This window comes from Delphinus delphis, chromosome 13 (assembly GCF_949987515.2).
Source record: "Delphinus delphis chromosome 13, mDelDel1.2, whole genome shotgun sequence".
In the NCBI taxonomy this organism is placed as follows: domain Eukaryota; kingdom Metazoa; phylum Chordata; class Mammalia; order Artiodactyla; family Delphinidae; genus Delphinus; species Delphinus delphis.
This window is the reverse complement of record NC_082695.1, coordinates 6,451,218-6,593,054: the sequence shown is the minus strand read 5'-3', so window position 1 is coordinate 6,593,054 and position 141,837 is coordinate 6,451,218. Positions and strand designations below refer to the sequence as shown.

General features: G+C 47.4%; 5 protein-coding genes, 1 long non-coding RNA gene and 1 pseudogene across 13 annotated transcripts in view; 3 read left to right on the top strand and 4 right to left on the bottom strand.

Moving 5' to 3' along the window:
- The window catches only part of SBNO1 (strawberry notch homolog 1), a 56,041-nt gene extending 30,638 nt beyond the window's left edge, over positions 1-25,403 (bottom strand). Inside the window, exons 1-9 of the mRNA XM_060029295.1 lie at positions 25,269-25,403; positions 17,011-17,142; positions 16,383-16,487; positions 14,419-14,731; positions 9,858-9,958; positions 5,958-6,054; positions 4,555-4,715; positions 1,437-1,570; positions 1,158-1,248 (exon numbers count right to left, since the gene is read on the bottom strand). Coding sequence (XP_059885278.1) covers positions 1,158-1,248; positions 1,437-1,570; positions 4,555-4,715; positions 5,958-6,054; positions 9,858-9,958; positions 14,419-14,731; positions 16,383-16,487; positions 17,011-17,142 — 1,134 coding nt within the window. The 5' untranslated portion in view covers positions 25,269-25,403. The remainder of the gene's footprint in view (positions 1-1,157; positions 1,249-1,436; positions 1,571-4,554; positions 4,716-5,957; positions 6,055-9,857; positions 9,959-14,418; positions 14,732-16,382; positions 16,488-17,010; positions 17,143-25,268) is intronic.
- Positions 25,404-40,698: 15,295 nt separating this feature from the next.
- Positions 40,699-54,542, top strand: KMT5A (lysine methyltransferase 5A). 3 transcript variants are annotated; one of them, XM_060027926.2, is made up of 8 exons: positions 40,699-40,990; positions 41,259-41,380; positions 42,481-42,637; positions 45,901-46,120; positions 46,508-46,595; positions 49,099-49,158; positions 50,779-50,969; positions 51,695-53,927. In XM_060027926.2, the coding sequence occupies exons 2-8, from the start codon at positions 41,267-41,269 to the stop codon at positions 51,903-51,905; spliced, it is 1,041 nt and encodes a 346-aa protein (XP_059883909.1). In that variant the 5' UTR covers positions 40,699-40,990; positions 41,259-41,266; the 3' UTR covers positions 51,906-53,927. The 3 variants fall into 3 exon arrangements, with proteins under 3 accessions (XP_059883909.1, XP_059883908.1, XP_059883907.1); XM_060027925.2 differs by lacking the exons at positions 41,259-41,380; positions 51,695-53,927 and adding an exon at positions 54,261-54,542 and having other exon boundaries at positions 40,701-40,990; XM_060027924.2 differs by lacking the exon at positions 41,259-41,380 and having other exon boundaries at positions 40,701-40,990.
- Positions 54,543-56,126: 1,584 nt separating this feature from the next.
- RILPL2 (Rab interacting lysosomal protein like 2) lies at positions 56,127-77,652 on the bottom strand. Its single transcript, XM_060027931.1, has 4 exons — positions 77,167-77,652; positions 69,636-69,787; positions 64,021-64,131; positions 56,127-56,642 (listed from the first exon to the last, which is right to left on the bottom strand). The coding sequence occupies exons 1-4, from the start codon at positions 77,485-77,487 to the stop codon at positions 56,612-56,614; spliced, it is 615 nt and encodes a 204-aa protein (XP_059883914.1). The 5' UTR covers positions 77,488-77,652; the 3' UTR covers positions 56,127-56,611.
- Positions 72,468-72,838, top strand: LOC132436447 (large ribosomal subunit protein eL37 pseudogene; annotated as a pseudogene).
- Positions 77,653-78,601: 949 nt separating the features above from the next.
- LOC132435833 (uncharacterized) lies at positions 78,602-87,384 on the bottom strand. Its single transcript, XR_009521662.1, has 3 exons — positions 87,297-87,384; positions 86,783-86,960; positions 78,602-78,699 (listed from the first exon to the last, which is right to left on the bottom strand). It is a non-coding gene; the product is annotated as an uncharacterized lncRNA (long non-coding RNA).
- Positions 87,385-87,623: 239 nt separating this feature from the next.
- On the top strand, positions 87,624-94,981 carry SNRNP35 (small nuclear ribonucleoprotein U11/U12 subunit 35). Of its 3 annotated transcripts, none has more exons than XM_060027927.1 (2): positions 87,624-87,736; positions 92,544-94,981. In XM_060027927.1, exon 2 carries the CDS (start codon positions 92,547-92,549, stop codon positions 93,285-93,287), a length of 741 nt encoding a protein of 246 aa, XP_059883910.1. In that variant the 5' UTR covers positions 87,624-87,736; positions 92,544-92,546; the 3' UTR covers positions 93,288-94,981. The 3 variants fall into 3 exon arrangements, with proteins under 3 accessions (XP_059883910.1, XP_059883911.1, XP_059883912.1); XM_060027928.1 differs by having other exon boundaries at positions 87,659-87,736; positions 92,396-94,981; XM_060027929.1 differs by having other exon boundaries at positions 87,716-87,806.
- A 532-nt stretch (positions 94,982-95,513) lies between these two features.
- Positions 95,514-140,298, bottom strand: RILPL1 (Rab interacting lysosomal protein like 1). Of its 4 annotated transcripts, none has more exons than XM_060027922.1 (8): positions 139,342-140,298; positions 132,219-132,369; positions 118,007-118,125; positions 117,120-117,341; positions 107,326-107,408; positions 105,323-105,415; positions 98,799-98,822; positions 95,514-97,073 (listed from the first exon to the last, which is right to left on the bottom strand). In XM_060027922.1, exons 1-8 carry the CDS (start codon positions 139,648-139,650, stop codon positions 96,929-96,931), a joined length of 1,146 nt encoding a protein of 381 aa, XP_059883905.1. In that variant the 5' UTR covers positions 139,651-140,298; the 3' UTR covers positions 95,514-96,928. The 4 variants fall into 4 exon arrangements, with proteins under 4 accessions (XP_059883905.1, XP_059883902.1, XP_059883906.1 ...); XM_060027919.1 differs by having other exon boundaries at positions 95,516-97,073; positions 107,326-107,498; XM_060027921.1 differs by lacking the exon at positions 98,799-98,822 and having other exon boundaries at positions 95,517-97,073; positions 107,326-107,498.
- Between the last annotated feature and the right edge of the window lie 1,539 nt (positions 140,299-141,837).

Sequence of the window (141,837 nt, the reverse complement as noted above, 5' to 3'; positions counted from 1 at the left end):
CCCCAGTCCAGGAAGATCCCACATGCCGCGGAGCGGCTGGGCCCATGAGCCATGGCCGCTGAGCCTGCGCGTCCGGAGCCTGCGCTCCGCAACGGGAGAGGCCACAACAGTGAGAGGCCCGTGTACCGCAAAAAAAAAAAAAAAAAAAAAAAAAAGATTACAAATCAAACTCCCCAAGAAAAGGTCACAATATTCATTCTACAAATATTTATTGTGCATTTACTACATGCAAAGCACTGTAATTAAGATCTGAGGGCTATATAAGAATTATGATTAATAGTTACTGTGGTCTTCCTCAATTATGCTGATTTAGAAATCAAAAATATTTCTAGATGCCCCTTACATGTTTTAGTTTTGAACTGCTAGTAGTCATTCAAGACACAGTACTTAAGCCAACAAACCACTCAGTAACCCTCATCCAAAAAAAGCCACTGATGGGCAGGGCAACAACACCGAAGCAACTTAGGACTCAACACTGAAGCAACTTAGGACTCGCATGGAAAGTAGATTTACATTTACTTATTTTCAAAGGGCTAGCAAGGAAGCACCTGCAGGAACTAGGTCTGTCTATTCTACCCATGTGACTCCAGGAATTGCTGCATAGTAGGAGGTCAATAAAGATTTGCTAAATGAACATTGGACTGTGCTTTCTAGATAATGAAACACATTTTCTTCCATTTGACAGAACTGTTTTAACATGAACACAGGTACGGGTATACAAGTCCACTGAATGTACAAATATCTAAAACAGTGTCCAAATCACAATTCTCTCTATATGATGCGATGGGCACACTACCTGTCCATATAGCTTTATCACACTGCACCCTTATACTCATAAGTATATGAGTTTCACTCATATACAGTAACTTCAGAAACAGACAAAAACAAACAAATGAAAAACCCTGAAGAGTACGAGAATAAACTCCATAAAAACAGACAATGCTTATTTTGTTTGCCGCTACATAACCCTACCTAGCATATTATTTAACACTTAGTAATCCGAAAACCAACAATAGTGGCTAGCACTCACTATGCTTTCTGTGAAATAACTCATTTAATCCTCTTAACAACCCTACGAAGTAGAAACTATTATTATTCCCATCTCACAGATAAGTCAATATTTATTGAATGACCAACTGAATAGAAAAGTTTCATACCTTATTTAATGAATGGACCAAAATGTTTTTTGCTCCAATATCCCTCAGATCTCTTTCGGCATCATACTTTAAATCATTTGAAACACTGAACCTGCCACAAAAAAAAGGGAAAAGAAAAACACACAAATTCAATACAAATCCCATCATTCTAGCAATATTCAGGAATAAACAAACCCAGGCCTTGACACTTCAAAAAAATATACCTACTCACGAAGACCCATCCCCATATGCTGGATTATTCACAAACAAAAGCTTCCACAGCCAGTCTTTAGCACTTACCACAAAGCCCTTTTTCTACTCAACAAATAATTTTCATAGATGATTCCTGCTATTGTCCTTCCTTTTCCTACACCAGCACCATCACCTATTAAGAATCCAGCACGATCTCCATTTGGTAGGAATGTTTCATGTTGCTGAAAAAGAAAACGCTGGTAATTATCTATTCCTTTAGATATTTTGGCAATCAGTCTTTCATACCTTGTTTTAGTCATATATTAACATTCTCTGTTTTTATAGAAATGGCATGTAGTTGGCTTAGTGTGCATACTTTTACGTAACTATACAGGCATACCTCATTTTATTGTGCTTCACTGTTACTGCACTTCAGGGGCTACTGCATTTTTTACATATTGAAGGTTTGTGGCAACCCTGCATCAAGCAATTTTATTGGTGCCATTTTTCCAACAGCAGTTGCTCTTCCGTGTCTCTGAGTCACTTTTTGGTAATTCTCATACTATTTCAAACTTTTTCTTTATTATTATATTTGTTATTGTGATCAGTGATCTTCGATGTTACTATTTTAATTGTTTTGGGCTGCCATGAACCCCGCCCATATAAGATGGTGAACTTAATTAATAAATGTTGTGTGTATTGTGACTGCTCCACTGACTGGCCATTTCCCCCATCTCTCTCTCTCCTTCAGCCTCCCCAGTCCCTGAGACACAACAGTATTGAAATTAGACCAATTAATAACTCTACAATGGCTTCTTTAAGCATTCAAGTGAAAGGAAGAGCTGCATGTCTCTCACTTTAAATCAACAGCTAGAAATGATTACAACATAAGGAAGACATGTTGAAAGTCTAGACAGGCTGAATACCAGGCCTCGTGCTCCAGATAGCCAAATTGTGAATGAAAAAAAAAGTTCTTAAAGGAAATTGAAAGTGCTACTTCAGTGAACAAACAATAAGAAAGCGAAACAGCCTTATTGCTGACATGAAGAAACTTTTAGTGGTCTCGAAAGAAGATCAAACAAGCCATAATATTCCCTTAAGCCAAAGCCTAATCCAGAGCAAGGCCCTAACTCTTTAATTCTACGAAGGCTGAGAGAGGTGAGGAAGCTGCAGAATTCTGAAGCTCACAGAGGTTGGTTCATGAGGTTTAAGGAGTCATCTCCGTAACATAATTGCAAGGTGAAACAGCAAGTGCTGATGAAGAAGCTTCACCAAGTTATCCAGGAGATCTAGCTAAGATAATCGATAAATGTGGCTACATTAAACAACAGATTTTCAATGTAGATGAAACAGCCTTCTTTTGGAAGAAGATGCTATCTAGGACTTTCATAACTAGAGAAGAAGTCAATGTCTGGCTTCAAAGCTTCAGAGGACAGGCTGACTTATGAGGGGCTAATGCAGCTGGTGGCCTGAAGTTGAAGCCAATGCTCATTTCCCATTCCAAAAATCCTAGGGCCTTTAAGAATTATGCTCAGTCTACACTGCCTGTGCTCTACAAATGGAACAAGGCAGCACATCTGTTTACAACATGATTTACTGAATATTTGAAACCCACTGTTGACACCTACTGCTCAGAATGAAAGATTCCTTTCAAAGTAATACTGCTCATTGACAATGCACCCAAGAGCTCTAATGGACATGTACAATGAGATCAATGTCACTTTCATGCCTGCTTTGTAAAGCAGCCTTTCTGCAGCCCATGGAGCTAAGAGTAATTTCGGCTTTCAAATCTTACTCTTTAAGAAACACATTTTGTCAGGCTGTAACTGCCATAGATAGTTGATTTCTCTGATGCATCTGGACAAAATCAACTGAAAACCTTCCAGAAGAGGAATCACCCTTCTAGATGCCACTAAGAACATTCATGATTCATGCGAAGAGGTCAAAATATCAACATTAACAGGAGTTAACCCTCATGGATGACTTGGAGCGGTTCAAGACTTCAGTGGAGGAAGCAGATTCTTGAGATGGAATCTCCTCCTAATGAAGATGCTGTGAAGATGGTTGAAATGACAACAAAGGATTTAGATTACATAAACTTAGTTGATAAAGCAGTGGCAGAGTTTGAGAGGACTGACTCCAATTCTGAAAGAAGTTCTGTGGGTGAAATGCCATCAAACAGCACTGCATGCTACAGTGAAATCATTAGTGCAAGGAAGAATGAATCAATGCAGCAAACTTCACTGTTGTCTTATTTTAAGAAACTGCCACAGCCCCTCCAGCCTTCAGTAACCACCACTCTGATCATTTAGCAGCCATCAACACCAAGGCGAGACCTCCCCCCATCTTGCTGAAGCCTCAGATGATGGTTAGCATTTTTTAGCATTAAAGTATTTTTAAATTAAGGTATGTACATTGTTTTTCTGGACATAATGCTATTGCACACTTAACAGACTACATAATAGTGTAAACACTAAGTTTTGCATGCACTGGGAAACCAAAAACTTCATGCAACTCATTTTATTGTGACATTTGCTTTACTGTGGTAGTCTGGAACCAAACCTGCCCTATCTCCGAGGTCTGTGTATTTTTTTCTTGCTACCCTCGTATGTAGCAGGTAATTAAAGTTAAAAAATTGGTGAGTATTCTTCCATAATTTTTCAAGGACTGTACAACCAAATACAAACTTTTTTATAAAACATAAATATGGGGGATGGTTGCCTATTTATTTTACAAAAATGGAGTATTTCAGAAATCCTTTCAAGACAATTGACATAATATAAAAGCTGGTAAAACACCCATATGGTAATACCAAAGGTTATTCAATCACTCCCCAAGGGTGTGAGCTTTCAAATCTTTTCTAGCTTTCAGCCACTGGGGGGAAAAAAAACTGCAACAAATAGCCTTATATATATATGTTCTTATCTAATAGTTCTATGAAACAGACTCGCATGGAATTGTTAGGTAAAAGGATATAGGTATTTTTAATTTTAATACATGTTCCCAGTGAATTCCAAAACGGTTATGACAATTTATCATTTGCACTAGAAACACATTCCCCATATCCACACTACCCCTTTAATTTTCTAACACATAAAACTTCTATAAAAATCACATTCACAAGATTTTCATGCAAGGGAAACTTAACTTTGAATTAAAACAACTATACATTGTGAACTAAAATTAAAGATAAAAACTGTATGTAGCTATAAATTACACAGCTTACCTGGGCTGCATATGTAATTGCCTCAAGCTGTAATGCTGATAACCAGCCATTATCAATGGTTTCTTCAGAAATAGACGTTTTGTACCAAACATCAGGAGGAGTAACACTGGATAAAGAACTAGTTTCAACTACAGCATCTGGGTGACGCAGGCCAATTTTTACTAAATAAAAATTTAAAAATATTTCATTTTAATTATTCTAAGTAATAACACTTCCCAGTCTTATCATAAGATATTGCAATATTTCTCCTGACAGAGAAAATATAAGAAGTAACTATACACCCTGGGATCCTATATAAAGTCACTGATTGATGGTAAAGTACTGTTTAAATTTGACTAAAATTACCTATTTATCAACTACCTATGGTTTAAATAGAGACTTGCTGATTAAAAAGATCTAGAAAAATACCACCACAGTTCATACCAACAGGTTCTCCAGTAGTAACAGAACATAATCCTAGATTAACGACATCATTTTAAATAACCAGGAAAGTATGGGACCTTGGAATCCATACACAGTTGGTAAACAGAGATTTTTAGTTTAAGTGGTCTTATTGGTGACTTTTTATAGAAAGCCAGAGTATAGGAGAGAAAAATTCTAGCCATAGATTTTTTTCCATCTTATTACCCCCATAAAATGAAAAAGTGAAAAATTTTACACAAAAACTAAAAATTATTCATTTTCAACTTAATACAGTGGCCACTAAAAAAATGAATCATGGTCATTACGGGAAAAAAGGAAGCAATGGTGTTAATTTAAACCACTGAATTCGAATAGCAGATTTTATTTTTAAGATTCCCATGTTTTTATAATTTGCTTTAGATAAGCTGTATAAAGCTAAGATACGTGTTTACATTTCTGTAATTTACTATGATTTTATAATCACTGCTGATATGAGCAGAATTAACTTGAAAGGAAAAAGCCTTTTCACTCCTGGTTTTAAAAGACTTCATTCCAAAGCAAAGCTCTAAATTTCTGTAGGAAAATTTAAAAACTCACAGAATTTTCATGTAGCTATTTTAAAACATATTCTAGTTTAAAACATACTACAGGGTTTCCCTGGTGGCGCAGTGGTTGAGAGTCCGCCTGCCAATGCAGGGGACACGGGTTCGTGCCCCGGTCTGGGAAGATCCCACATGCCGCGGAGCGGCTGGGCCCGTGAGCCATGGCCCCTGAGCCTGCGCGTCCGGAGCCTGTGCTCCGCAACGGGAGAGGTCACAACAGTGAGAGGCCTGCGTACCGCAAAAAAAAAAAAAAAAAACACACTACAAAGCTCACACTTATCAAATTCTGAGGTACCCAACATGGATAGATCTTAATACATAATAATGTGTGTGGCAGTTTTTTAAGTTCAAAAGGAACCCAGAAGTCTTTCATTATTTTGACAAATCCCAAAGACATACGTTTTATTGGCATATACTCTGCATAGGTTTCCGCATGACCCATTTCTTCTTCATCTTCTTCCTCTGGTTCATCTTCCTCTTTCACAACAGGGACCTTCTGTAACAGAGAGAGCAAAATCAACTAAGTCCAGAAACTGGAGGCCCAGCCAACACACAGAAAAACTCTTCTGTAGGAATACCCACTATCTTCAATCTTGGAAACAGGACATACCACTTCTATATTCCCTAATATCTGGGTCAGAGTCTATGGTTTCCCTGCTCCTCCAAAGATAAGCACAGATAATCCATGACCTGCTCTCATCGCAAACACACAAATGGGTCACCACAGGGCTCCACCACCTTCTCAAACTACCTTCCCCTTCAGTATTACCTGCCAGCCTCCCTGATGCCCAGAAGTCTAACCTCCAGTCCTCAATCTTCATTGCAGTTCCAGGAATAGAAAGAACAAGGGGTCTGGAGAGAAAAGGTGGATGAGCCCCAGCAGCACATCCTACAATCTCATGGGCAGGAACTCTCTTTAAGTCTCACATCCCACCCTCTTCTCAGTTACCTTCATCTGTTTCTTTCCCTTAGATCCTAAAACCAAAACCGTAGAAAACTCTGGAGTTTAAAGGTTCTTCTAAAAGACAGCGAATTTACTTCAGACATCTGTGTCTCCACAGACACAACAACAATCATACAGAATCCTATATCACCTACTCTCCAAACGTCAGCACATCTGAGAATAAAATGAGGAGTTATTAGTAACTTACACCAGGAAAACAGCAGTAAACCCAGACTGCCCCAGGCAAAGTGAGTGAATGGTCAATATAGTCATGTTACCTTGTGTTTCTCTACAGAATCTTAAAGAGGTAGAGGCAGGGAGGAATAGGGGACTAAGAAGCGCCTGAAAAAGCTGCTTTTCACTATCAGTAAACCATAATGGGAAGCTCTTTATTAATGTGGGCTTGATCAAGGAAGAATGTAGGGAAGAAGCTGTGGGACCCAGTATACCAAGGAAGGGAGGAGAAGGACAAAGAGAAAACCTAGTCAGGACCTACAGGTAATGCCAAGGACACATGGCATTAAAATGTAACATCAGGGCTTCCCTAGTGACGCAGTCGTTAAGAATCCGCCAGCCAATGCAGGGGGCACGGGTTCGGGCCCTGGTCCGAGAAGATCCCACATGCCGCGGAGCAACTAAGCCCGTGCGCCACAACTACTGAGCCTGCGCTCTAGAGTCCGCGAGCCACAACTACTGAGCCCACGTGCCACAACTACTGAAGCCTGTGCGCCTAGAGCCCGTGCTCTGCAACAGGAGAAGCCACCGCAGTGAGAAGCCTGCGCACCGCAACAAAGAGTAGCCCCCACTCGCTGCAACTAGAGAAAGCCCGCGCACAGCAACGAAGACCCAACGCAGCCAAAAATAAAATAAATAAAACAAGTTTATCTTAAAAACAAATAAATAAATAAAATGTAAGGTCAGGCTCCTCTTTTATTTTATTTTTATTTTACTTATTTATTTTTATTTAGTCTAGAGCAGCATATGATGGCACATAGATGCTCAATAAATGTGGGAAAGAAAAGGGAGATGTGAGATAAACATGCAGCCATCAACCCATGGAGTCCTTAGAAAAAAAATCCAAAGAAACCCTGAATGTTCTCAGAAAGTATGCCAAAATAAAACCCAGTTTCAGAAATAAGAGATGAAATGGGGCTGGCCAAAGAAACAGACCCAGACCCCACTTCTGCTGTTATCTGTGTAGCCTTGGGCAAATTACTTACATTCTGAGTCCTGCCCATCCCCCTTTGCACCTTTTCCTCATCTGTAAAATAGGAATGCGCACTGTGCTAAATGACCAGCCGCCTTTCTCCCTCTACCTTGTCTTTCCCTACCTTTAAAAAATATATACCGCAGGTATATAATTGGAGGATTAGGTGGTAACACAATACGGTCACAAAATCCAAGGACCAGACAAGTAATATGTCTAAGCCAGCTGGATGTAAAATGGCAACTGACACCAAGCTTAGGGTCAAGGAGATAAATGAAGGGGAGGGAGACTGTGGTACACGGGGAATGTGTGACCAACACACAAAGTAGATGTTCACTACTCAACTCTAAGCATGTTAACACGAGGTGAGGAATGTGGGCCCAGGATTATCAGGTACTCCTATTTTTCAAGAGAACCTGGAAATCAGCATTTTATGTGTTTGCAACACATTCAAAATTTTCAAAATAATGTGGATGCCAAACAAAACACCTGTCAATTGGTTTTTATCCACAGGCTACCAGTTTGCAATCTGTTAGATGTCTCTTAACTGCTAGGACAATATAGAACTTTTGGCATGTTATGGGCAACATGGGCTGGACTGGGAACTTGAGCACTAAATAATCTTAAAGAAAAAATGCATTCTTATTTTCCAAAAATCAACTTCCAAGTAAGCTGCTGGCACTCAACTGTTAAGTAAACTGATACTGCCAACACTTGTTCTCCTGGTCCCCATTCAAAACCTCAGGCACAGGTTGCTTTGCTGTCTCTCCAATTCTGTATTTCATTCCCAGTCTTACCAATCCTCTGGTATCATTATGTGCAGTCCCCTCTTACTTTCTTTTTACCTTTCCCCTCATCCTTTCCAATCACCTTTGCAATCTCTGACGTTTAGTTCCTTATCACTTCCCTTCTGGACTACTTAACCAACCTCCTAACCTGTCTCTTCTTCCCAACACACCCTGAGTCACTAACAGGTCCCTCTACTTCCAGGGGCCTCACTGGTGCTGCTCCAAGTCCCAAGTCCATCAAATTCAATTCAGGACCCTCCAGAGAGCCCCCAATCAACCGTTCCAATTTCTTCCTGCAAGCCAAGTATCCTAAGCATATAGCTACCACCTCCTCTGTGCCTATTAATGCTGTAGCTCCCTTCCTAAAAGGCCCTCTCAAAGTCTCTCCAGACTCGACACCCAAACTCCATGACATTGCCTCCATAGAATGAAGTCCTGGGTTTCCCTGGTGGCGCAGTGGTTAAGAATCCGCCTGCCAATGCAGGGGACACGGGTTCGATCCCTAGCCTGGGAAGATCCCACATGCCGCGGAGCAACTGAGCCCGTGTGCCACAACAACTGAGCGCTCTAGAGACTGTGCTCTGCAACAAGAGAAGCCACGACAATGAGAAGCTTGCTCACCACAATGAAGAGTAACCCCCGCTCGCTGCGCTAGAGAAAACCCATGCGCAGCAACAAAAACCCAACACAGCCAAAAATAAAAACAAATAAATAAATTTATTAAAAAAAAAAAAAGTGAAGTCCTCCTAGGCCATCTGAGTCTCATCTTCCTACAAACTCATAAGCCCTATTGCGAGCATCACTATTTACCTCTTGCTGTACCTTATATTACTACTTAAACCATGTGGCATTAATTATATGTTTATTAAAATGGGGAGCCAGAAACCCACCACACAGAGGCAGGGTTATACACTGCGTAATTATTAAATACACGCACAGAATCAATTTACCTGAAGCATATAGCATTTCCAAAATGTAAAAATAATGTTAACATATAATTACTCACAACTAAACCATTATATGATCTGACATCCCATAACCAGCTATATAATAAGGCTCAATCCTAAAATGAACATAATTATCAAATACTTTTGGTTAACTCCACATTGTCCTTTTTACTTATCAGATGAAATTCACAATAGAAAAGCGTCAGCATTTTGTATAATACTCTATCAAATATGTATCTTATAATCCCCTTGTTTAGCATATATTAATTTATTCCAGTGAGGTTTAATGCTTGTTCATTAGTTTATGTAGCTGAGAAGCTCCCCTTCACCCCAAAAAAAGTTTTCTGAGGGCTACACTTAGCCAAGTGTACTTTCATACCACACAAAAATACAGATATAGCTTTTGAAACTCACCATGGTCGGGGAAAAACTCCTCATTTTCATGTCATTTATCCATATTCTTGCTACTTCTTTATTAGAAGACTCTTTCTTTACTGTGCCATTGCTTACATCAGCTGAGGGGGAGAAATAATGTACATTTTATAACAAAATATCTATTTTCCTACAGTTTTTAAAAAATTCAGTAAAGTTTACCCACTTCACAAACCAAAGAATACCAATCTGCTTATCTCTAACTTAAATTAAGCATAAGGATAAAAATACTCATGCTATATGTCATTACGGAGGTAAGAATTAACATTAGAAAACAACTTAAAAGGAAACATGTGCACAGGAAATTTGAAAACTATTTATCAAAAAGACACCTTAACCAGAATGCTATTTGGCAGTTTATTTCAAAACAATTACCCACAGCCAGCATTACTCTGAGACACTTCACTTGGTGCAAAACCTGGTATTAGCACCAAGACAGAATCAATCGCACCTGATCTGGAAGTACTTACTAACCTTCAAGGCAAAATAATTATTTCTGGAAGGGAAAAAAAAAAGTTTGGGAACTCTACTGTCTTCCCTCAGAATGAAGATCCAAAGAATGAACCTGTTCTTCTATACCAGTGGTTTGCAAACTCTTTTAAGATATAGCACAAGAACCTCTCCATCAAAGTATCAATCAAAGTAGAACTACGGGGCTTCCCTGGTGGCTCAGTGGTTAAGAATCCGCCTGCCAATGCAGGGGACACGGGTTCGAGCCCTGGTCCGGGAAGATCCCACATGCCGCGGAGCAACTAAGCCCGTGCGCCACAACTACTGAGCCTGCGCTCTAGAGCCCGCGAGCCACAACTACTGAAGCCCACGCACCTAGAACCCATGCTCTGCAGTAAGAGAAGCCACAGCAGTGAGAAGGCCGCGCACTGCAACGAAGAGCAGCCCCCACTCGCTGCAACTAGAGAAAGCCTGCGCGCAGCAATGAAGACCCAACAGAACCAAAAATTAATTAATTAATTTTTTTTTTTTAAAAGAACTACTTGGTTGAGAAGTTCTGAGCCCCTGTTACTAGCCTCCATCCTCCAAGTATACCTGAAGCACTCCCAGTACCTGGTATTCTTGCAATTACAGTGTGAAAATTACACCAGGAGAACAGATTATGACCTTATGTATTCTACCAAAAGATAGGGAGTATTTGGGTGGCCTGTCACTTGGGACTACAAAATGGCTGGGATTAAAGTGTTAGCAAAATAAGGAAGCTGGTACAGAGATAATAAATTTACTTAGGAGCACAGATCTGTTTAATATAACTGTGGGAGAGCCACTGAACAGTTCATAGAAAGAGTTACAGGACTGGAGCTCAACTGAGAGATCAGAATCCAAAGAGACACCTAAAGGGCTAAGGGCTCCAAAAGGGGCAGAGAACATGCAGGGAATTCCCTGGCGGTCCAGTGGTTAGGACTCCATGCTTTCACCGCCGCTGAGGGCCTGGGTTCAATCTCTGGTTGGGGAACTAAGATCCCACAAGCCATGCGGGGCGGCCAAAAAAAGAGAGAGAGAGAGAGAACATGCAAAACCTCGCTCTTTGCAGTTTGACACTTTTAACATTCTTCCCTTTCAGTAAAAAGATGACCCTCTCCTACAACACAAAAGTTGGTTTATCTTCAGCATTCACTTACTATGTTTCTTTTTCAGCCCTGGTCTAGTCTGACAATTTCTCAGCCTTCCACACAAGGATGGCCTTGACTTGTCTTTTAAGAAGTATTATACTGGATGTGGGAGATGTTACTGTACTAGATACTACTCGGTCAGCTCCAAAGCTCTTTTGTTTTGCTCTCTAAACTTTCCTCAGGATGGCACAGCAGCAGTCTTTCTCCTCATTAAATCCAAAGACTTTAATGAAAAGCAGCTTCTACTAACTGCTGATCACCCCTAAGTCTCCCAGAAGCCATTCCAGATGCTGCCCTGCACCTCAGCTAGGTCAGGGCCGTGGTCCTGCTCTCCATGGCACAGAATGGAAATCAATCCTGAGACAGTTAAAATAATTTCTCAATGGGCATCTAGCTGCCAGGCTCCAGTCAGTTCAGGACAATAACCTTAAGAGTAAAACTACAGCCAAAAGGCACAAAGGTGTGGACTCAAAGATTAGATTATCTGATATTTTTAATTGCATTTGTCACTGAAGACAAAGTTAGTTCTGTATCACCTACAAACACTCCTTGCTCATTCCTTTAGAATGCCCCAGCCCTCTACTTTGTTATTATTTTTTTAATATTTATTTATTTATTTGGCTGAGCCAGGTCTTAGTTGCGGCATGCGGGATCTTCATTGCCGGGTGCGGGATCTTTAGTTGTGGCACGCGGGATCTAGTTCCCTGACAAGGGATTGAACCCAGGCCCCCTGCATTGGGAGTGCAGACTCTTAACCACTGGACCACCAGGGAAGTCCCTGGCCCTCTACTCTATAAACACAAGCACATTAGAACTTCCCAGCAATCAATTCTGCTACAAAATTATATATCGGGTATTAAAACTTATCTCTCTCAATTGGAAAAATAAAGCAGCTGTTTGGAAGGAGGAACTCTCTATTCAATATCCAGCACCCCATTCCAAGAGCCCAGTGGGATGCTATGTATTAGGTATTAGTATAAATCACCAGGCAGGGAGTCAAATACTATTTAGCTCAATGGAAAAAGGAAGGAAAGAATATCCCTCTTAAGAGTTCACATTTTGGGAATTCCATGGCAGTCCAGTGATTAGGACTCCACGCTTTCACTGAGGCCCAGGTTCAACCCCTGGTTGGGAAACTAAGATCCTGTAGGCCGAGTGGCACAGCCAAAAAAAGAAAAAAAAGAGTTCACATTTTTCAGTTTCTAAAACTATACTACTAAAATTTGATATAGCCGAAGTTAAAAAAAAACTCTATTTTACCCTTAAAATTACCTTACTACAATAAACACAAAGCTTCCTCTAAGCATTCCACTTAAATACAACCTCTTCCTGCCCCATATTCCATTTTCTATTTTTCTCCACGTGCCTACCCCTATCTAACATACTATATACTTCATTTATTTTGTTTATTGTCTGTTTTTCTCCACTCAAATGCAAGCTCTATGAGGGCAGAAATTTCAATAGTTTTCTTCCCAGCCATAGTCTCAGAATCCTAGAACAGGGACTTCCCTAGCGGTCCAGCGGTTAAGATTCAGTGCTCCCACTGCATGGGGCATGGGTTCGATCCCTGGTCAAGGCACTAAGATCCCACATGCCTCGTAGTGTGGCAATTAATAAATAAATAAATATCTTTTGAATAAGTGAGCAATAAAAAAGCCACTCCAGAGAAGAAAAATTAACTGTAAAATTTATAGTGTTTATGCATAAATGAATTCCTAAAAAAGAGTGATCAAATCACTGTTGAGCTTTTTCTCTTTAGATCTAAACCTACACTTAAAGCATTATGGATTAGCTAGTGTAATGGTTACACAACTCTGTGAATATACCAAAATCCACTGAATTGTACCCCTTTAAAAGGTACAATGGTATGTAAATTATCTCAGTAAAGCTATTATTAAAAAAGTATTTTGAGTGCTCACTCTTCGAAGAAAATATAGTGAATTACTATTCATTTTCATTACAATGAAAGTTTATATATTTTAAAAGAAAACTGACTAAAAAACACGACTACCGACATACAATGAAGCTAATGACAAGCAAAATCATAAAACTGTAAGAGTTAAAGTAGCGAAGTATCAGTTTAAAGCCCATTACACCTCAAGCATGGTCCAAGGACCACCAGCAACAGCACCTCTAAAAGCTTATGAGAAATGCAGAATCTTGGTCCCCATCCCAGACCTACTGAATCTGACTCTGTTTTTGTACAAAGATCCCCAAGTGGGACTTCCTTGGTGGCACAGTGGTTAAGAATCCGCCTGCCAATGCAGGGGACATGGGTTCAAGCCCTGGTCTGGGAAGATCCCACATGCCGCAGAGCAAAGAAGCCCGTGCGCCACAACTACTGAGCCTGCACTCTAGAGCCCGCGAGCCACAACTACTGAGCCCACGTGCCACAACTACTGAAGCCCGTGCGCCTAGAGCCCGTGCTCCGCAACAAGAGAAGCCACCGCAATGGGAAGCCCGCACACTGCAACAAAGAGTAGCCCATGCTCGCCACAACTAGAGAAAGCCCACACACAGCAATGAAGACCCAAAGCAGCCAAAAAATAAATAAATAAATAAATAAAACTCATTTAAAAAAAAAAAAGATCCCCAAGTGACTCAGAGTTATAAAGTTTGAAAAGCACTGATTTAAATGACTGAGAAAAATGTTAACCAGTTATTCACAATTTATAAAACTGAAATCTCATGGTGTTCATGTAGCCACTTGATAATTCCACACTTCATTTTAAAGCTTAAGGCTAAGGCTTCTAAATTTTTGCTTCCCTTGAATTGCATAAATACTATAAGTCCACAGAGTCATGCAGATATCATCTCCTGTCATGACTACTTCTTTTAAAACCTAAGCAAAACCTTAAAAACACACTGCCATATCTTAATGAAGGCAAGCAGTTGACACTGTTGAAAACAAAAAGACTTACTAGCTGCTGTTGCAACTGGCTGAGCAATATTAGCCGGTGGCTTCAGTTTCATGAGTTCGTTCAGACTATTATTTTTTAGTAGGTCCTTCAGTTGAACCTGGTCTTTTGAAGGTGCAGAGGTCATGGCATTTCGTGCTGCTGGTGCTGAGACTGAAGGACGTGTGTTTGCAGTAGTCTGAATGAACTTTGTTAAAGTGATGGTTTGCCTATTCGTGGTTACAGGTGGTGTTTTAGTCATTACAATTGTAGATCCCAAAGTCGGAAGCTGATTTATTTGATTCAGCACAAATGTTGTAGTAGATGGAGGCTGCTGCTAGAAAAGAAAACCATATAACCTGTGAAAAATTCTTTATTCTCTAATGCAACCCATATCCACAAGTACAACAGGCCATTTAAAACTCTAAAACTGACTTATTAAGAATCTTACGCAACCATTGGCACTTCGGTTCTAATAAATATCATTAGATATAAACTACCTAGTTAAAATACACCATTTGAGAAAAGAAGGTATAATAGTAGTGTTGGGGGCAGCAAGCATAAAATGAGAGTATCCTAAGCAAGCTGTGTTGTATAGTCACCCTACATAACACAAGGACTAGGAACATAATTTCTAATCCCAGCACTGCCCCCAACTAATCAGATAACCTTAGGCAAATCACTTTACCTCTGGAGGCCCGGGGTCTCTGAGGACCATTTTCCATTTCTAACATTCTATGATTCCTGTCCAATGCTTTGTCTGCTATCATACAGACTATACTAACGTTTAACTTAATAAGATAAGACCACCAAGCAGAGTTTTAAATTCCTATGCCCCCATGAATGATCCACCCAGGTAAATTACAAATATCAGTGATAATGCGGATGCTTCCTTTGAGCCTAAGGCAAAGCTACATAGCATTTTATTTTTATAGTTGGAGGGTGGGAGTTAGGAGTTGGACAAAAATGAACAAAAAAAGTCAAGATTTGAGGATAACAAATGTCTGTGACTTCAACCAACTAAAGTAAAACAGATTTTTTTTTTTTTTTTTTTTTTTTGCAGTACGCGGCCCTCTCACTGTTGTGGCCTCTCCCGTTGCGGAGCACAGGCTCCGGACGCGCAGGCTCAGCGGCCATGGCTCACGGGCCCAGCCGCTCCGCGGCACGTGGGATCTTCCCAGACCGGGGCACGAACCCGCGTCCCCTGCATCAGCAGGTGGACTCCCAACCACCGTGCCACCAGGGAAGCCCCAACAGATATTTTTATAAATTTAAGTCTATTTCTACTTCTTTCCCCCTTCAAGTTATTTGTTAATGACTTCTCTAACAAGAATCTTCTACATTACTATTAATTTTAAATGTAACTCTCAACAATAATTTATCAAAAGTTATCAAATTTTAACCAGTCCAATACTTTTATACCACTAGAGCTTAAATTAATAATTGCTATGCGTAGGGAGTTTCCTGTGGCCTACTGGTTAGGATTCAGGGCTTTCACTGCCATAGCCCAGGTTCAATCCCCGGTTGGGGAACTGAGATCCCACAAGCCGTGCAGCCCAGCCTACAGTAACAACAACAACGAAAACTGCTATGTTTAAAACAAGGTCAGTGGAACTCTACATTTAAAGCACAATAACAATCACATAAAAATTATATATACCAATGGACAAAAGCTGAAATAAACAAGTAAAAATGAAAAGTGTAGTGGGTTAACGTGTAGTTCACCTTTACTTCATGAATTTTCTATCACTTGCAATAAATAACCTAAAAAAATGGGGGTTTCTTTCCCCTTAATCTTTTGATCAACATAACTACCAGAAGAGTGAAAGAAACATTTTATAAAGTAGGAGGTGAGAGTAGATAGAATACTGGGAAAGAAGCAGCAAAAAGCAGAACTAGTGAAATAAAACTATTTCATATTAAAGGTTACTTTCTTACTACAACCCTAAACTATTTTCATAGTAATGCCAAATCTAAATAATTCTTACCCTAACATTTAATAGTGCTGGAGTAGGTAGCGTCTCTGGTTCTTGTTTAACAGGAACTGCTGCTTCAGTCTCCAAACCTAGTTCTAATGCACTAAGTGGCACTGACTGGAGAGAAAACAACATCAGAGAAAGAAATAAAGAATGACGGCAGTGAATTCTGTTTCAAGAACAAGAGATGTATTTATTTTATTAAAATAAAAAAATTTTTCAAGCTTTGCATTCAAATGGAATGTAAAATCACTGATACCAGGTATAAAGTAACAATCTTTGCAAGCATAACATCTTCACTAAACTACGCTAACACCAGAATCTTATTTTTGCTTTCAGAGAATGTGTATAGTGAAACCTCAGAAAAATATTCCTATAAAGTACAAAGACAAATATTGAGATTAGTGATCCTCCCACAGTAACTCTAAGCAATTCATCTCTTACGTTATATATCAAAGCAGAAAATGTCTTGATTTTCACTGCCAAGTATTTTCCACTTTGTGAATAAAGACTAATAATCAACATAAAAGTAATATTCACATGCATATTTAAAATTAACGCTTAACAATACCTATTTCTATAATAGAAAGTAAAATTAAGAAAAAACTCACTTCTTACAGAGGCTTTGGAAAACACTTACCTGTTGTACGGGAGGGGTAGGTGTTGGAGTTGCAAGCCCCGCATCTCCACCATCAATATCAAAGAGGTCATTCGGACTAATTCCACTCTCGCTCAAAGCAGCAAGCAGTAAATCTTGCCCTGGCTCCACCATCTTTAGAACAAAATATTAAATATTAACATTAAAAACTTAAAATGACAATTAACTCTCTTCTAAACATAAACCAACATTTTCTACCGGATCCGTTCATTCAATATTTATGAAGAACCTGCTACACAGCAGGCAAAAAAAGGATGAAAGAGCAATAGTCTCTGATCCCAAGAAATTCACATTAAGATGGAAAGGACAGAAAAGTATGCAAATCACAGAAAGAGTATACGTTACAAAATGCTGTGGGAACAGAGAAGGAAATGCTGAATTCACCTGGGGAGAGAGATTACAAAGATGACAATGGAGCCAAGTCTCAGGTAAGAAATTGCCAGGTAGACAAGGATCTTCTGGATAGTGCATTCAAACTTATGGGGGCACGAATGATGCTGGCACTCTAAGAAAGATGGCTAGAGTAGTTCAACATGGGTACGGAAGCTCAGAACAGAAATACGAGGTTCACAAAGGTGATGGCAAGAGACGAAGAAGTTTTCGCCCACAGCTCTGAACACCATGCTAAAGAGCTCATTTAATCCTGTGAGAATCAGGGGTCACCAAAGGGTTTTCAGATAGAGGACTGCAAGACATAGTCAGATTTGTGACTTAGAAAAATTACTCCACAGCAGTATGGAAGCAAACTGAGAATGGGTAGAGTAAGACCAAGGCAGGGAGACATCTTAGGAAAATGCTACAGCAGATCAGGAAAAAGATGATGTGCTATAACAGTGAGATGTAAAGAGAAAGAAGGGGGAATGGATTCTAAGATATTTAAGGAGAATCCATAAGACTAAGTTTAAATAAAAGCTCAAAATGGAAGGGAGAACATGAAACACACACAAAAAAGCATGAGTTGATGGATAATTAGAGTTAAGCCAAGAGAAAATGAAAAAGGTTGAGCCCAAGAGACCTAAAGGTGAGATATATGGAGTTTAGGGGGAAAATGCCTAATTCGAGCAGGCAAATACACTTTCAGCTGGGGTTTTCCAACTGTACTCATAGGAGCCAAATCAAAGTATTCTACCACTAAGATGGATTTTTATCCATTTTGTAGGGAAAAAAAAGTTTAACAGAGCTTTCTTAATTTTAACTTTTCTCATTAATTTATCTGAAATAACCAATTTATATACACAAACATAATTATGAGAAATGTGAGTACTTGTTTTTATCAAAGAACTAACTTCACATTACATAAATAAACTAATTTTCAGCTAGTCCATTTATTCTCAGACTGTGCAATGAAATTAAATGTTTCGTTATGTCCTACAAAAAAAAAGTTGTTAGCCAAGAATACCATGACCACGACTTCCCAACATACAAGAACCACTGTTTTAGATCAAAGCAGGACATTTCATAGAGAAATTCTCTACTAGGTAGGTCTACGTCGCTTGTACATCATTTACAAAGATGTGATTTACAAAGATAGTGCTGGAGTAGGTAGCGTCTCTGGTTCTTGTTTAACAGGAACTGCTGCTTCAGTCATCCAGACATCCAGATATCCAGAAATGAAACGAAGGGCAGACCTACTGTTTAAAGGATGAGAGGAAGGATAGCCCAAAGGAGATTTCCCCAAAATTTTTAGAGAAAAGAAAAGAAGTCTAAGGAAGAAAGCATTTTGAGCAGATAGGAGGAAGGGAAGGGAACTGACAGTGACTAAGTATCTTTTACAAGCCTGGCACAGTGTCAGGCTCTTCATGTCCATCACTAGTCCATGACAACCCTGAGCAAGATAAGTATTATAATTCTAGAAATGAAACTGAGGCTCAAAAAGCTTAAATTACCTGCCCAAGGTCACACCCAGATCTAGACTGTTCAAATTCCCAAAGCCCATGCATTCTCTTTCCAATGAGTAGATCAAGAAGTCAATATTGGTAACCTGTGAAGTTTCAATACTTAACTTCGGAATAAAAGCCTGTCTGAGATTAAAACTGGAAAGGGGAGAATTAGTATTAAACAACAAGATGGAAATATGAAAGAACCGGATGACAGAGGAGACAAGGAGAAATGTCAAAATATGGATTTAATATAAAATTGATCCATTTGGGGGCTTCCCTGGTGGCACAGTGGTTAAGAATCCACCTGCCAATGCAGGGGACACGGGTTCGAGCCCTGGTCCAGGAATATCCCACATGCCGCAGAGCAGCTAAGCCCGTGCGCTACAACTACTGAGTCTGTACTCTAGAGTCTGCGAGCCAAAACTACTGAGCCCACGTTCCACAACTACTGAAGCCCGCGTGCCTAAAGCCCATGCTCCGCAACAAGAGAAGCCACTGCAATGAGAAGCCCGCGCACCACAACGAAAAGTAGCCCCCGCTCGCCACAACTAGAGAAAAGCCTGCACACAGCAACGAAGACCCAACACGGCCAAAAAGAAATAAATAAAATAAATAAATTTATTTTAAAAAAAAGTTGATCCATTTTTCTAATACATAGTTGACCACACTTTACAAACTACTATCCTAGTACATAGTACAAATATGTACCAAAAGAGCAAACCAATGCTTTAGAATATTTTCAGGGCTTCCCTGGTGGTGCAGTGGTTGAGAGTCCGCCTGCCGATGCAGGGGACAGGGGTTCCTGCCCCAGTCCAGGAAGATCCCACATGCCGCGGAGCAGCTGGGCCCGTGAGCCACAGCCGCTGAGCCTGTGCGTCCGGAACCTGTGCTCCGCAACGGGAGAGGCCACAACAGTGAGAGGCCCGCGTACCGCAAAAAAAAAAAAAAAAAAAAAAAAAAAAAAAAATTCAATCTATAAAATACTTCATTAGGGCCAATGACCTATGGGAATACAGGGTCTTAGCCCACTTGCTATGGCTTATTTTGACCTAGATTAATAATTCCTGAGACTATCAAAATGTCATCTTTTTTAAAGTAAATATTGGAAATAATTATTTACATTTGAAACAAAAGCACATTCTTTTAAACCAATGATTCCTAAACTACAGACCACAGAAAGCTTGGAGGCCGAGGGATCCATTAATCCATGTGTTACTGAATTCACGAGAGCTTTCTGAAATATATTTTCTGAACAATTAGCATTATAAGTACAAAAATATCATGGAAGAGAGTTATTTGGGGAGTAAACCTGTTGGAGTCCATAAGAAATGATGGCAACAGTTATAAGTAACATTATCAGTGACCTACTCAAAATGCACAGGAATCACAATTTGAGACCCTCTGATCTGAGCAGTGACCTAGTACTGACAATGCCTGTAAGAGACATTGTCTTTTACGAGCTATTAATGAAAGAGATTTTAATTTTATATACATCTTATACACAAACAAAATCAAGGGATCCTTTCTCTCAAGCCAATTGGGCACAAATTCCCTATTTGCACTTTTTTTGCATGAGAAGTGGAGAGGGGATAAAGAGGACACATCTATGCCATTCTCTAACTCCATTAAGGAAAATCCTTAATATTTAATCATATTCCTATTCTGAAACTATCAATATTACAGACTCACAGAATTTCAGTGCTCAAGCTGACAGAGCCCCTAAAAGGTTATATTATGCAACCTTCCCCACATTTTACAAACAAGTAAGATTTACTCCTGAGAGGGAAAAAAACATTTTCACTTTGAACCCACTAAGTATAATGTAAACACAAACACTGTTAGGTGAAAAAGAACTGCTAACTACTAAACACAGAGTGATTCTACCTCAAACAACGGACAAGAAAAAGGTTCCATTTTTATCATAAATACATTTGAAAATATCACGTATTCAAAAATAGGACTCCTATGAAAGCGTCTATGATAAATAAGGACTAATGACACAGTAGTAGACAGAAACTAAGAGACATCCTTGGCAGGAAGAGAATCCTGAGAAACAACAGCCAATCAGAAGAATGAAAGGATACAGTTCCCACTGAGAACACCAACACTGAAACCTATCAACAAGGACAAGGTTCCTCTTGTTGAGACCGAAGCAGATCTTTATAGCTCTGGGCAGATACAAGAGATGTACCTGCAGCAGCAACAGCAGTACACTACAGAGGCTGAGGAGACTATGAAGTCAAGGGGAAAACCTGGTTTCAAATACTGACTACACCATCTGCTAAGTAGTGTAACACAGTTAAGTAATAACTTGTGACTCAGTTTCCTCATCTTCAAATGGGAATAAAAATAGAACCTACTTTACAGGATTGCTGTGTTGAGTAAATATTACACTACCTGGAATAAATATTAGCTACTATTAACCATTATATTGATAAACATTACTATAATGTTCAAAAAATGTTTTCCTTCAAATTGTTGATATAACACTTTATATCTAGAATACAAACTACCTGTTGGCAATTTATTCACTAATTAACTTCCACATTAGTTCTATAAAATACTAGCACCCTTTTTACTCAAGTGTCATACATCCAATATATCTAATCAATTAGCATACCTAGAGGAAACTGGTAGACATATTTAAATGTGCACATATAATATCATTTTAGAAATATCTTTGCCGGACATCCCTGGTGGTGCAGTGGTTAAGAATCCCCCTGCCAATGCAGGGGACACAGGTTAGAGCCCTGGTCCGGGAAGACCCCACATGCTGTGGAGCAACTAAGCCTGTGCACCACAACTACTGAGCCGGCGCACCACAACTACTCAGCCTGCGTGCCACAACTACTGAAGCCCACGCACCCCAGAGCTCCGAAACAAGAGAAGCTACCGCAATGAGAACCCCGTGCACCGAAACCAAGAGTAACCTCCACCAGCCACAACTAGAGAAAGCCCTCACGCAGCAACAAAGACCCAACGCAGCCAAAAATAAAATAAATTTAAATTTATTAAAAAAAGAAAGAAAGAAATATCTTTGCCTGAAAAGGATTTTTCTCTTTACTTAATAGTGCTAAACATGTCTAATTTTTGACCCAACTCTGTTTTTATGTAGCCTGGATGTCGATGACTGGCACTCAGCTTAAGAATTTGAAGGATAATGATCCACTTAGAATTTAGCTGGTTAAGTCCATCAACAAGTATTCATTAAGTGTCTACTGAGTGCTGGTTCCTTAAGAGTATCAGGAGGAAGGGAAGGTAGGTATGAAGAAGTTTGCTAAAAAGGATTTTCTTTACCTAAAAGGATATAATCTGTATTTTTTAACACCTACTTCCCCAAGCAGCGATTGCTCAGTAAAGGGCCCCTCCCCTCACTCTCATTGCAAAACCTATAGGAAGAATGGAATCACAAAGGAATGTGCAGATTATATACAAGTTTCAAAAATGCTTTGAAAAAGAAACCCAAGAAAGATTTGGGTGGGGGGCACTACTTTCTCCATCACACCATCAAAAGCAGATGGCTAGTCTTCTCGACATTCACTATATGGTTGGAATTCTTTAACTCTCAAAATAATCCATGAGTAAAAACTATCCCTTATTCCCTTGTCAGAGATGAGAAACAGGCTTAGAGAGATGAACTGTAACAAGGTAACAACAAAGCAAGCTTGTAGCAGAATTACAAACCTAGGAGGGCTGATACCTGCGCCCTGCACCCTGCCCGCCCATCCCAAGATTCTGTGCTACTAACGCCATACCAGTATTTTTCAAACTGCTGGTCACAACAATGCTGTCAAATGATTTAAGTATGTCATGACCAGTATTTTTAAGTATTTCAAATATAGAATATTCAAATATTTTAAATACAGACAGAATTAATGCAGCACACGCAGAGAGTGTAAACATTTCACAAAACTGAGTTCTATGCGTGCATTATGTACTAGGTCACAATGTAAAACACATTTCTTACTGCGGAATGCAGTAAAAAAGGTTTGAAAATCACTGCTCTGTGCTATATACTGTCTCCCAAGAGGTAAATAAGCAAGTTAATTTGACGGGTTTTATACCATATTTTTTTTCATAAAAGAGAGTTCCTGCTCTTCAAGAGCCTATCCTTTCCATCTACAGAAAATTTCAGTGGTATCACAAGGTTGTCCTTACTTAGTAAAGCTCAACCACATCAAAGTGGATCTGTCAATTAGCATTAAAAAAGACAACTGCAAAAACTTAAGGATTACATCATCTTGGTTATTAATTGTCTATTTAATGGAAAACAATTCCTCTCGGAAAGTATCTTTACACCAATTTTTGGCAGGCAAAGCACAAACCCACAGAGCCTCACGAAAAGTCAGGTATCTTGCTAAGAGCAGACCTCAGACCTGTGTGCTGTCTTCCTTCACAGGCAAGGCGGCAAGTCTCAAATCAAAGCTCAATTCAGAGACTAAGAAATGCCAATATGTTATCTGTACCTAAAGTCTTTGAGGCGAAAAAAGACTTTAAAAAAACATGAAAAGAATCTCCATACTGCACGTTTTTAAATAGTAATCTCAGCAAAACCCTTAAAACATGTAAAACTGACACATAAGAGCATTCAATGGATGGATGAATGAATGGATGGATGAATGGATGATGAATTTACGATCTGTAAGCCACTCACTAAGCCTCCCTTTTTAACATTTACCCAGCAACTAAAATAAAATTTATTTAAAATTCTGGAGGATTGTATGGAACCAAATTAGATCTGGGAATAAAGTTATATTGGGAGATAAAAAGCAGAATCCAGAGGAAAAGAGTAAAGATGTCTTCTCTGGTAAGGTAAACTTTGGAAACAACTTCTTTAAACATGAAAATAAAATGTTCCCTTGCTTGCAAAACTAATGTCCCACTCAAGGCAGCAGCAGCAAATTCTACATTTTATCCTAGAAATTCTGTACAAACTATCTTTTGTGCAGTGATGAAGGCTTTCCCCACTGCTTATGAAAAGCAGTTCTGATTGCGGTAAATAACTGGGAAAAAATGGAATCCCTCCGCACTGTTATCTGGTTTAACTGTTTCCAACTGTTCTGAGGAACCGCGCTAGAGCAACTAGGGGTTTGACAGCTTTCTGGACCCTCCTGCCGACACTTTAGAAACCCTATTCCGTCTCTAATTCTGGCTGCCTAGAGAATATGACACATTTAACTCAACATAAACTGCTAATAATCAACTTTTAAAGGTCAAAGGAGACCCAGTTTTTAACCTTCTTCTCATCAACACGTGTTTAGTACAAACTTCCGGGTGCGGTTACAACTGGCTGGGCAATTCAATGGCTAAAAACGTTGCTTTATTTGACTCTCATTTTCTCGCCCGTTCTTTTCCCACGTTTCTCAACCAGCGACTCCCCAAAACAAAAGCCTCCCACAGTAAACGGAGCACGCACATAAAAAGAGCTTCTCTGTGCGAGGATCAAGTTAGTGGTCCGCAAACATTAACCAAACAGAAACACAAAGCCGGGGTGGAAAGGGGAGGAGCTGGATGCCAGGGTCAGGAAAGAAACAATCACAAGGGTTCAGGCACATCCAAACCTCCTCAGCGGTTAAACCGACCCCAAACCACTTCTGGGAAACCACCAGCATACACTGGTTTGGGGAACTTTAGATGCTCGTTACGCCAAACACTCTCAAAGTAAGCCAATTCCCAACCGCCTTTCCCCTCCACACAGATGCTCACTTAGGGTCCAGGAGGCGAGCGAGCGAGCTCGAGGCAAAATTAACCTAATCACCGGGTGAGGCGTGAAGGTGGCCCCACGTGCCCCACGTACCGTCCCCATCGCCCCGACAGCGAGGTAATCCGCAAACTGCAGGTGCGGGGGTTCAGATCTTGGGCGACCCTGTCGCCTCCCGCACTCGCCCTGAACCGGAACAATCGTCCGGCAGGAGGACTTCTGAAGGATTACGGAGCTCACTTTCCTGAGAGGCCAGGACCTCGCAGCCCCCGGGTCGAGCCGCGGAAGCAAGGGGGGGTACGGCCCAGTCGGAGCCGGAACCGGCGTCCGCAGACGCTGCCTCCTCGCCCAAACGGGGTGCCTCCGGCCCGGGACAGCGGGGCCCCCGGGGCCCGAGAGCCCCACGCGCGGCGACCGCAGGGCCCGGCGCTGACGGGCAGAGGAAGCGAGCGCGGCGGGGCCACCGCCGGGACCGTGCCCCCGAGGGCCCCCAGGGCGTGCAGCTGAGGGGGCTGCGAGGGGCGAGGGAGGCCCCAAGCCGGGGTGAGGTGGCGGCCCCCCCCAGCCCGGCCCCGCACGGCCCCCTGAGGAGGGTGGGAGTGGGAGGCTGTCCGGGAGGGGGAGTGTAGAGATAGAAAAGGGCTAAGGAGAGGACTTACTTTCCCCGCGGGATCCGACGCCGGAACAGCTTCTCCGGGTAGCGAGAGCTTGAAGAACCAGAGGCGACTGGAGCGGAGGCGGCGGCGGTGGCGGCGGCAGCAGCGGCGTCCGGCTCTGCCTACCTCCCCGCCGCCATCTTGACGCCCCTCCCCCTCAGCCCCCCCGCCCCGCCCCGCCGGGAGGGGGTGGGGCAACGGATGAGGCGCCGCGCGCACGCCCCACGTGACTTCCTCCCTCCCCCACCCCACTCCCCAGCGCCCCTCTCCGCCCCGCCTCCCTCCTAGGTGAAGGAGGATGATTTCCCCCCCCCATCTTGACCGCCCCTGCCTTCGCCGCTAAGCACGGACTCCGTCGCTCCTGCCGACCCGGTATCAGTGGTTGGATCCAAGGGAATTCCGGAACCCAAACCGTCCATTACCGCGGCTCCGGGGTGGGCGAGGGGTGAGGGGGCCGGGTTTCCGAGGAAGGGGGAGGGGGGAAGACGAAGGCCGCCTAGGAGAGTCACGTGTCTACTGCTTCCGCCGGCGCTCAAAAGATCTCGCGAGAGTTCCGTTCCCCCTCCCTTTCTCCCTCGCGGGCTGTCGGGAAGAAGGTCCGTGATCTGGGTTGCCACCAGGAGGTCAACCGGTGGGCCGGGCGCATGCGTCCCACACCTGCTTTCAAAGTCAGGCTAGGAGGGGCCCGAAGCTGTTTTCAAAACCTTTTCGATGTGTGGCTCTGGGCCGGGAAGTTACCTAGTGGCGTCTCTGTCACTTTGAAAAGCTCGTTACCTTAGTTAATTCTAGAAAAAAATATTCGCCTACTCATTGCTTGTTAGGCTTGCTCAAAGCACTTTATTCAATGTGAAACCGCAAGTAACTCGGAGCCCCTCGGCTGGTCCACTGCCATGTACAGATCCTAAGGAGTGAGAGCGTAATCAGCCCCACTTCTTTTTTATTCACACACACCCGGTAACCTGAACAAACTATTGCTCTCAATTAATGATTGCTGCAGATCTGTCGCTACTACCTCTCACTTCCTTATTTTCATATTCTCCATTATGATCATTATTATTGCTACTACTACTAAGTGACCTGACACAGAATAAACAAATTAACTTCTTGGTAACCCTTTTGTAAAGTCATTCTGAGAATGCTCTTTGAATCCCTTGCTTAGGTAATGGGCACGCCTGGGTGATTCTTGCCCCCTACCGGCCGCGCTTCGCACTCGCCTTGAGCTCAAAGCAAACCTACTGGTTTGGTTAACTTGGAGGTTAAGGTGTGAGCTCTTCAAGAGACAGTGTGGGGCTGGGGGAGAGGAAAAAAAATGTAGTCACGGCAAGAATAATTATGACTCTTCCAATATTCTGTTTATATACATGAATATGTATTATATATGTATACATGTAAACAAACATTTTAAATTGCAAATTTGCTAATCACTGTACCTCCATTTCGTTTAATCCATACACACACAAACCTACAAAGGTAAAAAAAATAAAAATAGTTCCATAAGAACAAGGCCTTGGGGACTTCCCTGGAGATCCAGTGGTTAAGACTCTGTGCTTCCACTGCAGGGGCACAGGTTCAATTCCTGGTTGGGGAACTAAGACCCCGCATGCTGCTTGGCGTGGCCAAAAAAAAGAACCATGGGAGACCAAGGCCTTCATCTGTCTTGTTCACTACTTTCCCCTAGCCTAGTTTATGGTCTAGTGTAGATGACAGCAAACAAGCAATTGTCACATTATAAAAAGAGAAAGAATACAGCAAAAAAACTAAGACATTGTATTGATAGTTAATGCATCAGTGTCTTTGGAGCTTGGTTGGAGCAATTCAGTTTCCAAGTGGCCCCCAAACTCTAGTTGTACACCGGGACTAGATGAGTCCTAGATTCTGAAGACAGAGGTCTAACCTAGGAACTCCCACCTTTTGAGGTACTTTCTGAGCATCTAAGCCAGATCCTTGCTGCCATCTCTGCATAATCTCTTTACCTTGAACCAAAGTAAAAGGGGTTTCAGGGGATATTTATAATATAACTGCACATATGCACATGAATGTTATGCACAAGGTCATTCACTGCAGCAGCATTTGTAGAAGGAAAAGATGGGAAACAACTTTAATGTCTTTGAAGAAAAGACTAATTAACTAAACTATGGTACTTTCCTACAGTGAAACAGTTGTTCAAAAGGATGAAGCACTTCTGGGACTTCCCCAGTGGCGCAGTGGGTAAGAATCCTGCCAATTCAGGGGACATGGGTTTGATCCCTGGTCCAGGAAGATCCCACATGCCGTGGAGCAACTAAGCCCGTGTGCCACAACTACTGAGCTTGCGCTCTAGAGCCCGCATGACACAACTACTGAAGCCCGCGTGCCACAACTACTGAAGCCCACATGCCTATAGCCTGTGCTCCACAACAAGAGAAGCCACCACAAGGAGAAGCCCGCACACCGCAACAAAGAATAGCCCCCGGTCGCCACAACTAGAGAAAGGGTGCGCACAGCAACGAAGACCCAACCCAGCCAAAATAAGTAAATAAAATTAAAAAAAAATAGAATGAAGCACTTCTGTCTACGAGAATATATATTTTGCTTGCACGTTCGCGTGGAGCATCTCAGAATGACAACCCAAGTAGCAGTTGTTATCAGGGGATGGGAACTGAGAGACTGAGGGTCAGAGGCAGGAGGAAGACTTACGAGCTGCGTCCAGAACAGAGATACTACTGGAAGCAGATAATTCAGAAAAATCCCTATTCAAGCATGGTATGGACTCCCCCCAAGTCAGGGGGGGCTATTTATATTTACACTACACTTCTCATTTCATTCAACAAATATTTGAGCCAGATACCATGTTAGAGGTATAGTGTTAGGGACACAAGTTTAAGAAAAACAAATCAGGTGGGATGTGAGGGATGGTGCCTGCCCTTGAGATAAATGCCCTTACAATCTAGTGGGCATTAATCCCAAAATTACACAAAATGTAAACTTGTAGCTGTGACAAGGCTACATAAAAGCTAACAGAGCCTATTATAGAGTAATTTGACCTCATCAGGGAAGTCAAAGAAGGCTTCTTTGAGGGAGCGATAACCCAGATAAGATTGGAAAAGTAGGTGTTAACTAGGCAAAGTGAAGAGAGAACTGCACTTGAGAAAGAGGAAACAGCACATGCAAATGTCCTGAAACAGGAACAAAGCAAAGAGAAGGGACAGTAACGAAGCAAGTGCACCAGGGACTTCCCTGGTGGCCCAGTGGTTAAGACTCCGCAGTTCCACTGCAGGGGGCATGGGTTGGATCCCTGGTCAGGGAACTGAGGTCCTGCACGATGGAGCCAGAAAACAAAACAAAACAAAACAAAACACAAAGCAAGTGGACCAGTTGTTAACAGAATGTTTCTCAGCTCCAAACCCAAGCGTCTATGCTCTGCTTTGTGATGCACTGCAGAACTACATTTCTGCTTTGCCAGCTGTTTCAGTGCCGCTAGGCTGGAGCAGGAAAAAGTTTCCTGTGAATGTCATCCCAGCAACACCTCTTCACCCTGGCACGTGCATTTCCCTCCAAAGTGATACCGCAGCAGCTATATCCAGTTTGCAGTTTTTCCCACACTTACAAAGCTGGCCTCATCACACCAAACTCTCCTCTCAGACACGAGGACCAGTGAGAGCAACCACAGGGTCACCCTCCAAGCTCAGAGACACTAACACCAGTTGAGCAGAACCCCCTCCTTGGAGTTTTGGTTTCAGCAACACGGGGCCCCTCTTCTACATTTCTAAGTTTATTTTTTTTCGAAATATTTACTTAGCTGTCTCGGGTCTTAGTTGCAGCATGCGGGATCTAGTTCCCTGACCAGGGATCAAACCCTGCCACCTGCACTGGGAGCATGGAGTCTTAACCACTGGACCACCAGGGAAGTCCCATTTATAAGTTTAAATTACACCAACCCCTTCCCTTTTTCCCCTTAGCCTGAGTGGTGAGAATTGCTTTCCACAGTTGCAACGCCTGTGATGCCTTCAAGTTCTCTCTTTACCCTTTCAGTTACCTAGTTCACCAGTTTATACCTAGTTAACAATTTTTTTTTTTTTTTTTTTGCCACACTGCGCGGCTTGTGGGATCCTAGTTCCCCGACCAGGATTGAAACCGGGCCCTCGGCAGTGAAAGCACGGAGTACTTACCACTGGACGGCCAGGGAATGCCCAACAATTTCTTATCTTAAATTTTCTTCATTAAATAACTGGTGTAGTGTCTGCCTTCTGTACCTTGATATAGCAAGTAAAAAGGAGTTACTAGTAGGATTGCAAAAAGTAGATAAAGATCATTCTGAAAGAGCCTTTTATAACTGAGTTTGGACTTTATTCTGTAAGCTACAAAGAACTCAGAAGCCTGTTATGCAGAGAACTGCCATGGTTAGGTATGCATTCTAGAAGAATCACTCTGGAAGCAGTGCAGCAGTTGGATCTAAAAACTGGGCTGCAGGTACAAAGACCAGACAGGTTGAGAGGAGAGAAGAACAGAACCTGAACTGGAGCAAAATTGTTGAGCAATAGAAGAAGGCCAAGTGCCATTTGCTGAAACGCTGACCTCAGGAAGACAAACAGGTCTAAAGAGGAAGACAATGAGTTTGGCTTTAGGTATGAGGAATGCTTTGCTTACCTATTGTTAGGGAAAAAATGACCCCCAAAGGTAATGACTTAACTACTGCAATGTTATTCTTATGATTCTGCAAGTTGGGCTGGGCTCAGCTGGACAGTTCTTCTGGTTTTGCTAACAGTCACTTGTGTGGTTGTAATCAGCTGGTGGATCAGCTGTGGGCTGGGCTCAGCTGGGATGCTGGGACAGCTGTATCTCTCTCTCTCTCAAAGTGGTCTCTCCAGCAGCCTCTCTATGGTTCTTGTACTGTGGCTCAGGACTCCCAAGAACACGAAAGCAGAAGCTTCTAGCCTTTCTTAAATTTTAGGCTTTCAAGTGACACAGTGATGTTTCCACCATATTCTGTTGGTTAACAAGGTAAAATAGGACTCAAGGAAAGTCACACAAGCGTATGAATAGCGGGAGATGCTGTTCACTGGAGGCTATCAAAGTAAGTCTATCATAAGGAATTTTGAGAGGCCTGTGGGAATCCAAGTGGAGATGTCTAGCAAGCAGTTGAGTCTACAGCTTGAGGATCCAGATGGGGATTAAAACATGAGAGAGGATAAAACTGTACTCAGAGAGAAGAGCAGGGGGCCAAGGGCAGAAACCTGAGGTCCTGTATCTAAAAAGTGAATATGCAATGAGACTTAGAAAGATCAATCAGAGAGGTCAAAGCAGAACCAAGGCAGTAGAGTTTTAAGGAATGAGTGATCAAGCAATATCTAATGCAGCAGAGAGCACCAGAATGTGGGCTGAAGCGTGTACTGGATTTTAGAAGGTGGTAGACATAATCGCAGGTAGCAGTATCGTTATTGTTGAAGACTTTATTTTTTAGAGAAGTTTTAGATTCCCAGCCAAACTGAGGAGAAGGAACAGAGATTTCCCATCTACCCCCTGACCCCACATTTGCATAGCCTCCCCCACTATACACAGCCCCCGCCAGATGATACATTTGTTACAATTGATGAACCTACATGGACACATCATTATCACCCAGAGTCCATGGTTTACTTCTTCTTGGTGGTGTACATTGTATGAGTTTGGACACATGTATAATTACATGTTCTGTCATTACAGTATCATTCAGAGTATTTTCACTGCCCTAAAAATCCTCTGTGCTCTGTAACAGCAGTTGTTTTGACTGCCCAGAATCCATCTCTCTCTCTCTTTTTTTTTTTTGGCTGCACCACACAAGTGGGATCCCCAACCAGGGATCGAACCCCCACCCCCTGCATTGGAAGGCAGATTCTTAACCACTGGACCACCAGGGAAGTCCCATCTTGTGTATTTCTTGCCCCAGGTTTAACCACTGGACTGCCAGGGAAGTCCCTAGAATCCACCTCTCTTTTTTCAGATAACCGCACCTTAAATTTATCATGCCCTCTCAAAGTCCATGTGGTATGGAAAGGGCTAACATTCTCCCACATACATCACTCCAGGGTAGAGCATGTAATCTAGGTCTGGCCAATTGGAATACTGGATCCACTGTCAAGGCCGCTTTGATTGGTTTAGTGCCAGCCAGTGAGTTTCAATTCTAGAACTTTGTACTGAAAATAATAGGAAAAAGACACTCCCTTGCCAAAATAACATTGAGAAGTAGGGGCAAAGGCCATGATGTGGAGCTGGAGACCAGTCTGTGAAGCCAACCTAGAAATCAGTGGTGCAAAGGGCAGGATGGGGAGAAAGAGGGAGAGACTAAACCCTGTTGACCTTCTGATGACATCCTTTGAGTCCCTGGATCATCCTTTGATGCCTGAAGCTACTCATACCCTGAACTTTTCTGTTATGAGAGACAATAAACTCACTTTTTTTTTTTTTGGCTGCACTGGGATCTCAGTTCCCCGACCAGGGATCGAACCCGTGTCCCCTACAGTGGAAGTGTGGAGTCTTAACAACTGGACTGCCAGGGAACTCCTCCCTTATTTTCTTAAACTAGGCTGAGCTTTGTTTCTCTCATTTGCAATCCAAAACAATCTTGACCGGGCGTCCCTGGTGGCGCAGTGGTTAAGAATCTACCTGTCATTGCGGGGGACACGGGTTAGAGCCCTGGTCTGGGAAGATCCCACATGCCGCGGAGCAACTAAGCCCGTGCGCCACAACTACTGAGCCTGCGTGCCTGGAGTCCGTGCTCTGCAACAAGAGAAGCCACCACAAGGAGAAGCCCGCGCACCGCAACGAAGAGTAGCCCTCGCTCGCCGCAACTAGAGAAAGCCCGCGCACAGCAACAAAGACCCAACAAAGCCAAATAAATAAAGAAATGTATTTATTTAAAAAATAAATAAATGAAATAAATAATTTTTTAAAAATTAAAAGGAAAAAATCTTGACCAATACAATAATTAAAATGCAATTTTGAAAGGTTCATGTATATATTTAAACTAATTTTTAAAGTGTTTTTTTAACTTCTCTATTTTATCTTATTTATATATTCTTGGCCACGCAATGTGGCAAGCAGGATCTTTAGTTCCCTGGCCAGGGATTGAACCCATGTTCCCCTGCAGTGGAAGCGCAGACTTAACCACTTGGTGGCCAGGGAAGTCCCTAAATTTGTTTTGTTTTGTTTTGTTTTTAAGATTTTTTTTAAATGTAAACCATTTTTAAAGTCTTTATTGAATTTGTTACAATATTGCTTCTGTTTTATGTTTTGTTTTTTTGGCTCCGAGGCATGTGGGATCCTAGCTCCCCAACCAGGAATCAAACCCGCATCCCCACACACACTGGAAGGCGAAGTCCTGAACTGCCACTGAACTGCCAGGGAATTCCCCTCTCTCATTTAATTCTAACAATAAACCTATGAGGTAGAACGAGTATTGTTTTACTCTCACTTGCTTGCATTCCAAGTATATTACATATATTGTATATATGCATGTTGCACATATTAACATACGTGTATATATACATATGGGGGAAGTTTATATATTTATGTACCTGTGTATAGCTATCTATCCATCCATACATACATATTTATATATATACACACACATACATATAATAGGAAAAGGTATGTATATTATTTATACTCACAGATGAATGGAAGGAATTAGTAGATCACAGTGGTCACCAGCTGTGGAATACATGTCCCATTCGGTAGAACCTTTTAAGAACTGATGCTGGGACTTCCCTGGTGGTCCAGTGGTAAAGAATCCGCCTTACAATGCAGGGGGCACAGGTTCGATCCCTGGTCAGGGAACTAAGATCCCCCATGCCGTGGGGCCACTAAGCCCGCGCTCCACAACTTCTGAGCTTGCGCGCCTCAGTGAGAGAGCCCGTGTGCCGCAAACTACAGAGCCCAAGCGCCACAACTAGAGAAAAGCCTGCGTGCCGCAACGAAGATCCGGAGTGCCGCAACTAAGACCAGACGCAGCCAAAATTAAAATAAAATAAATAAGTAAATAATAAATTTTAAAAACCCCTTCCATTAAAAAAAAAGAACTGATTTTGGGCTTCCCTGGTGGCGCAGTGGTTGAGAGTCCGCCTGCCGATGCAGGAGACGCGGGTTCGTGCCCCGGTCCGGGAGGATCCCGCGTGCCGCGGAGCGGCTGGGCCCGTGAGCCGTGGCCGCTGAGCCTGCGCGTCCGGAGTCTCTGCTCCGCAATAGGAGAGGCCACAGCAGCGAGAGGCCCGCGTACCGCAAAAAAAAAAACAAGAACTGATGCTAATAAAAAAGTATTAAACAATAGCAAAAGTCTGGAGCAAATATTGATTCAAAGATAACCCTAGAGTAAGGAAAGTCATCTCAGCACTGGTGTGATTTCACCCACGGCATCTTAGGAAAATGGAGATCGGTAAGCAGGCAGGCAGTCCTGAAGCATGTCACATTTTTCCAGTATCCCGAGTCTCAATGCAGATTACTGTAACTGTAGCTATTTGCAATCCTTCTGTTTGCATAACTGTTTGCAAAATTGCTGTTCAGATTGACCAATCTATCCATCTACCCTTGGCTTAAAACCATGTAGTGGCTTCTTATCAGATTTGGGATAAAAGTCTCAGTCCTTACTAATGGCTTTTGTGTCCATCAGGGTCCGGTCAGGAAAACAGAATTTAAAATAGGAAATTCATTAAACAGGTGGTGGAGGGCTGAACAAGCAGAAAGGGAACACTGAAGTCATTTAATAATAACTGCAGGAAGCAGCTCCCACTTCTAGGGCTGGAGAACAAAGAGATCCATTGGGGTTAACAGAGAATAAGAATCAGAAGAGGATTCCTGGAGGGCTGGTTCTTATGCCGCTGAGAAAGAGGCACCATGACGTTGGCACTGGCCCTTCAAGAGCTTACGGGAGGGGCCCTGCAAAGCTGGGGCTCAGAACTCTGAAGAGGGGCTGCTGCTGGTACTTCTGAGGTAGCACGCTGAGGCTATTTCTGGAAAGAGCCTGGAGAATGAACCAAATGGCCTGTCAGAAGCAAAATGTCATTACTTACTCTGACAGGAATAGCAAGCAAACGGGCAGGAGTGAGTCCCTCCCCCTGCCTTCCAGTCTCCCTGTATCCTCGCCTATTGACAGAACCTAACACTAGCTGACAAAGGTGCACTACAGTTTGCAGCCCAAATATTGCAGGGCAGGGTGGAGAAGAGTGAATTTGGAGCTAAGAGACCAGCACAGCCTTCAAGGGCCTACGTGATCTAGCCCCTGCCTACCTTCCCAGCCTGATGCCCTCCATTCTCATCATACACTCAGTTCCGATCACATTGGGTTTCTTTTTCTTTCCCCAGACAACCAAGCTTATTCCCACTTCTGGGGCATTTGCGCTCACTATTCCCTCTACCTACAAGTACCTTCTCCCTTGGGACTCACTTATTTAGGGTATAACCTAAAGCCACCAACTCAAAGAGGATTTCTCTGACTTCACCAATCCATAGAAGCAATGATCTCCGCACTCACACTCTGTAAAATTCCCTGTTTTCATTTCACCCATAACATTAATCACTATTTAATATTTAAAAAGTGATTTCTTGTTTGTTTCTGTCCTAAAAAATGTAGGGATCTGTCTTATTTGCCACTGTATCCTTGGGGGACCAGACAGTGTCAGGTATACAGCTCAATAAATGTTGAATTAATGCATTTTAGAGAAAGTAAAAACCTCTGTGTATTTATGGAAGCTGGAAGGAAACTTGGAGATCACAGCTGACTCCATCATTTGACAGCTGGGTAAACCGAGGGACAGAGAGCTGAAATAATATACCAAAGGGCACACAGTGAGTGAGAAAATTGTTGCTTCCTACTTTTCCCAGTGTTTTCACATATATCACCTTATTTTGCTCTCCTACTTTCCTGGTGCAATGGTAGGGTACTTGGGCAATGGTGGGGATTCCAAAATCTTCTTGGGGACCGAAGAGAGAGAATGGATGAGTGACCTCTCCTCCTATGTCCAGGAGGGATCCCCAGGGAAGAGCTGTAACTGGACACCTTACCTGTGTTCAAAGCAAAGAATACCCAGGACACCTATGTTTCTCTGGGACCTTACGACCCAGCTACCCTGGGTAGAGAAAGGTGCCCGGTTGTTTCCGTGGGGTTAAGGTAGCCCTCTAGTGGACTAACAGTCAAAAGACTTATCCAGGACCTGCAATTAAATTGCTGGGTGACACTGGGCAGCAAGTTAGTTACATGTTCCTGCTGGTCCTCTCTTTCCCCATCTGTAAAACGGTTGGGGTATGTTGGGCTAGGATCGCTGTGGCTCAGCGAGGCTGACTCAGTTGGTTAAGAACTGTGCCCGCGGGTTTTGAATACTGTAAGAGCGGACTCGATAAACCTTTCAATTTAGGAATGAATGGATTAAACTGCTGAAAAGGTCAAGGTGGTGCAGATGTTAAACTGCTGGGACCTAGGCTTCCCAGGTCAAAAGGGGAGGTCGAGGGGTCAAAGGTCGGGTTCCGGTCAAACGCCCGAAAAACCGGAAGTCCCGAGTGGGTCTAATCCTAGTCCGGGCCTCCAGCCGCGTGACTAAATCTCCCCGGGGCGGAGCTGCAGCACCCGGAGAGGGCGGAGTTTGGGGCCTCCCAATGGCAGCGCGGATGTCCTTCCAGCGCAGCCAATCAACGTGGGAAGACGGTAAAATTTAAACCCCCTCCCACGTCCTCCGCTGGGACCTGTCCTGAAAGCGTTTGTATGAAGTGCGGCCGCTCGCCCCGCCCCCTCCGGGGAGGAGGGGAGAAGGGCGGGCTTTCCCTCTCGAGTTCGCCTATCACGGCGGGCAGCCTGGGGAAAGGCGGGCGGCGGCGCCAATCAGGGCAGCAGCCGGGGTCCGGCGGAGCAGTTGGCTACACTTGTAACTTTTTTCGAAAGCTGCGTTTCCCGGGAGATCCTAGGCGGTGACAGAGCGCGGCCATGGCTAGAGGTATTGGCCCGGGTGGCCAGCGCCGGGGCAGCTGGGATAGGGGGTCGCGCTGGAGGCGGGACCGAGGTGGCGGGAGCTGCGGCAGGGAAGCGCTCTCCCGCCGGCTGCTCGCACGGAACGCGGGGACGAGCTGGGGTGCGGGGGGGAGGGGCTGCGGAACCTTCCCCACCTCGTCCCCACCCTCGCTTCCGAAGCCCCCAGAAACCCCTCCCACTCCCGTGCTTCGGTTTCCCCTCTTTAAAGTGTGGGCACCCGGTGGCCTGCCTCTCCCGACGCAATGGGGCCATATGTCAAAGCTGTTTGGAAACGAAAGCGCAGGGCACCTCCAGGGAATGGTTGTCATTGATACAAATGGGGGGAGGGCGAGGCTTCGCCTGCTTAAGGGCTCTCTCTTGTTAGGAAAGGAGGTGACCCCGAGGCGAGGGCGCAGATCGGTAACCTACATGGTGGGGAGCGCGTCGGAGTGGACCCCGCGGCAGGCGCCTTCCTTTCCCTCCCTACTCCCTGAGTCAGCTCTGCGCCGCCGGGGCGGGGACGGGCCCTGCTGGCCCACTTTGGGGTGAAACAGGTCCCCTGGCACCTCCCGGGGCGGCCCTTCGCGCCGCAGCTGATCAGTACTCCTGCCCACGGGAGATGGCTTGGGTGGGTTTGTGCAGCCGCGAGGGAGGCGATGTCCCTGCCTGAAGTTCTTCGCAGTTAGTTGGCTGTCAGGACAGTAAGACCCACGTTATGCGGCAAAGTGATCTCCAACCGCTGGTCATTTCCAGCCGCTGTGTCTCCTTCATGCAAAAACTTTAGCGTGATGGTTCACTTGAATTATTATTTAAAAGAAATAAGTTGAGGTTTTACATTTTTCTCAAAATTCTCAGGGTATTACATATTAGTAGGAATTTGCGTTAATGCAGTATGCTCCCTGTGGCGATCATAATGAATAAAATAAGGATTCATTCAGCAAATATTTATTGGTCTTCTTTGTTGTCAGCTCCTGCACCCAGGTGCATCATTTATTTTCCCAGCATCCCTTTACGGTCTTTTGGGACAAAATTTACCTAGATTATGATTAAGAAATGAGGCATAGTGAACTTCATGTTAAAGAGCTTCGTAACCCAGTCCACACAGAAAAGTAAGATGCCTTAAATATTTTTCTTCAGAAAAGGGTTAAGCATCTAAAAGTATATTTAATAATATCTGACTATTTTATCTGACATATCTTAATAAAGCTGTGCTTCCCTGATTCATTTTTCCCATCACAGCAGCAAAATCATTTAAACTACCTGTTTTTTTTTTGTGTTTTTTTTTTTTCAGTACGCGGGTCTCTCACTGTTGTGGCCTCTCCCGTTGCGGAGCACAGGCTCCGGACGCGCAGGCTCAGCGGCCATGGCTCACGGGCCTAGCCGCTCCACGGCATGTGGGATCTTCCCGGACCGGGGCACGAACCCGTGTCCCCTGCATCGGCAGGTGGACCCTCAACCACTGCGCCACCAGGGAAGCCCTAAACTACCTGTTTTAACAGTAGTGCATTAAAAAAAAAATAGCTTGCTTTAATTAATCTGTTGGGGGGAAACAAAGTGAACCACTTTGCCATTGAAATACTTGAATACTCAATATGGGCAAGTAATAATTACCATTGAGGGCCAGGTGCTTTATTATGTCAGTTAATCTTTACAAACTGTTACTTCCATTTTTCAGAGGTGGAAGCTGAAGTCCAAAGTCACTGTCCAGACTCTGGCCATTCTGTGTCTTTGTTTGTTCCGCTCTACCTCCCTTATTTAGCCAAAGTGAAGATGAGTGTACCCAGCTTCTACCATAACAGGTTACAAATCACCTTTGTAATGTACTGGTTAGTGATTCTCAGTGACTCACATGACCCCCCCCCCCCAATGAAGGGTCAGTCTTTTTCTTCTAGAAAAGAGGTCTTTGTTCCTAAGTTGTAGTTCACTTTGAGAGCCCTGCGGAGTCACATGAACAAAATGTTCAGATACTGGGTAACTCCTCTCTGGTTTTGAAGTTTTACAATCATGTAAATATTTACAGCCTCAAGGATATTACTTTGGGCAGGATCCGTACATCTACTTTTCCCCATTTCTACTGCCACTGTCAGGTGGCCTCATACTTGGTCTCCCTCTTCCCACTGTGACCATCTCCAATTTATCGTGCCTCAGCAGCTAGAGTGGTCCCCAAGAACACAGATATTTATCATGTGACTCTCACCACTCCTTCTGCCCCTAACCTCCCCTTTTGTTCTTAGGATCAAATCCACAGTCCTCACCCTGGCCTGTAAGGGGCCTACCCACCCCTCTGGCCTCAATGTGCTCCATCTCTGTCTGTGTTCATTGTTGCGTCTTTAGCACAGGGCCTGGAACACAGTAGGTAGTCAATAAATGCTTGTTGAATGGATGAATTGGTATTTTAGTGTCTGAGTTTGAGGAAAGCAGTATACATTTTTTTATGCTGAAGTATCCTCATATCCATCAGTATCTCAGTCATGTGACCCTTAGGCAAGTGATTTATTTTCCCCAAGCCTCGATTTCTACATCTGTGAAATAGAATAGTACCTTCTCATAAATGGTTGGGAAGGTTAAATTAAATAATGCATTATTGTACGGCCTGACACAGTAAACATTCAGTAAGTGCAAGCTATTAGTATCATTGCTGTTGGATTCTATTTCTATGAGACCCTGGGCAACATTAAGAGTTTTTATTTCTGTGACTGGGTATATGTATTTGTTATGCACATATGAACACCTCATGTACAGACAAAACAAAGTGTTTTGAAACTTTACTGAAGGATTTGAACTAAATTTTCTAGCTACTAGAGCTGCAGAGTTGAGAGAAATGGGTGCTAGACTTGTATTTTAATGTATCCCCTGCATTTTGTGGGCTATGATGGAGAAAGCTATAGCCCTGAGTAGGTGTGTGTAGTGGGGGCGAGGGAGTTAAAATAGTATGAGAAATGGACAAGCTGATCTGAGCATCTGCTTCCTGCCTCCAGACCATGATTCCCATGATAGTTTGGCAACAAACTACAAACCTTCTCTGCCCTGCAGAGGTAACAGACACTGTTTCAGATGGCTCAACCTGGGTGTCAGAGTGTCACTTTAGAATCCTAACTCTGCATAGTCTCTTGGGTATTCAAGTGGGCAGACTAGCCTACTCCACTGGAGTCAGTGGTTGGATGGGTATGGCAGGGGTTCCCCAGCCCTGCTCTGAAGGATTCTAAAGCACGAGCTGATTTGGGAGGTGTTGTCCTGAGCAGTGTCTTGCCATTTAATCCACTGTCTTATCCCTTCTAACGGGAGGCAGCTACTTAAAGTGACAGCCATTTGTTTATCTGTGGATGTCAAAGGTGCCCTGGGTACGTTATGGAATTCATAGTTCTTAGTTTTTATCCACGAGGATGCTGAGGCCTAGTCTGGGTAAGGGAGTTGGCTATGGTCACAAAGCACCTCTGGGGCAGATGCAGGGAGAGATACCCAATCTTTGCCTCTCAGGCCATAACCCAAGGCTAGATGCCCCGAGGTCTCTTGTTTGCATTATGACTTTGAACAAATACAGGGACTCTTTTGGCCATGGGCCCTCAAACCCTAATGGCTACAGCACAGTGGTTCAGGGCAGTAAGGTATACTGGAACCCCTGCCTCCCAGGACATCTCCTCGGGGACAGGAGACTTGGGTGACTTGCTAAACCCTCTGCAACACCATTTGCTCCTGTATGTTTATTTCCTCACCTGTAACCTGGAAGTTAGTGGCCAGGAGTGTAGGCTCTGGTCTGTTGGCCTGGTAATCTATTTCTAGTTCTGAGAACTTGGCCAAGCTCCTCACTTCTCCGAGGTTGTTTTCCCTGTCTGTGGAAGAGAAAACAATGGTGTCTACCTTCAAAGGGCTGTTGTGAGGTCTGAATGGCATAAGGTATGCAAGAGAAGCACCCAGCAAACATACCGTTATAATTCCTGGCTCTATTTCCCCAGGGTCCGGACCGGTCAGGTGCAGACCGCCTGGGTTTGACACCTAACCTGATCGCTTTCTAGTTCTGTGGCTTTGGACAAGCCTCGGCACCTCCTTGGAAGCTCAGTATCCTCATCATAAACGGTTAGCCACAGGACCTGGCCCCCAGGGGCTTGCCGGGAAGGTTAAATGCCCAGGAAAACACTCCGTGAGCACAGGCTCGGGCACACAAGAGGGCTCTCGCCTGTCGCGTTCACCGCTGCCGACTGCGCCTGGCACGGACGGGTCTCCCGAAATAGCCGTTGAGCCAGCGAGAGTAGGAGCCTGGCCGGCCGAGAGCCCGGGCTGTCATTATCATGTTTCACACCCCTTCCTCCCCGAGTGGCTGAGGACGCGCGAGAGGGGGCGCGCCCGAGTCGGGATTCCTCGCGGCCGCGGGGCCCGCCCTCCTTCGTTCCCTCCCCTTCTCCCTCCCTCGCTCCGGAGGAGCCTCGCAGCGCCGCCCCTGCCAGCCCCCTCCCCGGCCGGGAGCGGACGGTGGGTGGCGGCAGCGGCGAGCGGGCGGGCCGCGGAGGACGCGCCGCCAGCGCCTCCCTCCTTGCGTCCTCGGTCCCGGGCCGGCCGGGGCTGCCGCGGCGCGCGGGTGCCGGGCTCTGCCTCGCAGGCCATGGGGGAAGGGGGCGCCGTGGGGCGCCGCCGGCCCTTCCCCGGGGCGCCGCGGCGGCGCTGGTGGCGGCGGCAGCAGCAGCAGCAGCGGCAGCGGCAGCGCTGGTGGCCGGGCCGCGGCGGCGGCGGCGAGGGCGAGGGCGCGGGGCGCGCCGCCATGGGCCTGGCCGGGCTGCAGGTGGGTGTGTCGGGCCCGGCCGCGCGGGGGGCGGGCGGCGCGCGGGGCCCGGCCGGGCCGGGCGGCGGGAGGGCGACTCGGGCCCCGGCCTGGCCCCGCCGGCCGGCCCCGGCCTCCCGGCGGCGCGGGCGGCCCACCGCCGCCGGGCCCTCGGAACATGGCTGCGGCGGGAGGCGCCGCCGCGGCGCCCGGCCCGGGCGGCCCCGCTCCCCGCCCCGCCGCGCCCTGAGCGCCCCCTCCCCCGCTTCCCCCGGGTCCCCCTCTCCAGGCAGGAAGATGTCCAAGCCCCGCGCGGTGGAGGCGGCGGCGGCGGCGGCGGCGGTGGCAGCGACGGCCCCGGGCCCGGAGATGGTGGAGCGGAGGGGCCCGGGGAGGCCCCGCACCAACGGGGTAAGCAGGCACCCTCCCCGCACTCGCTCGGCGCGCCCCGAAGGGCCGTGCGGCCGGGCGCCCCTGCCGACCCCGCTCCGAGAGCACGTGGGCGCCCCCGCGGCCCTGGGGCGGGGGTGCGGGCGGGGCGCCCGGCCGGGCAGCTTCCTTTTCTGCTGCCTGCCTGGGAGTGGCGTCCACACCCGCTCCGCCATGACCCTAGCAGTGTTTGACCTCGTAAAAGTTTGTGTCTTTATGGCATTTCCAGGCCCCGAGACCCAGCCACCCCTGTGGTGGCCGCCTTCCCAGAGTGTGCGGGGCCTGCCCGGGGCCCTCGGGGAGGTCACAGGGTCTCGCTGACTTGGTGTTGAATGGCTCACCAGGCAGAAAGGCTCAGTAGGGTTTCTGGGAAGGCCCTCCTCCTGTCTGTGCTTACTCAGAGGAGAGGCCGCACACCCAGAGACACCAGCAGTGACCTGTCCGCCCCACCGGTCTGCCCACCGCAGTCGAGTAACCGCCCTAAATGCGACGTCTCTAGGCGTTTCTTCCTTTAGCTCTGCACCCCCCCAGTTAGCCCGAGAGAACTACCCCAACCGCAGCCCAGTCCCGCAGTCCGTGGAGGCTGCTGGGCTGCATGATTTGAGAGGGGCCAGGCTTGGGCACACAGAAGGCTCAGGCAGTAATGGCAGGTCCTGCCAGCTGACCTCAGGACTGAGAAGTGGTTGATCAGGTTCCCTGAGGCCCGCTTCTGTGCCAGAGTCCCTGCAGCTCCTGCCAGGGCAGTCGGCTCCTGCACTAGGCCAGCCCTTCCCATCCCGGCCTTGTTTACCCTGGTCCTTCTGACCTCCTTGCTACGGGTAGGTTGTTTCCTTCTTATATAGACCTTTGTGGACGGCTGGTTCTGCTGGCCAGATGTCCCCCCTTAGCGAATGGAATTAGAGACGGACTTGGACCTGGGGGATTCTGAACCTTCCACTGCTCTGCTGGGGCTGGAGTAGCCCAGTTTTTGAGAGATGTTGTCTATTTTTTGTCTTTTGTATTCTGATTGCCCCCTTGGCTGCCTAAATCTTGTGGGATCTTCTTCTTCAAGCCTCTTTCAGAATATGCATTTGTCGTTTTAGGAGAATGTATTTACCGGGCAATCAAAGATCTATACCTACATGAGCCCGAACAAATGCTCTGGAATGCGTTCCCCCCTTCAGGAAGAGAACTCAGTTGCACATCACGAAGTCAAATGCCAGGGGAAGCCGTTAGCCGGAATCTACAGGAAACGCGACGGTAAGCCTCTGAAATGGCCCTGTTCTGACCATAGCTGGCCGGCTCGCATCCTGCAGAATAATGTAAATGTGCTAAATTTTTATCCAGCCTTTTCAAGCCAAAGTTCAAGAGGGTTGAACCATGTTTGGTCTTGCTGCTGGGAAACACAGACAAGGGGGAAAGAGCTGCCTGTTCCAGGGCGTGTGCCCTGTTGGTCTGACAGGTTCTCCCTGCTTTCACAAGAGTTAGCGTGTCCTTCAGGCTTGATTATCTTGCCAAGTTGCAACAATATGGCACCTGGCCTGTTGTTAGAGAGGCTCACAGGTGCTAAAAGTACAGAAATTATGAGTCTAGGTTGTCCAGACCAGGCTCTTGCACTCCCGCTGAGTCGTGTGAACCTAAGGAACTGATTTCCTTCCCTTTCATGAGGTGGCCTTGACCTCAGTTCTAAAGTTTCTTTCTACTCAAGTGTTCAGTGCTAGTCTCTGGAGCATCATACTCTGGAATGAGATTTGGGGTTAAAATATTGAGCAAGAAAATTAATGGTTATTGAAAATTCTGTCTGGCCCTGCAAAACACGCTGAGACCTCTTACACATCTTGTTCTAACCCAAATATTCCCTTTTAAAGCTGAGGGCGGGGCGGGGGCGCCGGTGCACGTGAGCTTTCCCCAATTCACCGTGCTCCTTTCTGATTAAACCTTGCCTTAGAGAAGCAAAACTCTGGCTATCAGCAGCTCCATACCAGGAAGCTTTGTATTCGTTAACAGAAAGTGCCGTAAGAGATGGGGTGGCCCAACCTCTGGGCCAGATTTGAGGCCCCGTAAAGGGATGGGGTGGCCCAACCTCTGGGCCAGATCTGAGACCCCGTAAGGGATGGGGTAGCCCAACCTCTGGGCCAGATTTGAGGCCCCGTAAGGGATGGGGAAGCCCAACCTCTGGGCCAGATCTGAGGCCCCGTAAGGGATGGGGTAGCCCAACCTCTGGGCCAGATCTGAGACCCAGGGGCAGGAGCCGGCCCTCTGCCTGATTCCCCCTGGGACATAGGGTGATGTTACTTCATATGACTTAAAGGTTCCAATCCTAGCTCTGCCATTGATCAAAGGAAGGGACGTGGGCAATTTGCTACTCTTTTCTGAGCCTCCGTTCTCTCTGTACAGTGGGAGAGAGAGGAGTCCTACAGGACCATTCTGAAGGTCAGTTAAAGAGCAGGTGCAGATGGGCTTTGTGAGGGAATTCCCTGGTGGCCCAGTAGTTAGGACTCGGCTCTTTCACTGCCCTGGACCCCAGGTTCAGTCCCCGTTCGGGGGAATTAAGATCTCAAAAGCCGTGCAGTGCGGCCAGAAAAAAGGAGTGGGGGGCGGCTTTGTGAGCACTCCATACGTCAGCCTGTTCTCCACTGGGCTGTGAGCATCACGGCCTGCCCCTCCCCGCAGTTCAGCGTAGGCAGCACTCAGAACAGCACTCACCACACTGGGTTGGGGAAGGGGCTCTTTTGAGATGGCACTCAGCCAGTCTCACGTCCCCTCTGGAACGGGGCAGGATGTAGATTGTCCTAAATGGGGACACGGGGCACAAGCTAGCTGATTTGACTCGTAGTGTTATTACGTGGCGACAGTCAGAATTGGGGGCTGGAGGAACATTGGAGGAGACCCCAAGGTCCAGGTTCTTGTCCATGATTCTAGACCCTTTTCCTGCCTTGATGCAGACTCAACATGACTGCTGATGTTCACAAGCACCACCCACTTGTAGGGTTATGCCTGACGCCTTACCTCCACCCAGGAGGGCGTACAAGGAGCCAGAATGGTCTGGATGGGTGCTGATGTATTTATTTTTCTCTTTTGTTTATTGAGATATAATTCTGATATCCTGAAGTTCACCATTTTAAAGGGTACGATTCAGTGGTTTTTAGCATATTCACAGATATGTGCGACTATCACCTCTGTTAAACTCCAGTACATTTTCATCATCCCAAAAAGAAAACCTGTACCTATTCACAGTCGCTCCCCATTCCTCCCTTCCCCCAGCCCCAGGCAGCCCCTAATTTATATCCTGTCTCTATGGATTTGCCTATTCCGGACATTTCATATAAATGGAATCATCTAATACGTGGCCTTTTGTGTCTGGCCTCTTTGACTCATTATAATGTTTTCAGGGTTCATCCATGTTGTAGCCTGTGTCAGTACTTCGTTCCTTTCTGTGGCTGAATAATATTCCATCCTGCAGATGTACCACATTTTCTTGACCCATTCATCATTTGATGGACGTTCAGGTTGTTTCCATTTTTTGACTATTAATAAGCTGCTGCAGACGTTCATATACAGGTTTTTGTGTAGACATCTGCTTTTAATTCTCTTGATAGATTCCTAGAACTAGAATTGCTGGGTCATATGGTAACTCTATGTTTAACATTTTGGAGAACTGCCAAATTCTTTTCCAAAGTGACTGCACCATCTTACATTCCCACCAGCAATGCATTATTTAATTATCTGTTAAAAGTAAAATCTCTTTTGAAAAAAAATAGTCCAACACTGGTGCTCCACAACTATTTTTAGTAACAAGTCATTGGCGATGTCCCTCAACAACACACTGACTGGTGTCGGGGCACCGTGCTGGGAACCACTGTGAACACTGGGCTTCGACCCTGTTAGAACAGGGAATTTAAAAAAAAAAAAAAAAGAAAACGAGTCTGAAATGAATCACTCCAGGCAGCTAGCTCTTGGGGAAGAGGTCTTTGCTGGGGAGAGGTTCTGCTTTATTGCCTTACTCCTGTCCACCAACACTGGCCCACCCTTTAGGAATTTAGCTTTTTTCCCTGGGGTCTGCAGCCCATTTCCTGAAAAGCCATTGGTCGAGCCCTCACGCCAGTGTTGCTGGCCGTGGTGCTTCTGCTTCAAGGGCTCTTTCAAGATGCAGAAGGCCCGATGTGTTGATTAATTAGATGAGAGGGATCCACTCACAATGTATATGTTGACTCATCATGGTGTAACATTTCAAATATCTTATAATTGTATTTCTCAATTATACCTCAACAAAGCTAGAAAAAGAAAAAAAAGATGCAGAAGACCAAAAGCTGCACCCAGTGTCTGGGTCAAAAAGTAAAGCCAGACGCTTTGCCCAAGATACTGGTTAGTGGACACCAGGCTTAACAGCCCAAGGGCACGGCTGCCCAACACGCCCCATCCCTCTCTTCTCTCCAAGCCTGTCTTAGCATGCGGCTGAGGGCTGGAAAGTGGGAGCCGGTGGGTCCAGAGTCAGCCTGTCTCCCCCCACCCTCTGCCCACAGAGAAAAGAAACTCTGGGAATGCAATACGAAGCTCCATGAAGGCCGAGGAACAGAAGATCAAAGACGCCAGGAGAGGTCCCCTGGCCCCTTTTCCAAACCAAAAATCTGAAGCAACAGAACCTCCCAAAACCCCGACCTCGTCTTGTGATTCTCCCAATGCAGCTGCCGCCAAGCAAGCCCTGAAAAAGCCCGTCAGGGCCAAACAGGCTCCCAGGAAAAAGTAAGCGCCCCCTGGAGGCCACCCCTAACACAGGGCAGCCTGCCCAGTGCTGGCAGGGGTGAGGCCACCCACCCTCTCAGCCCCTTGAGCCGTCAAGGCTCAGATTCCTGAGTCGCCACCGGGGACACCACTGTTTGTCAGCATCTTGGTCTGTCACGGGTCCAGAGCTCAGGAGCCCGCTCCCCGCCGAGAGTAGGCAGCCTGTCTTTGACACTCTCTGAGGCCCCCGTGAGCAGGTGAGCCTGAGTGACCCTGGGCCACGGTGGACAGAGGTGTTGAAGTGACATGGCTTCCAAGGAGCCTGCTGCTCGGGGGTTGTGTGCCTCCTGGACGTGAATGCGGTCTCGGTGCTAATACTTGTTTTCTCCTCTTCCTTTCTCACCCCAGAGCTCAAGGAAAAACGCAGCAGAATCGTAAGCTCACAGATTTCTACCCTGTTCGAAGGAGCTCCAGGAAGAGCAAAGCTGAGCTGCAGGTAGAGTCCCGTGGTTTTGATTCCGGCTCTCGGAAGGGGCAGGGCATACCAGTGGGCGGTGCTTGCCGTGCACAGCCTGAGCTCGCTTTGTATCATCTTGGGACAAGTCTCTTGGCCTCCATGGCCTCGATATTCTCCTTGGTCTAGTGGGGGCCGTCATAACTCTCTGGGTCACCATGAAGCTTAGTTACGATGCCTCTGTGAAGGAGCCTTGTCGCCTGTAGCACGTGGCCTGGAAAGTCAGGACTTACCATGAAAGTGGCTTTGGCAGGGCCGTTGGAGCCTAGGAACATGAAGGCTGCATGCTCTTGGGAGGCTTGTTTTTCTGCTGTCCAGAAGTTTCATGTCTCGAGGTGGTAAAGAGCAGTGGCTTGGGAACCACTTCCTGGTCGTATGACGTCGGGCCGGTTACTTAACCGCTCTGTGCCTCTCTGTCCTGTCTGTAAAATGGGATAATAAAGTAGTACCGTGTGCGTTGTTGGGAGGGCTGCATTCTTAAGTTAATGCACGTAGAACACTTAGAACCATGCCTGGTATGCACTGAGCACCTGTTAACTATCGTCACTTGCTTCCCCCGTGTTGTCCCTTCCCGGGGCCCCTCTCTGCTCTTTCCCACCCAGCCACTGTCCCTCAGAACGTGCGAAAACCAGGCAGGAAGGCTGACTGGGCTGTGAGGCCCCTGCCTGCCGTGTTTGCAGAGTGCTGAGCTGTGCACAGGCGATCAATATTTGATGCAGTGAGGTGTGGTTATTGCCTTTCTGTTAGGGAAACCCAGGGTGTGGCCGGGCCGTGCAGCCCCCGGCTGCTTCTGTCCACCCTCCCACCCCGGGAGCGGCAGAATAACCCGCAGGCTTGGGAGTAGCGCTCAGGATTGCCCCCCACGAGGGAGGTGGGGGCCTGGCCTTTCAACCGGAACAGACCCCTTCAGCCTTTTGATGTGAGAGCTGTGGCTGTACAGATGGTGATCTAGCCTCTCTCCACCCCCCCACCTCTGAACTGGCAGGACTTCCTTTAAAAAGGTGGGGAGGTCCATCTTTCCCCCTAGAGAGAAGCTTTGGCTTTATTTCCTTAGAAAGGCAGCGTCTTTCAGCCAAGAACAAGCTGTTGCAAGCTGTTTGCCTGCAGCGGGAGGCAGTGTGAGGTCATCGTAGAGACGGCACTGCAGAGGGCGAGGCGGTGCCCAGCCCCGCTCAGAGCCGCCGCGCCCGCACGGGGAGGCTGGAGCTCCACCAGGCGCCGCTCTGGGCTGTGGGGCGGGGCGGGCAGCTGAGTTGGCCTTTTTAATTAAAAACAACAACAACGGGGCTCTCTGTCGGGGCAGTGGAGGCTGCAGTAGGGTGCGCCGCAGGTCTGCCGGACCCTGCAGCAGGCGGGCGGCAAGCAGCAGGCGGCACAGTAAAGCTCACGCTGTCCCTGGACGCAGAGCCAGTGGCGAGGGAGAGACACGCTGTGCCCGCCGCCGTTTGTGTTGGCTCTGCCGCGCGCGCACCGCAGCCAGGTGGTCGCCGGCCAGGACGGCGAGGCAGCTGTCAGCCGGGCTGCTGGGCTGCGGCTGCCAGGGCGGCGGCAGCTCTTGACCGCAAAGTGAAGCCCGAGGGCGGGGCAGCTGGGCCTCGTCTCAGGGGTGAGGTCAGGCCTGACCTGCCTGCCCTCCGGGGCTGGCCGAAACCGAGGCCCGGGGCTGGGTGTGGGCAGCGGGGGTGAGATGGACAAAGAGCTCCGCAGACAACACCTTGCTCCCTTCCCGCCCACTCAGGCCCTGGGTCCCCCGTGGGCTGCTGCCGGAATCCTCTTTAGGACGCTCAGAGCTGGCTGATCACATGCCCCAAACCCCGAGCCTCCAGAGTGAAACTCAGGGCCGTGCATTCAGGGCCTCCACGGCCCCGGCTCTCCTCAGCTTGTCTCCTCTGCCTTGTTCTGTCACGGCAGGAAAGTCCCCTGTCGCCTATCTCAGTTCTCCCACGATTACTCCCATTTATCTCTGCACACTTGTAACTGATTCATCATTTAACAAGGTAGCTGTGTGTGTGCACGTGGGGTGGCGGGGGGCCGTTGTTGCTTTGAGGGCTTACTGTGTGCCAGGCACTGTTCTAGGCCAGAAGATTCCGCAGTGAGCAGGCGGTGGGCACACGCACCCCGTCTAAAGGGCGCAGCCTCTGAACAGCCCTGGCTGCTGTCGTATGAAGTCAGAGTCCTGATTTTTAAATGTCAGCAATTTCGCTATTTTCTAGAAGTCTGCATGGGCCAAACAGAACATAGCCACAAGCCCGATTCTGCCCTTGGGGCCACCACTGTCTTCCTCTTGGCCTCTTTAAACCCCGGGTGGCGACGGTCCGCCTCAGACGGGCATTGAGGAAAGGATGGGGGCTTGGGGGCTTGGGCATCCTTTGGGACCAGTGCCCTGGAGGCCAACTGCAAGTGACCTGCGGGCGGCCGGGGCTCCTGGAATGGCCTCGGAGAGAATGCTGACGCACGTCTCATTTTTTCTTTCCTCCCCACCCAGTCTGAAGAAAGGAAAAGAATAGACGAATTGATTGAAAGTGGGAAAGAAGAAGGAATGAAGGTAAGGGGCCGCAGGGCCCACTCGTGGGAGTTAAGGCTGTGAAGTCGCACCTTCCCTGGTGCAGAGGCTCACATAGGAGCTGCGCTGCTTCAACCCTCTGATGGTCACTGTGACCAGGCGGGCTGTTACAGGTTGTCCAGGGACCAAATGCTAAAAGTGTCGTTAAAGGGAAGGCCTCACGAAGGAAACATGAGATGTCACCCTGAGGAAACTTTTTAAAAATTATGATGAAATACATGCAACATAAAATTTACCATTGTAACCATTTTTAAGTGTACAGTTAAGTACATCCTACAGTCACAGTTGTGCGATCATCATCTCTGTCGAGTTCCAGAACTTTTTCATCCTCCCAAACGGAAACCCCGAACCCATCTGCACTCACTCGCGTTTCCTGCCCTCAGCCCCTGACAGCTACCAGTCTGCTTGCTGTCTCTGTGGGTTTGCCTGTTCTGCACACTTCATGCAAATGGAATCATAGAATCTGTAGCCTGTTTTATCTGGCTTCTTTCATTTAGCATGACGCATAGGGAAACTTTTAAAAAGACAAACTGATCAGATTTTTCTAGACTGTTTTCCTGGGAAATGGCAATGCCCAGGAGATTTGCTTTTCTCTTCGTATATTTCAGACACACTGGGTGGATGAGAGGGGAGCAAGTCTCCATAGTGGTGGCCAGATGGCCCTGGACTAGGACCCAGGGGTTGGAAAGCTTCAGTTTCCACCCACCATTGAGGGGGATCTGAAATTTTTTTTTTTTTTTTTTTGCCCACACTGCACGGCTTGCAGGATCTTAGTTCCCTGACCAGGGATCGAACCTGTGCCCCGTGCATTGGAAGCTCAGAGTCCTAATCACTGGACCGCCAGGGAATCCCCTGGGGCAGGGGCCCCCAACCCCTGGGCTGCATGACCAATACCGGTCCCCGGCCTGTTAGGAGCCGGGCCGCACAGCAGGAGGTGAGCAGCGGGCGGGCGGGCGAAGCCGCATCCCCGCTACCCATCGCTCGCATCACCTCCTGAACGTCCCCACCCCCGTCCATGGAAAAATTCTCTTTCACGAAACCGGTCCCCAGTGCCAAAAAGGATGGGGACCGCTGCCCTAGGGGGGATCTGAATTTAAGTCTGGACCCCTCAAGCAATCACCCACCATCTCCAGAAAATGGAGTGAGGAGAAACCCAGGAGGGTTAATTATGGGATAAAGGAGAGACTCAGAACACTGGGTCCTACTACTCCCCCGAAGAGGCCAGGACGTGGATTTGAGTCTGTGCTACACGGCTTCCTAGCTTTGTGGCCGTGGACACAACTCTGCCTCTCTAATCCCGTTTTCTCACCTGCAAAATGGGGCAGCACCCACCTAGCAGATCTCTCAGGCTCTGGCGTAACAAGGCTCTGCAGATGGGCACGAGGGAGCTCTGGGGCGATGGATTGTGACAATAGTTGCACAACTGTATATGTTGACTAATACCCATCAGACTGTACATGTGAAATGAGTGAATTTTATGGCCTGCCGCAGTAAAGCTGTTCCAAGAACGCGGTGCAAGCCTCCCGCCCCCGGAAGCCGGCGCTGCACTGTGGCGTTTGTTGCTGTTATGAACCAACCCTCCCTCTTGGCACCACCCAACAGATTGACCTCATTGACGGCAAAGGCAGGGGCGTGATTGCCACCAAGCAGTTCTCCCGGGGCGAGTTTGTGGTGGAATACCACGGGGACCTCATCGAGATCACCGACGCCAAGAAGCGGGAGGCTCTGTACGCGCAAGACCCCTCCACGGGCTGCTACATGTACTATTTTCAGTATCTGAGCAAAACCTACTGGTAAGTCCCCTAGTGCTTCGAGTGGCTCTTCCCCGCCCCGGCAGAGGTCCAGCCAGAGGGCCACCGAGGGCATCCTGACTCTCCTGTAACAGCTTCTTGTTTAGTTCTTGCTACCTTTTTTCAAAGCTGTGATGCAGCTCCCCCACTCCCCCACTTCCCATGTTTAATTTTGGGGATCGGAGCGGTTCTGGATGCCATCTCGTGGGACAAGACGTAGACCAGTCTCATGAAAGCCTGCGTAGGGGCTCACCTGGCCTCTCCTCTGGGACCCGTGGCCAGAACAGCTCTGGGAATTGCTGACTTCTCTGTCCCCAGTGTGGCAGTGTCATTGATTGCTTTTTCTTTAATAGACTGTACTTTTTAGAGCAGTTTTAGGTTCCCGGCAAAACTGAGTGGAAAGTACAGAGCGTTCCCATGTACTGCCTGCCTCCACACCCGCACGGCCTCCCCCCACTGTCAACATAGTTGATTTTTATTCACTTATTTATTATGCAGAACTTCCACAAAGAGCCTTTTGCATTCCCGTCTAGGCCTGCCCCCTGCCTCGGATCCCCCACACCGAGCGCCTCTCTGGGCTCTTAAAGATATTTTTTTTGAGTTACTTCGCTTTCCCAAAAACGTGGCCCTAAATAACCGTCCCACCAGAGCTGAGAGCAAGCATGACTCTGACTGGGTTCAGAACCCTCTTTATCAATTTAATCCTCTGCCGCCTCCCTCCCCACCAGCGTGGATGCAACCAGAGAGACAAATCGCCTGGGAAGACTGATCAACCACAGTAAATGTGGGAACTGCCAAACCAAACTGCACGACATCGACGGCGTGCCTCACCTCATCCTCATTGCCTCTCGTGACATCGAGGCTGGGGAGGAGCTCCTGTATGACTATGGGGACCGCAGCCGGGCTTCCATCGAAGCCCACCCCTGGCTGAAGCATTAACCCCACGGCCCCGCCCCTCCCCCCTCCCTTCTTCAATGGACAAAGTGCCCTCAAAGGGAATTGACTTTTTTTTTTTTTTTACACATTTAATCTTAGCAGATTCCTTCAGATGTTTTTAAAAAAGTATATTAAGATGCCTTTTCACTGTAGTATTTAAATATCTGTTACAGGTTTCCAAGGTGGACTTGAACAGATGGCCTTATATTACCAAAACTTTTATATTCTGGTTGTTTTTGTACCTTTTTTGCATACAAGTCAAACGTTTGTGCTTCCCGTGCATGCAGTCAAAGACTCAGCACAGGTTTTAGAGGAAAGAGTCGAACACGAACTAGGAAGCTGGGCGATGCGCCTTCGTCCACCTGAGGAGCCGGGACTCTCTCCCCTCCTCAGCCCTAACGTCCCAGTGCCAGGCGGGCGCGAGGAAGAGCTGCCTCCCCACGGCCTGGACGGGATGTTCCCAAGCTCTTGTTTTCCTGACATCTCGACAGGCGCACATGGAAGTGTATGAATATTTTTTAAAAAGGTTTCACAGTAAGATAGTCTTCCCCTCTGCTTTCTCGAAAGCTTACTGACCCGGTGGCTCACGGGCCGGGCCTAGATTTACTCTTCCACGGGCTGCCGCTTTTCTGGGCACCTCGAAGCATCAGGGCGGGGAATCAAAGCAGATGTGGGCAGGAACAAGCACTGCTTACCTAGCCCTGCCGGGCAGGGGTTCCCGAAACTGGGTTAATTTCTTTATAGAAATGTGAACACTGAGCTTATTTTAAAAATATAATAAAAATCAAAAAACAAAAAAGAAAAAAAAGAAACCACAGAAGACAACTTACATGTATATAGGTCTTGAAGTGAGTGACGTGGCTGCGTTTTTGTTTGGGTTTTTTTTTTTTAGTTTGGCTTTTTTTCTCCCCCTTGGTTTTGTTTCTGTAGAAGAGATTTGAGATGGTACACTATTCTAATCAAAAATAAAGTTTTGTAGTGCGACCAGAAATTACTTACCCAATTCCCCACCTCCCCATCCCTGCCCCAACCTGATTCTGCTGGGTTGAAAGTTCCAGACCTGCTGTCAAGGCTTTTGTTTGTCAGACCCCTTGGTGTCCTTCCTGTGAAGATGCAGCCGTGAACCAAAGGGTGAGCCTACAAGCCCCGAAATACAGGGTCCCCAGCCCAGCTGCTGGAGTGCAGGGGAGCGGGCGGGCCCAGCGGCCCAGGGATCACGGCTAAGGGTAAAGTTTTCACCTCGACTGTGACAGCAGGAAGAGCAGCAGGTAGCTTCCTCCCAAAGGGAAACCGATTCCCACTTTCTGTTAACCTGTAGTTCAGGGGCCTGGGGCTCTGGAGCCGTGACGTGGGGTCTCCTGGCCCCCTGCTCCCAGGTAAATGTGAATGGAGACAGGCATGAGAGCCTGTCCTCAGCTTCAGTGCCCCTGTCCCGGTCTCACGACGGTGCTACCTAAGAAAGTCTTCCCCCCACCCCACACTTGCCTGGTCAGTGGTCAGTGAATTGGAGGAGGATCTGATGGGAGTGTGTAAATGTGAGATAAAATGTCTTGGTTGTACCTGTTTGTGGTTTAGCTTTGTATTTAAAAAAAAAAAAGGAAATAAACTTGAAAATTATTTGTCATCATAAAAATGAAATGAAAATTAAAATATTTATTGCCAGGCGAGGCTACGTGTGTCATTCTGGTTTTTTGTGTTTTTTGTTTGTTTGTTTTTTACAAGGCAGAGGCAGAAGAAAGGTTGCATTTTTTTGGTTTTGTTTTGTTTTTTGTTTCGGCCACACTGCACGGCTTGTGGGATCTTAGTTCCCCAACCAGGGATTGAACCCTGGCCCTCGGCAGTAAGAGCACGGAGTCCTAACCGCTGGACTGCCAGGGAATTCCCGTTTTATTTTACAAAGGGCCACACACCAGTGTGAATCAGTTTTGGTGACTGTCCTCCTAGGGGACAGTCTCTTCATTTTTATCATGAGGGGGGGTCAGAGGTTGCTTGTGGAGATTAAAAGTTAAACTGTTGCCCCCTTAGAACAATGCCTGGCAAGTAGCATACATTTTAGCTGTTGTAACTGTCATTGTTGTTTCTAACGTGCTAGAGCTGATTCTCAGGCGTCTCAATGGTGCTGGAAGTCGTCGTGTCCCCCGCCCCGCCGCCAGCCCAGGTCGCCATCCCCACCGCACACGCCACCACCCGCCCCGAGAGGCTTAGTTCCCTCAGCCCCAGGCACTAGAGGCAGGTTGGGACGGTGGGTAGAGTCCTTGGTTTACAGGTGGAAGAGCCATTCCCGGCATCGATCGGCTCTAAGCATTTGTCAGCTGTCACCCTGAACAAATCACTTACCCTCTGAAATTTGTCCATCAGGTTCGGAACAGCCTCTGCCCACCTGCCTTGCTGGGGTTTCCGCAGGATTCAGTCGTCACGTATTACTACCTCCTCACGTTGGAGGGGAAGTGTGGCCTGGTGGCCAAGTGCTCGGCCCTGGAACAGAACCTCAGGTTCCAGCCACTTAGCAGCTGTGTAACCTTGGGCGGGTTACCTAACCGCCCTGCGTGCCACTTTCCTCCCCGGTGACACGAAGATGACACTGGTGCTTGTGTCGGGGTGATGGTGAGGATTGGATGAGTTTGAGACATAAAAAATACTTGCACATAGATGATCCTCAGTAATCAATGTTAGCTGTTATTAGGATGAAAATTTTGGGTGGTTTTCTATCATTCCCTGTTTACAAGTGCCCAGGACTGATAGATGCTGCCTGCAAGCCTGCTCCTCCCGGGGCTGGGCTTGGAGTTGGAAGCCTGCAGTGTGGGAGCAGCCGCGTCTCTGCTGTCTGTGGTCACACTGGGCCCGGCTCCAAGAACTTAGCTTCTGGCGCTCCAACGGCCACACCCCAGCGTCTGCGGTTCTGAAGTCAGGATGCTCGGGTTCGTTTCCCAAGTCAGCTCCCACCTCCGAGGTGCAGAAATCCTCCTCCCTCCCTGCTGTTAAGAGGGCAGCAACCAGTCAGGGTTGCAGCGTTACAGGAATCAGGAACCCCCCCCCCTCCGATCTAAGATGCTGAGATGGCATTCTGGATCAGACATTTGAACACTGCCGACTCTTGGGAGGCAGAGTGGTCTTGGCCTTGGCACCTGGGTTCAAGTCCCACTTTTATCACTTTCCAGCTGGGGCCTTAGACAAGCCCCTTAGCCCCACTGTGCTGGCACGTGCTTGGGTGAACCACGGGAATAATAATAACGCCCATCCCATAGGGATAAGGTGAGGCAACATATATAGGTGTGGGCAAGGCATATAGTAAATTGCACTCATTATTAATATTTGCACTTTTTGGAGAATCAGGGTACATAGAGCGTCACAGATAAGAACCGAGGCCTTAGAATCAGGCCTCCGTGTGCATTCTGGGCAGTAACTTCCCAGCTACGTGACCTCGTGTGAAGTACTCTCACCTCTTGGGGTCTTGGTTTCCAAATCTGTAAACGGGACGATTAGTATTAGTCCCCATCTCCTCAGATGTTATAGGAATAAATGAGATAATCCAGGCAGCCGGGAAACACGTTCAGTAAGCCAGTGTTATTCACTAAGAAGACAGGCTCATAGGGTGAGTTCAGCAGGCTCATTAGTTTCTTTGCAAAGTATAGTCTCCCGCTATCTACAGACTGTATTTCATTGATTCCTAAATGCACTTATTTTTTTCCACATTTTAACATTGCTGAAATCAGGATGAGCCTTAAAATCAATAGCATCTTAATGTTATAATTTGTAGCATTTTTCCTGTCATAGCAACACACAAAATAATGGTGCCTCACTTAGATTCAATGAGATGTATGTGCACCATATATATATATGTATGTAGGTATACATACGTTATATATGTATATATACGTGTGTGTGTGTGTGTGTGTGTGTGTGTGTATTTGACTCTTGAACAATGCAGGGAATTATGGACACCCACCCTCTCCACAGTCGAAAAATCCGCATACAGCTTATAGTCAGCCCTCCATATTCGAGTTTCCTCCGTATACGCAGATTCAACCAAGTGCAGGTCGTGCAGTACTACAGTGCTTACTATTGAAAAAGGATCTGTGTGTGAGTGGACCTTCGCAGTTCAATCTGTGTTATTCAAGGGTCAACTGTATACAGTTCACAGATTTGGAAACCAAGACTCCAAAAAGCTGAAGTAACTTACACAAGGTCACGTAACTCTAAGAGGCCACTCTAAAACACAGAAAGTGTAAAAGTCATTTTACTTTAATTAAAAAATCATGTAAAGAAAGTCACGTTAGCAAAATCAGATAGTCACCAAATATCAGTGAAGTCGTCACTGCAAAGTCCATACCAGATGGTCCTGCGTCCTCTTCTCCCCACCCCGGTTTGGGCTGGTGTATTTTGCAGCTATGCAGTAAAGACCTGGGTCGTTTGTGAGCCCTGAGAAGCAGAAAGCACATCCGCACGCTGGGGGCCTCTTGGGGGGTTGAAGTGGGGCTGCAGGTGGCCCCATTTCGCTTTCCTTCTGCTTTCTCGGTTTCTCTGTGCCGCTTCACTCGCCCTGGCCCAGCCTTCGGGGGTGTTCAATTCAGCAGCCGGGGAGAAAACCTCATCCGTTCCTCCTCAGACGGCTTTGAGGGGAAACAAAGGAGCAAGTGCAGTGGGTACGCACTGGCACTGAGAGATGATTTTTGAAGTCGTCTTCTGAGAACTGAGCCATGGTCCCAGATCTATGTCTGCTTCCCTGACCGGAAAGAGAACCTGGGTGGAGAGAGAGAGGGGTCAGAGGAAACAGAGCGAGTTCTGAAGTGGGAGGTGCAGAACCTCCTGCAAAATCTGCAAGCAGCTCCTGCAGGCCATTTCCTCGGGGCTCATTATGGGACAGGCACTGTTCCAGGGCTTTCCATCTACTAGCTCATTTCAAACTCATAACAACATGAGGAGGTGAGTACAATCAATACCCCCATTTTATAGATGAGCAAACTGAGGTTATGGGAGGTTAAGTAACAGGCCCAAGGTCACACAGCATACCTTGGAACCACTGGGACTTGGGCCCAGAGCCCACATAACTACTGTGCTAGACTGACAGATGGAGTCTGGAACCTTTTTTTTTTTTTAAATTTCTGATTTTAAGTGGTTTTTATTGTAGAGGAAGTGATAACTTCTCAATGGTACCTACAATTATAAAATAGATATTTGCAATGAATAAAGAGTAACATGTAAGTTCTTGGATATAACAGATAAAACATATAAAGATATCCCCTGAGGCATGAGTAACAAACTTTCAGTCCCCCTCATGCAAAGTTTTGAAAAGGAAGAATGACATCTGGGGGCTTCCCTGGTGGCGCAGTGGATAAGAATCTGCCCGCCAACGCAGGGGACACAGGTTCTATCCCTGGTCGGGGAAGATTCCACATGCCTCGGAGCAACTAAGCCTGTGCGCCACAACTACTGAGCCCGCGTGCCACAGCTACTGAAGCCCGCGCGCCTAGAGCCCGTGCTCCGCAACAAGAGCAGCCACCGCAATGAGAAGCCTGCACACCGCAATGAAGAGTAGCCCCCGCTCACCGCAACTAGAGAAAAGCCCGCGCTGCAACGAAGAGCCAGTGCAGCCAAAAATAAATAAATAAATAAAATTTTAAAAACAGAATGACATCTGGGGTTGATCAAAGTACAGTGACACAAAGTACAGTGTCAATGCTATTTCCAGTTGTAGGAAAGATGGCTGGTGGGCTGAAAAGTCAGTGATGGGGATACGGGCTCTTGCTTCCAGTCAAAGACAAACCTCTTGAGCACCGCTAGCAGCTCTGCCAGCAACAGCAGGACGAGCCCTTGACTCACATGCGGATACAGGCGTTAGGGCTCAGCCGCACGCCCCCTGAGCCTGCGCATACCCCGCCAACCCCACTTCCCTGTCTCAGGAAACGTCATTCAAGCCAGCAACCGGGAGTTGTTCTCAACTCGTCTCCCCTCAGCCCACCTGCTGTATTTTAGTCACCACGCCCCAGCTATGTTCTGATCCCCCCACTTCTCATCTCCTCCACTGCCACCCGCAGGCCAAGCCACCAGGAGGAGCATAACAGCCTCCCCTCCCCCCACAATCCACTCATGGGGTGGCCAGAATGACCGCGTCACTGTGCAGAGCTCAGTCACTCCTCAGCTTAAACCCTTGCATGGCTCCCCACTGTCCTCAGGACAAAGACAAAAATCCTTCTCAGCATGACCTACTTCTTCGGAGAGTCGTTCATTCATTCATTCACTCATTCATTCCATTAGCTCAGTAATCTTGTCTGACGTGAATTTGTGGTCTCACGCTCTTTAAACCTGTGTCCTCAGGCTGGCTTACAAACATTGTATTTTTGCCGTATCAGGCTCAAACTCCAATTAAGTAACCCAAAGAACTCCCCTAGAAGAGGGAGAAAGAAACCAGTAGCTTATGGGGACTTCCCTGGTGGTCTGGTGGTTAAGAATCCGCCTTCTGATGCAGGGGACACGGGTTCGATCCCTGGTCAGGGAACTAAGATCCCACATGCCGTGGGGCAACTAAGCCCGCGTGTGTCGCAACCACTGAGCATGCGGGCCACGGCCGGAGAGAAGCCCATGCACCTCAGCAGAGGATCTCGCGTGCTGCAAAAAGATCCCGAACACCGCAACTAAGACCGACACAGCCAAAAATAAAATAAATAAATAAATATTAAAAGAAAGAAACCAGTAGCTTATGGGTCTAGAAGCCTTGTTTACAGTGAGATCCTCAGCCAGTGAATGTCCCAAATAAACACCTTCAGATCTGACACCTGCTGTAGGGTGGAGATGCTCTTTCATTCATTATCTTACCTCGGGAGACCCTTTCTTGGGGAAGAGACACTCCCACTGGCCCTACTTGTCCCCTCAACCCTTCTTCACAAAGCAGCCAGAGTGACCTTTTTATAGGTGACTATGGACATGTCACTCCCCAGCTTCAAACCTTCCAAGGTCTTTCCGAAGCACTTAGAATGAAACCCAAAGTCGTCACCGGGATCCACTCGGCCCCGAATGACCCGCTCCCTCCCCTTCTCCAACCTTGCCTCCCTTCTCTTTGCCGCTCCAGCCACCATGATCTCTGTTGCACAAGCTCTCTCCAGCCTCTGGCCTTTACACCTGCTGTTCCCTCTGCCAGGAAGGCAGGGAAAACTCAGGTCGCTATGGCCTTCCAGGGCTCAGCTTGAATGTTGCCTTTCCATAGACGTCTTCTGGGACTCCCCAAATCTAAAGTAGCTCCCTATCGGGAACTTCCTGGCGGTCCAGTGGTTAGGACTCCGCGCTTTCACCGCCCAGGGCCCGGATTCGATCCCTGTTTGGGGAACTAAGATCCCATAAGTCGCGTGGCATGGCCAAAAATAACTTTAAAAAAAAAAAAAAACAGCTCCTGATCAACCTCTTTCTCAGCACCCTATTTAATGGTCTTCAGCACAGGTAGGGCCATCTGAAGCTGTCCCGTTAGTACATTTCCTGACCGGTTCACCCTCTGCCTCCCCTGCTGGAATGTAAGCGCCATGAGGGCAGGGAATCCGTCTTGCTCACTGTATCCCCAGCACCTAGACCAGTGCCTAGCACATGGTAGGCTCTCAATAAGTATTTGTTGGAAGAGTAAGTAAATGTGGTTTCAGGTGGTCTCGTCTGATAAAGCTGTTTCATGCAGCCATTCAAGAAAGCCTGGTAGGGCTTCCCTGGTGCCGCAGTGGTTGAGAGTCCGCCTGCCGATGCAGGGGACACGGGTTCGTGCCCCGGTCTGGGAAGATCCCACATGCTGCGGAGCGGCTGGGCCCGTGAACCATGGCCGCTGAGCCTGCGCGTAATACTTAACTGAACTAAGACACGCACTCGGGGGGCTGTTTGCCCCTGCAGAAGCATCCCCTCTCTTCACTAGCCTGCGGCTCCAGGCGGCTGAGCTCTGTGGGGGATCTCAACAAGCTCCCTTGTCCTCTAGCTTCCGGCTGGGCTCAGCCAATGGGAAGCGCCTGCACGCGTGGGGAGGGTGGGAAGAGAGAGAGGTGAGGGCATTCACTCCCTGCTCTGTCCGTGCCAGGCTTTGTTTCACTAGTTACTGTGTGCTCCTCTTCTAAAGGCCACATGCCTGTATGACTCTCCCCCTTCCCCTCACAGCTCCCTCCCCCCGCCCCTCTGCTGCCCACCCCAGGATGCTTCTCCATGCTTCTCCATCCCGCATCTCTGTTCCCACGTCTGTAAAATGTCCCTTCTTTAAATCTTTTCAGTCACTCCTTTGGCGTGAGCCTTTGTTGATAAGCAAGAACCCTGGATGATGGGCCCCACGGCCCTGCAATATCACTCCTGGGTATATATCCCTGGGAAATTCACACCCAGGTCCAGGAGAGGACATGAAGAAGCATGGAGATATTCACTGCAGCACTGTCCACAGTGGGGGAGGCAACCTGCGATCCCATCGCTGGGGTCAGAAACAAGTTGGATGTCTATGCTGCTATATGGACAGCTCTTAAAAACTGCTTAATGTCCATCCACAGATGAACGGATAAATCGAATGTGGTCTATACATACCATGGAATATCACTGGGCCTTAAAGAGGAAAGAAATTCTGACACGTGGTACAACATGGATGAACCTGAAGACATTATGCTAATCACATGAGCCAGTCATGAAAGGACAAATACTGCATGTCTCCACTTATATGAGGTCCCAAGGGTAGTCAGATTCATAGAGACCGAAAGTAGAGTGGTGGGTGCCAGGGGCTGGAGGAGGGGAACAGAAGAGTTAATGGTTAATGGGGACAGAGCTTCGGGACAGGATGACGAAACAGTTCCGGAAATGGATAGTGGTGGTGGACGCACAGGATCTTAATGCATTTAATGTGACTGAATTGTACACTTAAAAGTGATTAAAATGGTCTCACAGACAGAGAAAACAATCTTATGGTGAGCAAAGGGGAAGTGGCGGGGATGGATAAATTAGGAGTTTGGGATTAATAGATACAAACTACTGTATATAAAATAGATGAACAACAAGGACCTACTGTACAGCACAGGGAACTATATTCAATATCTTGTAATAACCTATAATGGAAAATAATCTGAAAAAGAATATATATATTTGTATAACTGAATCGTTTTGCTGTATACCTGAAACTAATACAACATTATAAATCAACTGTACTACAATTTCTTTATTATTATTATTTTTTTTTGGCTGCGCCACACGGCATACAGGATCTTAGTTCCCCGACCAGGGATCAAACCCGCAGCCCCTGCATTGGAAGTGTGGAGTCTTAACCACTGGACCACCGGGGAAGTCCAACTATACTTCAATTTTTAAAAAAATAATTAAGGGCTTCCCTGGTGGCACAGTGGTTGTGAGTCCGCCTGCCGATGCAGGGGACACGGGTTCGTGCCCCGGTCCGGGAGGATCCCACATGCTGCGGAGCAGCTGGGCCTGTGAGCCATGGCCGCTGGGCCTGCGCGTCCGGAGCCTGTGCTCCGCAACGGGAGAGGCCACAACGGTGAGGGGCCCGCGTACCGCAAAAAAAAAAAAATTAAAATGGTAAATTTTATGTTAGGTATGATTAAAATAAAAAATATGAGAAAAAAAAAAAAAGATCATTCAAACTCAGTTCTCAAAGCCCAAAGCATCTGACCATATATCGGCTAAAGCTATGCTGTCCAATACAGTGGCCACATGCCTTTTGAGCCCTTGAAACAAAACGAGTCTTTTTTTTTCTAAATTAATTAATTAATTTTATTTATTTTTGGCTGCGTTGGGTCTTCATTGCTGTGCACGGGCTTTCTCTAGTTGCGGTGAGCGGGGGTTACTCTCTGTTGCGGTGCACAGGCTTCTTATTGTGGTGGCTTCTCTTGTTGTGGAGCACGGGCTCTAGGGCGCGCGGGCTTCAGTAGTTGTGGCACACGGGCTTAGCTGCTCCGCGGCGTATGGGATCTTCCCAGACCAGGGCTCGAACCCGTGCCCCCTGCATTGGCAGGCGGATTCTTAACCACTGTGCCACCAGAGAAGCCCCATAACGAGTCTTTAACTGAAATGTGCTGTCAGTGTAAAATACACATCAGATTTCAAGGGCTTACTATTTAAAAAAAAGAATGTAAAATATCTCATTAATAATGTTTTATAGTGATCACACGTTGAAATGATAATATTTTGGATGTGTTGGGTTAGTAAAATATATTATTAAAATTTAAAAAAGAGTTCCTGAGGGAATTCCCTGGCAGTCCAGTGGTTAGGACTCTGCGCTTCCACTGCAAGGGTCACGGGTTCCATCCCTGGTCGGGGTACTAAGATCCCGCATGCCAAGGTACAGCCAAAAATTTTTTTAAATATGTATTTCTTTTTCTAAAAAAAAAGGGTGCCTGATAAAAAAGAAAACAACAACAGTGCTTAGTGAAGAAAAAAAAAAACAATACGAGGAAACAGAATGAAGTGTTAAACAAAATATCAGTTACTATTGAAAATACATCCACAAAAGACAATATACAATTTTTAGAACATGGTAAATAAATACCCATAGGAGACTGGCTGAGGGGGAGGGGAGCTGGGAAGCAGAATGGGAATGGGGGATGGGGATAAAGAGGGAACAAATAAAACCAAGAAGAAAGGGGTCTTACGCTCACAGCGAGGTGCATTGTGCCATGAGCTGAGACTCACTAATGCAACCCTATGTTCCTGAGATCCAAAAAGAGAAAAATAAAAATAAAATTTTCTCCTCTCTCTTGAAACAAAGGCATCTTAATTAAACCTGCCCTGGAAGGTAACTCAGAATCTCTGATCCCTCAAAATTATTTCCCTGTGAAGTTGGAGTCCACGAAGTCCTTGCAGAATAGGTCACTGCAGCACCCCCAGCTTAAGCACCACACCTGGTGCACAATATAGACTCAGTGAGGGTTTGTTGACTGACTAATGACCGAATGAATGGAAGAAAACAAGGTCCCCTCAGCCCTCCCTGAGAGGCAGGAATAATGGAGCAAGAGCCAGATGGCGGCCTAGGACCTGATACAGCCTGCGATGGTGGGTCGTTTGGATCGTACAGTCTTTATTTTTAATCTTAAATTATTTGCCAGCATTTGGAAATCAGATTCCATGAACAAATCCGGCTTCTCGGCTTCACTCAAGAAGCGGAAGCTCTGGTAACATGTTATTCCTAGGCCAGACAGAACTGAGGGGCAACTGTCCCCTACCCCACCCCACAGCCCCATCACTCATCCACATTAAGTGCTTGGCCCCCGTAGGCTTTCTAGTTTGAGATCCCTGATCGAGGCTGTTTCTCACTTTCGATCCAAAAGACCAGGAGCTGATAAACTGTCACCAGGCCGGACATTCTCAAAGCAACCAAGGCAAACCAGCTGCTCCCTTCAGCCTGGGGTGGAGGAAAGGTGTGCCTAATTGTACTGACATCTATCTGTAGACAGAAAAGGCACATCTCAAGGTGTGGTCCAAGGGTTCCCCACATCAGAACTGTCTGGGAATTTAGTAAAAATCCAGATTTCTGGGCCTCATCCTAGAACCGATGACTTGATATCTGAGAATCTGAATTTTAACTAGTGTCCCACACCCATGGTTTGAGGCACAGCAAGCAAAGAAACAAGGGATTAACAATGGTGCGTGAACACGAAGGGGGTATTCAGAGGACACTGCATTATGGGTCCCAGCGTTGGGAGACCCAGGGTCCTCCAAAGTTGGTGATGAACTAGCCCCCTTAAACTCCAATCATTATTGTTACTGTGTTTTTCTTGTGGTTGTAATATTATTATTATTTGGTTATTGTTATTATATCATAGGGAGGCAGTGGAGTGTAGAATCTGGATTTCCTTGGGTTCAAATCCTGACTTCACTGTTTACTATCTGTGTGACCCTGGGTACGTAACTTTACTTTTAGGTCTTTACTTCCCCATCTGTAAGTTGGGGATTGTAATAGTTCCTACCTCATAGGGTCACTGTGAAGAGTCAATGAATTAAAATATGTTAAATGCTTACGCTACTGCCTGGCAGATATTATAATACACCGGCAATGAGTTTTCATAGCAGCTGCAAGACCACAACCAGGAGAGCAGGACCTCCCCCTCTCACCCCAACTCCTTCCTTTAGTGATTATTTAGTGGCAACAGGGGGCAGCCAGGTGACTTACAGCTTCCTTATGATTGTCTCCTCCTTGTTACTGCTGGCATTGCTGGCCCTGGTAACCAGAGCATCTTTTTCTCTTCTTCCTCCTGGGCCTTCTCTTGCTGGGATCAGGCCACTAGGAAAAAGGAGACAAATAAGTGGGTTGTTTTATTGTAGATCTCTTATCTGTGCAGCTCTGAAAGTGAAGGTGCTTAATAATTATTATTATATTAATAATATTATCATTGAAATGTTACAGTTAGACATTCTGACTCAGATGATTAGAATCTTCCTTCCACCTTTCCACTGTTGACACCTCTTCTTTCTTTCCCTTGGCTAATTCCATTGGCTGGTACTTTAAGCTTCTCCAATTGCTAGAAATATAACCATGTATAAATCCTCTAACTTAACCCTTGATTTCCTAATTAGTAAAATAAGGATAATGAAAGTACCTAATTCCTAGGATTGAGGGATTAAGCGAGATAATAAATGGAATTCATTCATTCGTTCAACAAATATTATTAAGCTACAAATTGTACCAATGTATATAGACATAGCAATTAACAAAATAGATAAAATACCTTCTCTCATGCAATTTATATCCCATTGGGAAAGGAAACAGTCAAGAAACAAATAAATAAGTAAAATTTAAAAATATATAGTAAGTCAGATGGTGATAAGACCTAGATTGATATTGATCAATAAGATATTTAGGTCAGGTGACCCAAAGAGGGCCAGAGTACTTCCCTGGATTTGATGTACAGAAGTTGGAAGAAGGCTATTCTCTCTCACTTGCTGATTGCCAGCAGCCATGCTTCCTAAGATTCAGAGAAGGACTGTCTTTAATACAAAATAATAAGGCCAATAAAGAGAAGCAAAGAGGAAAGAAAGAGGCACACAGTCCCTGATTCCAACACTGAGGCCTTAGTTGCAGTTTTTCCTTTATTTCTGAGACCAGTTCCAGGATCCTTCCCAGCTATGTGACCGATAAAACTCCCTTTTGTGCTTAAGCTAGTTTGAATTGGATCTCTGTCACCTGCAACCGAAAGAAGGCTGACCACGGTGAAGCATTTAAATGTCTGACCCAGGGACTTCCTTGGTGGTCCAGTGGTTAAGAATCCGCCTTCCATGGGACTTCCCGGGTGGCGGAGTGGTTAAGAATCTGCCTGCCAATGCAGGGGACACGGGTTCAAGCCATGGTCCGGGAAGATCCCACATGCCGTGGATCAACCAAGCCCCTGCACCACAACCACTGAGCCTGCACTCTGGAGCCTGCAAGCCACAACTACTGAGCCCCCGTGCCACAGTTACTGAAGCTCAGGCGCCTGGAGCCCGTGCTCCGCAAGAGAAGCCACCGCAATGAGAAGCCTGTGCACTGCAATGAAGAGTAGCCCCTGCTCGCCACAACTAGAGAAAGCCCGCATGCAGCAACGAAGACCCAACACAGCCATAGATAAATAAATAAATAATTTTTTAAATATTAAAAAATAATCTGCCTTCCAATGCAGGGGATGCAAGTTCGATCCCTGGTGGGGGAACTAAGATCCCACATGCCGTGGGGCAACTAAGCCAGGGCGCCACAACTAGAGAGCCCACATGCTGCAACTAAGACCTGATGCAGCCACATAAATAAATAAATAAATATTAAAAAAAAAAAAGTCTGACCCAGTAAGCTCATTAGATCCACTTAGGTATTTTGTTGTGGTACCTACTGGTAAATTTATGTCGATGCTATAGGCATCAATTTTCCGCTTACTACAGACTGAATTCATATGTTGAAGCCCTAACCCTTAATGTTATGGTATTTGAAGATGGGACCTTTGGAAGACAATTAGGTTTACATGAGGTCATGAGGGTGGGCCCTCATGATGGGATTAGTGCCCTTGTAAGAAGAGACACCAGACGGCTTGCTCTCTCATTCTCCCCACCATTTGAGGACACAGCAAGAAGGCAGCTGTCTACAAGCCAGGAAGAGCCAGAACCAACCATACTGGCACCTTGACCTTGGACTTCTAGCCTCCAGAACTGTGAGAAAAAAAATTTCTATTGTTTAAGCCACCCAGTCTCTGGTGTTTTGTTATGGCAGCTTGAGCTGACTGAGATACCCCTTTAGGTATGAATGTCAGATAGCAGAATTTACCCCTCTCTCTCTTTCTTTGCAAAGAGTGGGCTCTTATTACTTAATATTATTTCTATTTTTATTATATATATTTATTATAATAATATTCATATGAGAATCATCTAAAAATTATCTTTTCCCACTATCTACCATTACATAACACCCTAAAACTTAGTGATTTAAAACTATGATGATTTATGACTTCTCATGATGGCTCTGTTTCTTATGGTTCATTTGGTGGTTCTCCTGATGGTCTAGTTTGGGGTTCTCAACTGGCTGCATTCAGTTGGAGGATCAGCTGGGGGCTGGATGCAGCTGGGGCTGTCATATGGGGCACCTTGGTTCTTCTTCATGTGACCTCTCCATGTGACTACCTTGAGCTTCCTCATAGCATGGTGGTCTCAAGGCAGCAATCTGAGAGCACAAACATGGAAGCTGCTAGGCCTTTTAGAGCCTTAACCTAGGAAGCCAAACAGCATCACTTCTACCACATTCGATTGGTCAGAGCAAGTCATAGGGCCGTCCAGATTCAAGGGGACGGAAAACAGACTCTACCTCTACTCCGATGAGAGGAGTGGAAAAATTTCATTGGAAAAGGAATGCAGGGGGACTTCCCTTGTGGCACAGTGGTTAAGAATCCGCCTGCCAAAGTAGGGAACACGGGTTCGAGCCCTGGTCCGGGAAGATCCCACATGCCGCGGAGCTACTAAGCCTGTGTGCCACAACTATTGAGCCAGCGCTCTAGAGCTTGTGCGCCACAGCTGCTGAGCCCGTGTGCCGCAACTACTGAAGCCCGCGCGCCTAGAGCCCGTGCTCCGCACAAGAGAAGCCACCGCAATAAGAAGCCCGCGCACCGCAATGAAGAGTAGCCCCAGCTCGCTGCAACTAGAGAAAGCCCACGCGCAGCAACGAAGACCCAATGCAGCCAAAAATAAAATAATTAATTAATTAATTAATTAATTAAAAAAGGAATGCAGGATGGGAAAAACCGTTGTGACCATCTTTGGAAACAGTCGACCATCTCTGCTTTCAGTTAAAACTATCATTAGTATGAGCTTCGGCCTCCAAATTGATGCAGTTGCTAAGAGAACACCTCAGTTGACATTCTGGTTTCTCCAGAATATATAACACAGGAGACTAAACAGAATCCTGCTGTCTGTCTATTGGCCTGTACCAGATGGGAAGTGCACATCTGTTGTTCTCTGGGAATTCAAAACTGGAACTAACGTGGGTTGCTTTATTCACTAGCCAGCTGCTCATGGCATCGGCAGTCTAAGAGTTCCTCTTTTTAATTAACCGTGTCTGGAGTACTTATTAAACGAGATGAAGACAGGTCTTTCCATTAGCAGCGTTCCAACCTCAGCAGAAGGAAGACAATTAAATTCCTGTTGGCAGAGCTCAGCTCTTTTGGATTTAGCTTCCTAGGACATTTTTACTTTGATGCTCTCTTAATGATGCCACATTGAATGAATTTAAGGAATAATATCATTGGAGCTTTGTTTTGTTTTGAATTAGAGTATTTCCTTACTTCCAAACTTTCCGAGTCCAAATGTGGCATGCTAATTAAAAGCTCAGGCTCTAATGTCAGGCTGTCTGACGCCATGTCTCAAGGTTGCCACCACCAGCCCTGGGACTTCAAGCAGGTACTTGACCTCTCTGACCCTTAGATCATCTTGGGGATAACATTACCCTAACTCATAGGCTTGCTGTGAACACTAATTGAAATGATGCTCGGGATACACTTAGCACATGGTAAGCATTGATAAATATTAGTTGGCACTACATTTTGTTTGTTTTGGTTTTTACTTTTTGGCGGCACCCTGAGGTATGTGGGATCTTAGTTCCCTCACCAGGGATCGAACCTGCGCCCCCCTGCATTGGGAGCTCGAAGTCTTAACCACTGGACCACCAGGGAAGTCCTGGCACCATGTTTTTATTCTCTTGATCTTTCCTTCTCCTGCCTCTAAGGAAACCTGCTTTGTTTAACTCAGTGTTTCCCAGACTTATTCAACCACAGAGCTCCTTTTTGCCGCGCTGTGTGGCTTGTGGGAACTCAGTTCCCCGACCAGGGATTGAATCCGGGCCACAGCAGTGAAAGCGCCGAATCCTAGCCACTGGACCACCAGGGAACTCCCTAGAGCTCCCTTTTCAAGAAATACCTACATAAAGTAAACTATTTGGGGAAACATGGTGCAGAAGGATAAAGTGAAGTCCAAACCTGCTATGTCAACAGCTTCCTTATTTCCTCTCTTGCTTGTCCTACAGTTCCTCCTCTACCCAGTATTATTGTGATCTTTTCTAACTTGTAATTTTTATACAATTTCAAACTTAGAGAAAAGGTGTAATCCTAGTACAAAAACTTCCCATATATCTACCCAGATCCCTCAAATGCTTATCCGTGTATCTATCTACCTACCCATCCATCCATCCATCCACCTATCCACCTACCCACCCACCCATGCAACCATCTTCTCCCTGAACCACTTGAGAGTAAACTGGAGAAAAGAATCTTACCCCCTCACTCCTAAATGCTTAAGTGTCTTTCCAGAGAACAAGGACATTCTCTCACATAACCAAGTCATTCAGTTATCAAAATCACCGCATTGATCTTTTAAAATAGTAAATCAGACTGTGTCATTCCCTTAAGATTTCCCAAGATCTTCACATTACACTTACAATAAAACTAGAGCTCCTGGGCTTCCCTGGTGGCGCAGTGGTTAAGAATCTGCCTGCCAATGCAAGGGACATAGGTTTGAACCCTGGCCTGGGAAGATTCCATATGCCGTGGAGCAACTAAGCCCATGTGCCACAACTATTGAGCCTGAGCTCTAGAGACCGCAAGCCACAACTACTGAAGCCTGAGTGCCTAGAGCCCGTGCTCCGCAACAAGAGAAGCCACCACAATGAGAAGCCCACGCACTGCAACGAAGACCCAACACAACCAAAAATAAATAAATAAATAAATTTATTTAAAAAAAAAAACCCCAAACTAGAGCTCTTTCCTGTGTCCAAAAAGGCCACCCCTCCGTCTCTTCTGGACCGTCCTCTACCTCATATTCCAAGTTCCACCATGGTGGGACTCTTAAATTGGCCAAATGGGTTCCTACCTCAGGGCCTTTGCGCTTCTTGTTCTACTTTTACGCAACCAAAACTTTACATGGTTGGCTGCTTCTTGTCATTCACCTCAGGGGGGTCTTCCCTGACCACCCAGTCTAAAGCAGGGCCCCCCCAGCACTCTACTCTCTGTCATGTCACCTTGATCTACATTCTCTTCAGCATTCACCACCATTATCCTGTGTGTTCATTGCAGGCCTTCTGGCTGATTGCCTGTCTTCCCCCTAGACTAGCACGGACTTTCTGTTTTGTTCCTGCTCTACCCCCAGTGCCAGGAATAGTGTCTGGCATATAGTGGGTCTTCAATAAGTAGATTGGACGAACATAAGAACAGATATGTAATATATCAAGGAATTCTAGGCAGTGTCTTGCTCTGCGGTGTAGGAGCCCCAGGCGGCACAGCCCACCTCTTATAGCACTGCAGCTCTTCCTGCACCACCAGCAGCTGCGACTTGAGTTTGTTGCGCTCCTGCAGCACGTCTCTCAGCTCCTGTAGAGTAAAGCGTGGTCGGTTGGGATCTGTCAGGTCAACCACCATTTTGTCTGGTCCCAGGTTCATCTGTAAGAAAAGATATCACTTATACAGTTTCCCTCATGAGGATGGACTGTCCATCCTAGAAAGGAAACTTCTCTTGTTCTGTTACTACTCCCAGGGATCCGATGAGATGAGACGTTGCCTGTTGGAAGTGTTTGGTTGATGGTAAAGAGGCAAGAATTTCAAGTACCATTCTCCAAGAAAGGAGCCAGGGCTCCTTGGAGAAAAGCTGAGTCCAGGGCTGGAACAGGGAAAGTCCAAGTTGAGTCTGGAACATTCCATTGTGTAAGGGATGGAGACAGATCAAAAGGACACAGTTTGAAGGCACTCCTACTGGCCAAACTGAACGACTTGAGTATCCGCGTGAATAGTAACAGGAATGGATAGTAACCCATTAAATAAAAACAGGATTCAGGAATCCATACTTAAAATTTTTAATTTAGGGAATTCCCTGGTGGTCCAGTGGTTAGGACTCCAAGCTTCCACTGCGAGGGGCATGGGTTCAATCCCTGGTCGGGGAACTAAGATCCCACATGCTGAGTGGCGTGGCCAAAAAAATAAAATAAATAAAAATTTAAATTTAAATTAATTAACTAATTAATGGGGATGTAATGGCTAATCTTATGTGTCAACTTGACTGGGCTAAGGGATGCCCAGACAGCTGGTTAACCCATTATTTCTGGGTGTGTCTGTGAAGGTGTTTCTGGAAGAGATTAGCATTTGACTTGGTGACCTGAGTACAGCAGAGGCTCCTCCCCAGTGTGGGTGGGCTTCATCCAATCCATTGAGGGCCTGAATAGAACAAAAAGGTGGAGAGAGGGTGAATTCACTCCCTGCTTGAGCAGGACATCCTTCTTCTCCTGCCCTTGGACAGTGCACATCAACCCTCCTGGTTCTTGGGCTTTTGGACCTAGACCAGGACTTATGCCATCAGCCCCCTGACACAAGCCTTCTGACTTGGACTGAATTACACCACCGGCTTTCCTTATTCTACAGTTTGCAGGCAGCAGATTGTGGGTCTTCTCGGCCTCCATAACCACGTGAGCCGATTCCTATGATAAACAATTTCATCTGTGTCTATATCTACATCTATATCACCTATTGTTCTATTTCTCTGGAGAACTCGGACTAATACCAGAAGGGAGGAGGGGGATCTGTACTTTACAGAAGAATGCCAATTAATAAGTGTAGAAGATGATAGAGTCAGAAAATCATCCTTTTGCAACCAACGCAGTAATAATTGATTCAGGCAAGACTAATGAATGGACCTAAAACTTTGGGGTGAAAGTTTGTTGAGGAACAGGATATTTCACAGTTTCAAAGTACTTTCCCATAGGCTACTTATGCATTACAAAGGGAACAAAGACACCCTTACAGTGCAGAAATCTTGCAGACACCACCTTAACCAAGTGATAGAAGTTATCATCGCCAATAACGACAAACTGAATCAGGTGCCTCCTGATATGAGGCACCGAGAAGGACACAGCACACTTAAGTGGTATCCCTGCTAAACATGTATAACTTGAATCTAACCATGAGGAGACATCAGAACAAGCCCAAGTTGAAGGACATTCTACAGACTAACTGATATACAATCTTCAAAAAATGTCAAGGTCATGAAAGACAAGGAAAAGCTGAGGAACTGTTCCAGACTAAAGCTGGCTAAAGAGATATGTCCTAAAGGTGCCGTATAACCCTGCATTGGATCTTGCATCAGAAAAAAAAATGCGATAAAGGATATTATTATGAATTTTGAATAGGGATGGCCTATTAGATCTTAGTATTCTACCAACTATTCCCCCTGAATTCAATTATTTATTGTGGTTATGTAACAATATGTCTTAGGAGATACACACTGAAGTATTTAGTATTTAGGGTGAAAGATCCTAATCTTTTACTAACTCTGCAGCTAACATAATGTCTGAAGATTCTGAGCAAATAAATAATATATAGACATAAATATTTGTTAAATATGAGTACACATGTGCATATATACATGTATGTATATATATAATACTTCAGTGTGTATCTCTTAAGACATAGTATACACACACACAAACACATATATACATACACCTGAATATAACACCTGAATTGAGGTGAAGGGTATACAAGTGTTCATTGTACTTATCTTGCAACTCTTCCATAGGTTTGACATTTTTTCAAAATAAAGCAAATATTTGAAAACAACCTAAATGTCCATTAGCAGAAGTCTAGTTAAACAAACTAAGGCACAACCACACTCTGGAATATTCTACAGGTGACAAAGAGAATAAGCCACACTATAAAGAGAAATGCAATAGTGACCACATTCCTCTTCTCGGATTGATAAACATCAGCGTGTTTGAAAACACACTGTGTTGTAAAAGCTGTGGGGAAACCAGTTCCTTCACCGATTGCAGAGGGAGCCAATCTCTTTAACCCCTTTGGAGTGCAACTTGACAATACTTATTACACCTTCCAATGTAGGGGACTTCCCTTCCCTGGTGGCGCAGTGGTTGAGAATCCGCCTGCCAATGCAGGGGACACGGGTTCGAGCCCTGATCCGGGATGATCCCACGTGCCGCGGAGCAACTGAGCCTGTGCGCCACAGCTACTGAGCCTGCGCTGTAGAGCCCGCGAGCTGCAACTGCTGAAGCCCACACACCTAGAGCCCGTGCTCCGCAACAAGAGAAGCCACCACAATAAGAAGCCCGAGCTCGTTGGTCTCGGAGGCAGAAGCGAGATGACGAAGGGAACGTCCTCGTTTGGAAAGCGTCGGAATAAGACGCACACGTTGTGCCGCCGCTGTGGCTCTAACGCCTACCACCTTCAGAAGTCGACCTGTGGTAAATGTGGCTACCCTGCCAAGCGGAAGAGGAAGTATAACTGGAGTGCTAAAGCTAAAAGACGAAATACCGCCGGGACTGGTCGAATGAGGCACCTAAAAATTGTATACCGCAGATTCAGGCATGGATTCCGTGAAGAAACAACACCTAAACCCAAGAGGGCAGCTGTTGCAGCATCCAGTTCACCTTAAGGATTTCAATTATTAGTCACGCAATAAATGTTCTGGTTTTGAAAAAAAATAAAAAAAATAAGAAGCCCGTGCACCACAACGAAGAGTAGCCCCCACTCGCCTTAACTAGAGAAAGCCCGCGCACAGCAATGAAGACCCAATGCAGCCATTAATTAATTAATTAAAAAAAAAAATTCCAATGTGGCTTTCCTTTGACCCAGTGAATCCACTTCCCCTAGATACTGAGGGGGCCAACTGCTACAGGTCAGAGTAATTCACTGTTGCATGGGGTCGGAGCAAACGATTGGAAAATGAAGGTCTTTTGATAGGAAACTTGTTAAAGCAGAGATTCTGAACCTTTTTTTTTTTGTGCCGTGGACCCTTACTGCAGCCTGGTAAAGCCCACGTGGATTTCATCTCAAAATACTGATTTTAAATGTATAAAAGGCATAGAATTACAAGAAAACCAACTAAGATAACACACTCATCAAAATCTTCTAAAAATAAATTTGTGATTCCTAGACCTGCTTCTTTATTAAATAACACGATGTAGCCACAGGTCTAATAAGATACAGAAGGAAAACAAAGTTTTGAGTTCTGCACTACACTGTAATGGGATATGAAAACATCTGTGATTTCCATTGGTGATTGTCACAGGTACTGCTAATATTACTGTGGTTTGTTGTCTATAGTCATAATTGAAGAAAGTGTTATATTTCAGATGGAGGTTGGTGAAAATAAAAATACAATTTCTTCTCATGCAAGTTCATAGATTTTGCGGATTAGAATCATGGTCCTCTTGGGGGGGTTCCAAAAACTCCAAGTTAAGAACCCTTACGTTGAGCAATTGATAACACTGTACGGTGGAAGTTTTCAAAAGCCATTAAAAGGTGAGGAAGCTCTTTATATTCTGATTTAGTACAACTTTCATGCCATGTTAAGTGAAAATAAGCAAGAGGCAGAACGGGGTATATATTATAATACCATTTGTGTGAATAATGGAAAAATATATTCATATCTGCTTGTGTTTGCACAAAGTATCTCTGGGTACTTTAAGAAACTGATCATTTTAATTTTTTCTAGGGAGGGGAAGTGGTGGCTAGGGGTGGAGAGAGATGGGGAGGGAGCTTTTCCAAGGCAAACACTTTTGTAACACTTGAATTTTGAACTTAAATTTTTAAAAAAGAAAGGAAACAAACTATTCTCATACCCATTGTGATGGCTACTGTAATCAAACAAACAAATCAGAAAGTAAGTGTTGGCAAGGATGTGGAAAAATTGGAACGCTTGTGCATTGCTGGTAGGAATGTAAAATGGTGTGGTCACTATGAAAAACTGAATGGCAGATCCTTTAAAAATTAAAAATAGAATTATCATGTGATGCAGCAATTCCACTTTTGGGTATATACCCCGAAGTCTTGAAAGCAGGGACTTAAAGAGAGATTTATGGATCCACGTTCATAGCAAAATTATTCACACAAATCAAGAGGTGGAAGCAACCCAAGTGTCCATCAACAGACAGATAAACAAACTGTGGTGGATCCATACAATGGAATAGTATTCAGCCTTAGAAAGGAAGGAAATTCTGACACATGCCACAACATGGAAGAACCTTGAGGACATTAAGTGAAATAAGCCAGTGGCAAAAGGACAAAGATTATCCGACTCTGCTTATATGAAGTACCTAGAATAGGTAAATCCATATAGACAGAAAGTAGAACAGTAGTTACCAGAGGCTTGAGGGAGAGGGGGCATTTGGAGTTAGTGTTTAGTGGGTACAGAGTTTCAGTTTCGTTTCGCAAGACAGGAGTTTTGGGGAGGATGGTGGTGATGGTTGCATAATAATGGCTGTGAATGTACTTAAGGCCACTGAACTCTGCACTTAAAAAGATGGTAACTTTTATGTCTACCACAACTAAAAATGGTAACTAAAAAAAACAAGAAAGAAAGAAACACTAGGGCATATTTTTATAAACTGTCTAGTGACACTAAATATTCATTTTCTCTGCCTTTTGCCCCACCCCTGTTCTTAAGACTACAGTTTGGGAGGAAAACGTGCCAGCTCATCTGCTGGCTGACAAGCTTGTCCGCTATGCCCCAGACAGGAAATGACCCGTCCCCCGTGCAGACCACACTGTTCATGGTCCATGATGGGGCTTCCTCCATATCCTTGTGCCTGGAGCTGGAGGTGACAGGAAAAGAGCACAGAATGTGAGCTGAGGGATCTTAGGCAAGTCATTTAACTGCTCTTGAATCTCAAAAGTCAGGCTACTAATCATGACACTCAACCATCTCATATGACGGATACTAAAGAAGAACCTTATCTACAAATATAATTGTCACCGTGAGCAATGAGTAGGTGAAATAAAAGAGTACCAAGGAAGCTACCAGAAACCTTCACTCTTCCCTATGAGTTTCAGCCACCCAGTTCCTGCTGTCCTTTCATGGCATACTTCTCAGTTTGTAATCCTGTAGTCTAGTTTCGGAGGTCTGTGTGTCTTGCCTCTCCCACTAGATGTGAAGCTCCGTGAAGGCAGGGACCTTGTCTAATTTAGTGCCATAGCTCCAGAGCCCACACAGTGCAGTCACTCATCAAATGTTACTACAAGAAAGGTCATAGGTCTGTATTTTAGTACAGTGTGGTTATGACTAGCATCTCTGAGCTCAAATCCTGCCTCCACCTCTTACTTGTTAAGTCCTCAGGCAAATTACTTAACTGTTCTATGCCTCCATTTCTGTAAAATGGGAATAATAATAGTATGAGGATTAAATGAGATAATCCCCTTGGGGCAGTTTTTTTTTTTTTTTAACTATAGCTGGAAATTCACTAGTGAGTCATGATATTAATTCAGTGAGTTGCAAAATAATTTAAAAATTCATAAAAATAGAATAGGAAAGTATGACTGTACATCATGTTTAGTAAGGGAGAGTTAGGGTAAATTGTTGAAACTTCTGTTTCATCAATACTGGATATCAACGTAAAATGTAATTTTGTAAAATGGGGGTATAACATATATACAGAAAAATGCACTAATCTTGAGTTTATAGCTTGACAATTTTTACCATATGTGTACACCCATGTAACCACACCTGGATTAATTCTCTATAAATGTCCCTCCTGCCCCCCCCCATTCTCCCATCCCAGGGCTACCATCAACCTGTCTTCTATAAGTAAAGATTAGTTTGCCTGTTCTTGAATTCCACGTGCAGGACGCTCTCTTTTGTACCTGGCTTCTGTCTCTCAATGTAGTATCTGTAGGATTCATCCATACAGTTGTGTGTATCACTACTCTGCTCTTTTTCATTGTTGTGTAGTATCCCATCATATGAATGCACCACAATTTAAAAAATGTATTCCTCTTTTCCATTTAGATTGTTTCCAGTTTGGCACAATTATGAATAAAGCTGCTCTGATTTTTTTTTTTTTCGGTACGCGGGCCTCCCACTGCCGTGGCCTCCCCCACTGCGGAGCACAGGCTCTGGACGGGCAGGCCCAGAGGCCATGGCTCACGGGCCCAGCCGCTCCGCAGCACGTGGGACCCTCCCGGACCGAGGCACGAACCCGCGTCCCCCGCATGGGCAGGCGGACTCTCAACCACTGCGCCACCAGGGAAGCCCTCTTTTTTTTTTTTTTTAATTAATTAATTAATTAATTTTTGGCTGAGTTAGGTCTTTGTTGCTGTGCGGGCTTTCTCGAGTTGCGGTGAGTGCGGGCTTCTCATTGCGGTGTCTTCTCTTGTTGCGGAGCACGGGCTCTAGGCGTGCGGGCTTCAGCAGTTGTGGCTCACAGGCTCTAGAGCGCAGACTCAGTAGTTGTGTCGCACGGGCTTAGTTGCTCCGTGGCATGTGGGATCTTCCCGGACCAGGGCTCGAACCCGTGTCCCCTGCATTGGCAGGCGGATTCTTAATCACTGCGCCACCAGGGAAGCCCTGAATATTCTTATATGTATCTTTTTGTGGTCATAAGTACTAATTTCTCTTTAGTTAAAAAGCATTTCTTACTCTAGGTCAAAGTTTCTCAAAGTGTGAAACCTGGACCAAGAGAATCAGCATCATCTTGGAACTTGTGAGAAATGCAGATTCTCAGGTCCCATTGCAGACCTACTGAGTCAGAAACTCTGCAGCTGGGGCCGGGCAATCTGTGTTTTAACGAACACTCAAGGTGATTTTGATGGCTGCTAAAGCTTGAGAACCACTGCTCAAGGTCCTGGTCAAAAATGCAGGAAGCCGCTGCTTTAGAACACACTCGGCACAGGGGCCAGCACCGAGCAAGTGCTCGATTAATGTTAACCATCTTAACGCTTCTAATCTGAGGACTGCATACTCGTAGTGATTTGTTTTGAGGGGCTTGGATGTTCAAGAGAAGAAAGCGTCCCCCCTGCCAGTGGCCGCTCCCAGCACTCACCTCCCTGCCGGCCGCCGAGCTCTCTCTCCGCAGCCCCTCCACCTCCTTCCGGAGGTTGTCCCGCTCCATTCTTAGCTCCTCCACCGTCAGGCTGCCCTCATTGACCAGCGCCTCCAGCATCTCCAGGACGCGGACGATCTTGAACTGCAGCTGTGTCACCCGGGGGTCGCTGCCCAGGGCCATCAGCTCGCGGCCCATCACGTAGGAGATGTCATATACGTCCTCGGCGGTCAGCTGGAAGGGGCTCTTGCCCAGGGCCCCCTCGGGCCCAGCCTCGTCCCCCTCCTCCTCTTCCTCCTCTCGCAAAGGGGGCTCCTCCATGGCCGCCCAGACCCCCGCAGCCTCCGGAGCTGCTGCTTTCTCGGAGTCTCCGAATGTCCAGCTTCCTCCCGGCACGGAAAACTTTCCGCGGGTCAGTGGACCCTGCCTGTTCAGGGCGGGGCAGGAGCAGCCAATCAGCGCAGCCGAGGGGTGGGCCCGGAGAGGGGCTGTAGGAGGAGGCCACGCAGGGCAGATCTCTGGCCAGGACTCCCGGTGCACCGTCCCAGCGGAGGCCCGTGCTGGAGTGTGGCCTCCAGGTTGTGGTTGGGGCACGAAAGGACAAGGGAAAGGGAGGGCCGCCGCGAAGAGGAACAGAGAGGTTAAGGGGTGACAGTGATCGCTCCCAGCCCGAGAGCTGTTGCAGACGGGGAGGGGCAGCGACCCCAGCTCCGCCCTTGGTGACAGCCACCGCAGAAGCCGGGTGTCCACGGAGACAGGGGCGGAGTTTCCACCGCATTCTGGGAAGGAGGCTAAAAAGCACACAACTCTTTCCTTTCTGCACTCAGGTGTTCCAGCCATAGAATTTGCATGGTACGGGGAGGCAGATCCGGTCTCTGAGAATATTTCCTGAAGCGTGCGGCAAAGCAGAAAACAGCAGTTGGTGGCAGCGCGCGGGAGTCTATTGGTCTGTGTTGCGCAGAGCTTCCAGGCCTATGGTCACCGGGACCGGCGGCATCTGACCCTCAGTTAAATGGAGATTCCCTGCGCTATGCACCTGGCTCTATCCTGGGTTCCTCCACTTGACCAGCGTGTGGCCTTTGCAAGTTACTTAAGTCCTCCGAGCCTCACTTTACTCCTGGGTAAATAACCGTACCTACGGAGTAGGGTCGTTGTGAGGAATATATGAGATCATGAGACAATGACTGTGACAAAAAGCGCTTAGGAAAGGCTCAAAAAATATTAGCGGGTATTCTGGATTCTTCCCTCCAACAAACCCTAAGCTTGTGTGCCAGGCGCTTGGCACTTGGGTTGGGAAGGGAGGAGTAATAGATAAGACAAAAATCACCGCTTCGAAATTAGAAAACATTCTGCAGCTACACAGGGTATGACTGAGAATATTAGCAGTGTGGATTACAAAACGGGTTATTTTAGATTTAATTCAGGGTTTGTAATAGTCATAGGCAGACAATCCAGCAATGGAGCTTGTCTTTCCCAGGAACGTATTGGCAGTTTTCTTCGTGGTAGGTGTACCAGATTTTCTCCACAGTGAAGCTGTGGAGTCAAAATGGAGAGTGGACAAGGATAAAACAAACAAACAAAAAGCAAACAAACAAAACAGACACTAATTTCAGATGGTACAATGGTACAATGTTTTAATGATCAAACAAGGCCCCAGGCAAGGGCTCAGTAATCCATTAGTCACAGACCTGACGACACCCTGTGATTAAATATGGAGAAATATTAGGCTTACCATAAGTATAATATGGCATATCCGTACAATGGACTATTATTCACTCATAAAAAGGAATGAAGGAATAGAGGGTCCAGAAAGAAACCCTCACAAACACGGTCAAATTATTTTCAACAAGGGTGCCAAGACTGTTCATTGGGGAAAGGATAGTTTTTTCAACAAATGGTGTTGGGAAAATTGGATACCCACATGCAAAAGTGTGACGTACCTTACCTTACACCATATACAAAAATTAACTCAGAATGGATCAAAGGCCTAAAGCTACAAAACTCTAAGAAAACATAGTGGAAAAGCTTTATGTCAATGGATTTGGCAATGAGTTTTTAAAAAACACGGAAAAAGAAACAAAAGAAAAAATAGATAAACTGGACTACATTGATGAAATAAAATTTATATTTTAAGGCAGGACAAGAAAATGTAAACATAAAATTCTCTCTCTGTACATTTGGGCCTCCTCCCTCCCTCTCTCATATGCAATGTACATTTGCATTGTACATTAACCGGACCTCCTCAAAGGTGGGAATGCCTGCTTGACCACGAAGGTCAACTTTTTTTTCCCTTTCTTCTGAGGCTAGCAATGTAACCGCTTAAAAGATGAGCACTCTTTCCAAACTCTGTAGGGAGTCATGGTGACTTAATTGCTTGCTTACCTGGACTCTGTATCTTTGGTGAAGTTTATGTAAAATGTCTGTATGTCATTTTGATGTATGATCCTTTGTCTCAAAAAGGCTTATGACTGTGTCTTTGACTTCTAATAGGCAGAACAGTTCTCAGAGCTTCTGAGAGTCTGTCTCTTGGGTTATAATCCTCAGTTTGACTTAAGTAAAATTATCTTTTGGGACTTCCTTGGTGGTCCAGTGGTAAAGAATCCACCTTCCAATGCAGGGGACGTGGGTTCGATTCCTGGTCGGGGAACTGAGCCTGCGCGCCACAGTTATTGAGCTCGCGCGCCTCAACGAGAGAGCCCGCGTGCCGGAAACTACAGAGCTCACGCGCTCTGGAGCCGGAGCACCACAACTAGAGAGAGAAAACCCGCACACCACAACTAGAGAGAAGCCTGTGCACTGCAACAAAAGCTCCCGCATGCCTCAGCGAAGATCCCATGTGCCACAACTAAGACCCGATGCAGCCAAAAAAGTAAAAAATAAATAAATTAGGGACTTCCTTGGTGGCGCAGTGGTTAAGAATCCGCCTGCCAATGCAGGAGACACGGGTTTGAGCCCTGGTCGGGGAAGATCCCATATGCCGCGGAGCAACTAAGCCACAACTACTGAGCCTGCACTCTAGAGCCCATGAGCCACAACTACTGAGCCCGCGAGCCACAACTACTGAAGCCTGCGTGCCTAGAGCCCGTGCTCCGCAACAAGAGAAGCCACCGAAATGAGAAGCCCACGCACTGCGACGAAGAGTAGCCTCTGCTCACCGCAACTAGAGAAAGCCCGTGCACAGCAACGAAGACCCAACACAGCCATAAAAAAAAAAAAAAAAAAAAAATCCCGCAGCTGCAACCAAGACCCGATGCAGCCAAAAATAAATAAATAAATAAATACTAACAAAAAAATCAATCTATGTAATCCACCATATTAACAGGCTGCAGAATCCACAAAAAAACTACTAGAGCTAATAAATGAGCTCAAGATTGCAGCATACAAGATCAATATAAAATATCAATTGCATTTCTTTTTCTTTTTGGCCACACTTTACAGCATGTGGGATCTCAGTTTCCCAACCAGGGATCAAACCTGCGTCCCCTGCAGTGGAAGTGCAGAGTCTTAACCACTGGACTGCCAGGGAAGTCCCTGCAGAGCAGAAATTGAGACACAGACGTAGAGAACAAACGTATGGACACCACGGGGGGAAAGCGGCGTGGGGGTGGGGGTGGTGTGATGAATTGGGCGATTGGGATTGACATGGATACACTGATGTGTATAAAATGGATGACTAATAAGAACCTGCTGTATAAAAAAATAAGAAGAAGAAGAAAAAAATAAATAAAATGAAAAATAGAATTATCATATGATCCAGCAATACCACTTTGGGGTACATATCCAAAAGAATTGAAAGCAGGGTGTCAAAGAGATATTTGCACACTCATGTTCATAGTAGCATTATTCACAATAGCCAAAAGGTGGAAGTTACCCAAATGTCCGTCCACAGATGAATGGATAAAAAAAATGTGGTGTATACATACAATGGAATATTAATCAGCCTTAAAAAGGAAGGAAATTCTGACACATGCCACAACATCGATGAACCTTGAGAACATTATGCTAAGTGAAATTAAGCCAGTCACCAAAAGATAAATACTATATGATTTCATTTATATGAGATATCTAGTGTACAAACTCATAGAAACAGAAAGTAGAATGGTGGTTGCCGGGGCTGGGGGGAGGGGGGAATGGAGGGTTGTTGTTTAGTGGGTATAGAGTATCAGTTCTGTAGGGTGAAAAGGTTTGGAGTTTGGTTGCACAACAATATGAATGTACTTAACACTACTGAACTGCACACTTAAAAATGGTTAAGGTTGTAAAATAAATTTTATCTTATGTGTACTTTACCAGTTTTCTTTCTTTTAACATGTGAGGAAACTCTATGGGGTGATGAAAATGTGCTACATCTTGATCTTGGTGAAGGTCACATGAGTACATACATAGGTGAAATATTGCGGAACTGTATGCTTAACACTGTGTATTTCCTTTAGGTAAATTATACCTCAGTAAAGTGCTGGTAAGGAGATAAGGAATGAAGCACTGACAGATGCTACAATGTGGATGAATCTTGAAAACATTTTACTGAGTGAAAGAAGCCAGCCACAAAGGCCACCTATTGTATGATTCCATTTATATGAAATGTGCACAACAGCACATCCATAGAGATAGAAAGTAGATTAGTGGTTGTCTAGAGCTGGGGGAGGGGGAGGGGGAGTACGTGCTAATGCAGACAGGGCTTCTTTTTGGGGTGATGAAAATGTTCTAAAATTAGATTGTGGTGATGGTTGCACAACTCTGTGAATAGACTAAAAACCACCGAACATCATTGTTGGAATGTAGCCTTCGCAGAGCAATGCTTATCAGAAAGAATTTAACGTTGCTGCATTTATTTTTTACCATCAGGATCCCCAGCCACCACTGCTGGTATGAATCTCTTCTGCACCACTGTCCTTTTCAAAAGTTCCTTCTGCCTTGAAATTTCTCTAGAAATTGATCCTCTAAGGCACCATATCTTCCTTCCTTCTTTGTTACACAGTGAAACCTGGTAAATCGCACTTTAAAAAAGTCAAAGTGTCTTCCATTGAGTAACTAGGATTTTGATATAAAAAAAAAGATTCTTTTGTTCATTCATTTGACAACTTATTTACTGAGCACCTACTATGTGCCAGGACTGTAAAGTAGTAGCCAACAGGACTGTGGAGTTAAATAGTTTTGACTTGAACCTCACAATTGTTACTTCCTGGTACATAAATTTGATCAAATTCTCTAATCTCCAAATCCCCATTTCCTACAGTCAACTTGGAAAAATAAAAGTATTCCCCAAAACTGGTGTGAGGATTAGACGAGATAATTTGTGAAAAGTGCCTCATCCAGTGTCCAGCACATCATAAGCATCAATGGACACTGGTTGTTATTATCAAGTGTTAATGATCTTAACTCTTAGATCCCTCATAGAATTGGACAATCTGTTGGTAATCATGACCCTTCTCTCTCCGTTGGGAAATTATGAAAACAATTCTGAATTACAGCTGTTAAAAAACAAAATTCGGGACTTCCCTGGTGGTCCAGTGGGTAAGACTCCATGCTCCCAGTGCCGGGGGCCTGGATTCGATCCCTGGTCGGGGAACTAGATCCCGCATGCATGCCGCAAGTAAGAAGTCTGCATGCCGCAACTAAAGATCCCACATGCCACAATGAAGATCCCGTGAGCCACAACTAAGATCTGGAGCAGACTAAATTACAAAAAATAATAAATAAATATTTTAAATTTATTTATTTTAGTTTTGTCTGCACTGGGTCTTTGTTGCTGCGCGTGGGCTTTCTCTAGTTGCGGCGAGCGGGGCTGCTCTTCCTTGCGGTGCTCAGGCTTCTCATTGCGGTGGCTCCTCTTGTTAAGGAGCATGGGCTCTAGGCGCGCGGGCTCAGTAGTTGTGGCTTGTGGGCTCTAGAGTGCAGGCTCAGTAGTTGTTGCGCATGGGTTTAGGTGGTTTGCGGCATGTGGGATCTCCCCAGAACAGGGCTCAAACCCGTGTCCCCTGCATTGGCAGGCAGATTCTTAACCACTGCACTAGGGAAGCCCCTAAATAAATATTAAAAAAAAAAATTCAACTGAGTATATTTGAAGACCTCCTTGGCTTTATTTGAGGATTCATGAATTGGGCAGCATCTCATCTAGCAAGTAGAAAAGAGCTTCAGAGGAGCTGTACAAATGGAAGGTTTTTAAAGGCAGAAAAGGGGGATAAGACAAGGAAGTCATAAACAAAAAAAGGATTATTTCAGGTAAGGTCGCCTTCCCTTGGGGGTAAAGGTGGGGAGTCCATCAAGCAGATTACCTCACTAGGGATGATCAGGAAATTCCAGATTGATTGGTTTAAAATTCCACCCCTGGGAGAGGCTGAAATTGAAGTTATATATTAAGGGCTTAGCACAAGTGATTCCATTTGGGGCCGGTTTCTTTTTTCACCCAGCAGAGGTTCTTAAAGTGTGTTTCCGAGACCAGCAGCATAAGCATCACCTGGAAACTTTTCAGAAATGCAAATTCTTAACCCACTGAATCAGAAACTTTAGGGGTGGGCCCCAGCAATCTGTTTTTTTTTTTTTTTTTGCGGTACGCGGGCCTCTCACTGCTGTGGCCTCTCCCGTTGCAGAGCACAGGCTCCAGACGCGCAGGCTCAGCGGCCATGGCTCACTGGCCTAGCCGCTCCGCGGCATGTGGGATCTTCCCGGACCAGGGCACGAACCCGTGTCCCCTGCATCGGCAGGCGGACTCTCAACCACTGCACCACCAGGGAAGCCCCAATCTGTGTTTTAACAAGCCCTCTAGGTAATTCTGATGCACATGCACCCTGAAATTTGAAAAAGTATGAGTGCTACCACAGTGTTCAAGGTGGATTCTAGACCAGACCACAACTGTTCAAATCTTGATTGGCTCTGTCACTTGCAAGCTGTGTGATCTTAGGCAAGGAAATTACTTCTCTGGGGCTCAGTCTTCCCAGCTGTCAAATGGGGGTAAGGATAGAAGCCACTTTATAAGATTGTCGTGAAATGCTTTAGAACAGCGTCTGGCACACGGTAAGTGCTCAATACATGTTGGCTATTATTATTACTATGCCTATTATAAACTACTTTATCTCCAGAATATGAAGTATGAGAAACTCCCCAAGTTCATATGATTATTTGGGTACAAGATATGAAAAGCTGGATCAGTAACACACATAGAATATGTCTACAACAAAGCTTTTTAAAAAGTCCAAGTGGGGCTTCCCTGCTGGCACAGTGGTTGAGAGTCCGCCTACCGATGCAGGGGACACGGGTTCGAGCCCCGGTCCGGGAAGATCCCACATGCCGCGGAGAGGCTGGGCCCGTGAGCCATGGCCGTTGAGCCTGCGCGTCCGGAGCCTGTGCTCCGCAACGGGAGAGGCCACAGCAGTGAGAGGCCCGCGTACCACAAAAAAGAAAAAAAAAAAAAAAAAAGAGCATAAAGTAAGGTATCGCCCAACTCACTGTTAAGCAAAGGAAAACATGACGTGGGAAACAAAAGTAGTGGGTGGGTCATGCTTCATAAAAATGGAACCATAAGTGTTTGGGGGTTAATTCCACCCATAGGAAAGTTCCATTAGCAAATATCTGGTGGTCCTATTTTGGTACATCAAGCAGAGTAGGTCTCATGCTCTTCTGAATACTGGTGGCACCATTAATTTCCTGAGTGGTACATTCAGTATGTCTTTCTTCCTGTTCTCTTTTGGCTTAAATGCCTGCAATCCTGGATCAGTGACTTCAGCTCTAGGAGCTGAAAGTCTTTAGAAAAGAATTTGGTTGCAGGAAGGGTGGTGCCCAGAGCACTTGTTTTCAGTCGGTGTTTGCATAACAGCACACTTTTTTTTTTTTTAAACTTAGGTGAAATGTTTATTCGGGGTGATGAGTGGGAGGGTGGGGTGTGTGTGTGGGGAGGTGGTGTAGGTGGGTGGGGGAAGCATTAAAGGAGACTACGGCCAAGGGACTAATGTCCTCCACCCTACTCTCCAGGCCAGCTCTGTTCCACCCAGGAAGGTAACAATACACTCTGCAATGAGCTGTTGAGAGAGTGAAGTGAGCTTAGCCCAGTGTCTGGCAGGTGATGCTAAATGTTTGTTTGTTTTTTTAAATGTTTGTTTTAAGATGGTATTAGTGTGGTGGTGATCAGTTTGAAAGGTACAGAAATATCAAATCATAATATTGTGCACCAGGAGCTAACATAGTGTTGTAGGTCAGTTATACTTCAAAACAAACAAACAAACAAACACATAGAAAAAGAGATCAGATTTGTGGTTCCCAGAGGTGAGGCCTGGGGGTGGGGGAATTGGACGGAAGCAGTCAAAAGGTACTTATTTCCAGTTATAAATTAGTACTAGGGATGTAATGTATGATATGATTAATATCTTTTTAACACTGCTGTATGGGAAAAAAATTTTTTTTCTATTTCTTTTATTTTGTATCCTTACGAGATGACAGATGCTCACTAAACTTACTGTGGTAATCATATCATGATGTATGTAAGCCACCTTAAACTTATATAGTGCTGTATGTCAATAAAACCGGAAAAAGGAAAAAAAGATTGTATTAATATGAAACTTCTATAGAAATCTGTAGTAGGGTTGCTCACGTTGCCCTTCAGATCTTCTGCTTGGTTTATAAAGTATTTTGTTATATAAGTAATTTTGTATATAATTAAACTTTAATTATATAGATGTGGCAGCCGTGGAGATGCCTGTCAGATGACCCTTCAAGAGGCCACCAAGCATATTAAAAGATGTCTGCAGCACCTTCAGACTCTGCAGCAGCATTCGTGCTGTGGATGCACTTTTCCCAGAAGCCTTCCGTTGGTAAGCCAGCAGAGCAGAGATACTGGGACCACAATATTTCTTTTTAAATTTAATTAATTAATTAATTTTTAAATATGTTTATTTATTTTTGGCTGCACTGGGTCTTCGTTGTTGAGCGCGGGCTTTCTCTAGTTGCCGTGAGGGGGGCTACTCTTAGTTGCGGTGCGTGGGCTTCAAACAGTGGCGTCTCTTGTTGCGGAGCACGGGCTCTAGGCGCCCAGGCTTCAGTAGTTGTGGCACACGGGCTCAGTAATTGTGACTCGCGGGCTCTAGAGCGCAGGCTCCGTAGTTGTGGTGCACGGGCTTAGTTGCTCTGCAGCATGTGGGATCTTCCTGGACCAGGGATCGAACCAGTGTCCCCTGCATTGGCAGGTGGATTCTTAACCACTGCGCCACCAGGGAAGTCCTAAATATGAAATTTTTTTTTTTTTTTTTGTGGTATGTGGGCCTCTCACTGCCGTGGCCTCTCCCGTCGCGGAGCACAGGCTCCGGACGCGCAGGCTCAGCGGCCATGGCTCACGGGCCCAGCCGCTCCGCGGCACGTGGGATCTTCCCAGACCGGGCACGAACCCGCGTCCCCTGCATCGGCAGGCGGACTCCCAACAGCTGCGCCACCAGGGAAGCCCAATATGAAATTTTAAACTATAGATATTGCTCACTTTTTTACTCAATACATTTTATTAATATATTTCAAGAGAACGTACTTTAAAGAAAGCTATAGATATTCAGAACCTATGCTTCACCTACATAATAAAGATTTGATAAAAACTAGGTAGCAGTAATACATCCTTAGTAGCTGGTCATTGGCTTACCTTCTAAGAATAGGACTGGAATCAAAATGAGATCAGCTGTTCGCAGAAATGACCCACTTGTAAGAATTAATCAGAAAATGAGTGGCTGAAGAAATCACGAGACTCATCATGAAAAGCACAACTGTCTCAAGACATTTCAAGTTGTACCACAAGTCGTAATCTACCCGAATATTTTGACCTAACAAAAAAGAAACACAGCATAATCTGAATGCATACATCTACCCGTTCTACACAGATTTACTGACCACACGGTTCTCCCCTCTCCCTCCCACGCTTAGGTTTTAAATCTGGGCTTCTTAACCGTGACTCTAAAGGCAGGGGTCCTCAAAGAGTCATTTTGAAGTTCATTCAGCGGTTCTGAATTCACTGATTCCCTGCGGGGCCCAGGAAACGGCACTTAAACCAGCTTCCACGCGATTCTTAAGTAACCTCTCCAAACTGTGAAGAACTGTTTTGCTTGTGTGGAAAGCGAACGTGTTAAATTTACGGGTTAAAAAACTCTGGCAAAACATACGTACAAAGTTTCCTTGTGAACCGGCATACGCATTTTCTGAGTAAATAAACCCCACAATATTAATCAAATTCTCAAAGCGGGCCTAAGAACCAGAACTCGCATCGCGCTGAAACACCTCCTTGCTACGGAGAGAAATCCAGCGGCTCCCAGACAACTAGCTGCACATTCGATCGTCTTTCAACTTTTGTTCAATTTAGCAGTTTCTGTCTTCGTGAAAATTTTTACAGAAACAGAAAGTTCATTCTCTTCGGAGACGATATGCAGTCGATGCTCAAGGCATCTGATTAAATTTGTTAAAATAAAAGCAAAAACGGAAACAGGGCCCGTGACGAATCTGCTACTTCCGATGTAAAGGTCCTGTCAGTCAAGGAGGAAGAATCTTCCGTCGCTTCGAGCTCGGCACCTGGCCCCGTGGGAAAGGAAGCCCGATCCTTGCTGAGGTGAGCGGGAGCGGTTTGGTGGGAGTAGGGCACACCCTGGCGAGAAGGACGAGGGAATTCGGCCTGGACGGTATGTCGGCGCGTGCGTGGGCCGCCATGTTGAAAGCGGGCAAAGGGGGACCTTTTGGGGTTGTGTTGCCGGGAGCGGGGGCGACAGCTGGGTTGGTAGGATGGCCCCTTCCGTCCTGTGCCCCCTCAGATGGTGACGGGCTGGGGAAGGCAGCCCTGAGGGCCGGCGGCCGAGACGGAGGCGCTGCGGGGCGGGGGGGCGGATCGGAAGTATAGACTTTTTCACGGAGACTTCCGCGTTAGCGTCCACGGCCTCACTGCGCGTGCTCGGACGGCTCTGGGCGCCAGCCTTCAGTTTGCTTCCCACCTGGTGGGAAGCGCCGGTTGTTCCGTTCTGCAGGCTCAGCCTGGGGACGAGTGCTTTGTTTGTTTGCTTAAGGATAGCTTTTTTTTTTTTTTTTTTTTTTTTTGTGGTACGCGGGCCTCTCACTGCCGTGGCCTCTCCCGTTGCGGAGCACAGGCTCCGGACGCGCAGGCTCAGCGGCCATGGCTCACGAGCCCAGCCGCTCTGCGGCATGTGGGAGCTTCCCGGACGGGGGCACAAACCCGCATCCCCTGCATCGGCAGGCGGACTCCCAGCCACTGCGCCACCAGGGAAGCCCAAGAATAGCTTTTATTTGTATAATAATTTATAATTAGAAAGCGCTTTCAAAGACACTACCTTCTCTCATCTTCACAAAAAAACGCGGTGAAGAGGCACTTAGCAGCATTTAACAGGTGATTTAAATTTTGCCGAAGCTAACACTAGGTCTCACACCTGGGTGTTCTGACTCCCAATCCAGTGCTTTTTCACTTTCCACACTTCTGTCTTTAATAGTTCATTGCCCCACTCACTTCCACCCCCGACGATTCATCTCTCACATCCCATCTCCGTTTATGAAGTAATGACGAGAATCTAAACATCCAGAGAGATGGTGGTAGAAAATCTCAATGCAATGTTGCAACGGAGGAAATACACCTAGAAAGATTAACGAGAAGCTGTGAAGCCCGCTCTTCTCTTGGTATTGAGTATTGATAGGAGCATGCAGGTGAGGGAGAAAACCGGAAACTCATCTTTTATCCCTTTGTAATTTTTTTCCGGAGTTTAATTTGAGGAACTCTTAAAGCTTTGAACAGGAGCTCTGACTGTGTACAGCAATGTCAGCTTTATTTGGTGGTTCTTTGTGACCTTTTCCTGTGGAATGGGGACGGGTTCCTTTCCCACTTGCCTGCGAGGGGGCTGTCAGCCTCAGATACCCAGACGTGGCCTGCTTTGTCCTATCCCCATCTCAAGCTTTATATTTTATGACAGCTATCTAAGGAAAGAGTTAAGAGCTCAAGCTCTGGAGTCAATAAAAGCCCTTGGTTCTAACTCCCCCTCTGGGCTACTTCTGTGATTTGGGACAAGAGACAATCTTTTTGCATCTCACCTTTGGCATCTGAAATGGCAATAATAGAAGTGGGTGTGTCCCGGTGTTGTTGAGAGGTGAGGGGAGTTAAGTGCTTAGCACAGTGCCTGGCACCTCCTAAGTGTTCAATACAGGTTAACTATATGATGGTCTCTTTTTTGTTTGTTTGTTTTTCCTGGAACCTTGCGATAGTACGATTAGAATCTTAAGAATTTTAGGTCCATTTAGAGAATACCAGAGCAGAGATCCGAACAACACAGTGATCTCTCTCTCTTTTTTTACCCCATGTGGAGAAATTACAGCCATAATAGACAAAAGACACAAAGTGAGTTAGAGGCAGAGCCCAGACCAGACCAAAAGCGTCTCACTCTTCTCCTGCTCCTTCCCTTGTTCTAGTTGTTTATCATCCTTTTACTGATAAGGATACCAGAGAGGTGTCTTCTCCAAAGTTGCTTGTTAATGATGAGACGCATATATGTCCTCCTTTTACAATTTGGTGGCAGATGGTGTAATGTCCTGCCTCTCAATTTTCTTTCTTTCTTTTTTAAAATAATTAATTTTTTGGCTGCGTTGGGTCTTCGTTGCTGCGTGCGGGCTTTCTCTAGTTGGGCGAGCGGGGGCTGCTCTTCATTGCTGCGGTGCACGGGCTTCTCATTGCGGTGGCTTCTCTTGTTGCGGAGCACGGGCTCTAGGCACATGGGCTTCAGTAGTTGTGGCTCGTGGGCTCTAGAGCTCAGGCTCCGTAGTTGTGGCGCACGGGCTTAGTTGCTCTGCAGCATGTGGGATCTTCCTGGACCAGGGATCAAACCCGTGTCCCCTGCATTGGCAGGCGGATTCTTAACCACTCTGTGCCACCAGGGAAGTCCCTGCCTTTCAGTTTTCAATGAAGTGGTCCTTTTTGTCTGATTTGGACCAAAATAAGTTCAGTTCAGTGAATTCTGATTTGGACCAAAATAAGTTCAGTTCCCCAGCATTTATCAGGAAGTGTCCTAGGATCTGGAGACACTGGGTTGAAGAGTGTTTATTGTGAAGAGTGTTTATTGTGTGTTGGGCAAAACGTGATCAGTATGACAGAAGAGGTACCATGAGCTGTGGGACCAACGGATTTGCTTCATGGGGAAGAGGCTGGAAGCTGGACTTGAAGGACCAGTAGAATTTCCACAAGTGGAGATGTGGGAGGTGGAAAGGAAGGGAATATTCCCAGCAGAGGAAATTGCACCAGGAAAGACACAGAGCTAGGGGATTAGGGCACGTTCAAGGAATGAGGAGCAGTCCTGGGGAGAATAGGTTCTGCAATGGAATATGAGGAGAGGCTAAGTGAGAGTCAGAATTCTTGAGTTCATTGACTTCGGGTTTTATTCTGTAGGTGTTTTACTTTTTTTACTGGGAAAAGAAATTCCACTGTGATCACTCCCCCTACATAACCCATAAACCGAAGAGCAAAACCAAAAAAGATCCTTGAGGAAAATTTGAGAGAGGGGGGGAAAACTATAGATACCATTTTAATAAATATCATGGAAAGATGCTGTTAGGAATAAAGATCACCAGATATATTTGACAGAGCCCTGGTTTTTAAGGAACATATTTCAGCCTTGGCTCTAAAGCTTTACAGAGGTAGTCACATGATTACCAGCAGGGTCTGAAATGTTGGCAAGCACCGAATTATTCCAGCAAATTCACATGAATCAATTATCATGTGTCAGACTTAAACTTACCCACCCTCTTTCAAACAAACATAGATCTTCTATCGGAATGAATGACAGTTGCAGTGTGCTTGCTGAACTAAAATTACCATTGCAATCAGTTCTCAAGCTCCAAAGCATAAATGGATTATGAGCTAGGGAAGTGGGAAGAAATCCCATCTTCCTTTTTTTTTATATAAAGTTTCTTTTTATTTATTTATATATATTTTTTGGCTGCATTGGGCCTTCGTTGCTGCACACATGCTTTCTCTAGTTGCAGCGAGTGGGGGCCACTCTTCGTTGCAGTGCGTGGGCCTCTCATTGCAGTGGCGTCTCTTGTTGTGGAGCACGGGCTCTAGGCACGCAGGCTTCAGTAGTTGCAGCACGCGGGCTCAGTAGTTGCAGCACGCAGGCCCTAGAGTGCGTGGGCTCAGTGTTATGGCATGCGGGCTTGGCCACCCCGTAGTATGTGGGATCTTCCTGGACCAGGGATCGAACCTGTGTCCCCTGCATTGGCAGGTGGATTCCTAACCACTGTGCCACCAGGGAAGTCCCCCATCTTCCTTTTGAACTAAAGAGCCTGCGGCTGGGTCACTGTCATTTTGGCTTTGCTCCCTGTTTACTGACAGATGCAAAAGGCTGCATTCAGAGCACCATTTTCCCATGCAGTTTTGTTTTTTTAAAAAGTCCTTATCAGAATAATCTGGGAGGGACTCCCCTGGTGGTCCAGCGGGTAAGACACCGCACTCCCAATGCAGGGGGCCCGGGTTCAATCCCTGGTCGGGGAACTAGATCCCACATGCCGCAACTAAGAAGTCCCGCATGCTGCAACTAAGGATCCTGCATAATGAAACGAAGATCCTGCGTGCCGTAACTAAAGATCCAGTGCAGCCTAAATAAACAAATATTTAAAAATTAAAAAAAAAAATCTGGGAGCGGGAATGTGGGGAGCACAGATGAAATAAGACAGGCCAGGTGTTGGTCATGGTTGGAGCCGGGTGAGAAATTCATGGAAGGTTATGCCATTGTCTACACTGGTATGTGTTTGAAACTCTTGGTAGTAAAGGGTTTTTAATTTTTATTAATGTTATTATTATCATTATATATGTATATATATTTGGCCGAGCCGTGTGGCTTGCGGGATCCTAGTTCCCCAACCAGGGATTGAACCCGGGGCCCGGCAGTGAAAGTGCCGAGTCCTAACCCCTGGACCGCCAGGGAACTCCCATAAAGAGTTTTTTAAGATGCCCTTTTCCACAGAAGTTCCCAGGCTGGTTTCCCTCTGACCATTTTAAAGTCTCTGAAAGGTGAGCCTGGGTTTTGATTCTGGATTTTGATCCGTGTTGCCACGTTATAACAGTTCGTGTGCGCCCTACCGTGGCTAAGCTGGATGATACACGTATGCAGCAAACTCAGGCACGTTGCCCTCTGCTCCTTCCGGGGAGGGTTGGTGGAGGAGTGCGTGCGAGCATTCTGGAGCCCCACTGCCTGGCTCTGATACTGTCTCCCCTGCCTTCTAGCTGGGAGGCCACAGCGTCTGAAAAACCCTCTTCCTTCCCTGTTGGAAGAAGGGGCGAAAAGCAGTATCTACTTCATGGGGTTGTTGGAAGGATTGAATGCGTAGCTCACAGCAGATGCTGCATAAACGCTTGCCGTGCTTCTCCTTAGAACATGAACGATTGGATGCCCATCGCCAGGGAGTATGACCCGCTTAAAGCTGGCAGCATTGATGGCACCGACGAGGACCCACATGATCGAGCTGTCTGGAGGGCGATGCTGGCACGATATGCCCCCAACAAAGGCGTCACAGGAGACCCCCTCCTCACCCTGTTTGTGGCGAGACTAAACCTGCAGACCAAAGAGGAGAAGTTAAAGGAAGTATTTTCCCGCTATGGGGACATCCGGCGGCTTCGGCTGGTGAGGGACTTGGTCACGGGCTTTTCGAAGGGCTACGCCTTCATCGAATACAAAGAGGAGCGTTCTCTGCTCAAAGCTTACCGGGACGCCGACGGCCTGGTTATTGACCAACACGAGATATTTGTGGACTATGAACTGGAAAGGACTCTCAAAGGGTGGATTCCTCGGCGACTTGGAGGAGGCCTGGGGGGGAAAAAGGAATCTGGGCAGCTGAGATTTGGGGGGCGGGATCGGCCTTTCCGAAAACCCATTAATCTGCCAGTTGTTAAAAGCGACCAGTTTCGAGAGGGAAAGAGGGAGAGAAGGGAGCGATCTCGATCCCGAGAAAGACACTGGGACTCCAGGACGAGGGATCGGGACCATGACAGGGGCCGGGAGAAGAGGTGGCAGGAAAAAGAATCAACTAGGGTGTGGCCAGAAGGTGACTGGGACAGAGAGAGGGACTTCAGAGATGACAGGGTCAAGGGGAGGGAGAAGAGGGACAGAAGTAAGTAGACTCCATCCCCTGCCAAACCCAAACGAAGGTACCCGACCAGTAAAAGCGCAGGGAGACCTGCACTGCTTGTATACAGAATCCAAGTCCAGTGGTTGAATAGAACTTACTGATGAAAACAAAAACAAAACAGAAGAAACTTACTAATGATAATGGGGTTGGGTACGTTTTCTTTCGACTCTGGAATGCAGGTTCAAGATGAACACGCTGATACTTTGAATTTTCTCTTCTTCATCTTATAGTTTTTGTTTTTGTTTTTTGGGGCTCATGGGCGGTTTGTGGGATCTTACTTCCCTGACCAGGGATTGAACCTGCACCCTCAGTAGTGAAAGTGCAGAGTCCTAACCATTGGACCACCAGGGAACTCCCTTCATCTTATAGTTGTAAGGACCCATTATTTGATAAGCTTGAGAAACAATTTTGCAGTCACCAGCATCTGTACAGAAAGACCTATGTAAGGAGCCACGACTCATTTAATTTGGCAGTACGGAATTTGCTTTTTCTCCCATCTATTGGAAATGGCCATTTTGAGGGCTTGGCAGAAAGAGGTGATGACTGAAAACCATTTGCATTGATCTGTGACTCCTGGGAACCCAAGTCTGGTCAGAATCTAAGTTGTGTGTTTTCCACCTTTATGTCCATAGTGCAGGGTTTGCTGCAGTGAAATAAAAATGGGTTAGAAAAATGAATCCAAGGAGAATGTCCAGACTTAGTACCAAAAGCCAGTCTTAGCAGTGATCTGGGTCAGCAACCAGCTTCTCTTGAACAAATATAACTCCATTCTCGAGCCAAATGCTGACTACCTTTTTTCCTTTTCTCTTTTTGGCGGGGTGGCTGGCATTTAAAATGAAAACCCAGAGTTGCAGGGCTTTGGGGCTGTGGTCTGTGGTAATCCTCCAGCCCTTGGAAAAGAGAAAGTTCAAAAGAAGTGAGAGTGAAATGAAAATGAAATCAATGAAAGGTTAGTAGCTGGTTCCGATGGACTGATTTGCCTTTTCTCTCTTGATCATCCAGCCTCTGGTTTGTTTGAAACTGGATATATTGACCTGAACTTCTGAGAGCTTTGAATAAGTACCATACTGTTCATGTGATTTTTCAAGAAAGTGACATTCAACCTTTTTCTTTTATCCATGGCTGTGTCTTTGAAAGTTCAGGTTCTTAAAATTCAGGATGTCTCATGTAAAGTAAATGTCTGATTTAGTAGCAAGACTCACACATTCATTACTAGGTTTTTGCATCAGGAGTATGAATCTCATCGTTACATAGGGGACCTACGATATCTTAAAAGTGCTATCAGCTGTTAGAACTGTTTTAGGAGAATATGCTCTTTCCTTTGTAAATTTCCAGTGCAGAATTTCACTCTTCTCCCAAATCTCAGAAGACCGCCTTGCAGGAACACCTTTATGATTTCACCCATGTTTCATTTACAACGTGTGTTATGAGCTAGAGTTGGTAGGTACATTAGGTAAACAAGCTGCTCCACATCAGGGAAGCTGAGTCATGAGACGGCTTCAGAAGAAACACACACAGGGGCAGCAGTGTTTACGTAGTGTTCACAGAGTCTAAGCTGGCGGCTATCAACCCTGAGTACCAGAATACCGATGGATGGAAAAAATAGGCACATTCAGTCTCCACCCCTGGACATTTGGGCTTAGTCTTACAATGGCCCTGGTAACTAAAAAAAAAAAAAAAAATCAGTAGAACCACCCCCCCCCCCCCCCCCCCCGTCAGGGACTGTAGTTGTCAACATGGCAAAGGCGGATACCCTCCGACCCGGCAATTCTGCTGCTAGTTTATTCTGCAGACTGATGCACGTGTGTGAGTGTGCAGCGCTGTTTTAGAAAGATTGGAAGCTACCTGTCCACCAGTGGGGCCTGGACAAACATGAACAAATTACACTCGATGGTCGACCAGGGTTCCTCAGTCTTGGCACTATTGACATTTGGGGCTGGAAAATTCTTTGGTATCGGGTGCCGTCCTATGCATTGTAGGATATTTAGCAGCGTCCCTGGGGCCTACTGGATGACAGTAGCACCCACCCAGTTGCGACAACCAAAAATGTCTCCAGTGAGTGCCAAATATCCCTGGGGGCCAAAATCACCCCTGGTTGAGACCCACTGTCTTTTATACTGGTGTGAAGTCATGTCCAGGGTATTCTAAGGAAAGAAAGGTATGGGATAGCATGTGTATAACACGCTGCCATTTATGTAGAAAGAGAACAGAAATATATCTGTATTTTTTTACATGATTGCATGTATATTTATAAATTACTTCAGGAAAGACACCCAGGAAACTACCAACACTGGTCACCCCAGGGGGAAGACAACCAAAGGTGATGCGGGGAGGGGGATTCCTCAGCACACATGCTTTTATACTCTCTGAGAATAAACTCTAATAGTTCTAATGGGCAGTCAGGTTGGAGAACCACTGCTCTAAACCAACATTATCGTGTCTGGTCATTTTTCTCAGCGATCTGGAAACGGAGTTCATGTAGATCCTATAAACCAACTTGATGGTTTCTTAGCAAACCATAGTAAAATGTGTAGAAAGCAGCCCAGTCAGATGTACTTGAGTGCCCTGTTGGGAAATCGTACCTCTCTCAATCCATGAGCACCCAGTCTTGCACTCTGGGTGCTCCGTGAGTGGAGAGAAAACATTACTTGGGTAACCCCCCAACTTGCCAGTTGCAGACAGGGCATGTGGCTCTCCGTCTCCACTGCAGCCTCATGAGTCAGCCAGACGTTTGGTCCCCAAGCCATCTTTTCACCCACCGCCATTGCTTTGGCAAGTCTACCCTACCCACCATGTGGCATCCCCTAGGGTTCCGCACATCACACTCAATCCGCTTTGGGACATTTGTCTTTTTCGCAGGGGACTAAGTATTTGACACGGTGAATGCTGAAACAAGATGCCAAGAAAAAAAGAATCCACACAAGAAATGTTGCAATGTCTCATCCTCAGCAACTTTGTTTGGTTAGTACTGCATAACTCACAGCAGATTCCAAGGCACTGGCCTTGAACATTGCTACATGCTCTAGGCATTATCAGTAACAAGGTGCAATAGAGAACCACAGGCTCTTGCAAACTTGTCTCCAGTTTCTGGGCAGGAGGACTGGCCTCCCTATTTTCTGTTTGCTTTGTGCCTAAGCTGGGCCAGCTCATCCTGTGACTTTGGAAGCCCTGCCTGTCTAGTCGATGCGTCCTACATATTATGCTACCACCATGACAATGTCATGAACGTAACTAATGAAAACCTACCACTTCCCTGCCTCCCATTTAAGTATGACAAATGTGATCATAAAACCTCTACACAAATAATTTCATACAAAGCAAGTCAAACAGCAGTTATAGCGGCATGTGATGTATCTGGCGAAGCTTGCGTTACTGAAGTTAATGCAAAAGTCAGCTTCCGCTCGTGGTCTTATTAAATATATATCCTAAGGGATCAGAGTCATCTATTAGAAACGGTGATAGCCCTGGTATAAATAAACGTTTCTTTAGAGTTTGGCATCAGTTTTTTGACGTGCTCCCTCAAAGCGGACAGTTTGTTGGAGGGATCAGGTTTGAGGGTGTGACACCCAAGGCGGCCAGGTTCTGTTGCAGGCGCTGGTGGTTCAGGTCCAAGGACAGAGGCGGGTCACGGTCACAGGTGCTGCAGGGCCTCCTGTCCTTGTTCCGTGTAACCGTCGTCGCGGTGGCAGTTGGCCCACTGGCCAAAGGACTCGTGGATGCGCACGTTTCTCTGCGTGTTGACCAGACGCTTCTTATCTCGGGAGAAGAAGCTAAACCTTTGAGAAAGGAAGGAAAGAAATAAGAGGCTGCCCTTGGCCATGCACGTCACAGTTTTTGCAATGCCAGCAGCAAACGTGAGGGAGCAAATCAACTCGAGGTGTGAAAGAAAAAGTTCGGGGTGCGGGTCAGAAAGCAGCAGGGCATTCTGCGTGTCATTGTCACAGTACCTTGGAGGTGCCACAGTGTGAGCAGGGTGTGCACATAGGTGATGTATCTCCCGCCTTAAGCACTACTGAGGATTTCTTCTCATGACCAGTGGAAATAAAAAGCTACTGGAAACATACATTATGGGTTTCTTTACCTTAATGATGCACAGAAAGAAATACTTGAAAGCCATATGGTACGTAAGACGATTCGGATGTAAAGAGATGAATATTTTAAATTCAAGTAATTATTTCATGTGGATTGGGAAACTAGGTAAGTAGCACATCAAAGCCCAAATTTCATGGATATTACTACAGCTTAGGATGAGGTGAAAGTAGGTATTTAAGAAAAATGAGGCAATTAAAATATGTATTAAGGAATAGCATACACGGTTCTCTGATTAGATGAACATTATGAATATAGTATGTGAATGAAATTTGGGAAATATTAATTTGGACAAGTGACAAGAACTGATTTAATGGTGATTAAAACTGATTTAGTTTAAAGGTGAAAGCCTTTAGAAGTTATCACAGTAACTATCTACATAGCAACAGCTAAAGTAGACCAAGAGGTCTTTTCAAAACAGCTGTGACTATTGGTCATTGATCAATCTGAGTGAACCATCTGATTGACGCCTAAAAGATGAACGTAGAAATCTCAGGCCAAAAGCTGATCATGTGGCCCATTTAAAACAAAGTCAGCTTAAACTCCACCTAAACGGAGACTAGGACCCTGGCCGGTAGACCTGAGTTGGCCTATTTTGAGTGTTTCCCCAAAGCCCTCTCTAAGCTGCCAGCGGTCCTTCTGTACTCTCCGCCTCTAATTAAAGATTCTTTCTATTTTTACCAAGTTCCCCTACTCCTGAATTTTGGTTTCTGAACTTGGTAAGAAATATAGTAGCTCTGTTATGTTTTCCAGGGGCAGGAATAGGAAGGAACCCCTGAAGAAGTCAAAGCTTCAGATCAACTATTTTTAGTTCCCTCTGTCCGTTTACCTATTCGTTTTTTGGTTGGTTTTTGTTTTTTAGTGCTGTGGCCTATGGAGTTCAGTTTTAATCTCATCTGAGTGAAAATGATTTTCCTATTCTGTGGTTACTGGATCCTACAGTAACTTCCTAGCAGGAATAAAGTGGTCTTTCATTGCAAAGCTGGGGCAAGCCAAGTTTGTCTAGAGAAATTCTCCCTACCAGCTAAAGTCTCTTTTTTTCTGCAACCAATACGTGTACTGGCAAATGAAGGCATTCTTCTCATTCTGGGTTATTCGTGAGCTCTTTCCATAGGGTAATCAAAGCAATTAGCTGGCCAGAAAGACAGCAGCGCTCATCACTGTTACATATCATGTCTACATGATTCAAGCAGGAAAGCCACTTGCCACTTCCTGTCCAAGGGGACACAGAAAGAATCAAGACAAAAGTCTCCTCCTCTGCTTTTCCTGTTTTAACAAGATCAAATGGCTTGCTGACTATGGCTTGGCAAAACAAAGCGGTTTAGAAAGCCAGGGTGTGAAGATCAGAAACACAGCGTTAGTGTCACTTGGGGGAGCGCGGGGATGGGTCATGGTGGGCATTGATTACTGACCCGTCACTTAAAGGACCTTCTTTACTGCATCATGGACAAGGTGGTTTTAGAATGGAAACAGAAAAGACAGAAAGAATTATTGGTGACAGAGCCGAGAATTCCGAGGCTTCACTCGTGCATATGCAGCGTCATGAGCCGCACGTTTGAAATCGCACTCCACACCCACTTCAAATGGGAACACGCAGGTGACGGCCATGCAGCTGAAGGGGCCAGAGGAGACAGGCCAGCCCCAGCAGTAGCTGCAGCAGACATTCCAAAGGCACAGCTCAAAAGGAAACCAGAAAAATGCAGTGCCTACGAGGGACACAAGTCGTCGGACAGGCTGCAGTGTGGGGTCATCTATTATCAGTCCGGCTGCTACCATGGGCATTATGGCTGTAAACATCCTGGTTAGAAAAGTACAGATAGACACAGAGAAGATAAAAACAGGGGCGGCATGAAAAAGAAACACACTCCACAGACAGGTCAGCCGAAGTGTTTGCTTATGGTTGATGTGGAATTATGGCCCCCAGTGCCCCCCATTCATAGTTGGAAAAGTCCTAACTCCCAGGAGCTCAGAATGTCCCTTATTTATTTATTTATTGAATGTCACCTTATTTAGAAAGAGAATCCTTGTAGATGTAAGTAGTTTTGGTGAGGTCATACTGGAGTGGGGCGGCCCTAATCCAATACAACTGGTGTCCTTATAAAAGGGGGAAATTTGGACACGGACACGCACACAGGAAGAAGGCCATGTGAAGGTGGAGGCAGAGATTGGGGTGATGCTTCTACAAGTGAACAAAGGCCAAAGATTGTCAGCAAACCACTAGACGCTCGGAGAGAGGCGTGGAGCAGATTCTCCCTCATGGCCCTCAGAAGGGATTGACACTGCCAACACCTTGATCTTGGACTTGTAGCTTCTAGGAACTGTGAGGCTATACATCTCTATTGTTTTTTGTATTTTTTTGGCCGTGCCACTTGGCTTGTGGGATCTTAGTTCCCTGACCAGGGATTGAACCCGGGCCCTCGGCAGTGAAAGCGTGGAGTCCTAACCACTGGACCGCCAGGGAAGTCCCTATCTCTGTTGTTTAAGCCAACTCAGTTTTTGGTACAACAGCCCTAGCAAACGGATACAGCGTGTGATAACCACGCAGGGAAGACAGGGTGGCCTCAAGGGCTGAAAACGCAGGCCCGGGTGTGGGGAAGGAAGTGTCAAAACCTGCCGTGGGATTACTCTTGGGTGTCTTCCAGCACGTCTCCCCCAGCTGCCATGAGCTGCAGGCTATGTGCCCTGAAGGCAGCCAGGGGAGACCCAGGAGAGAAGGTGAGGCAGCCAGGATGGGCCGGGCAGGAGACAGCCTGCATCGTCACCCGCCTGGTAAGTCAGAGCTGACAGTGAGTGCTCGTCGGTTCCTAGTCTGGCAAGGAAAACGAAGAAGAAACTCCAACCAAGCCTCCAGAACTGATTTTGAACAGCTCTGATTTCTCTTTTTTTTTTTAAGAGCTTGGCTGAGAAAAGATATAATTATCTCAAATGAGGTTTGAGAATTCTCTGCGTCTGGACCACCTTTGACGCAACTTCACAGACTAGCTGGGTGTTGGCACCTTGGCAAAACTACCTGGATGGCTTCTCAGAGACAACGAGAAGGGGTTCCATTTGCTAAATGAATGGGCCCAATCCCCAGGGGCCAGGCTAGCGGGTACCATTAGCTTTCCAGGGGCTCTAAGCCACAAGGTACTGTACCCACCTCTACCAGGACCCCTCTCTAGCATAACACGGAGCCCCCAAAGACAAAGTCGTTGTTTGGGGGATGGCCCCAGATGTGTGGGGCGGGTATTTTGCCTGGACAGATGTTTGCCCACTGGAAAGTGCTGGACTTCCTTTGGGGCCCAATCAGGGGCCAAACTGATGCACCAGGGCCTTGGGACACCTGGGGTGTTCCTTCTCTGTGCGTCTCGCTGGGATCATGGAACGGACGACCCCCTTCCCTCTCTATTCCAGGTGCCTTGCTGCAGGAGCTACCTGCTCTAGAGGGACAGCCACTTCTGTGAAAAAAGACTGGCTTGTTTTGGGCAAAAGTTGTCTCCTGGATACGATGTAGCTGGTTTCAAACTCCCCTGAGCCCCTGCCACCACCCCGCCCTGCGACAAATTATTTCTGGAAGACTCAAACCAAATGAAGTTCTAACAGTGGCATTTCAGGCAGTGTGATGGGCGGCTGTAAAGAAGCTATTTCTGGGCTGCAGTGAGCAGGGTGGTGGGTAGGGGGACAGGGAGAGAATGCCCTGCTGTTGCTACCGTCGGGTACTTGGGTGGCTGCCTGCTCGAGGCCAACCTTTCCAGTATGTGAGGCCAGTTGTTCTGATCGCAGCTTCCCTGGCTGTGCCTCTGCGCCCCCTGCCAGCTGCCTGCCTCTCAGGTCAGCCCCCCGCCCCTGCTCAGCAGCGAGCAGCTGTGTGTATACCTGTCAGCCCGGGATTGAGAGCCGGGCACCACACAAAGGGGGCTCTGGTGCCTGGTGTCCACTGGGGATGAGGCTGGAGCCACTCAGGCGCTCCCTCGTGACCTGCCCAGCCAGTGCCAACCCAGACTGGCCAGCAGCTGCTCAGTCACAAGCTATTCTTGGAAGGTTTTCTGGGCACACTGTTTTGACAGGCGGCAGAAGTTTCTGGTTCCCTTGACCAGTTCAGCCCAGAAATGTAGACTCTGGTGGCTCTGGCTGGTGGTGCATTTGAGAGATAAGGGAACTGGGCAGCCAGCCCACAGCTGGTGACTCGGGAAATGGGGTGAGGAAAAGGGGGGTGGGGAGGCCGAACGAGACAGCTGGGGCAAGCACTGTCTTGTCTTGGCCAAGAGGCAATCAAAAGGCATGGGTTCCAATCCCAACTTCGATCCATCCAGCAAGGTGATCGCAGTGAAGTCGGTGGGCTTCTCTGGGCCCCAGTTTCCTCATCTGAGAAATGGGGCTAATCCCAGCTCTGAATCTCTGACAGGGTGGAAGGTACCCTAGTTCAAGTGCTCCAAGCCGGTGAAGCCCTTTCGAACCTCCATGGTAGCTACTGCTTACTTACTGGAGGGTGGGGAAAGGCGGTCGAGGGCGAGAAGCTGAGCTGGAGCACAGCTGTGAGCTGCACTAAAGAGGCTGTGTGACTAATACTCCATAAAAGCAAGGACGAAGGGACCCGACAGACCCAGACGGGTGCCCGAGAGTGAAGGATGGAGAGGGAGACAGGCATGGAACCGTCTTAAGAACTGTCATTCCCTTGCCCCGGTCCCCAGGGAAGATCCATCCCTGCCCCAGGCTCTGAGCTCCTGGCCACACTGATGCAGCTTCCGGTCAGTGGCCGAGGTGGACAAAGTGACCAGTGTCCTGTCTGGGCTGGTCAAAAGCCTTTGTGCCATCTGGATCTTCCACTTATCCCCTACAAGGCCGGGGCGGCCATGGGACTGGCCACCTGCACCCCGTGGACGAGAGATTCTGAATTCTCTCTCCCTCTCTGTCTCTGACTCCCAGATTCCATCTGCTTCTCCTGCTGGGCTCAGAACCCCAGGTGTTGCTGAGCAACCAGAGACCAAACTGAAGGGGAGAAGGGTTTGAGAACAGGGCCCCAGGGTCCTTTCTGGAACAATCTGGAAAAGAGGACCAGACACCACAGCCTACTCGTGTGTGGGTAGAAGAACTAGTGGGAAAAACATTGTTGGTTAATTCTGACAACTTTCCTCTGGATTTTACCCAGTTTGAGATTTGCAAAAACCAACTCTTAAGTACCTGTTTCAGAGAAAGGGGGCTGGAGTGGAAAACTAGGAAGTCAGAACATCCCCGCTTCAGAAGGAAGTCTTAGAATTACATATGACTTGGAATTACAGTGCCAGAGATGCTGTAAACGCAGCACAATTGGAGCAGAGATGCTAGAAATGTCTGATTGTTAAAGGGAAGGAACTGCTGAAAGAAGAAGATAGATGCTGGTCTCTTGGTCTCACCCCTCCCTTAGCTAAGGGAGGAACTGTGTGGGCTCATGAACTTATTCTCAATTTCCCCAGGTTTCAACCCAAAGCATTTAAGGTCACTTCTGCTCATCCTTACATGCAAGTGGGGCTGGTGGACAGATCAGGGTCTAAGCGAAGTCAATCCCATTTCTTAGCAAGCACTGGATGGGAAACCCTAACCAAGGATACTGAGTACATCATAGAATTGAGACCAAAGGGCTCCCTCTCCCCCAGGATGAGGCTACAGTGGACGCCGGTTACTTCCGTCTGCTCAGCAAACTGATCTTGCTTGGGGTCTGTCCTTCCCCAAATCCCTGTCCATGGGAACTGGATAGAGTTAAAGCTACTCTAAGTTTCAGGCGTGAGAATGAGACCCAGACCAGACCTATGGATGCACTGCCCTGTGGGGTGATCATGTGACCCAGTCAGAGCCAAGGAGACTCAATTCTGTGACTTCTGTGGGAGATTCTCTCCTCCCACTGGAGTTTCAGACAAGAAAGCAGAAGCCTGAGCTGATGGCAGCCATACTGCCACCCTGAGGGGTCAGCAGGCCCAAGAATACAGCCCACAGAAAGGAAAACAGGTTGAGGCAGACGGAACCAGGCAGAGCCCTGAGAACAAGACCTGGGTCCAGCTGAGCCTGAAGCCAGGATGACCCGAAAATCTCTCGTTGCTTGGCCAACAGTTTTTCTTTCTTTAAATTACTTTGAGTTGCGTTTCAAGGGCCAGTGGGAGATTACAAACTAATACGTGACCAACATGGTGTTGGGATCCAGAAGAAGCCTATCTGATTCCAAGCTTCACCCCCAGGAAATATTTATCCCTCACCAGAACTGGGGGCCACAGCCCCTCCCAAATCCAGCGGATCTGCTTGACCGAGGGCCAAGCAAACAAGCAACGTGAAGCTGGCAGGAGAGGCTTGGAAAGGAGCCACGTGTTAATCCACACACTCCAGGGGGCGGCTAGCCTTTCCCAGGGCCCGGTATCTGAGCAAGTCGCCCCTTTCTAAGAGCAGAGGGTCCAGCAGTTACACACATTTTGCGTTCCCTTCCTATCCCCCAACACCGTGGATCACGTCAATTCACAGGACAAGAAGTAGCCAAGAATTTCCAAACAAAAGTGGAATTTAAAGGTTGAGGCGGGGCTTCCCTGGTGGCGCAGTGGTTGAGAGTCCGTCTGCCGATGCAGGGGACACGGGTTCGTGCCCCGGTCCGGGAAGACCCCACATGCCGCGGAGCGGCTGGGCCCGTGAGCGATGGCCGCTGAGCCTGCGCGTCCGGAGCCTGTGCTCCGCAACGGGAGAGGCCACAACAGTTAGAGGCTCGCGTACCGCAAAAAAAAAAAAAAAAAAAAGGGCTGAGGCATCCGAGTAACACCCCAGTTCCTCTCCCCACACACCCCAGTTGGCTTTCCAACCCATGCCACTCGCCTTCACAAAGCTTCTACCAGGGTTTGGGGGGAAGAACCGAAGCCTCTTCTCTAAGAAGGTGCAAGGCTGAGAGTCAGGAAGACCCTCTCAGGGGACAAAATGAGGCCCCAAGACAACTGGGAGCAGAAGGCCCTCCTGCAGAGTTTGAAACGTGGGCTCTGGGCCAGGCTGCCTGGGTTCGAACCCTGGCTCTGCCTCTTATTAGCTGTATGACCCTAGGCAGGTGATTGACTTCAGTGCCTCAGTTTCCTTAACTGTAAAATGGGGAGGACAGTGCCCTCACCTCACAGGGCTATGGTGAGGACTCAGTGCCATTATCTGCAGGAACGGTACCCGGCAGATAGGTTCTTAGTAGATGTTAGCACATAGTAGGTTCTTACTAGATATTAGCTAACTAGACCAGAGCTTTAACCCTTTATCTGAAGGGCTACAGGGGTCAACGAACCTAAAACTGTTTGCAAGACTGTATGACTCCACCCTCACACCCCCCCCACCCCGCCCCACCACCGCTGAAAGGGTCTGCAAACTCTCATTCAAATCTCAAAGGAGTCTTTTGACACAAGGACTCCGAAGTAGCTTTAAGTCTAGTTGAGGGCTAGGACTAGGCCGCTCTTTCTGTCGTGTGTCCCCCACAACCACCAGGGCCCAGTGCTGCTTATATTATGCACCAATGAATACTTAATGGAGAGACAGATGGACAGGTGAAGTCATCACAGAAAAGCATATATGGGGTGGACCCGCGGCCATTCAGACACCTCGGAGCTGGGGTTTCAAGGCCTTAAGATGCGTGAACCTTTCCCACCATGCAGTATTTGCTGTCCTCAAAGACATGCCCCGACTGACACACTCAAGCAAGCCCAGGCCCCAGCCCTTTCCCACCCCCTAGGCCTTCCCCAAACCTCTCTGCCCAGGGACCCCCCGCAAGGAGGAACTCAGCCTTCAAAGTACAGAGGTGACTCTGCAGTCAAGGGCCAGGCCCAGCGTGCCCCGGGCTTAGGCTGAGCCCCGCGGGAGGTGGTTAGTAACAAGCCCAGCCCTGGAGCAGGTGCCCAGGAGAAGTGAGAGGCCGTGTGAGCCGCCAGCTCAGCCGCGAGCGAGCAGCCCCAGACGCCGGGAGCGCAGCACTTACAGTCGCTTGATCCCAGACTCCGGCTGGGGGGACATTCTCGGGTGGGTGACGGGTGGAGGTTGGGGTATTCGATTTTCCTCTTCTATTTCTTCACTGGAAGGAGTTGAGAGGTGTGAGATAAGAGTCAAAAATTCCATGAGAGCTGGAATATTCTCTCTGATGGTCTGGGAGGGCATGTACTTTTTCAGGGAGTGAAAATAAGGGACCCAGGAGGACAGCAACGGTGGCCTTTGCCCCATAGGCTCTCTGCCTCGGGGGCTGGCCTCTGGAATGGCCAGTTAAGAGGAAGGATCAGTCCTGGAGGCAACGGACACAGGTGCCTGCAGGCCCTTTGGCCCAGTTGGTCACATGTGAGAAATTTCAGGAAGGTACCCACATCTCTATTTTAAGTTTACTTTGGAGATTCTAGCCGAAAAGAATGGCTTCCTATTTTCTGTTCTTGCCAAATGCTTCCTTGTCTCCACACCTTTGTGGTTTATTCTGCCTAGAATATGCCACCCACAACATCTTCCATACCTGAAACGTACCCCCCTATCCTTCAGGGAAGGCCCAGTTCAAATGCCACCTCCTCCATGAAGCCTTCCTGATTTCCGCCCCATTCCCAAGCAGAAGTGATTTCTCTCTTCTTTGAACAGCCAGTGCACACACTGTCATAAACCTTTCTCATGTGGCAGACTCACAGTGGGTTTTCAATAAAAATGTGTGGCACTGTATTTTCTCTGATGTCTTATCTTCCCTACTGGGGCAGGGACCACATCCGGTGCCTCTGTCCTTCCTTCCAGCTTTCCATTCAACAGGTAGCTGTTGTGCGTCTACTCTGAGCTAAGCTGCATCCTAAGTGCAGGGAACTTAGTCATGAACAAGACAAATAAGGTTTCTGGTCTCATGTTGTTGCAGTCTAATGCGGAAACAGACAATAAAACAAGCATGTTCATAAACAGGATAATGTGAGACGATGAAAAGAGCCATGAAGAAAGTAAAACTGGGTAAAGTGATAGACAGTGACTAGAACAGAGCGCTCCTTTGGAGGGTTGTTGATGGAGAAGGAAGGCCTCTCTCAGGAGGTGACATCTGACCCGAACCCTGAATGACCAGGAGCCAACCATGGGAAGAACCAAGGGGAATGTTTTCCCAGCTGCAAGAGCAGCATGTGCAAAGGTCTTGAGGTAGAACCGAGCGTGGTGTGTTTTGAGGAACCGATAGCAGGGTAGTGTGTACAAAGCGGAACAAGTGTGAGGTGGCATGGTATTAGATGGTGCTCTAAGCCAGGTGCAGTGCTGTCCACAGAACTTTCCACGAGGATGGAAATAGTCTATCTCTTCATTGTTCAATACAGTGGCCACTAGCCACACGTGTCAGTGGAATGCTTGAAATGCGCCGAGTGCAACTGAGGAACTGAATTTTACATTTTACTTAAGTTTAACTCATTTAAATTTAAATAGCCACATGTGGCTAGTGGCTAGTGTATCAGACAGTGTAGCTCTAATATGTACAAGGAGTTCATTGGCCACGGACGGACTAAATGATCAAATATTAGGCTCTATCGCTCCACCATCTCTTATCTCTAATTCCAAAATCCAAAAGGCTCTAAAAACCAAAATTCGTTTTGTTTTCTTTTATTTTTGGTCATTCACTTGGTGGCAAAACCTGAAATGAAATCTCGTGAGGCTGTTTATAGTCTTTATTTATCCCATTTAGTAGGAATGTTCGTATCTTTTGCTGCAAAAATATTCACATGTTTGACTTTGGGAGAGCTGCCCCAGAGCTCGCTGGCAGTATAAGGTAATAAGGTAATACAGTATACATAATATTCTTTTCTAACAGGAGTGCACCTGAGCCCGACTTTCAGAAAGGAATTATGAGTCGGTATGTATGTGCTTCAGGCCAGAGATGGTCCCCACAACGAATACAGATGCAATCCTTGTCTTCCAGGTGTGAATTTGTCCCCAGACTCTGCACAACCTCAGAAAGGAGCCAGCCTGGGAGCTCCCAGGGGCACTCACCTCTTATAGTATGCCAGTTCTTCCTGCAACAAAAACACTTTGGACTTGAGCTCGTTCCTCTCGTGCAGCACGTCCCGCAGTTCCTGCAGTGTGAACCGGGGGCGGTTGGGGTCCTTGAGATCCATGGCCACCTTCTCTGCCTCGGAGACACACCCGTCTCCACCCAGCTCCATCTGGAGGAGGGCAGAGATGCTGCTAATGAATTCCTGGCCGCCGCCACCAGCACCCACTCCGCATCCTGCCGGAGCCCGAATTTCCCACCCTCCCAGGGCCTGAGCAGCTTGCTGAGGACGCTATTTTAAGAACTCGAGGGTGGCCTCTGCTCATGTTCTGTGCAGTCAGCATCCCTCGGGAGGCCAAAACCAGCGGCCACCTGCACATTGTTTGACTTCTCGATAGCCAGACCCGCAGTCCTGGCGCCTCCCCACCTGACCCAGGGTTTTATGACAAATAACATGAAAAGGTGTCCGAGGAGAAGAAACCGTGTACTACCCAATGCTGCCACCCTCTTCAATCTGCCTGCTTTCCCTTTCCCGTGTTCTTGACTCATTTTCTAGCCAAGTGCATTGCTAATTTGGCCAAAGTTGTTGGAATCAGAGCCAATGCGCAATTCTCTATTCCTTTTCATTTGATATTAAGTCATATACAGTTTCCCATTTGTTACTGGCCTTCTGGTCAAGCCTGCTCCTCCCCAGTGGCTGTGAGCATCTTTTCACTGGAGTTTGGTGGAAGCCCTGGTTGGGGCGGGGGGGGGGGGTGGGTAACATCGCAGCCAATGTTCACACGCAGGGCATTTCTTTCTTTTCCACACAGGTCACACAGATGGATCCTAGCCTGTTAAATCACCCTGCTCCACACCCAAATCCCATCCTCCTGCCCTCTTCCACAGCAAGGAGCTTTTTAAAAAAAAACCATGATAAAATTCGCTTGACATAAAATTTCCATTTTCAAATGCGCAATGCAGTGGGTGGTGTTTAGGACATTCACAGTGCTGTGCAACTACCACCTCTACCTAGTTCCAAAACACTTTCCAGAGGAAACTCCACACCCATGAGCAGTCACTCCCCATCCCCCTGCCCCCCCCCCCCCCCCGCAAGCCCCTGGCAACCACCATCTGCTTTCCGTCTCTATGGATCTGCCTTTTCTGGACATTTCCTAGAAATGGAATCATATGATATGTGGCTTTTTGTGTCTGGCTTCTTTCACTCAGCATCATGTTTTCAAGGTTCATCCACATTGTAGCCTGTGTCAGTACTTCATTCCTCTTCACGGCTGAATAATATTCCACTGTGTGAAGAGACATTTTATTTATCCTTTTATCCACTGATGGACATTTGGGTTGTTTCCACCTTTTGGCTATGGGGAACAATGCTACCATGAACATCTGTGTATGAAGGTTTGTGTGAACACCTGTTTTCAGTTCTCTGGGGTACACACCTAGGAGTGGAACTGCTGGGTCATATGGTGACTCTATGTTTAACTTTTGGAGGAACTGCCAGTTTTCCACAGTGGCCGCCCCATTTTACATTCTTGCTAGCGGTGTAGGAGGGGTTTGACATTCTCCACATCCTTGCCAACATTTTTTTCTTTTTTGATAGCAAGGAAGTTTTTGCAAGCTTTCCAAGTCAGCTGGCCAAATCTGCAGGTGGCCCACACTCTCCAGGCAGTGTACTATTCCTGACACCCTTGAGCTGCCAATGTCTCGTGATCGTCTAGAAGGAGTGGACAAAAGCTTAGGACAACAGTGGGAAAGCTCTGGAACAGGGGAAGGAGGGACTGAAATACAGAACTGCCCCCCGCCCCCACCCAAAAAAAAAATCCCACAGAAGCACAAGGAGAAAGGGACTCCCACCTAGATGGGCCAGGATGCTGAGGGACTCCAGAAGACAGAGCTGAGAGGCCTCCCATCCTGGGAGAGTCAGGGACGTGCTGTTCTGGGAAAGGACACTTGAAAGGAGACACCTCCCACCAGGGCAGATCAGGTGACAGAAGAGCCACCCGGCAGGTCAGCAGCTGAGCAGCAGGCAGCAGGGGAGGCGCTTCGTGGCAGCAGGAAACTGAAACCTGACACACGCCGCCCCCTCAGACCGGCTGGGCATCAGAGTGGGGCCTCTTTCCACCCACGAACTTGGGGAGGAAATGGTGGAGGATTTAACTTCCCGAGAAGGCACTCTAAGGCATCTGCTGATGCCACACCTTCGGGGGGCTGTGTCCTCAGGGTACGTCTTCAGTGTTTGACTCCCTCTGCAGAGCCTTGGGGGCTGCTCCTCGGACCACCTGATGGCCACACATTCAGATGGTGCCCCTACCCAAGCTTCCTAGTGCAAATGCCTAGTATACAGCAGGCACTCACTAATGCCACTTCCCTTCTCTTCCTCTGCCCAGGTTAATCACAGAGCATCCTCAGATGTCTAGTTTTTTTTTTTTTTGCAGTACGCGGGCCTCTCACTATTGTGGCCTCTCCTGTTGCGGAGCACAGGCTCCGGACGCGCAGGCTCAGCGGCCATGGCTCACGGGCCCAGCCGCTCCGCGGCATGTGGGATCTTCCCGGACCGGGGCACGAACCCGTGTCCCCTGCATAGGCAGGCGGACTCCCAACCACTGCGCCACCAGGGAAGCCCGGATGTCTAGTATTTACTTAACATTACCGGGCATCAACTTTCTGCCTGCTGGTCACTGAGCTAATGAGACAAATAGGACAGTTGGTGGTGGAGGAAAGATACACACAAATTTACAAGGTAATATAATTAAAGAGGTACAGGCTCCGAGAAGGATCACGGAAGACGTTACTGCGGATGTGGTCTCTGTGCATGGGGTCTTGACGAATGTGTAGGAGTTCACCAAGAACTCTGGGCCCACCCTGGCGGGGGCACCCTCCCCCATTTTGTTTGGCCTTCACTGTGTTCTAAAATTCTTTTGAATTAGTTGCCAATGGTTTTAGATCAGGAGATTTCACACTGAAGTTTGGGTCTGGGGCTTCCTTTTGGGAAAAAAATTGGAAGACTGGGTCCCACTGGGTCCACATGGCAGCACTGGGCTGGTAACTGCATAGCAGCTGCTCCCTTTTACATGCTATTTCTATGGCTGCCCACTGCCCTCCCCTTTTTCCTTCCCTGCCTGTAGACTCCATAGGTGCTGGCGGCTGCAGACTCTAATCTCAGGCTCACACACTCCCTCCAGCCCCTCCCTCCCCAAATAACTCAGGCCCTGACATTCATTGGGCAAGTCCCCTGACTTCTGGCCTCTCTGGGAAGGGCCGGCTGAAGGGTCCACACGCCCCTCACTTTCCAAGGGGACTTTGGGCAAGCTGCTTGCTCCTCCCTGGGCCCTCGTTTCCCCATCTAGCCCTCAAAAACCCAATAAGGACTTCCATGGCGGTCCAGTGGTTAAGACTCCATGCTGCCAATGCAGGGGGCGCAGGTTCGATCCCTGGTCGGGGAACTAAGATCCCACATGCCGTGCAGCGTGGACCAAAGAAAAAAAACAAACAAAAAAACCCAATAATATTTCTAAGGGCCCTTCCCACCCTGATATCCAGGGATTCCTATGAACACAGGCTTTCAAGGCGCAGCAGTTCCCATGGGTTGACATCACCCAGGACGTCAAAGGGCTTCCTTAGAACCTGAGTTCTTTTCCTCTGGACAGCTCTTTTTTTTTTTTGGGCTGTGCCGAGCGGCTTGTGGGATCTTAGTTCCCTGACCAGGAATCAAACCCGTGCCCCCTGCAGTGGAAGTGTGGAGTCTTAACCACTGGACCACCAGGGAAGTCCCAGGGACAGCTCTTCTATCAGAGGAGCAACCTGATTCCCTTATAGCTTGGGGGATTCCCAGACAGGTTTGCAAAAAAAGTCCTGTCTTCCGGGACCATTGCCTGCAAGTGCAGAAGAGGGTAAACTTGGGGGTCCAGCTCTTCGGAGACCAGCACAGGCACTGATGCAGGCCAGTCCTCAAGAGACGCAGCAAAGGCTCTTCCCAACACGGCAATCGGGCTAATCAGCAGCGAGCCTTCTAGGCTTATTCCACGAGGGACCACGGAGGTGGCTCGGGTTATCACCGATTGTCTGCTGGTCCCCTGAGGATCTCTGGGCACAGCTTGAGGGAGATGCCCGAGGCCCCAGGTGCTCCCTAGGGAGGCCCCAGAGACCGGCTGACAAGCAATGGGGCCTTGTCATTGGTGGAGGGAGGCGACACCCTCCACCAGGGCTGTCCATCCTGACGCTGGCCTCCTGGGCACACTCCCCACTGCCTGGGCACAGCAAGGCCACTTCCTGTGCTCTTGAAGGCCACTGAACATACTTCTGAGCAGCCCCTGGGCCAGCAATGGGGAATGACTGTGCTCTGGTCACCCTTGGTAGCTCCAGGCTGCCGCGAATGAATTCAGCCTGAAAACCCTGTTTCACAGGCCAGCCACCAGGACCCTATCTGCTTTCCCTGTATACTTAAAAAAGAAAAAACCCTAACTTACTAAGAAATCAGAACTTGTAAGGCAGAGACAGTGACATCAAGGAGGTACTATTAACTTTATAGTTTTCTTATTGATTTTATATAAAGTCTCTTAGACTGGAAGCCAACCTCATTTTCTTAAGGGTTTATATGTCTAACTGTCAAAGGCAGGAAAACCGTCAGTTAAAATATGAGAAGCTGGATGAACTAGAAAACACGCTGAGTGAGAAGGCAGTCAGGATCGCCTGTTGTATGATTCCATTTCCATTTTGGACATTTCCGGACACTTTTGAAATGTCCAAAAAAGGCAAATCCAGAGACGGAAAGTAGATTAGTGGCTGCCAGGGCTGCGGGGAGACAGAGATGGGGATTGAGTGCTCATGTGGACGGCATAGCTTTCTGGGGTGATGGAAACGTTCTAGATAGTGGTGACGATCTCACAATATAGTGAATATACTAAAAATCACTGACGTGGGGACTTCCCTGGTGGTCCAGCGGTTAAGATTCCGCCCTTCTAATGCAGGGGGAATGGGTTCGATCCCTGGTCAGGGAACTGAGATCCCACAGGCCATGCGGCGCGGCCAAAAAATGAAGAAACTACACAAAACGAAAACCAACCAAACACACAAAAGAACACTGACTTGTACACTTTAAATGGTTGGATTGTATAGTCTGTGAATGACATCTCAATAAATTCCACCTCAATAAATATGTGATAAAAATATACAAAGAGTCTTGCCTACCGGAGATCACACTGAAATGACAGCGATGCAGCTCAGAAAGAATCGTATGAATCAAGAGGCAACGATAAGAACGGATTCCTCCCCCAGCTCTGGATCCCTCCATAGCTCCCACCTTCCCTCACCAACCTGGTGCCAGGACTAGCCGCAACCCCAGCCACACCCTGCACGTTCTCTAGTCTGGATCATGCTGTTCGTCCTGCCTGGAATGGCCTGCCCCACATTCTACCCCTGGACATCCTACCCATCCCACAAGACCCATCTCAAGGCCCTGAAGAGCTGCACTGCCCTCTCCTCTCCACTCAGAATTCACTGTGTCCTCCTCTGATTCCACCACCCTCTATCCCTGCCACACTAACTTTTAGACCGACTGAATCAAGTCAAGTTCATGTCCCTCATTTGTCAGACAGGAAACTGACCATCAAAGAGAGGGACAGGCCCCAAATCACATGGCAGCAGGTGATGAACGCCACTCAGCTCCAAGGGATGCCATCAAACCCCGCAAAGACGCCCTGGGTTTGGGAACAGACGCTGCAAAGAAGCTCAGTGGGTCAGTCATAGCTGCTACCGGATTTTACTCCCCTGTTTCTGTCCCACCCCCATCGTGCCAGAAAGGAAACTGCAACCGACTGGCAGCCGTGCCATGGAGGAGTGAAATGTCCTTGTCCTAAAGAGACCTGGCGCGGGGCTCAGAGTCTTGTGGCTGGGGGATGTCCTCAGGACCCAGGTTTGGACCAGGCCCCACCTGCCCAGCCGGAGACAGGCCTGAGCTCTTGTGGGGCTCAGAAGGTTGGAAGGGGTACCCAGGGCAGCCTGGGGGGTGTGTGACGGCCCCAAGCTTCTCCCCCTGGCGCCTCCTCTCCATCCCCCTGCTATAGATTTGGTCCAGCCCTCACCTCTCTTGCCGGGACTACTGCAAAAGGTTCCCGACAGCCACGTCTGCCACCAGCTCCTTGTTCAAACTCTCCTCCATGAGCTCAGAGCTGATCCTGTCACTCCCCTGCAGAAACCCTGTGCAAGAATCCACATCCCTCACTGCTCAGCGTTTTTTGTGTGTGGCATTCTCAGCCCCGACTCTCTGGCACGGACGATTAACATCTGTTGTCTCCGATTGGTCTGCATCCATTCCCACACATCTTTGGGCTGAGTCATTGCAATTTTCCTCTGGAGAAGCTTCCCTTTCCCACTCTCTGTGAGTGTGGCTTAGATGGGTGCCGTCTCCATGTGGCTCAGGAATGGACGACATGCCTATTCTAACCTCAGACCACAAAGACCGATTCAGTGGTGGGCTAATGAGAGGCTCCCTGAGACTCTCGCTGAGAATCTGGGAAAGAAGCAATTTCTTTCTGCTGGGGTTGCAAAGCTGGCTGAGTACCAGGGGCCACTATATGGCAAGAAGCTGCTTGAGAATGACAACAACACAGAGGAAAGCAAAGCTGAGAGAAGGTCTGAAACAAATTCCTGACAGCATCATTTGGGCACCTGGAACCAGCTATACCTGAAGCCATCATTAACTCAAAGCTTTTAGTTATTCAGCCGAAAATTCCTTAAAAAAAAAAAAAATCCTTAAACCAGTTTAACTTAGGCTTCTGTCACTTTTAGCCAAAAGCAGACTCTAACCTCTCCCTTTTAAGGCTTCTCTCCATTACCTCCCTATCTGTAACCCGGAGGTTCTTGTCCTTCCAAGAACCTAGAAGTGTATGGCCTGAATTCACAAGACACTTAATGACTGTGCTCGGACTAGAGCCAACCTGATGGTAACCTCCTCTGTCTAACCTCCCCCACCTGTAACCCAAGAGACCAGCACAGTGCCTGCAAACCAGACCTCCCCCACCTGTAACCCAAGAGACCAGCACAGTTCCTGCAAACCAGAAACAGTCAATAAATATTTGTTGGAACAAATGGCAAGCGTGGAGCTTTCCTGTGACGGTTCATTATACTCTTCTGAAACGGCACCTCCATCTTCTACACCTACCTGTCAAAATCTTAGCGTTATTATCGCTGACATCCAGCTGAAGCAAGAGCTGGTCCGTGAAGCTCCATGCCACCCCCATCAGGATTAACTGCACTATCTCTGTGTTCCTGGCACATTCTGGGGGCACATCTACGTGGGAGACACCTCTGGTGCCCCGTGTCACATCCTGGGCCCACCTGGATTTTGCTGCAGCTGTGGTGCAGTTCCATCCATGTGGACAGGGGCCCACCTCAAGCACACACTGTATGTCTTTCCATTTCTGCTCCACAAGTTCTGCCCAGGAGTGCTGGGGAGATGACACCTCCGGGGGCCACTCTTAGCTAATTGGGGACAGGCATTTGTGGATAACTGTTCTAAGCCTTTCTTCTCCAGAAAGACAGTTCCGGGAGGTGTTCTATGGTGCTTCTCAGAGGTCCCAGCGGGACTGAGCTCCCACTGTGACCTCAATGACACACCCTCAAATTCCCTTTTCCTCCTTCCCTCACTTCTCTGGTCTTTGGGATCACCTCACAAATTAACCTCCTGCCCAGAGTCCTTTTCTCAAGCTCGCTTCAAGGGAACCCAGACTAAGACAACCTCTTGCCACTAAGACAACCCCCTTCCACCTTAAGTGTGGCTGCTGGTCTCCAGGTCTATCTCCTGCACTGGGCTGTAAGCTGCCTGAACCTCCACAGCACTCGGCGCATTGCCTGCAGATAAAAAAGCAGACTTCTCTCTGCAGCTTCCCTGGCCTGCATCACTGGCCCCTGCCGACCTCTCTGACCTTATTCAGACCCTCTCCCTCATCGTCAGCTTGCACAACAGGCACCCTTGCCTTCTTATACTTTCCTGACTGCACTGCAATTTCTCCTGCCTCAGGGCCTTTGCACATGCCACTCCCCCGCTTCACCTAGTTTACTTTCACTCATTCTTTTGATCACCTCCTTGAGGAAGACTTTTTGACTCCCCCAGACTATCATGGTAATAATAACAACAGCTAACACTTTAAATGAACTAACTCATTTAATTCTCAGAACACCAATCTGGGGGTAAGTATTGTTATTAGTATTCCCATTTTAGAGATGAGAAAACTGAGGCGCAAAGAGGCTAAATAATTTATCCAAAGACACGGAGGCAGTAAGGAACCGAGGCAGACTGGCTCTAGAGTCCACACAGTTAGTTACGCACTCCAGACCCTCCCTCAGTTATGGGACCTTCTGGCACCATCCCTCTCCTTTAGCATGAATCACCGTTTAAAAAAAAAATCGAGATATAATTCACTTACCATAAGATCCACTCTTTTTTTTTTTTTTTTTTTAATTGGATGTGCCATGCAGCTTGTGGGATCTTAGTTCCCCAACCAGGGATCGAACCCATGCCCCCTGCAGTAGACGCATGAAGTCCTAACCACTGGACCACCAGGGAATTCCCAAGATCCACTCTTTTAAAGTATAAAATTCAGAGAGGGACTTCCCTGGTGGCGCAGTGATTAAGAATCCGCCTGCCAATGTAGGTGACACGGGTTCGAGCCCTGGTCCGGGAAGACCACACATGCCACGAAGCAACTAAGCCCGTGTGCCACATCTACTGAGCTTGTGCTCTAGAGCCCGCGTGCTGCAACTACTGAGCCCAGGTGCCACATCTACTGAAGCCTGCACGCCTAGTCTCTCTGCAACAAGAGACACCACTGCAAGGAGAAGCCCGCACACTGCAACGAAGGGTAGCCCCCGCTCGCCGCAACTAGAGAAAGCTCGTGTATAGCAATGAAGACGCAACGCAGCCAAAAAATAAATAAAAGTTTAAAAAAAAACCATTAAAAAAATTCAGAGATTTTTAGTACATTCAGAGTTGCGCAACCATCATCACTATCTAATTCCAGAACGTTTCTATCACCCTGAAAGAAACCCCGTACCCACCAGAAGTCACTCCCCATACTCTCCTTCCCCCAGTCCCTGCAACCACCAGTCTGCTTTCTGTCTCTATTCTGGACATTTCCAATAAATGGACTCATACAATAAGGGGGCTTTTGTGTCTGGCTACCTTCACTTAGCATGTTTTTGAGGTTCATCCAAATTATAGCATGTCTCAGTATTCCATTCCTTTTTATGGCTGAATAATGTTCCACTGTATGCAGAGATCATATTTTGTTTATCCATTCTTCAGTTGATGGACATGTAGATTGTTTCCACCTTTTGGCTGTTGGGAATAGTGTTGCTATGAACATTTGTGTACACGTTTTTATGTGGTCGTATATTTTAAGTTTTCTTGTGCATATGCCTAGAATTGGAATTGCTGGGTCACATGGTATATTATGTGATTATTTGACTCATGTCTGTCTCCCATACTGGCTGTAAGCTCCATGTGGACAGGAACCAGTTCTCTATTTTATCCCCCATGCCTGCAGCACAGTCAACAATTATTTGAATGAATGAATGAATGAATGGCAGATGCCCAGTAACCACCACCGAGCTGGATACCCTGGGCTAGAATGCTGGGAGTCCTGGGTTCCAGGCTCAGCCCTGCCTCTGCCCAGCTGTGTGTCTTCTAGCCAGCAGCTGGCCCTCCCTCGGCCTCCTATTTCTCTCAAGTGTAATGAGGAAAAAGCAAGGCAGCCTGGCCCCCCTCGAGCCAGCCTGCAGAAGCCAGCTTCCCACTCACCACAGGCTCCTCCTCTCCGTTCTGGCTGAGTTCGCCCTGCAGCCTCTCTCTCAGCTTCCCGAGCTCCGCCCGCAGGCTGCCCATCTCCTGCTCCTTGGTTTGCAGATCTGCCTCCAGTTCTACCTTCTGTTCGATCAAGGCCTTCCCCTGGGCCTCCACCACTGTGACACGGTGCCGGAGGTCGTGGTTGATCTTCATCAGCCGGGTCTGCTGCTGCTGCAGCTGTAGAGAGATGAAGGCTATTGGATAGGGCCGCCACATCCAGTAGCGCATGTTGTGTACTGCACAAGAGCAAACCATCTACAGGCGTGCCATTCATACTGTAGATGCCTTGATTTGTTTGAAATTTGTTCACGTTCTTACAACTCTGTTGATGCCAGAGATGGGCCATGTGTATATTTACTATGATAATTTTATGATAGATGGAAGATAAGTGTCTTGTTAGTATATTATGACAATTTCCCAACAGAGGGAAGTAACATGCCTTGAGAAAGGGGCATCTTTTTCTAATTTAGGCAGAGACGCCGTATAGGTTCCCGGAGCAGCCGGGACCATGCTGGGGCATGAAGGGGATGGGCTGGAGGAAGCCTCAGAGTCACAGCAGAGGCTGACCGGGCCCTGGGACCTCCTCAGTGTGTGGAAAGAGTCAGGTCACTGGGCAGTGCCATGTTCCCTCCTACTGCTCCAGTGAAGACTCGGCCGAGGGTCCTCCGCACGGCAACTGTTTCAGGGCTGGGCCTCTCAAGCCGTAAGCAGGATCCCCACCCCACGGAGCCCATGGAGTGAGACTGACGGGGAGAAGGGGCGCTTCCTGAGGGGAGGATCCCGTCTCTTGCTGGTACCCACTGGCCGGGAGGGCGGACACAGGGCGGGGGCTCAGCACTTACAGCCTCGACATCCTCGTTCTTCAGCCCGAGCTCCCGATCCTTGGCACGGATCTCGTCGCGCTGTTTGTCCACCACCTCCTTCAGCTTCTTCATCACCTGCCGCTCCCGCTCCGACATGCCTGGGGTGGGGTGAGAGGGACCCGTGGGTGTGTCCACCTCCGTCCGCTGCTTAAACCATCCGGCGGCTCCCCATCGAGATGAACCTGCCCCCCACCTCCTCCTGGACTCACCTCTGTTCGTCTGCCCCTCCCCAGCGCCTGCTTTCTGCCCCTCCACCCTTCCCCTGCTCATCCCCACTGCAGGGCATTTGCTGTTTCCAGCTTCCGCAAGTCCCTTCCTACCAACCTCCCCCAGGCTGGCTCCCCTTGATTCTCAGGCCTCAGCTCAAAGTCACCTCCTCACAGAGGCCTCTCCTTCCCTGACCACCCCCTGCCAAGTAGCCCCCTCCTCCCACCTCATCCATCCCCTCACTTTTTACAACGGCTAAGTGTCTGGTACATCCTTTCATCTAATGAAAGATGATACTGCGTAGTGATTCAGAGGGTCGGCTCTGGAGATCAAACACTGGTTCTCCCATTTATTAATTGTGTTGCGTTGGGCTACCCAACCTGTGCCTCAGTTTCCACATCTCTAAAATGGGAATAACAGTACCTACCCCATAGGGCTGCTGCGAGGATTGCTCTTGTTAATACACATGAAGCCAATATTGAAGAAGATGTCTGGTACACAGCAGGTGCTCAAAGGGTGTTGTCTGTTCTCCCTGCCCCTCGTCCCCCAAGTATACGGTCAGCCCAGGAGGCAAGACCTTGCCTAACCTATTCACTGTGTATTCCCTGGACTAGCGTAGTGCCCGGCACACAGTAGGTGTCTGCTCAGGGCTTTGGTGAATTAAGGAACATGCAGATGGATGCTGTATTAGTTTCATGTGCTGCTGTAACAAATAACCAACAAATTTTGGTAGCTAAGAACATCAGAAATTTATTTTCTCAAAGTTCCAGAAGGCAGAAGTTTAAAATCAGTCCAATGTTGGGAGTTCCCTGCTGGCCTAGTGGTTAGGATTCCGGGCTTTAACCGCCGTGGTCTGGGCTCTATCCTTGGTTGGGGAACTGAGATCCTGGAAGCCATGCAGCACGGGCAAAAAAAAAAAAAAAAAAAAATCAAACGTCAGTCCAATATCAAGACGTCACCACATCTGTGCTCCCTCTGGAGACTCTAGGGGAGAATTTGTTCCTGGCCTCTTCCAGCTTCTGGTGGCTGCCAGCGTTCCTTGGCTTGGGGCCCCATCACTCCAGTCTCTGCCTCTGTGGTCACATGCCTCCTTCTCTTCTGTGTCAAATCTCTCTCTGCCTCCTTTTCAAAAAAATTTTTTTTTTTTGGCCACACAGTGAGGCATGTGGAACTTCCCTGACCAGGGATTGAACCCATGCCCCCTGCATTGGGAGCACGGAGTCTTAACCACTGGACCACCAGGGAAGTCCTCTGCCTCCTCTTTATAAGGACACTTGTGATGGCATTTAGGATGCACCCAAATAGTACAGGATAAATGCCCATCTGAAGATTCTGACTAAGTTACATCTGTAAATATTTTACCATATAACGTAACAGCCACAGGTTCCAAGGATTAAAACCTGATATTTAGGGGGCCCATTATTCAGCCTCTCATAGGCACTAAGCCTGAGAGCTAATCCCCGCTCCCCAGGAGACCAGAGCCGGGGAGAGTGGTAGTCAGGCTCAACCACAGATTAACAAGGGAGAAACCATTGCTTCTCTCCAATTTTCCTCCCCTATGGGACTCAGGGGACATACCACTAGACGACCAGGCCCTGGGGAAAAGAACCTATGTGGGTGATTCCTCAGCTATTCTCCCCATGGGACTCCCTTCTCTAAGCCGCTCCATCCCAGCTTTTCTGCTGGCCGCCCTCCTCATGTCCTGGATATTCCCAAGCAGGCAGTCACCACGATGAACGAGCATTCATGGTGCGTGTCTAGAACGGTGTGTGATGCTGCTGGGGCTACAAACCCAGAGAAGACCCAGACCCTGCCCTTGATGAGCTGGAGGCTTTATGTAACAGGCACAAAGGCAGGCCGGTCCCAGAAGGCAGCCATCCTGTCTCAATCGTCTCTGTAGTCTGGGGCTTCATACGCGGTAGATGTTCCAGGCTGGCTGATGGAAGAGGGACTGGTTCCCCTCCACGTTCCCAACGTATAGCTCACTCCTACTAAGCCCAGTAAGGATAAACTGCTTTACACCCTCGACCCTATTTCATTCTCACTCCCAACCACTGGAAATGGGTATTATTGTTGTGGCCGTTTTAACATGAGTCCCATTTTACAGATACGGAAAACTGAGGTCCAGAGACAGACTTGTTCAAAGTCGCACAGCTAGGCTCTGGCGGAGCTGGGGCTCAAACTCAAGTTTTCTGACTCCAAGTCCTGTGTCCTCTCCATGATGCCATGCTGCCTCCCCACTGGGGGACAAGACTCAGAAGCTCCTGGCAGGTCACCAGAATGTGTCACCATGGGGCAGACTCCAGCCCATACTTTGTTCCAGACAGGGCCACCTGCTGGGAGTACTCACATTTTACTGTGCATACACGTTCGACATTCATTCCTCAAGTATTTATCGGGCACCTGCTGTATACCTGACACTGAGCTAATCGCTAGGGTCATGATGGCAAATAAGTGTGGTACAATTCTGCTCTCACCAACTTACAGGCATTAGACAGATGTGTGTGTCATTACAGACCATAACAAGTACTGTGAAAGACTCAACGGGGGCTGAGAAAGAATGATGAGGGAGACCCAATGTAGACTGCGGGTGCAGGAAGGCCTCTTGGACAAGGGTCATTAATGCTGAGACCGGAAGGGGGGAAGGGCAGCCAGGTGACGCGGACGAGCGTTCCCAGGCAGGGGCCCTATGGGAGGAGCGCATCTGAGGCGCTGGAGGGTAGTGCCAGTGGCCGAAGCACAGTGGCTGAGGGGGTGATACAGGCTTGAGCCGGGAGTGAGGCTGGACCGTGCGGGGCCTCGGAGGCCAGGTAAGGAGGCTGGATTTTCCTCTAAAGGGGCAACAAGAACCTCAGGATCTCAACACGTAGAGCCTGCACGGAGCTGGAGGGTCAGGCCAAGGAGACCAGGAAGGGACAGCCATAGAGGAAAGACTCACAGGAGGGCAGGGGTGCCTGGTATGCAAATGAGACAAGCTGGAAGGAAAGGAATTGTGATGAGAAAAGCTGTCAGCTGAGTGACTGGGAGGCCCCGGAGGCAATAAGGATGACTTTGAACGCCTGGGTTCCATCACAGCATATGGCCTCTGACTTCTGAAGTGATGTTAACCTCTCTGAACCTCCATTTCCTCACCTGCAAAGTGGGGACACGCTGATGTTTTTCTTTTCTTTCTTTCTTTCTTTTTTTTAATTTTTGGCCACGCCGCTCGGCACGCAGGATCTTAGTTCCCTGCCCAGGGATCGAACCCGTGCCCCCTGCAGTGGAAGCACAGAGTCTTAACCACTGGACCACCAGGGAAAGTCCCATGATGCTTTTCTTTATTCCACCTCTCTGACAATGCTGTACATATAAAATACGTACACTAGGAAATCACACAAGGCCATGAAATAGGATCTTTTCCTACTGGTGGGCCTGGGGCATCCATTCTGCCCCTCAGACCACTCAGCTTCCTCCTTGGACCTCATACCAAGCTAGGAGGCTGAGAGATGCAGAGAAGCTGCTCAAGGCCCTCAGAGATGCCAGCCCAAGCAGGAGTGGAGAGGCAGAGATGGAGAGAAGGGGCAAGCATCCTCACCAGGACGGCTAAACTGAAAAGGACTGTCAATGTAAGTGCTGGAGAGAAGGCGGAGCAACAGGAATGCTCCTCTGAGCTGCCGGAGGGGTTGCTACTTGGGAAAACCAATAGGCGTCACCTACTACTGCTGTTACACATCCTTTGTGAACCAGCAGCTGATGCTGGGCATACACCCCCACAGGCCTTCATGCACAGTGCACGTGATCGCCAGTAGAAGGATGGTTCAATAAACTGCAGGAAGAGCGGACACTACGTGGCTATTTAAAAGACAGATACACTGGTAAGTACAGTAGGGACAATCTGTACAGCACAAGACGTGCAAAAGCGTTCACAGCAGCTTCATTCATCATAGCCCCAAACTGTAAACCGCCATGACGCCTATCAACAGGAGAACGAATAGGGACTTCCCTGGTGGTCCAGTGGTAAAGAATCCAATGCAGGGGACGTGGGTTCAACCCGTGGCTGGGGAACTAAGATCCCACATGCCTCGGGGCAACTAAGCCCACGTGCCACAACTATTGAGCCCGCGTGCTGCAAACTACAGAGCCCACGCGCTCTGGAGCCCATGCGCCACAACTAGAGAGAAGCCCAAGCACTGCCAAGAAGAGACCTCACGCCATAAGGTAAGATCCCGCATGCCTCAACAAAGATCAGAGAACCAAGGACTTCCCTGGTGTGTTGCAACTAAGACCCGACGCAGCCAAAAAAATAAGGAAAATAAATATTTAAGAAATAGTAGAATGAATAGATAAACCTTGATACGAACAAGAAATGGAATACTATACAGCTATGAAAAAGAATAACTACACGTTCCACTTGGAGTTTATAAAGTCAGTTATTTCTTCAGACACTCCTTGCTTCTCAAAGGATGCTCTTCAGCTGGACTCCTGAGCTGAAGGGCCCCCAGACTTGCAATGGGGAAACACAGGGCCATCTGGGGGTTCTGGGCACCAGGTGTCCCCCTCCCAAAACTCCTGGGCCACTGCTGCAAGGCGGGGCCTGGGCCTGGGCTAGTGTGACAAGAGGACACTGCTAACGTCTCCCAAAAAAGCGCTCCTTAGACACAGTGCATGAGCGAGTGTGTGTGTGTGTGTGTGTGTGTGTGTGTCTGTCTGTCTGTCTGTGTGGAGGAGGAGGGCTGAAATCAGGTGTAGGCAGAGTCTGTGAAAAAGCCACGAAAGTATTCACTGCTCTCTGAGCACCTGTCCCGCAAAGGCTCCAGGCAGGGGCATCAAGGGCCCAACTCGTGAAATTTAATCCTTGGTGGGGGGCAGATTCCACTCCTGGAGAAATCAGGTGAGCAGAACAGCTATGTGGGGTGGGCGCAGGGGAGCATGAGCCCAGAGAAAGGAAACCTGGACCTGGAGCCCAGCTACATCCAAGTTCCCCGACCAGGGATTGAACCCGGGCCACCGCAGTGGAAGTGCCGAGTCCTAACCCCTGGACCGCCAGGGAACTCCCAAAGACAGCAATGGGTTTTTTTGGCTGCACCTCACGGCTTGTGGGATCTCAGTTCCCGGACCAGGGATAGAACCCGGGTCACGGCAGTGAAAGCCCAGAATCCTAACCACTGGACCATCAGGGAACTCCCCGTCTGTCATGGGTGTCGGTAGCTGTAGGACCAAGAAGCTAGAGAACAAACGGTAAAGAGCTTAGAGTCTGGAGCTAGATTACTTGGACTCATTCCTGGCTTTGCCACTTCCCTTGCAGCTGAACTTGTGCCTTGTGCCTGTTTTCTCACTTGCAAATGGGGATCATGTGGAGGCCCCACCTGGGGGGCTCTCGTGAGGCTGCATATGTTGATCTACATGAAGCGCTCACAACAGGCCTGGCACAGAGTAAGAGTCTCTAAGTGTTAGCTGTTATTTTATCTATAAAATAGAAATGCCAGTTTTCCCTGCTCCAAAGGTTGCTGCTAAGTCCAAGCGTCGTTACGAAAGTGCTTCGAAAAATTAAAAGGTTAAGTGTTTTTAACAGACTCGCAGACATAGACAAAAGCCAGGAGAGTTCTGAGTAACTGTTTAGTCACCCCAGCAATGCAAGACCCTGGGATCTAAAAGAGACATTCGGGCAAGTGCACAGAGAAGCAAGTGCAAGGTCAGTCCCAGGTCCCGAGTCTGTAGTAGCGAAAACTGGTAATGATCTAAACATCCACTAGCAAGGAAATGATTAAACAGGTACTTTCCACACAATGGGACACTATGTAGCCAGTTAAAAGAAAAAGGCAAGGGCTTCCCCGGTGGCTCAGTGGTTGAGAATCCGCCTGCCAATGCAGGGGACACGGGTTCGATCCCTGGTCGGGGAAGATCCCACATGCCGTGGAGCAACTAAGCCTGTGCGCCACAACTACTGAGCTTGCGCTCTAGAGCCCGTGAGCCACAACTGCTGAGCCTGTGTGCCACAACTACTGAAGCCCGTGCACCTAGAGCCCGTGCTCTGCAACAAGAGAAGCCTCCGCAATGAGAAGCCCGCGCACTGCAACGAAGAGTAGCCCCCTCTCGCCACAACTACAGAAAGCCCGCGTGCAGCAACGAGGACCCCATGCAGCCAAAAACAAACAAATAAATAAATAAATTTATAAAAAACAAAAAAAACCCAACCTTTTTTAAAAAGAAGCAAAAGGCAAGTGACAAAGTCACAGCAGCAGTATTCGCAATGGCCAAAAGATGGAAGTAGCTCAAATGTCCATCAACAGACGTATGGATTAAAAAAATGTGATCTATCCGAATGATGGAATATTATTCAACCGTAAAAAGAAATGAAGCACTGACACAGGCTGCAATGTGGATGAACCTTGAAAACATGATGCTGAGTGAAAGAAGACAGACACAAAAGGCCACATATTGTATGAGTCCACTTATATGAAATGTCCAGAATAGGTAAACCGATAGAGACAGAGAGTAGACTGGAGGTTACCAAAGGCTGGCAGGAGGGGGGAGTGGGGAGTGACTGCTGTGGGTGCAGGGTCTCCTTTGCGGGTGGTGAAAATGTTCTGGAACTAAATAGAGGTGATGATGACACAACATTATAAATACATTAAATGATGTACTAAATGCTACTGAATTGTACACTTTAAAACTGTTAATGTTATGTTCTGTGACTTGCTTGTCAATTTTTCTAAAAGGGCAATCCAAACAATAAACACATAATTATAATTTGTTAAAAAAAGAAAGGCAAGTGACAATCCATACAGCATAATCCCTTTTATTTTAAAAACAAAACACATTCCCTGCAATGTCATCGCCAGCACTGTAGGAGATTTTTCTTATTTAAAAACAACACGCACGTGGAATATGTGTGTAAATGCAGAGAGAGGGATGGTCTTCCCTCTGGTGAGTGAGGAAGGAGGCAAAGGGAATTCTCACGTTTTTCTTGAGTTTTGTTTCAACTTTTACGACATGAATGAATACATGTGATAGTTTCTATTGTTAAAGACCAAAACCACCACCAACACCCACAAACCCATACTGTCTGTGCCCCTCAGTCTCTACAAGAAGAAAAGACCCTGAGAAGATTGAGCCGCTTGCCCCAAATCTGCTAGTTAGTGGCCATTTGGAGCATAATCCGGGTCTCTTAGTACCAGACCCACACGTTTTTCACTCCCCCAGAGCCAGAAAACCGCCTTTGATACTGGGTGGTGATGATCACCAGTGTTTATCAAGCACCTGCCGTCACCAGCTACTGGGCTCAGCGCTCACCACGGATGAAGCGGTGCTCAGACCCCCTCGGATCCCTGTGTTCACCCCTCGCCCCTCTTCAGTGTGCTTTTTTTTTTTTTTTTTTTTTCCTGTACGCGGGCCTCTCACTGTTGTGGCCCCTCCCATTGCGAAGCACAGGCTCCGGACGCGCAGGCTCAGCGGCCATGGCTCACGGGCCCAGCCGCTCCGCGGCATGTGGGATCTTCCCGGACCGGGGCACGAACCCGTGTCCCCTGCATCGGCAGGCGGACTCTCAACCACTGCGCTACCAGGGAAGCCCCTTCAGTGTGCTTTTGCTACTGACCAGGCACCCTGGGCTCCCTGGCTGGCAGGCTGTGTAAGAAAATACAGGCCCCATGCCTATGGGCAGGGCAACTCTGAGGAGTAACTCACACCCTAGAGCTCGCTGCCTTGCATGGACTTCGTTGGGCTTCCTCCTTTCCCTGTCCTGATTCCTCCACTTCCCCAATAGTCTTTTCTAGGGCTGCTTCCTTAATGAATCACCTGCAGAGGAACATCTTCGCCTCGGGTCTCCTTCTAGAAGATGCTGACACAAGCAGAACTTAACTCATTTTATCCTCCGAATCCTTTACGAAGTAGGACCCCTGCTGCCCGCCTTGTGTAGCCGAGGAACCCCAGGTGCACAGTAGCTCGTTAACTTTTACAAGGCCACACAGCTAATACCAGGATTCAAGCTCCGGCCGTCTGGCTCTAGGATCCACACTTTTTTTTTTTCTTTCACGTTGTGGTGTGCATCAGTGCTTTATTCCTCTTTATGGCTGAATGATATCCCATTACATGGACAGACCACCTTTTGTTCATAGTACTTTTTAAAAAATATTTATTTATTTATTTGGTTGCGCTGGGCCTTAGTTGCAGCATGTGGGCTCTAGTTCCCTGAGCAGGGATCAAACCCGGGCCCCCTGTATCGGGAGCGAGGAGTCTTAACCACTGCGCCACCAGGGAAGTCCCCAGAATCCACACTCTTGCGACCACTCTTCTGCCTCTCAAAGTCTCACAGCCCAAGCTCCTTATGTTATCAGCAAGTGTACCGGAGAGAATAATGTCCCCTCAAACTTCACGTCCACCTGGAACCTCAGAAGGTGACCTTACTTGAAAACAGGTCTTTGCAGATGTAATTAAGTTAAGGGGAGGTCAGGCTAAGTGAGGGTGGGCCCTAAATCCAATGACTGGGTCCTTATAAGAGAAAGGAGAGGGAGAGTCAGACCCGCAGACCCGCAGAGGAGGCCACGTGACAACAGAGGCAGAGCTTGGAGTGACGCAGCCACAGGCCAAGAGCTGCCACCTGGAAGAGGCGGGAGCTTCTTCCCCTAGAACCTTGGGAGGGAGCACAGCCCTGCTGACACCTTGATTTTGGACCCCTGGCCTCCAGATCTGTGAGAGAATACATTTCTTTGTTTGAAGCCTCCCAGTTTGTGGTCATTTGTTACAGTGGCCCCAGGAAACTAATAGAGCAAGCATACGGAGAAAGTCCTATATAGAAGGTGCACAGACGACGTCTATTGAGGTGAAATTCATATCAGCTACCCTCGGGTCCCACAAAAGGTTCCCCTGGTAGGACAAAAGCGACGTAATTGCCCTCAGGGCTATCTTTTTATAAAAAATAAATTTATTTATTTATTTTTGGCTGTGTTGGGTCGTTTCTGTGTGAGGGCTTTCTCTAGTTGTGGCAAGCAGGGGCCACTCTTCATCGCAGTGCGCGGGCGTCTCAGTGTCGCGGCCTCTCATTGCAGAGCACAGGCTCCAGACGCGCAGGCTCAGCGGCCATGGCTCACGGGCCCAGCCGCTCCGCGGCACGTGGGATCCTCCCGGACCGGGGCACGAACCCGTGTCCCCTGCATCGGCAGGCGGACTCTCAACCACTGCGCCACCAGGGAAGCCCCCCAGGGCTATCTTTTATTGACTAGTTCTGCGTTTGATGCTGTATATATTTTTCTCAACAGTCCTGGGTGTCAGGAGTTGCCACACCCACCTTACAGGTGAGGAACCTGAGGATGGGAACAAGGTGACCCATTGGTAAGAGTGGTCTGAGATTTAAACTCAGGTCCACCTCACTCCACAGCCCATTCCCCTTATAATAGACTGCTCTACCCAGGCACATCTCCAAGAATATTCTAGCTCTGTGTGTCCAACTCAGCAGTCACTAGTGGCAATGGAGCACCTGAGATAGGACACGTACAAATGGACATGTGCTGAAAATGTAAAATACACATCAGCCATCAACAGATGGGTAGATCAACAAAATGTGGTCTGTCCATTCAATGGGATATTATTCTGCCTTAAAAAGGAAGGAAATTCTGACACAACTACAATATGGATGAAACTCAAGGACATTATGCTCAGTGAAAAAAAACCAGTCACAAAAAGACAAATATTGTATGATTCTACTTATGTGAGCTACCTGGAGTAGTCAAAATTATAGAGACAGAAAGTAGAATGCCAGTTGCCAAGGGCTGGGGGAGGGAGAAATGGAGAGTTATTGTTTAATGGGGACAGAGGTTTACATTTGCAAGATCAGTTCCGGAGTCCGGTTGTACAACAATGTGAATGTTCTTAACGCTGCTGAACTATACACTTAGAAATGGTTAAGATGAGAATTTTTTTTTAACCTCTTTATTAGAGTACAATTGCTTTACAATGGTGTGTTAGCTTCTGCTTTATAACAAAGTGAATCAGTTATACCTGCACATATGTCTCCATATCTCTTCCCTCTTGCATCTCCCTCCCTCCCACCCTCCCTAACCCACCCCCCAAGGTGGTCACAAAGCACAGAGCTGATCTCCCTGTGCTATGCGGCTGCTTCCCACTAGCTATGTATTTTACATTTGGTAGTGTATATATGTCCATGCCGCTCTCTCACTTTGTCCCAGCTTAAGGTGAGAAATTTTACGTGTATGTTATCACAGTAAAACATACATATATATATTATATTATATATAAATGAATAACCCACCAGATTTCAAAGACTTAATATGAAAAAAATGCAAAATACCCTACTGATAATTTTTAATTTTTAAAATTTTTATTTATTTCTTTCAGCTGCACCATGAGGCTTGCAGGATCTTAGTTCCCTGACCAGGGATTGAACCCAGGCCCTCAGCAGTGAAAGCACAGAGTCCTAACCACTAGACCACCAGGGAATTCCCCCCAACTGATCATTTTTAAATTGATTACATGTTGAAGGATGATATCTTGGATCTACTGGGTTAAATAAAAATATTAATGAAATTACTTTCACCTGTCCTTTTCACTTTCTTTTAATGCTACACCTAGAAAAATCATAGTCATATCTGTGGCTTGCCTTACATTTTTTGGTAAAAGGAGAAATATGTACACAACTGGAAGAGCAACCAGTGCATTGCCTTACACTTTTTTTGGACAGTGCTGTTCTCAGCTGCCCTTCAGAAAATGGATACGTGGTCAGTTTTCATCCTCTCCTCGTGACAGAGTTGTTTGTCCAGAGCCCAAGGATTTTTTTCCAGACGCTTGAGTGTATCTCTGCACCCCCATGCCTCCAGTCCAATTGCTTCCATATCTGTAATTCATCTCCGCATGTGCTAACTAGTAGTTTCCAGGTGCTGACAAGACGATTTCCAAATACAAGAAGTAGGGAAGTGCTTTTTAATCTGGAGACTTCCAGGGAGGGGGAGACAGGAGACTGGCGGGTGCTCTGAGCACACTGCCCAGTATTTTTTTTAAATTAATTTTTATTGGAGTATAGTTGCTTTACATGGTTGTGTTAGTTTCTGCTGTACAGCAAAGTGAATCAGCTATACGTACACATATATCCCCTCTTTTTTGGATTTCCTTCCCTTTTAGGTCACCACAGAACACTGAGTAGAGTTCCCTGTGCTATACAGTAGGTTCTCATTAGTTATCTATTTTATACAGAGTAGTGTATATGTGTCAATCCCATTCTCCCAATTCATCCTACTCCCCCTTCCCCCTTTGGTAGCCATACGCTTGTTCTCTACGTCGCAGTGCCCAGTATTAACGGCTGGGAAAGCAGCACTGTTCCGGGCAGGTTGGCTCTTCTAAGCGGGCATCCCAGCCCACTCACCCCCTAAATCCTGTTTGCCCCTAGGCCTTGCCCCGCTGCCTAAAGTGGTACCAGACACACAGTCTAACTTCATGGGCTGCACCTCCTCCCAGGGACCCCCCGGCCCAGTGTCTGTTCCTCTCACAGGTGGAAGACATGCTTTTGCCCTTATTGTGTTCCCATGGCTTCCCAGGCAGAATAAAAATAACTGTGAAAGGCATGCCTGGCATCTGCCCAGTTTCTCCACTAGGGTGAGGGCTGCTGTCGAGCTGAACACCGAACACCGGAGGCTCCCCGAGCTCACACCCGGGAGCTGGACCCACGCGAGATGCCAATTAAGTGCGTCTCAGATGGTACCCGTGTGGGCTGTCTGATGAAGAGCCCAGCAGGGATGTAGAGAGCCGAGGCCAAGCTCTCCCACACGGGGGGTGCCGTGTGCACACACATGCAACCGAGCGCCTTAGGGTGTTCGGGCCCGTGCCTGGGGGACCTGCGGCCTCTAGGGCATCACTGGGGTAGGCAGGGGGAGTTCCAAGGTCACCCCTGGAGGCCTCTGGGTGCCCTGCAGAAATGTCACAGACCAAAAGATGGCTATGGGGACATCTCTGGTGGCGCAGTGGATAAGACTCCACGCTCCCAATGCAGGGGGCCCGGGTTCGATCCCTGGTCAGGGAACTAGATCCCACATGTGTGCCACAACTAAGAGTTCGCATGCCACAACTAAGGAGCGGCAAGCCGCAACTAAGGCCCAGCGCAACCAAATAAATAATAAATATGAATAAATAAATAAACAAAATAAAATAAAACCCACCAGACCATAAGGTAGGATTCCAAACGATATTAATTAGGGAGACGACTAACATCTAAAAAACCACAAAACCAAAAAAAACAAAAGATGGCTGTGGGCACCTCACTAAGTTCAACACAGTTACCACAGGACTCAGCAATTCCATGCTGAGGTATATACCTCAAAGCACCGAAAACACATGTCCACACAAAAACATGAAGGTACCAGAACCTTCACAGCGGTACTCTCCACAATAGCCAAAAGTTGGAAACAGCTCAGCGTCCATCGGTGGATGAACAGATAAACAACACGTGGTCCAAACAGACAACGGAGTGCTGCTGAGCCGTAAAGAGGAACGATGCACCCTCTCAGCCTGCTTTCCTCCTCTTTTCAAAAAGGAGATTGGATTCGATAACAACAGTAACAACAGTTAACACTTGCTGAGTGTGGGCACCAGGTACTACTCAGTTTACACGTATTAATTCATTTAATCCTCACAACAACTTTATGAGGGAGATATGGTTATGGCCCCCATTTCTACAGGGGGCACTGAAGGCACACCAAGGTCAAGTGACTTGATCAAGGTCCCTCAGCCAGTAAGTATGGGGTTAGGATTCACACTGGGCAGCCTGGCTCTAGCACCAACACTTACCACCACTACGACTTTTGTTTTCACTGCACGACTCAGATCTCAACAAAGGAAACCCAAGGAAAAGAGGATGCCAGCAACCAGGTCAAACAATTCCTTTTTCCTTGGTCCCTACGGTCCTTACACAGTGTGCTACCTTATTCTCACAGAGTGGTAAACACGAGTTCTGAACTTCAGGCCCCCACGGAAGTCCACCCCCTTCCCAACAAACGTGAGGAGGGGGCTTGTATAGGGACCCAGGAAGTTCACCCAGACTAAAGAGTTGGGCCTGAGATTCCTTGCGATCAGAGCCAGCCTCTGAATGAGAAGGAGGCTGCTGGGGGGCCCACAGCTGAGGCAGCGCACGGGGGCCCAGGCCAAACCCCTCTGTCTGTCTTTGCTTCTCCAGCACCAGCAAAGGCCTGGAGTCAAGGTTCTAGATAACTGTTCGTAGGATGAATGACAGTTGGGGGGCTCCAGCACCATTCAGATCTGGGTGGCCACCCTGGGTTGCTCATTGTTAAACGTGTACCCGTGACAAGCACCTCAAATTTCTTCCCAGCACACTTAGAATAAAATCCAGACCTTGGCCTCTAAGGGGCTATGTGATCTGAGCCCTGCTTACCCCACTGACCTCATCTTTAACCACCCTTGGCCTTGATCATCTTCTGTGACACTGGTCTCCTTGGTTTCCATAAACAGTCATGCCCCAGGGCCTTTGCACCTGCTTTCCCCCCAAGATATTTGCATGGCTCACTCCATGACTTCATTAGGGCTCAAATGTCACCTCATCAGAGAGGCCCTCCTTGATCACCATATGCAAAGAAGCACCCCACCAAGTCACCTCTATCATATCCCCCCCAGATTTTAGTTCTTCCATAACCCTGGTCAGAATCTGGAACTGTGTCATCTGTCTGTTTACATAGTTATCACCTATCTCCTCTGCACTAGAACATAAGCTTCCCGAGGGCGGTGGCTTTGTCTTGCCCAATGTGTATACCCAGTGCCTAGAGAAGAGGCTGGAAAAGTGAGGACCCTTGAACAATTTGTCAAATGAACCTCTCGGTTTCATCACCTGTACACCAGGCTACACAATGTCTCTCGGGCAGAGTGATGGTGAGAATCCAAATGACATGAGACAGCATTGCTTGGGGACCACGCTCCTGTCACTCGTGATGCCGGTGATGGCAGTGGGAAGAGCCTTCCCCTCACCTCCCATGCTGGCCCCTCCTCTTACCTTCATGCTTCTGGAACTCCTCCTCAGAGAAGCTGACGTCCTTGTGGGAGAGGTTGGTCATGAGCTGCTTGTTCTCCTCCTGCAGCTGGGCGATCTGGGAAAGGAGGTCTTGCGCTTCCCCTCGCCACACGTCCTCCACCAGCTCCAGCTCCTGCGGGGGTGAGGGGCCGGAGTGGGGTCACAGCCTGCTCAGGGCAGCAGCCTTATCCCCCTGACCCTCGGGAGCAGCTCAGGGCTGCTGGGGCTTTGGGTTGTTCCCTTCTCCATGAGAACCAAGCATCGGCAGGTGAGCAGATCAGGCCATCACTAGCCCACATGGCAACTTCACAAAAAACAGAAGGTGTCCTTCCTCTGGGCAAGGCATGCATTTATGCCGTTAGGACCTGGCCAAGTTAGAAATGCCCTGAAGACAACAATGGCATTGGAACTGTACCTTCTAACTGTCTAGACAGGAGAGAGAGGGTGGAGGGGCAGCCCCAGGCTGCAGGGACCCAAACATACCAATCTCTCTAGGGAGGTCACAGGTCACGTCCCTGATCTTTGGACAGACCCTCCATCAAGACAAACCTCTCTCCAAGGGAGAAAGGGGCTGCAAAGATCCCAGGGATACCACCTGGCCCTGGAGCAACCTGTAGATCTGAAACAGGAATCTCTTCAAGCAGACTTGGACGACTCACTCTACAAATCTGAGGCTGTTTCCCTTAGTTGGGGAGCCCTACTATAAAAACTCACAGTGAAGAAAACAAAAACACTCATTTGAAAAGATACATGCACCCCTATGTTTACAGTAGCATTCATTATTTACAACAGTCAAGACGTGGAAGCGACCGAAGTGTCCATCAATAGACGAGTGGATAAAGAAGATGTGGTCCATATATACAATGGAATACTACTCAGCCATAAGAAAGAATGAAATCTTGTCATTTGTAACAACATGTATGGTCCTAGAGAGTATTATGCTAAGTGAAATAAGTCAGACAGAGAAAGACAAATGCCATATGATCTCACTTATTTGTGGAATCTAAAAAACAAACCAAACGAACAAAACACAGAGAACAAACAGGTGGTTGCCAGAGGGGAGGCGCTGGAGGGGGAGTGAAATAGGTGAAAGGGATTAAGAGGTACAAACCTTCAGTTACAAAATAAATAAGCCAGAGGGATGTAATACACGGCATAAGGAATGTGGTCAGTAGTATTGTAATAACTTTGTACGGGGACAGATGGTTACTGGACTTAACTTGGTGATCATTTCATAATGTATGCAAATGTTAAATCGCTGTATAGCACACCTGAGGCTAATATAATATTGTGTCAACTGTATTTCAGTAAAAAAATAAAATAAAAAAATAAAGGCTCACAGGGTTGAATGTGAGGATAAATAAGATGTCTATAAAAATTATTTTGTGGATGGCTGTAATCAGAGAAACACATAATAACAAGTGTTGGCAAGAATGTGAAGAAATTGGAACCCTGGGCATTGCTGGTAAGAATGTAAAATGGTGCAGCCACTGTGGAAAACAGTCTGGCAGTTCCTCAATAAGTTACACATAGTTACCATATGACCCACCAATTCCACTTGTAGGGTCTGAGAAATGAAAACATGTGTCCACACAAAAACAGGTACATGAATGTTCACAGCAGCACTATTCATAATCGCCAAAAGGTAGAAACAACCCAAATGTCCATCCGTTGATGAAAAGATGAATAAAAGGTGGTGTACCTGGAATATGAGTCAGGCAAAAAGGGATGAAATACTGACATATGCTACAATTTGGATGAACCTTGAAAACATGATGCTGAGCAAAAGCAGCTGGTCACAAAAGGGCACACAGTGCTTGGCTCCGTTGATGGGAAATGGCCACAATACGTAAATCCATAGATACAGAAAGCATACTGGCAGCTTTCTAGGGGCAGAAGGGTTGGCAGGGAGTGAGGAATGACTGTTAATGAGTCTGTGTTTTCTGTTCGGAGTAATGAAAATGTTCTAAAATTGATTGTAGTAATGGTTGCACAGCTCTGTGAATAAACTAAAAACCACTGAATTGTATGCTCTGAATGGGTGAATTGTATGGTATGTGAATTATATTCAGTAAAGCTGTTACCAAAAAAAAAAAGAGAGATTTTGTAAAATCATAAACTGCATAGAATGCTGGTTTAAAGCATGGATACTGGAGCCTGTTGACCTGAGTTTGAATTCTGTTTCCGCCACTTACTAGCTGATCTTGGACAAGTTATTCAACCTTAGGGTGCCTCGGAAATGAGGAATACAGTGCTATATCTACCCCCGTGGGGTGTCATGAGGATTAAATGGTTAATATATGTAGATGTTTGGAATAGGGCCCAGTACCCAGAAAGTGCTAAACATATGTCTGCTGATTTCTGGTCCTCTTACAGCCCATCCCAAGCCGGCCCAGGTGGCCGGATGTCAGCATCGCCTCCTTTCATCTTTTAAATAAGTTCCTAAATCCTATCTCCTTTGTCAGGAAGCCCGCTGCACTGGGGATATGAGAGGTAATAACTAAGTACTCGCACAGCTGCTTCAAGGTCACCAGGGGAGGTGAAGGGTGGGGCCAGAGGGCGAAAGTGGTGGTGGAATGATGAAGTGGCCACGGGACCTTCCCACAGGCAGGTGTGGGCTGGAAGCTGAATCAGGCTCTTCTTGCCCTGGTCCTCTCTGCTCCCACCTGACACAGGCTGAGCACACAGAGGGCCCCAGTGCTATCTCAAGTGTAACTGGCTGGGGTAGGTGGAACAATGGTCCCCAGAGAGGTCCATATTCTCATCCCTGGAACCTGAGAATATGGAAATTTACATGGCAAAAGGGATTTTGCAGATGTGATTCAGTTAAGGACCCTGAGATGGGGAGATGCTCCTGGTTATCCCGGTGGACCCAATGTAATCACAAGGGTCCTTAAAAATGAAAGGAGGCAGGAAGGGCAGAATCAGAGACCACGTGGGGACTTCCCTGGTGGTCCAGTGGTTAAGACTCTGTGCCTCCACTGCAGGGGGCGAGGGTCGGCTCCCCGGGTCGTGAAGCAGAGATCAGAGTTAGAGATCTGAAGATGCTACGCTGATGACTTTGAAGATGGAGGAAGGGGTCACAAGTCAAAGGATACAGCTGGCTCCCAGGAGCTGCAAAAGGCCAGGAAATGGATTCTCCCCTAAAGTTGCCCGCAGGAATGAATTTCCTGACACCCGATTTTAACCCAAGTGAGACTCATTTCTGACTTTTGACCTCCAGAATTTTATCCAGTATTACCTATATTGATATTATTCATAATCTCATATTACCAATGTGATAATAAACTTGTGTGATTTTGAGTAAGTTTGTGGTAATTAGTTATAGCAGCAATAGATGAATACAGACTTTAATCCTCAGTTCTTTTTTTTCTTCTCTCAATGAACTAAAGTTGATGCTGGGGGAGCTGGTTCTTGCCTCTGAGCTGACCATGGAGAATTTGATCTTGCCTCGATACCAGCGAAAAAGGCTCTTCCAGGAAGTGGCCCCTGACCAATCACCTCGTTAGCCTCCTCTCAGCACTGTCTTCAAACTCCTTATGCTGGCCTGTGAGGCCCAGCATTAGCAGACCCCTGTACCTCCCTGACTTCACCTCCTACCCCTCTTCCTCACTCGCTCTGCTCTTGTCACACCAGCCTTCTTTGTGTTCCTTGCACACACCAAGCTCACTCTTACCTCAGGGCATTTGCACTGGCTGCACCTCCTGCCCAGAATGCCCCTCCCCCAGATCTCTCTATGGCTGGCATTTACACTTCATTCAGATCTCAGCTCAGATGCCACCTCCTCAGGGAAGCCTTCCTGACTGCCCCATCAACTAGACACCATCCCTGGCCAGTCTCTTTTATATTTCCCTGTTTTATCTTCTTCATGGCACTTATCATAAGCTGAGATTTTTTAGAAGTTTAAACAAATCTATCTCCTCACACTAGAATCACACCATTCCATTAGAGTAGCCATTAGCCACATGTATCTGCTGAGCACTTGAAATGCCACTGGTCTGAATTGAAACATGCAGTGAGGGTTAAACACTCACTGAATTTCAAAGACATAATAGGAAAAAAAGAATGCAAAATACCTTATTAATAATTTTTTTAACTATGTGTGGCGATGGATGTTAACTAAACTTATGTGGTAATCATTTTGCAATATGTACATATGTCAAATCATAATGTAAGCCTAAAACAAATACAATGTTATATGTCAATTATATCTCAATAAAAAATAATTTTTTACATTGATTACATGTTGAAATAATATTTTGGAACGACTGGGTTTGATAAGATATGTTATTAAAATTAACCTCATCTGGGGAATTCCCTGGAGGTCCAGTGGTTAGGACTCTGCACTTTCATTGCCGAGGGCCCGGGTTCAATTGCTGGTGCGGCCAAAAAAATAAAAATTAACCTCATCTGTGTCTTTTTATCAATGTGACATGCCACATTATATATCTATGGGACAGCACTGCACTAGAAAGTCAGGTCCTTGAGGGTAAAGACCTCACCTGTTGTGGTCGCCACTGTCGCCCAGAACAGTGCCTGGCAATTAGTAGGTACTCAATAAATATATCTGTTGAGTGAATAAATGAACAACGTATGTTGTTTATATTATATGCACTTGTATCTGCACAGCCACTGCTTTCTAAAGTCTCTTCGCGTGTTTTTCCTGTCTTCCCTGTTACCCACCCACTGCCTGAGATGAGGATCTGGTTTTCCTTTCCTTTGCATCACCCAAGTCACCTCGAAAGGCACTTTGCAAGCTGCAGTCGGTCAACAAGGCTGCAGATGGAGTAACCAGGTAGAACATAATGAGACGGTGGCCTAGGTCTGAGTGATGAACAGAGCTGAGTCCGGGGATCTTTTGGGAGGAAGAGTTGGTGGAGGAGAGGGTGCATGCTTTACTGGAGCCGTATTTGTCAAGAGAAAGAGAGAGAGAGAGAAGGAAGAAAAAAGGAAGGAAGGGAGGGAGGGAGGGAGGGAAGGTGGGAGGGAGGAATGAACGGATAGACAGATAAGATGAAGGACATGCTAAGATTTCTGTGGAAATAACACCTTGAAGAGCCTTTGAGGCTTACGGGGTGAGGGGAATCAGACAAGTCTCTCTTGATCCCAAGAATATGAAGTAAAGGGGACTGAAGCGGGGATGGGGAAAAAAAGGATTTTGTCCTCCGAATTAGAAAAGATCGTCCTCTGTCTTGACAAATGAGCGCTGGCTTTGAACACACTGGTGTTTACTTCCTGGCTGATAGCATTCCAGAAGTGACAAGTGCAGCTGGCTGGGAATTCCACCTGACTCCAGGCCTAGTGGCCTCCAATGGCTCTCAAGGGTGTCTGCCAGTCTGGCTGCGGCAGAACTAAAGTGCTGGGGTGGGGACATAGGTGCCAGGACTTCTTGTGTGACTTGGACTAAGTCCCTTAGTCCCTGTCAATAAGAGGCAGTTGTATGAGAGGATCTCAAGGTCCCTTCCTTCCGCAACCCCCCGGGAGAGATGGAAGGATCTGGGGTAGGAGTAGGGGTATCTGGTGTCTCCAATATCAGCCTAAGAGCCCTCGGTGAAAACCTCTCCCAGCCTAAAAACAATAGTTAACAGTGGTAAGGCCCTCGAAATGGCCCAGGTTTTGTCCTGAGCACTTTAATTCTCACCACAATCCTATGAGATAGGTACTATTATTATCCCCATTTCACAGCTGAGAAAACTGAGGTACAGAGAGACTAGGTGACTTGCCCAAGATCACACAGCCCGTGAGTGACAGGGCTTGAAACCAGGCTATCTAGCTCCCAAGTCCCTGCTCCTGGGAATCTTGACATTAATTACAGGGCAGGGACATTTTCAAGCTCCCAGTGTGATCCTGGAAAATTTGCCTAAGGCTTGGGAGCTTGAATTTCCTACCTGATCCCAGCGCATAGGGACCTTTGGGGGCAAACACAATCAAACCTCCAGAACACTAGTTCTCTTAATCACCCAGGGGTCTGCCCTTAGGTTAAGACTGCAAACACAGCCGGGGCTCTGTTCCTTGAAAAGACACAGACCTCAAAGTACACAGTATGTGATGGCTGGCCAGAGAGTTTCAGAGAGGTCAACTGGATTTCCTGAGGCCACACAGCAAGTCAGAGTCTGCTCAGACGCCCTGATCCCCCAAGGAAAAGCGTTTCCTCCCATTCTCAGTCTGAAGGGAGCGTCCCTGGGCTGAGGTTGGGGCAGGAAACCACACGTCTCCCACTTCCTTCTCCCCAGGCACCTTGTCTGGACTCCCGGCCCAGTGAGGAGTCCCTGATTCATGAGCCCAGCGCTTGTTCACAAGACAGAGGCTTAGCCTTAAAGCTGCCCCAAATCATCTTCCTCCAATTCAAAGAGGGTGGGGAAGAGGCACTAGAATTACCTCCACTGGGGCTGAGACTCTCAGCACTACCTTGGGACAAATCCCCCCCGGCCCCACTGTGATCCTCAGTTTCTTCATCTGTAAAATGAAGAGAATAATCCCTACCTCGCAGAGTAAAATCGAGGTGGGGAAACCACCTCAGGTTAATAAACTAGGAGGAACCCTGGACTGGGGTTCAGGGCTCCTTTTTGAAAATTAGAACCCAGAGACTGGCGGTCAATAAGCTCAGTGACTGGAGGTCACATCCCCTTGGCTCTGGAGGGCTCTGGAGTGGGATGAAGAATGCGGCCAGGTATCACATCTTCTCGGGTAACACTGAAGGGCGGGGGCGCTTATTTCATTTCTGGAAAAGAATAATATTATCTAAGCACTCTAGATAGTATCCCATTTAATTTTCATAAGGTGGGTCCTATTAGTATCACCATTTGATATGTGAGGAAATAAAGCACAGAGAGGTTAAATAACTTACTCAAGGTCACAGGGCTATTAAGTGGTAAAGGTGGGATTGGAACTCAGGTCTGACTCCAAAGAACTACTCTTAATCTCTGGGGGTGCGCAGGCTGGGCAAAAGAGGGCCAGCGGCCTCCCTCCTTCCCTCACCCAGTCCGATCGTCTCTCGTCTATTCCCTGTATACACACGTGTGCACCTACAGTTGCCCAGTGCTGAAGGACCCCTAGGTCCCAGCGGCCACGTTGCCGGGATGGGCAGACTGAGGCCACCGCCCACCTTCTGGTGCTTGCGCTCCTTCTCGATGCGGTCCATCCTCTCCAGGCGCAGTCGGTCCAGCTCTAGGCGCAGCTCGTCCAGCTCGGGCGCGACGTGGTGGCGGCTGACCAGCACCTCCAGGATCTCCAGGACACGCACGACCTTGGGCATGAGGCGCGCGATGGCCTCGCAGCCGTGCTGGTCGATGACCCGCTCGAACTCGTGGCCCACGAGCGACGCGATGTCGTACACGTCCATGACGGTCAGCTCCGCCACGTTCTTCTCCAGCGCCGACTCGGCCGCCAACGCCGACCCCCGGTCCTCCTCCATGGCCCCCCGCCCGGCCTCTCCCCCACCCTGCAAACTAGTGCAACTCCCAAACTTGCCGCTGTCGAGGGCAGCGCCGGGCCGGGCCCACCTCTCGCCGCCGCCGCCGGCCCGCGCTTAGCTGGCCCTCGAGCGAGGGCGCACCGGGGGGGCGGCGGGCGTCGGCATGGGCGGAGGCGGCGGGCCGGGAGCCGGGGGTCAGCGCGCGGGGCGCGGGTCTCTGCGCCCGGCTCGGCCCGGAGCCTGCTCCCCAGTGGGGGGAGAACGAGGAGAAGGAGGAGGAGGAGGCGAGGAAGGCGCGCGCGTGCGCAGGCCCGCGGCGCCTCCCAAGTTGGGAATCTGAGTTGGGCGCAATGGAGGCGCGGGGTCTGGCTGGAGAGCGGGCCCTGCTGCCCTCTGAAACAGTCCTTGCCGGCGGCTAGTCCCCACGCCCGGGGCCTGGCAAGGAAGGGCGGCCGTGGCTCCTCCGGGAAACTTTGGCGGCGGCGACGCCAGCTGATTAGCTCCCCCCGCGGGGATACCGCGCGCCCCGCCCCGATCCCGGCCTGGAGAGGGGCGCGCCCGGCTTCCGCCGCCCGAGGGCGCCCCAGCGTCCCTGCGGACACCGCACCCTCACCCACCGGCTCCGCAGCCCCCCGCCCCGCCGCTCCACCCGCGGGACCTTCCTTCCCCTCCCCCCTCCCCCTCCGCTCCAGCCGGTCCCCCCCCCACCGCGCGTCTGGACGCGCCGCCCCTCCTCCAGTCAGGTCCTGGCTCCTCCTCTCCCACTCCCGCCCCGGCGGAGTCGAGATTAGCCCAGAAGAGAAGGGGAGGAGGTGGTAGGGGTGCGGGTTGCTGGTCTCTCTGGACGATTCACAGTGTCTGGGGCGGCCCCTGCGCTGGAGAGAAATGGAGGGCTCAAGAGGTGCACTTCGGGATGCGGCCCATCCTGGGGAGGAGTCGAGGACCCCAAGGCTCGTAGACCCGTCCGACCAGGTCACCGGGCGGACCTGGCGGCGCCAGGCCCTGCGCTCCAGGAGAGGCGCCCGGGAGAGGGGCAGAAGGGTCGAGGGGTCCTCTGGTCCTTAAGCGGCCGGGCTGCGCTGCCCGCCAGCCACGTCTATTAGCGGCTCCTTGTGACCTAAAAACCACTTCACAGAGGAGGTGAGGCCGGGATTTGGATTTCAGCTTTCTTGTCCCAAGCCCTCTGTCCTTCTGACCTGGCTAGATCCACCTGTCCATCAGACCACCCCTCCGCGTCCAGGCGAGCCTTCCCTGAACAGCCCCCCACCCCACGCATGCGTAATTAGGCGCCCTCCTGTGCATCCCCACATCCGCCTCCTACTCCCATAAAACTGCTCTTTGCATAGTTTTAACTGTGGTTACACATACTCCTCCCCGCATCAGACTGTAAGCTCCTTGAAGTCAGAAAAAATCCCTGAACGCCCTTGTAGCTGTAAAAACCCACCCCAACCTGACACATGTTAATTAAAACTAAAATTTTTTAAGGTTTAAAATGCATCGAGCTTTGGCTTTACATTTAGTTTAAAAATGCAGAGTGTTTACTATGGCCAGGCATTTTTCTAGGTACTTTACAAATATTTCCTCATTTACTCCACTACTTCTCAAAGTGTGGCCTGAAGACCACCAGGGTTCCCCAATACCCAAAGGGTCTCTACGAGGTCCCTTTTGCCGGCTATATATCAGTGAGAGGCTAGATGTTCTTCATATACTGAAACACAGACCAGCATATCGTGATTGACTGAATATGCAGATGCAGATTTGAGGGTCCAGCTCCCTGATGGTGAGCTAGACATTAAAGAGATTTGCAAAAATATGAGACAATGCCACTGTCCTTGGTACTTGTTTGTTTGTTTTGAAGCATGGTTATTTTTTATTGAAAAATATTAATGTTAGGGACTTCCCTGGTGGTCCAGTGGCTAAGACTCCGTGCTCCCAATGGAGGGGGCCCGGGGTTCGATCCCTGGTCAGGGAACTAGATCCCGCATGCCGCAGCTGAGAGTTTGCATGCTGCAACTAAGGATCCTGCATGCCACAACTAAGACCTGGCACAGCCAAGTAAATAAATAAAAATAAATATTAAAAAGAAAATTCATGTTAACATGTCATGTGTCTATTTTAAATTAATTTAAAAAAACAGCTTAAATTTCTAGTTACAGTAGGTATCAATAGATATAACATATCTAACAA

Coding starts and splice junctions, on each gene's coding strand:
- KMT5A (XM_060027924.2), top strand. CDS start 40,814: ATGGGGGAAGGGGGCGCCGTGGGGCGCCGCCGGCCCTTCCCCGGGGCG. Junction 46,121..46,507: donor AAACAGGCTCCCAGGAAAAA/GTAAGCGCCCCC, acceptor TTCTCACCCCAG/AGCTCAAGGAAAAACGCAGC. Junction 49,159..50,778: donor GGAAAGAAGAAGGAATGAAG/GTAAGGGGCCGC, acceptor ACCACCCAACAG/ATTGACCTCATTGACGGCAA.
- RILPL2 (XM_060027931.1), bottom strand. CDS start 77,487: ATGGAGGAGCCCCCTTTGCGAGAGGAGGAAGAGGAGGAGGGGGACGAG. Junction 64,132..69,635: donor GAGCTGCAGTGCTATAAGAG/GTGGGCTGTGCC, acceptor CCTTTTTCCTAG/TGGCCTGATCCCAGCAAGAG. Junction 56,643..64,020: donor GAGACAATCATAAGGAAGCT/GTAAGTCACCTG, acceptor CTCTCCACCCAG/GTTCTCTTTCCGGTCAGGGA.
- SNRNP35 (XM_060027927.1), top strand. CDS start 92,547: ATGAACGATTGGATGCCCATCGCCAGGGAGTATGACCCGCTTAAAGCT.
- RILPL1 (XM_060027919.1), bottom strand. CDS start 139,650: ATGGAGGAGGACCGGGGGTCGGCGTTGGCGGCCGAGTCGGCGCTGGAG. Junction 117,342..118,006: donor AGAACGAGGATGTCGAGGCT/GTAAGTGCTGAG, acceptor ATCTCTCTACAG/CTGCAGCAGCAGCAGACCCG. Junction 98,823..105,322: donor GAGTCTGGGATCAAGCGACT/GTAAGTGCTGCG, acceptor TCCATGATGCAG/TAAAGAAGGTCCTTTAAGTG.